Genomic DNA, 121,896 nt, shown 5'->3' with positions numbered 1-121,896 from the left:
GCAGCACTGAGGGTGAGCAGTATTGCTCTCTAGGGGTATCTCTGAATTTGAGACTGAACAAAAGGATCTACAGAAATTTAATAAAAAAGGAACAGTGACTAGTAAGCGCAAAAGTAATGGATTCAATCATGAATTAGAGGAATGAGTCAAAATTAAATTCCTTCTGTTAAAAAACCCCATAAAAACAACAGAGAAAAAAGTGCCACTAAATCCTCATTGTAATCAGCTAATCAGTGTGTTAAGGGCACTGCTAATGGTGCAGTGCCCTTCTCCTCAGCTCTGGACATGGAATTTCCACTGACATGCCTGCCACCCCTTGTCACACTAAACCCTCTGTTTCTCCTCCATTTCCCACTGAAGCCCTCACTTAACAAGCCCTGGCTTGTTAAGAGTAAAGGACTGTTTCATGGGGAGGGAGTGCAGGAACCTCCTCATCAGTTTTTGAGAGGAGCAGATGTGCAGTTCTGCCCTGCTCACCATTCTGAAGCTTCCTCCTGCTTCATCTCCCAGGCTTGGTCTCACTTAGGCACGAACCCTCTGTTAACTTATCTTACTGGAGAAGACAAGTTTGACTACATAATAATACTTACATAAATGAAGTTTTCAATTAAGTCTCTCTAAAATAATGTCTCAAAATATAAACAATATTTTTTCTAGCTTGTTGACAAAGTGATAAAGAAATTACAAGGTGAAAGGTATTAATAATTCAAGCTATTATTTCTCATTTCTATTAAATTGTTAAACTATAAATACTCCTTATTTTTAGTAAACTCTGCTGCAATTTGTAGCTAAAAAAACCCTCTGAAACAAGCTGTACAGAAAAAACCCATGTAATTCAAGAGGAAGCACAGAAATTTGGGAAGTGATCAAGGCATAAACAAAAACATGAAATGGAAATGAGCATCCAAACCAGCAAAATATATTTAAGTGGTATCATAAATACACACAAAAAACCCCCTATTTACAGATCTAAAATCAGTACATCCAGTAAAAACCTTCCCACAGAAAGATATTTATGAAGAAGAAAATTAACCCAGTTACATTGTCTACTGCTGGCAATCGAAGTGCTTTACAACTAGTGTAGCATTAGTTATGGCTTTGCAAAATAAAGGGAAAACTTTATAAACGTGAAGAAATTATTTCTGGGAAAAACTTTAAAGTGGACAACCACAATCACAAGGCATACAAAGCACAAGGAACTGCAAATATGTAACTCTGGTAGTGCAAAGATGAAGAATGGCTTTTTTCCCCAATACTTGTTGAGAGAAAAATACTGCTGTGGATTTGCAATTTGAATTCCTTTCAAAGAAAGACTTACATTGGTAGGACTCAGTGCAGTTGCATGTTTCAGCAAGACTAATATAGAGAAGGTAAATGAAACAAAGTCAACATAAAATTACTACTGTGATATAAATTTATAACAACCTTTATAACAAAATGTCTGAATATACAGTACAGAGACAAGCCTCTCAAAAAAGTTCATATTTTCTCCATCCAGACAATCTGTAAGCATGTTACCACTAAATGACATGCACATAACTGATAGCAGATGTAACATTCTTTGGAACTGGATTTAAATTTCTCTTTCAGGTGTTGCCCCAGTATTTCATACAGGGAACAGCAGAGGGATAACTCCCCACTCCTCACTAGCATTAGGAGCTCCTGGTGCATTGTTTCTCAGGCGGGCGCCTGGGGCTGGGCAGAGACCCGCAGAGGTGCACAAGCACCTGGAGCTGGAGAAAAACTCCACCTGGGAACGTGGGTCACAAGTAGGAAGCTTTGATATTAGTCAGTGTAAGAGTGAGAAACTAGTGCTCGTGAATTCCTGAGGCTCATCATCCCACAGCCCTGGTTTTATTGTGTTTTAAAACATACAAGACAGTCTCTTTGTCCAAAAAGGCCTCATAGTTTGAATGGCTGTAAACATTTCTTTTAGTTTAAACCAGCATTTTCACCATGCCTTTGCTGTTTAAAAAAATAACAATCAAAAGTAGGAACACACGTTAAAACTATTTCAAATTCAGAAAACTAGAATTCTTTAATTGAGAAATGGAAACAGATCTGCAAACACGTGATTAGTTCTGCAAATAATCTTTCTGCTGTATTTTTAGCTGGCTCTATCTAACTTTCAGCCTACCCTAGAGAAAATCTAACAGTTTGATAAGCAAGCTGCAAACCATTTAATAAACAGAGGTAAATGATCAGCACCAACTGCTGATTTTGTCCTGCCCAAACCTAGGCCCACGGCTGCACTGCAGGGCGGCTACTGCTCCCTGTCCCAGGACAGGTCAGGAGTCTCACACTTCTCCTGTTCCCCTTGATGTAAAAAAAGAAAAATACAGAAGATGTCCATAAAAACATGGCAGTAGCAGGTACAGGGTAAGATTTACCCATTATAATTGGCAGGGTATGTTATGGTTGATCTGTGGCTGATCTTGACTTTCAAATGTCCCCAGGGTGACTATTAGGTATTATGGTGTTGCTTTACAGGGACTGTGCTAAAAATTTCCAGTTGCCCAGTTGGAACTGTTTATCTGATGAACTTTTACTGCAATAGCAGCCAAAATAACAGTGATTTTACAAACCAAATGATTGCCTTTATGTTATTTTTTTTCTCTATACTCAAGGGCTGTTGACCAGAAATGGCTGAAAATGACTTCCGCAGAGGAGACAATGCAGCTCTCCTGCAACCCAATGGATGCTCGTTCAGCCTGACTTCAAGTATCCAATTTACGTGCTTGAACAAGGAGCCTGTGTACCCAGCCCAGGCTCCAGAGGATGACTTAGAACAGAAGTGCTCTAAGGTTATTCAACAGACATAAGGGACTTGTCTGCTTGACCTTTGGGATATGAAAGCAAAACCAAAACAAATCTAATAGGCACAATCACAGGAAAATTAATTCTAAAACAGAGATAAAATGAGTCATCCTCTGGAAATACTTCTCTTTGTTAATGAGCAGTAGAGCACTTCTGGTACTAAGCATGGATTCAGATGTCTAGCTTTCAGACATCTGAATTTAAATGAGATGACTCCTACCTCAGGCTCCCACATTAGGAACTTAAGTTTGATACCTGATGTTAGACGGTACAAGTACTCTCTGTCCTTACTGAGAACAGCCACCTCTTGAATCCAGGACAAGCTGCAATCACATTTACTTAGAGAAGACCCAATGGAACTGAGTCTTGGTAGGACATCTCCTCTCATCTCTCAATCCCCTTTTCACTTTATGGAAGGGAACAAAGAAAGGCAAAGTGGGATAGGTGATGGTATCTTGCTAAACAAAGTTGTATAATACACACTAATGAAGAAACTTGGTGGCTGTCACTTGTAAATCCTACAAAACCACCATTTTTAAGTTGGTGGGTGCAAATTACTCTGGCTATTGCAGATCTCAATTTAATCACACATTTTATTTTCAGGAGTTACTAATGGTATCAGTGTTAGAAGAGTCTTTAACTTAGCTGGCTAAAAAGTTCAAATGGAATTAGAAAAATTCTTGATGGTGAAGTCTTAAAGAACTCCTAAAGTATTTTAACATATTTAAATTACAAAAATAATAACAAGTTGTCATTTAGACACCTATCAGCTAATGCCTAGCATTTTTATTAAAATACTGATGGAAATGTAAAGTAAACTCTAGGTATACTGGACTGCACACACATATGCATAAACCCCACCACAAACTGTACTGACTTAGCTGCTTAGTTGTTTCACTCCTCATTTTCTGTGCTTGAGAAAATGAGATCAGAAAGCTATGCAGCTTCTCTGACTGAAGAGGAAAGGCTGGGACAGGATTTCTCGAGTTCCATCTAGCTCTGTGAATGGAAGAATTAAGATTAGGACCTTGTGGCTGGGAGAACAGAGTGGAGGAATACTCAGGATTCCCCCGTCCTAAGGGCATAATACATTCCTTCTGACAAACTTTGCTTATGGTTTTAATAGATAATGAACTCATCAGTCAAATTCTGTAGTCAGCATTTTAGAGTCAAGGTCTTAGGCATGGCAAAGACTTCAGATAAACATAGAAGCAAGGCAACACCTATTTCCATTTTTAACCTATGGATTATTTTCTCCTTGAGTTTTGTTTTTCTCTTTCTTTCTTTCAGGGTAGCTTTTCAAAACACAAACTAGTAAGAGGCCCAGGAAGGAAAAGCCAGAACCACCTTAACTGGCGAGGGAAAAACTCACTGCACTTTTTATTCCATGTATGAAATAACTACTGTGAATATTAAAAAGAAAAGTAATAAAAGAAGATCACCAGCAAGATACTGAATTTGGAAAGTAACACTGAAATTTTTTAGAACTGCACTTCAGCAAACATTGTCCTAGCAGCGCCAGAACATCAGAGGATTGTCCGATTTCCTTGTTTTCTGTGGCAAATTTCCACGGATGCAGTAGAGAACTGAGGCAGGGGCTAAATGTGTAAAGGCAAATAAAACTAAAGATTCTTGGTAGCTACTTACCTACAATGGCTATTCATTCTTCTATTTTTTTGGCTCAGTGCTGTTTTATAATACCCTTGATTGCACATATAATTTCAAGGACATATAAATTGATTTGAATATTAGCTTGGTTCCTTTCCTGTATATGAACCTTACAGTGGATGTAAATGACAAAAAAGCATGCTGTGACATTCGCAGGAGCTGTTGTCCATCAAACTGATGACTCTGAACGAAGGCTGCTTTAAGTAACACCTATGAACGTGTGAACTGTCTCCAAAATGCATGGTCATATTAAATAAGTCTCTTACATATGTACGTACAGACCACCAACAAAAATCAAACACCATAGTCTGACCCTCTTCTGTTTAAGACTGCAGTTTTTAACTGTTGCATATACTGTAGCTGCTCAAAGAGCTGATTAAAGTGAGTGTAGCAGACTTTTTCAGAGAAAATGCTCATATAAAAAGTTGTAAGTACAGTACAGTGAGAAAGGTCCCAGAGCTCTCACTTCATTTTCTCTTTGGTTGCTAATTAGGATTTGACGAGTTTGAAACCCTGTCCGGTGTCCAGCACTGTGGGAACAAACCAGCTCATTTTCAGTCTTTTCAAGCACCTAAAGCATGCTTTACAGACCCAGAACAGATTGAGACCACAAAACCAGTTTGCCAAATGTACTAACGGATAGGTGATGTGTGGGAAGTATATCATCCAGTGTTTGGCAACATCGCTCCCCGTTGGCAAATGCAAAGTGTAGTCACTCCAGTGTTTTGACACACCATACACTGCTTTCACTGTACGTCCCTTTTCGGACCAGCTGATGTTGCTGTCAGGGTTACAGTTGTACTCAACCCATTGCCTGGTGAAGTCACCAAGCTGTGGAGGGTCTGCTTCCTCAATGTCTACAACTCTGGCCATTTCTGCTCCTTGCACAGCAACGTACTGGTCATTTACTTTCCTTACTTCTTTAACCCAAGGCTGAGAGTTCTCACAGTCTAAAACGATGATGAGTCGAGAACAGAAAGTACCATTCTTTTCTCTCCACCAGTCCAACAGTGTGTCCAGTCGTAAAGCATCACCCCCTGCCACATGGGAAAAAAGATTTCATATTAGGACAAAGAAACAGAACCCTCTCTACAATTCTGACTGTGGCTATTCTAACAACCTGGACAAATATAACAGAAGTTTTCAACTGATCCTCCCCATCTGCAGCTGCAGATCTCCAGGGACGTATTGACTGATTCCACCTGACTTGCTGTGGCAGATGAGGGCATTAACTCACCCTTGATTAAAAAAAAAAAGGAATTCCCTCACAGAGTGAAAGAAATTGCAGCCTATTTGAGAAATCTGGAAATAGCTAAACAAGAAAACCAGAAGTAAGAGTTTATTTATTTTGTATTATTATTAGTAATTTTAAGAAGAAAAAAAAGTCCTTTTCAGTATGTTTTTATTAATATTAAAAAGGACTCCTCTTTTAAGGAAAAGAGAGGACTTTAGAACACAACACATGCGAACCATTTTGAAGCACAATGAGAAAGCCACCTACAGGGCACAACCACTGCTTTGGCTTAAAAAAATTCACATGACCAAAACCGGAGAGATTTACTCTACAGACACAGTTGTCTTCAGACCTTCAAGAAAATTAGAACTGGTATGGATTTACAGCTCAATGACATAAAAACCTCACAGGACTTTTTTTTCCACAATATTTATTTCCTATCAGCTCAGAAAACACTTGCAACTAGAGCGTCCAACTTCTCATGTTCCATCTCAGCTCTTGCTCCGACAATGCTTGGGAAGATCAGACTGTAATTAAACCAAGTTACCTATAGTGGGGACATACACACTTCTGCTTAACTGTAATGGATACTGCAGGATCTATGTAGCTTTGAAAAGCAGACTACTTAATCAATTGCCTAAGGAAAACATCTTGCAAACAAGTGGATAAAACTCCATTGGCTCTGTAGTGACTATTAATGTGAAGAGCTGTTGGCAGGTTGGAGCTATGATACAGATTTACAATAAAAACATTCTAGTTTGAAAATGTGAAATTTAAAATAATTTCAGACTTTTAGAATAAAGGGAGAAACATGTGATTTAAAATAACTGCATTTTAATTCCATAGTGATTTTCATTGTAGAATGTAAGTACATTTAGCAGTGTTTAAAATCGCGTTAGTAGGAATTTAACTGCACAGATGAATCTCAAAGGGAATAACTGTGTATTTCAGGACTTACTTGCATTTCTACCTGTAAGTGGTGACAAAAAGTGCTTCAAATTAATAGAGTTAAAGCTTTGAGCATGCTATTGCAGTTAAAGTAAAAGCAAAATTAAAGGGCTACAACTTTCTCAAAAAAATTGGAAAATTTAGTACCAAGGAGAATCTTTAATACACAAACCTACAGTAACAACTTGTCTTGGTACATGATCCCCAAATTGCTGTAGTTATTGGGGATCTATATAGAAGTCTCTCTCTATAGAGAGAGAGACTTCTATAGAAGCAGTTTCCCTTTTCTAGGTAAGCCTTCTGTGTCAATTAGCAGTAAAATTTCTTTGTTTATTCATGTTTTAAACGCTTGTAAGTAAACTTTATTTTAGTGTATGTAGGGGTGCAGGTGATTTCAAACAGCACTGGATAGAACTGCCCAAAGAAAACCATCTCATCTTTTATGCACACATGCTCAGCTTCTAACCCTACTGATCATAAACACATGCAGTTATCAGCCAGTGCAAAGTTTAGGCACCAAGCTGTGTAAGAAATCCATGTGCCTGGCCACATCTGGCTCTGACAGGTTTTGCAGGCAGTTAAGCTGACGGTTTCAGCAATAGAGACAAAGCTTCATTAGCCCAGCTCTTGCCTTTGCCTTCACTCAAAGAACATGACCTCCCAGGTCGTTTGACTGCTCATACTTTATGCATGACTAGTTAACAGCTTTTCTATACACCACTGTGGTACATCCCAGCTTCCGACAACAGAGAAACATCATTAGTGAACAAATAAATCCAGCAAGCTTCATTTAAAAGATGTTACTACAAAGCAAAGACTACACTGCTACTGCTGTGCAGTATCACCACATAAGCGGTCAATGAAACACTACTTCTTCTACTAGATCCAAATGTTTTATTTCGTTGTTTCCACCTCTCTTTATCCTCTCCAGAAGTCAGAGGACAGTTCACATTATGGGAGCTGGTGACCAAATGTTCCATCTGTCACAGAACGCCACTGTCCAATGCACGCAGTACAATTACACAATCAGCCGGACTTCATCTTCTCAATTTATACTTCAAGTTACATCCAGGAGCAGTGCTATTTGGAAGGAGTACCATGATTTATCTAAAATTAATCACAAAAAAGGATCCAAGGCATGTGATAGCTGCCTGTTCCTCTCCTTTACGTGACTATACGTATCTTGAAGTAGAAGCTGAAGAAGTGCTTGGACAGAGAACTGAAAAGGAGCTTTGTGAGAAAGCTGACCAGCACTGCGCTTACACGCTGCATATTTTACTACAGAAACTTTCTTTTAACGGTTACCTCAGCCCTTATTCTAAAAGTGAAGACAGAGTTTATTTTAGGCTACAGCTACCTGAGCAGGTACTCAGAGACCTGTCATGCTCCAGGCAGGACAGATATAAACCAGGACTGGTCTGGAAGCTGTCCAATTTCTGCAGCAACATTTGGCTCTATATATGCTAGAAAGCTGTGTCTGTGCTGCCAGCTGGAGCATGGGTGGGAGGCAGAGTCTTACTGCTAGCCAGCTCCACACAACGTGTGGACACACTTAGCAATTGCACACGGTGGCAGATGCTCTTATGGACAAACTACCCTATTCTTGGAGAAGTCATTCAGCCACCCCAGCGTACACTGCAGTATATCACTCACACTAAGCTCGGAGTACAGCTGTGGCTCTTTTAAACCACTGATACAGATCCAGCCTTTGAGAAAAAAGTATGTGTTGCTCTTTACCACGTCTAATGATTCAGGCATGGAGATGCACCAAACCAGGTATATGGTCTCAGATGAAAACTGACCTGCATCTGAACACCTCATCATGACCACATGCGAAGCTAATATCCATCTACACTGTTGAAGAGCACAGGTACCTGGAGAGAGACTGCTGACAAACAGCCAGTAGCTCGCAGGCAGAGCGCTATCCAAGAGAAATAATTCTGTCCCAGGAAAGAAAAGAGTTGCAAATTTTCAATGTATTTACTATAAGATTCACTTTTTGCATGCAGCATCTTCAGAAGCCTGGTTCCATACAGCTGGAAAGCAAGGCTATAGCTACCCATGATTTGAAAACTTCAGTAGGTTTATCAAAGAATACAGTTGAGAGATTAAAAACGGGCCAAGAAAAGGGGAAATGGTGAAGTCTATGCCATGACGAGGCTTAAACTGGCCCTTTATATAGGGGGCTGTAGTCTGCGCCCACAGTGACTCCCAGCCTCTAGGATGTCAGCAAACCATAGCTGTTTTCACAATACAAGGTTTGCTGTATGTGTGAAGACCTGCCTCTCTAGTGTAGATTGTGTACCTGCCTCCTATTTCTTTTATTGAATCTGTCTTTTACAAAAAGTGCGGAGCACCTCTTAAGGATATGAATGCAGTCCCTCATGACAGCCTAACTGACACCGTGACACAGAACACCGTGTAACTCACTCTGCCATATCTAGGAATGAGAAGAGGTTATGCTTGTTCATTACAGGGAATAAATATTCCTCAAAATACAAAAGAAATCATAGAACCATAGAATGATTTGGGTTGGAAGGGACCATAAAGATCACCTAGTTCCAAATCCTTGCGATGGGCAGGAATACCTTCCACTTAGACCAGGTTGCTTAAAGTCCCATCCAACCTGGCCTTGAACACTTCCAGGGATGGAACAGCCACAACTTCCCTGGGCAATCAATCTAGTTCTCTGTTTTTAGAGCAGGAGGGTCACTGCCACTTTTCTAGAAAAAAGTGATCTTTAAAGTTAACTTGATGAATTGTAAGGGGAGTATGAAATCAAGTTTAAACTTGTAAGCATACATTTGGTGTCAACAATATTTAGACAATTTTGAGAACAAGTGTAAGATTAGTTAGCTGCAAAAGGATTTTTAACAAAGTGACTAAATACTAAAATAACATCGAAGTTCCTGAACTACCTGTTCTTCAAAGACTGGTGGTTTTTTTGCCATTCTGGATTATCAGATAATAAATGTGACCAAAACTTCAAAGTTCTGCAGTACAATATGATTTTTCACAGTGCAAATTAAGTGATTTGGAAAGTTTATCAATACCAAAACTATTAATAAAAAAAATTCCACAAATCAGTTACCTGCCAAGGCCCATTCACCAGTGCCATGTGAGTGACCACTGTAGTATAAAATGTAGGTATCATGTCTGGGTCCATCTGATGTCCGAAGTTCAAGGAAAGACTTGATCTTGGAGTGAAGGGTATCAAAGGTCAGTCCGCTTGTAGAGTAGTCACAACCATATGTCTCAATCATGTGATATGCAAAAAATCTTTGGATGGCATTAAGCATGCCAGTAGACCTCAGATTTAACTCTTGTACATGCTCAGGTGGAAGAAGAGTTGGTTGGCCATCAGGACTAAAGAGAAGAAAACCAACTAGGATCATTATCTGTAATTATTTCATGCTTAATGGACTTTTAGCAATTGGTGATTTTTTTTCCCTGTGCACATTTTCTCTGCTATAAAGTAGCACTGTTCTAAATTCAAATTCACTTGAAATGTACAGTTTATAAACAATTCAAAATACTGTATTTGAGTGAGTGACCACTATCTCCCCCTCCCTTCTGTCACAATCCTTCACTCAAAGTACAGTCCTTACTCAACCCCATGCTATTCCTGCAGCCGAGCGACAGAGGGAGAGGGAAAGGAGCTGGGACACGAACACGCTAGGTAGGCTTCAACAATTGCATTAAGTCCCACTGGGAGAGCACTGCCTTCAGACAGGCACTTTTTCACATACAACTGGAAAGAAGCACAGGGAGAATGAGTGCTAATCTGCACAGAACATGCAAACTAGTTTCTAATAATAGGCTAAAGAGAGATTCAACTACACATTTTGCTCAGATATTCTGAATTAATTTTTCTCTGTTCTAAACTAGCTTTTATTCAATATGGTACTCACACAAACACAGCAATTCCTACTTGTGTGTGTGGTTCAGATGCTGATCGTTCAGCACCAGAAATGCATTTCATATAATGTTATTCAGAGCTTAGAAAATGAAAGTTCTAAGAAAATTACAAACCAGACCTGGAACAAACCATGTATATACAGATGTGTATCTGTCTATGAATATGCATATATAACAAAAGAGTACCTGGGTTCCAAAATGCATTTTATTTGCACTTATATATATATTTTCTATATAAAAATATAGAAGATATAAAATATATGTATTAAAAATATATCAAAATACACAAACACTTTTTTCCCCCTTTTTTTAAGTCTACATAGGTATTGACTAATCATGAAAATAAGAGATCTGGTCTTGCAAGACACCCAGTTATGGGAGTGCTCTTCAGGATGCGTTTTCAGGAAAAGAAATACATTCATCACTCTTCAGCCAATGGTAATGATAAGGAGCATGACTGACAGCTGTACCAAACTGGCCTGATTTGTGCTCAGTTACAGACATGGAGAGGTTTTGTGGGTGAAAATATGGAGATGCACTCACTCTAATACAAAATATGACTTCTGTTTTCTACATATATGCATGTACGTACATATTCTTCATGTATTTTGTTTGCAAGTCAGTGTGTAAAGCTACCTGCTTCCTTTGTTAGTCTAACTAATTAAATTTTGTACCTCCTCAGCTGTCTAGTGCCTTCAGGAAGGCTAACGTTCCACTACTACAGCTATACTGAATACATCATCATTACTGTTTATCTCAGCAAGTGAAGCCTCATCACTGAGAGAGTCAAGCTTTGTTAATAAGAAGTTCAGTGCTGTAAGGTCCTAAACAGTTGTTCAAGAGCATGTCACTCACTCAAAAATGAGAGGGAACTGCCAGAGCCAGAATACTATGATGTAATGAAGGAATTAAATTGTTGCCATAGAAACAAACAAACGAATTTATATTGTAACCCCCAACAATAACTGAGTACAAGGATGTTTTTGAGTGCCGAGCTGAATGAAGACTGTAGATCAGAAAAACTGCTTTTACACTATTTCACATTATTTAAGATACACTGATCTAAAATGAGCATGCAACCTTCTGTTTCTTTGCCTGTTAATTTTTTCCCCTACCCACTGAACCTATTACACATACTCAAGATGGGCAGTTTTCATTAATTGGGCAGTTCTATTTTTAAACCTCTGATTTCAACTTACTGCTCTGTTTCTCTTGTAAATCAAATAGATAACTTACACAGTTCTTGTTTATTGTTTACAAAAAAGTGTATAAACAATTTTAATTATATGGCTAACGTAGCATTTGCAAGTTTAAAGCTTATAAAAACCCCACACAAATGGGCAAATAATAATTGTACAATCCCTCCACCTCAATCATTTCTTATATGGCAACATTCATATTGGAACAAAAATCAGCTGTAAACTCACAATACCAATAACTGATATGTAGCGCACTCACAAATCTAATTTCAATGTCCTTTAAAGGTAGACACCATCTCATTTAACAGAATTCAAAATTGTTCTGAACTTATCTATTTGGCTTATTAAATCTCCTCATGTAAAATATCTGCACTCAGTCAAATGCCCCAATGCTCCTTTGCGTGAGAGACTGACTGCGGAATCTGCCTATGCATGATTGGCGTGCAAAGCCTTCACTGGCTTTCTAAAGGCAAATTAAATACATATAAAAAGGTGGATTTGGAGTTACTCATTCTTTTCGGAAGGTGAGGAAAAGGAAAAACACAAAATCTGCCTATTATTTAAATTTGTATTTAATTATTGAAAAACACAAGCGACAGCACTGCATTGCCTCTAGCAGCTAACAATACACTTACACCACGGTGAAGTTGAAATACATGGTAACTGTACCTGCAAAAACTGGTGGGAATCACAACAGCATACCCAACACACGTTCCTCCCAAGCAGTTTCCCAGCTCGTGGAAAAGCCCATGAGCCATGGACTCCAGAGGTAAAACGATGAGAAATACACTCATGAAGATCCCATTGGTTGGCTAAAAAGAAAACAAGGAGACTTAGGTATTGCATGAAAAATCCTTCCTGTCTGTTTTATGAGTAATTCCCTGTGTTCGATCACATCCTGAAACATGCAAGTTATTATACATAATGTAAACTTATTTTTCCACATATTACAAGCTGAAGTACTCTAAGGACAAATGAAAGGCTTGGGAAAAAGGTGGCTGATAAGCAGGGACCACTCTTCTGAAAAGAATGTATTTGAAAACACTAACAGCACAGAACTTAGGTTTAGAAGCCCCGATGCCTTAGCTTTACCCATTTAAGCAGGAAAATCAAATGCCATGGAATTATTTATGTGCATAAAATAAGTGTATCTGTAAATATCTGCAGGGTCAGGCCTTAATCAGTAAAGTTCAAAACAGAATATTACGTACCTAGCATGAGATGACAGCATACTATCTTGCATCATGAAAAATATAGATTTAACTAGTCTTGCTTTTTAATGCCAAGAGTTTTAAAAATATTCTTTGTGTAATACTATGTATCATACAAAACATGATTCTGAGAACATTTATGAACATTATTGCAATTAAAAATACAATTCTTTATCAGCTACATAAATAGCAGATGAGAAGGGACATCCACTAAAGGACTTTGTAGCATTCACACAGATAATACCCCACATTGAGCTTTCTTGTTTTGTAAGTAAAAAGCAGGTTTGGAAAAGATTACACTCACTGATACATGGACGCTTTCTGTAAATAAGAAGGGCTTCAAAAATTAAGTCTCAACCACTAGGACTAGTAAAACAAAAATGGACTTCTGAAATGAGAGATGTCAGGGAGAGGCAGAACAGATACAGATTCATTTTAACTATTTTAACATGATATGAATGGGTTTACTGAGGCATTAAATGTTTTAGGAACGTGAGAAACAGTATTATAACATATAATTAACCAAGATCTTTAATATCCATGGTGCAGTAACTAAAGTTTGTTATATATCACAGGAAATGTTGGGACCGGTCCTGTTCAACATCTTTGTTGGCGACATGGACAGTGCGATTGAGTGCGCCCTCAGCAAGTTTGTCAACGACACCAAGCTGTGTGGTTCGGTTGATACGCCGGAGGGAAGGGATGCCATCCAGAGGGACCTTGACACACTTGTGAGGTGGGCCGATGCCAACCTTATGAAGTTTAACCAAGCCAAGTGTAAGGTCCTACACCTGGGTCGGGGCAATCCCAGGCACTGCTACAGGTTGGGTGGAGAAGAGATTCAGAGCAGCCCTGCAGAAAAGGACTTGGGGGTGTTGGTTGACGAGAAGCTTAACATGAGCCAGCAGTGTGCGCTGGCAGCCCAGAAAGCCAACCGTATCCTGGGCTGCATCAAAAGAAGAGTGACCAGCAGGTCGAAGGAGGTGATCCTGCCCCTCTACTCTGCTCTCGTGAGGCCTCACTTGGAGTATTGTGTACAGTTCTGGTGTCCTCAACATAAAAAGGACATGGAGCTGTTGGAGCGAGTCCAGAGGGCAGCGAGGATGATAAGAGGGCTGGAGCACCTCCCATATGAAGACAGGCTGAGAGAGTTGGGGCTGTTCAGCCTGGAGAAGTGAAGGCTGCCTGGAGACCTCATAGCAACCTTCCAGTATCTGAAGGGGGCCTATAAGGATGCTGGAGAGGGACTCTTCCTTAGGGACTGTAGTGGTAGGACAAAGGGTAATGGGTTCAAACTTAAACAGGGGAAGTTTAGATTAGATATAAGGAAGAAGTTCTTTACTGTGAGGGTGGTGAGACACTGGAATGGGTTGGCCAGGGAGGTTGTGGATGCTCCATCCCTGGTGGTGTTCAAGGCTAGGCTGGACAGAGCCTTGGGCCACATGGTTTAGTGCGAGGTGTCCCTGCCCATGGCAGGGGGGTTGGAACTAGATGATCTTAAGGTCCTTTCCAACCCTTACTATTCTATGATTCTATGATTCTATGAAATAAATTTATAGCTACAGATTTCTATCTTGAGAAGAGTCCTGTGGCCTCTGACCACATCTGTTTTATCCACCCTCTTTGCATAAATCTACAATATTAATTTTTTTTAAATCTGCATATTGCCTTATTGTTTACCAGTGATTCGATGAGGACTGGTAGTTCAGCTTAACACAGAGACAAAGCTATGAATCATTTGGAAAGTAAATTACAACGAAAAAAATTACACCTACATCAACTCAGTTCTTGTTGGCACATGGCACTAACTCAACTATATTCAGTTTTTAAACACAGAAATATTACATGATATAGCCTGAAAGAACAAGCTTTACCCACCTAACGTGCTTTCTGCCCTAAGGAAGACTACTATTTGCGGCCTGTCCTGGTTTTAAAAAGTGTCCCATTATACTTCTGATGGAAGGATCTCACCTATGTGTCATTGAAAGGGTAACAGAAATACTTCTAAGCACAAATAAACACCAGAATCTGATATTAACTGATAGCATTCTTCACTGACAGCACTATTCTCAAGTAACTGGTAACTGGTAACTGATAGCATTATTCTCAAATTCCAACATCTGAAACCATTATAAAACTATACCCAGCTCCTACTACACTTTATACAATTCATGACAAATGAAAAGTTTACTTATTTAGCTTCCAGCTCTGCAGGTCATGAGGACATGACATTGAACAGACACCAAATCATGTTACAGAACAACCATGGAGACCCTTTACCCAGACCTCTGCACACCTTCTCACAAAAGTGCAATTAATATGCTCATTGACTCGCTAACATTCAAGCTACAAAACTGGTTCAGATATTATCAGTTCATCAACAGGCGATAATGTGAAAGTTAATAATACTGCAATCCAGTTTCACGGGGTATAATATAATTTTATGTTTTGGTGCTAATAATTTGAATCTACAAGGAGCAACATGTGCCAATGAAGCACACATACATTATAGGAGATTCACAATCACTTTTATGTACATCATTTTCTTAGCCATCTCAGGAGACAGCTTGTATCCTTCCAGATACAATCCTTTCCCCATCCCAGTTTTGCCTAGTCTCAGTGCAGAGAAGCATCCACATAGTGATTCTCAAGTTTTGTGTCAGAAAATAAAGATTTTCAGAATAATTTCCCCAAAATCCATACAATTACCTGAAATGAGCAGAAGACAGGAAAGCTTAAAACACTGTAACAATTATGGTGCAACCTCAACTTGTTTTGTTGTCAGGGAGAAAAAAATCTTGCAACTAAGACAATACAATTTTTGTTTCAGATGTATCATCAGGAAGTGCTCTTTTTTTTGTTGTTCAGTTTCCCAAATACACTCTGAAACTGAAAAGGACTCAGAGCAGCAATAAGAAGTTACAAAGATTTGGTTAGTTTTTGTTCTATTGAATCTTTGTGAAATATAACACTTTGATGAGATAGTGGAACTCTCTAGCTAAATTAGTTCCAAGATTTGGAGAGTTACTTTTGCAACTGTACATACCAGAAGGATAATTTGCTTTAAGTTACAAAAAAAAGAGGAAGACTTGGATCCTGATGAAATTGAAGGGTTTGTCTAGAAGAGCTTCCTATTCGTGATCAGTTAGTTAGAGGATTTTCTAACCTTTGGAAAGCCCGAATGCATGGACCAGGAAGTACTGAAATGCGTTTTTATGACAAATTCAGCCTTTCCATCATATTTAAACACGACATGTAGAAGTATGACTTTTCTTGGATCAAACTGCTCTTACATTGCATTAGTGCTTTGATTGCAGCGAACATATTGCACAATAAAAAACACATTTGCTCATAAAAACTACAGCAATCACAAAATCCTAAAGAGTACTACTATATTATTACTTTATACGGATTTTATTGTGAAAGTTTTCTTATAATATGCCATGTTGTTCTAAGCACTCCCTGCATTTCCCCAATCCCCAAAACACATGAAAGTTATTAAGCCCACAGTGTTCTGCAATAACACAATTTAAGATCACAAAGATTAATAGTTCCCACCAAACTTCTGAGTCTGACTACTAAAGAAAAATCTACATTTAACTGTTGAAAGTACTCCCACTAATATGAAGGTAGTGGCAAGAAAATTCACAAGTACTTGTGAGATAAGGATCCTACACAGAACTGTAAGGATCATCTGTGATCCATTTTGCTCTGTATCTTGCTTTGAGTTTGTACCAAATACTGAACAGGAATGGGAAATATGCTCTGTAGTGTTAAGACTCAGCTCCATCCGAAGTTTCACCTTCATTTAATGGCCATCTTATGCTATGGAGTAAGAAAATTTGTTCGTATGGGTATTTTATATTTACAGATATCTAGCTAATGTTAAAATGCTGGCACCTGTTGTCAGCACTTTTTCAATAGTTTTAATTTAGAAGAAATATATCACTAGCAAATATAAAAATTATTAACAATGTTTAGAGCAGCTCTACAATAAATAATAAAATATTTTAGTTCAGTGCTGCAAAAATGGCATTTTAAAATAGCTAAACTATGAGAACTTGAAACACCAAAAACAGTATCTAATCGAGATAGTTACTACAGTAAATCTGAAGATAAGTTCCTCTTTTCAGATAGCAGCGAAGATGCCAGGTGGAGACTGTCAGTGCTTTACTAAACCCAGAAGATTTGACGACTGGTCCTTAATGGAGCAGATGGCCATGGATGCATAGGCGAAGCCAGAAAGGGATTTTGTTCTTTCATCTGTTCAACCTATTTTCATTCTGGTTTTGACTGCACTGGCAATCACAGCCTGCAGTACATCCCTGTACTCCAAGTGCTCATTGATTCCAGACAGACTGCTCAAAAAGCAAACAGAAGACATGGACCATCTCAGCAGTCCCACTGAAAACATGAAACATCATCTCATCTCTTAGTCTTTGGGGTTTTTTTCCTTTGTCTGTCTTCTAAATGAATATTTAGGAAATACACAGTGTGTTCTCTGTACAAAATGATGTACAAGAAGTAAAAAAAAAAAATACACTTTTTGCCTCTGATGACTGAAATGATAGACAATAAAAGATCGTCGAGATTCACTGGTGGTATTATCTTTCAACTTTCTTTAGTGTTTCAAGCAATGCTTATTGTTACGTGTAACTGCTACAACACCAGAATAATTTAGGAGTATTTTATAGCCAAGATACTAGTTTTATAATTCATTGAAAGGACAATTCCAGTCCCAAGGAGTAAACCACTGTTGGAACAATTCTGGAACTGTATTTAACAATGGAGCATAACTGACATGTGACTGATGAAAATAACAAGTGGAGGGGAGGAGGGAAAGAAAAAACTAAAAATGAAACCTTATTTTAAGTTGGAAGCCAGTTATAAAGACCTACAGAAGAGCCCTTCTGTTTAAAACAGAAATAAATTGCTAAACGTATGTCAGCTAAGGTGATCACGGAATCACTGAATGGTTGAGATTAGAAGGTGCCTCTGAAAATTGTCTGGTCCAACCTGCTGCACAAGCAGGCTGCCCAGGATTATACGTAACAGACCAACAACTGAGGAGGATTACACAGATGCCTCTTCGTATTTCCAAGCAAAAATTCTGCCCGGTTTTCCATTATCCAAGCTGAATAATATTTACCTATTTTTATATACCCATATACACACACATAAGTAAATATAAAATAAACAGTTCTGCTTAGCTCCTCTGCAGTGATTCTGCAAATGCAAAGAAGTATACGCTCCACAACGTTGCTCAGGAGAAAGAGGATAACATAATAAGTAATCTACAAATATTTCATCGGTATCTTGTTTTCATTTGGAATATGCAATAGATATTAGAGACAAAAAGAAGCATAAAGACAAAACTTGTGAAGTTACAGTGGTGATTAACTACCAGAAAGAACAGTCTTATAACAAGTTACTGAATGAAAGAATAGCCTCTGGAGAACAATAAATAATCCATTATTTCTGACTACCAAAACAGCACTGAGAAAATCTAGGAAACAGTTTACAGAAAATAACTGTCATGTTCACTGGCAGATGGATTTAATGCATTGTGTTTCCCATCCCTAACTCCTGTTCTAACCACGCGAAAGCCTGTGCTTTAGTCTGCATGCATTGTCGCAGCAAACTCAGAAGAGGCTGTCAGTTTAAAAGCATACCAAACGGATTTCTGATTTTTTTAATATAAAAATTTGAATTCACAAATTAATGAGATTTTGACAGCAAGCTTACCACATAAACCAGAGTCTTCAGACTAACAATGAATACTTTCTTTTCTCTTGTCACCAGAGATCCCCTTCATGACCTCAGGGCCTCTGGAAGTGGTGGTGACAGCAGCAAGGTGTGCTGCCACTGCGGATGGGAGCAGGCAGCCTGATGTAGCCTGCGGGACAGGACTGGAGAGGTTCAGAGCCAAGGAGGGCTGAGCACCCACCGCAGAGAGGAGGACAGGCAGCAAAAATAAACAGGATAGCGGGCAAGTCTGAGAAGAAATTATGAGCAGTGAGAAAGGGGCATTTAGGATCCAGGTTAAGAGATGATGAAACCGTAGGGAAAGAGGGAATAAAGGTATTACAAGAGAAACTGAACAGACAAGTCCATAAAAGAAATAGCAAGGCACAGATATCCAAGTCAAATGGGCAAGGAGGAGAAAAACTGTTAGTGATGAAAGGGTGGAACTAAAGATGACCAGACAATCAGAGAGGAAAAAGAAGCATGAGCAGCATGGCTATTTGAGAAAATACGGAGAGAGGCCCAGAGGATGCAGCACGGCCTCAACGGGAAAAAGAAACAAATAAACTGGACAAGTGAAGTCTGAGGAGGACTGGATTAAAAATACAAGTCAGGAAGAAAAGAAGGGCAAAATGAAGGAGAAAGGCTGGATATTATTTGCATTCAATAAAGTTATTAAATCTGTGATGTTAACAAAAGTATGTGCAAGTAAATATAGATGTTACTTAGAAACCTTATTACTATTCAGAAAATAATCTCGCTTTTAGAGAAGAAGCCACCATCTTCAACTTTATTAAGGCATTGTAAATTGAGCTTTCAAAACACACCAGGTAATCACGTCACAATAAAAAATACAAAATCACTAACTCTCCCCAAAACAAGAAAATGCTCATGCATACAAACCCTACCTTTTCTTCCATCAATAACTTGAATTCAACCGTACTGTCCATTTAAGCACAAGTACTCAAGCATATTATGAATACTGGTATTTTACTAACCCATAAAATTCACTAAAAACAAGAATAATGTACTGTGACTACTTAATTCCATTATTTCACCTGTCTCTGACATAGACCATTTTTCTCTTGGTAATATTAAATACAGGTCTTCCAGGGATAATAATTTTCTTTGGCCAGTAATGCAGAAAACCCGTAGTTACCTTGGCATAAAGCACTTAACAAAATCTGATTTTAAGTTTCTGATAAAGAGAGTGCTCCAAACCTTTCCAAGACCTTTGCTTGCAAATTCCAAGACCTTCATCTGCAATTTTTTCATCATGTTATTGGCTTTCGAAAGAAGCAATGCCTGAGTCATTTGCATGACTTCTGCTGGTTCCTGTCCCATCCAAGGGCCTAATTATGAACAAGCACATGAGTAATTGCTGAAATTAGTTGGAGTTAGAGTCTATTCATCTGACTGAAATTACTCACACAAATGTGAAGGAGGAGCAGAACACTTCCTGCAGATTTTGCAAGGAAAACGTCAATGTATTTCTACAGACAAGGCAAGGTGTCTTTCCTCTCCAGCTAAAGCAGGGATTATTGCCAGAAGCAGACCATGCCCCACCTGAAACATGCCCCACTGAAAAGCTGTTACTGCATTTTTGAATGCAACCAGCTTTAACAAATTACTTTTACCCCTTATGCTTCCTGAGCTCATCCTCCGGCTTCAGACAGACCTGTCGATTCTCCTCTTCACATTTGAAGTCTCATCTGTCAGAGATTCTGCTTTCAGGAGCCACAGGTCAAGCCAAGCACATACTGAAGCACCATGAACAGAGACTTTCAACCCCTGGCTTATTACAAGGGCTAAGCTCCCCTTAAAAAAAGACCCTTGGCTAACAGGACTTCCAGCCTCAACAGTTCTGCATGAGTCAGAAAACCACTGCATGTGCAACAGTGAGTTAATTGACCTCACTTTATGAGCCTTTCCACAAAAGGAGGTTTGATATTCTTCTGGCAATTTTAATCAACTGGGATACTTCTAGCCGCCAATTAGCAGACAACTGTCTCGTTAGGTCTTGACCTTGCATACACTTGAGACTTATATGATGCACAGATATTAGTTATTAAAAATATTAAAAGGGCATATATAATGTGCCTGTAACAAAGTCTTCCATGAAACAGAACCCCTCCCCTCCACCATCCCCTTTCTGCTGCAACCTAACACACAGCTGAGCTAGACTGTTCGTATGCTATGACTAATTATTTATAGCTGTTAAGAAGTACCTTTCCAAGGCTTAGGTTTTAGCCAATTCTATTCATTATCCAGGAGGTCAAATGGCAGACCATGAAGTGATTTCAAGCCACCTATCTTATCAAATATAGTATAATTAAACAAGCTTTCAGTACATCCTCAGAGTGAAGAAAGGTATAAATAAAAAATGTTTCACCTTCCAGGTGGCACTTAACAGATTTCAAATATAATTAGCACTTTCTAAAATGACTACATAAATCCCAAAGTGAAGTTGCAAAGCCTGAAACTCGTTAATCTTACACATATAAAAAATGTTTTAAACAATTTTCAAAAGAGCAAACACATTTTCAGGAACTGGTGACTGAGGAAGAGAATGTAAGGAAAAAAAATGTTGAAAATTTAAGTAAAAAAAATGCCCATAATACAAGAATGTAAGAGTTGCTGTATTAGGCTGCACCAAAGGTCCACCTAGAAGAATGTCTGGTCTCCAAAGAGGCCAAGTGGATGCCTAGGAAAGACTATAAGGACAGACCAAGCACATGTGTTTCCCATGTACTCCAACCACTGGCGGCTCAAGGACTTCCTGAGCCCAACACGGTTTCCATGTAGTGCATAAACCTCAGTGAATTTGTTTCCATGAACTTGTTCACCTTGCTCCTGATCCTCCACAACCGCTTAGCACATACGACGTGCCAAGATACACAGCCCTAGAGCTAACTCAGTGCTGTATGAGGAATGATTCCCACCTCTCTGGCTCCAGCCTGCTTCTTGCCAACTTGATTCCCGCCAACTTGTGCACTGAAACTGATCATTTTGTCTCTTACTGTTTACCTTCTCCTATATCACACATATTTTGCATATTCATCATATTCTCACTTAGTTTTCTCTTTTCCTGACTGAAGTATCCTTGTTTATGCATTCCCTCCATGTAAACTGTTTCATGTCTCTAATGAATTCTGTTGCCCTTCTCTGAACCTTTGCTTGTTTTCTTATCTACAGGATGGCAAGTAAGAATTGCAGCTATTCAAAATAGGGATGTTACAGATTTATACATAATGTCATAATGATACCTCCAGCCCTTTCCCAAGAATTCTCAATGTTTTATTTGCTTTTTTGACCACTAATACACATTAAGCTGATGTTTTTATGGAAAGGTATCTAAGACTGCCCTAAAATCTCTACCACATACTGATGTCACTAACGTTTTTCTGCAGCAAAGTTTTCTTAAAACCAAACCAAAACCAAACAACCCCTGAAATCCCACCAAGTATTTAGCAATAATCATCACTTCTTAAAGAGGAAAGGCAGAGAGTGATCTCTAAGAGGCTGATTTGTTTCTTTAAATGTTACAATACATATAAATCACCATAAGAAAAGTACATATTCGCTGGAGAAGCTTGTTTGTTGCATTACTGTTGAGCTTGTTAGAGCTCCTGGAACAGCAGACTCAAAAATCCAGCAAAGGATTCTAATTTGAGTCTTCAGGCCTTGAATGTCCCCCTGCAAAGAAGAAAACCCACTTGCTTCCTTAAACCTCTAGTAAAAAAAAAAAGCTCTGCAAGAGGGTAAACTGTGTGCTTATGCATCACGGCTTTCTTACTTGCAATTATTCTGAAACCTAACACTATCCAGAAAAACATAGAAAAGGCCTCAGCTTCCCACAATCACTTTAATGAATTATACATCCATTTATTAATTTCTGTTCTGGCCAGGTCTGATAAAGTATTTCATTTTCTGACGAGATGAAATGACATAGTGATCTGCCAGGCAAACATCACAACATGTTCTGACGTAGAAACGCTTTTAGTTGGAAACAACCACATTCATAATCTTAAACTAACCCATTACTGTAAATACATGATGAAAGACATATAACTATAGTCAAATAAATGTAAATGTAATTATCCACTAAGAATAAAGTATTATAATAAAAAAATGGATTTCCTGACAAGTGAAAGTATTTGGCCTGATGCCTTTCACTTTTGCTACTACAATTACTCCTTCTCCCTCCGAGCAGGCAAATACACAACCTATCAGACAAAGGTGATGAGCAATAGCTTATCTTATTTACACAGAGGATGATAGAAACTGAAATTAGCTAGTAACAAATACTAAGATTTTAGCCATGTTGCCAGTTTGCTTCTCATGGATGGTCCCGAGAGTCATTCCACAGCACAACTGCACTTTGTCAGAATTAGAGAGGGCTGAAAATTATCAGGCATGTAACAGCTGCAGTTAATCTGGGGCAGAATACAGAGACAGAAAAGAATTACAAGGAATTATCAGCTAACGTAAGAGAAAAAAGTAACAAGTCCAAACCTCCTCCATTATGCTCAGTTTGCAGTAATGAAGCAACTCTAAAGGATGCTCCTGTGTGCTTTAAACAGATGGCATGGGGAGAGGGAGCCCTGCCCGTGGGGGGTTACAGCAGGGGATCCTGTCCAAGCCTGGTGGTTAACTCCCTGCAGACAGGCTCTGGGCACCACCAGAAGGAACTGCCTCTTCCTCAGTGATTATCTGGACAACTTACACACTTGATTTGCTTTGACAGTTAACTAGGTGGAGGGCCTCTATTTAAGGAACAATTACATAGTTTCTAAATTAACTAATGTGTGCCAGGATATTAGAGAAGGATGGCAAGGATAGAGAAATTAGTAAGACTATCTGATAGAGATGGTAGAATTGCTTTTACTGAAAAAGTCACCTAGCATAAAAAAATTGAAGACTATCATTTGATAAATCACACAATTCTCAGAAGGAAAAGTATGTAAGTGAGCAGTATCAGGATGTTGATATCCCATCTTTATTGTTTCTGACTCCCAAACCTCTTTCCTATTTCTTTCGCTGCATTAGCACCTTTACTTTCTACAAACACATTTTGGCGATTTTTCTTCTCTACTTCTCTTTGGTTCTGTTTCTTCCTTTTGTCCTTTCTGCAAGCCCAAACACTATAGCTATGCATGCTGATACTTTTCCAAGAGCGAGCAAAACTACCCAGCCTTCCTCCCAGACTTGTCTGTTAACCTCTAATGCTCTTCATGCAAATAAAAAACACCCTCTCAACCCCCAACTCCCCCCAAAAAACCCCACAGAAGAAAACCCCACAAAACCAACCAACCCAAAAAAAAAAAAACCCAACCAAAACCCAAACCCAACACAGAAAAACTCACAAAAATAACTGTCATTTTTCTTTCTCACGAAGTTCTTTAACACCTTTCATCCACCAGGTTATTTAATCTAAGAACATCTGCAGAAGTGGGCAGTAAATTGTTTTGGAAACACTATAGAGACATTTCTGTAATCTGGATTTGCCATAAATAATACACGATTTTTATATTATTATATATAAATACATGTGATTCATTTAAGAGATGCATAGGTACAAAAATGATTGTTGTCTTTAGATCAACTTAAAAAAGAAAACAGACACCAAACACCCTGTTGCAACTGTGACAACACACTTGGGCACTGAACAAGTATTTTGAGAGAAACGTATGTTTTCTGCTAAAGAAAAGACAACATCCTTAATTCAGGAATGGAAAGAAAAGTCAAAGAACACAGTGTGAGTTTAAGAACTGGTCTTTCAGAGGACATATCCTGTGGCGCATAAACAGATTTGAAAGTAAGACACATAGAGCACACACTATACCGACATTTACAAGTTTATCACCTGATCTCTAACTCCACAATAATGGTTAAATGTAAACTAAAATTATTGATAAATTTATTCTTAAAACTTTGCTTTGATTCAATTAAAACAGTCTATAAGAAAAGCCCTCAATACAGTGAGCCTTATTGGAGTTCAACCCTGTGATTTACTTTGAAAACTAATTCTAGAGCACAGGGAATTCAAAAGCAAAATAATTTCGTAAGCAGGTAAACGTAGACCTCTTCTGCCCCGGAAGCATTAACTCCTCCCATTCTGCCAACATAAGGAAGCTGGTAAGATCCAGTTGCCTTAATAGGGCACAGTCAAGGCAGCGCAATGTGTTAAATTCGACGTGTGTGCTGGTGAAGCATGTGCTGGCGAAACCAAGGGCTCCACCTTCGATTTGCCGACCCGCAGCACACCATCGTATGTTATGGGAATTCTAAGAAGCCAACAATTCTCAGGAGCATTATCAAGAGGGGGATCAAGATAAGGAGATTATTTTTTACCTGCCAGCAAACAGCTCCCAAAACAGCAGTCGCGACAAGGCTGAAAAACACTAGCTGCTGCGAAATCAAACAGAAGTGGCGCATTCCTTTAGACGCCATAACTCTGTCAAGGCTGTTGTTTTCTGCATGGTGGGTGTAGTACACCTTGTGGCAGTCATTTAGCTTTGTGTGAAATCCCCAAAGAGTTATAAAAAAGATCACATGACAGATCATCCAGAAAATTCCAAAAATAGAAAAACCGGGTATCACAAAATACCAGAGATCCAAATCACGCAGTTTAAAAGCTGCAAGAATGAAAAAGGTGAGTTCGATGACTCCAACTAAGATGACAGAAAGCCTTCTGCAGATTTTACCACGGTACAAGTAGGGCTTCCATCGTTCAGTAACTGAAAGGCCACTGAAGTAAACGTCGAGAAGGGGATTTGAAATCAGGCAGCTGAAGAAACATGCCAAGGCAAAAGGGTTTGTGGGGATCTGCAGTGATGGAAAAAAGAGTAAAGACGCAATGGCTCCAAAAATTGCCAAATTTGGAATTGCCAAAGAAGACTTCATACGCAAGTCAATAATCAACATGGCCAAAGCCATGACCAACAGAATAATACTTCCAGATTTTTCTACCAGCATAGTTGTGCTGGCAATTGCAAACCCAACTAGCTCCAAAAATTCAACTGTTGTCAGCAGAGTTGGTCGATGATGGATACAACCACAAATCCTCTCAACCAAAGCATATAATATCCTTAAAACGATGGCGGAGAGGAGCAAGTATTTTGTAGCTTCTTCTTTCACATCTGTTTTGAATGCAGAACTATTAAGGAAACAGAGAAGGCCAAGCAAAAAACCAAACCAGAGATTGGAGAGACTCAGACTTGCTGTTTCCATTGAAAAATAGTAATACAGTATGCTGGCAATTCCAAGAACAAAGAGCCCTAGAATGAATATTACCAAAATCAGTGCATCTGCCGTTTTTTCCCATCTGACATAAAGGCCCATACAAATGGCAACCAGGAGGTTGATTCTGGCGAGATAGCCAAGGTATCTGACTGATGAGTGCATGTTCACTTCTCTGTTTGCTTCTTCTAGCCTTGTCATTGCTGCATAGAGACAATGACTAACACAGTAACGCAGTGATTTACACATGTAAACTGCAGTTAGGGGGTTTTACCCACTTGGCTGAAAGTAAATACTTGGGTTTCATCCAACAAACACAGTGCAATTGCTGCCTTCTGTAGTATCATTTCAGTAACAGTAGTCCAGACTCACTGAAGTCCTAGAAGAAGCATGAAAAAAGTTTTAGTGGCAAGTAATTCCATTTAATCATATACAGCATAAACATTCACATCCTTTCTCACCAAAGAGTTTATCTAAATTAAAAACCACAAAACAAAGAGCAACAAAGTGTGTTGTTACAGGGCATTCATATTGGAGTCATTATTAAAACCAGTATTTGAGCAACCATTCTATGATTCTATGATTTTCACTTCTCCAAGCCACTTTTTTTCCCCCACAAAAAACCCCAAACAAAATGATCAGGTTATGTATTATATTTAAAACATAAGCACCTCCTACTCAGATCCACTTAAAACCAACATACTTTTCTTTTTAATATAGTAAAGGAACAGATACTAGTATTTTTAGGGAAATTTTGTAAGAAATGTGGCTAGGCAGATTTCACTGACACCCACTGTAAAAACAGCCTAAGTGGCGTAGAGACAAACCAGGCCTAAGAAACACTTTTGTTTAAATTACTGAAGTTTGGTAACGTCGAACTACACATTAAAAATCTGTTTAATTGAAATACAATACATACCATATACTTAAAAGCAAACAGTTATTATGATGCCATTTCAAGTTAAAGTTCTCTGGATTTCAACTATGTGTTTTCTTAGTACTCATTATTATGAATGTTTTATACATAGAAACTTAATTCTGAGTAGCCTGTATGCTCAAGATCTCAAAATATTTTCCCCCTCACTTGGGGGAACTTACTGTTCTTTTCAACCTTTCATTTGTTTCTACTTTATATAGGTAACACAGCTCAAAGTTGTTATCACATTCCACAATATATCAGGTATCACAGCACTGTCTGCAGTCTCACAGTTTTTTGTACTACAATCAACATTTGCTCTACAGACAACTTGAGCCATTTATTTCGACCCCTACACAAGCCCTTCCCCTGCCCGCAGCTATCTCTCATGGTTCAAACCATGAATAGACAGGAACAATTTCCCATCTCCCGCCAACCGTCAGCACTGACGCATGACAACTGCTACGCTGAAGCACGTCTGCCATGCCATCCTGTTATCTTGGTTCCTGAGCCTCTCTGGAACCCCTCCAAGTCAAGGGGCTAACAGCATAAACATTCATTTAGACAACAGCCTCACAGAGGTCAGCAACCTGGCTCATACGCACAGGGCAGAAGCTCCTGCCTAACACCCAGCTTACAATTCTGCTGCAATGGCTAATCGTTTTCTGGTGGGATTGTTACACTAGCGAACTCCCTGCAGGCAAGCAGCCACTCCGACAGAAAACCACCCTGACTGCCTCAGCTCGTGCCAAGGGCAGTCTTGCTGCCATCACATCACGAGAAACACGAGAGAGAAGCTCCTCTGCTGCCGCCTCACGTGCTGCGTCGGGTGCCGTGGTGGGAAGGCACCACGTCTGCTTGAGCACAAGGTATATGCAAAACGACAACCCGGACCGTGAACGCAACCTCCGCTTCCTGGCGACACCTTCCAGCCAGTCAGCAAACCACGCTGTTCATCATTCGTGTTCTTCTAACCGAAACATACGGTCACCTTTTTGGTGAAAAGAGGAAGAGGAGCATTCTCATGGTTAATGTATCCCATCACACAGATATTACCAAATAAATATAACACAGCAAGTCAGACAATTTAAATGGGAAGTTTCAGTATCTGATTTCTTCTTTAAAACACATCTAGCTGTTAAGACTGACAGTTTAGATTAAGACTGTTCAAAGTCCAGGGGAGGGAGGGCGTTGTGTTTGTTTGGCTTTCAAACTAATGGCCTTTAAGTTTCAGGCTGCAACATCCGAGTTGCACATCTGAGCTAATCACTTTCAGACCCAAACCAGAATGTGTATGCCCACTTTTAAATATGTGTCAGCTTTTGCAAACAGAATTTTAAGCAAAACCTAGAGTCTAAGCAGAGATATAGAGACTGAACTATCCAAGGCCTTTCCTATACATAAAGGACTGCCATTCCCGAAGTAGTTTTTACCCTAATTTATTTAAGAAAGTACAAAAAAAACCCCAAAACTCAAAAGATGGTGTGGTAGTCTACGTGCGGCTGATTTAAAGTCCAGGTGAGGTCTATCCAAAATACTGGATTCACTTTCCTCCAGCTTTATTCTTCCAGTTTAACGTTTGGTTTATTTATTTATTTAAAAAGGAACTCTCAGCCCTTTTTTTTTTTTTTAAACAAGAACTCGTGTTTATCCAACACATTCATACCGTAGGCTTAAATCGCAGTGACCGACGCCGGCAGTTCCCAGATGCGGATGCCGGGCCCACGTTCCGGGTTACCGGTGTCAGACACGCAGAGGCCACGGCCCCAGCACCAGCTGCCGGGCCGACCCGCCCCGCTCAGTTCCATGTGGGCCCCGCGGAGCGGGCGCTGCCAGCCGCGGCTGTGCCGGGACAACGCCGCGCACCGCCCGGGACGCCGCTCTGTACAGCCGCCCGCCTCCCCCCGCGGTGTCCGCCAGGCCGCCCGGCTCCCCTCGCCACGCAGCGGTGACAGGGCGCCGCTCCACGCAGGGGCAGGCCCGGCCGCAGCCTCACGGTGCGGCGGACCCCGCCGTGCCCCATCTGCGGGGGGCGGCCCGGCCCGGCCCGCACTCACCTCAACTGGCGTCCCGGAAACTTCCCGCCCCCCGCGCAGCGCCGCCGCTATGTTGAGGCTGAGCGAGAGGCCCGGCTACGGGCCCCGCCGAGGCTCAAACGCCGCCGCCCGGGCGCTGCCGGAGCCCTGCTCGCTGGGCCTGCGCCTGTCACTGCCCCGGGAGATGCGGCGGTCGGTGGAACGGGACAGCGCGGCGCTGTGACAGCGTTGCAGCGGGAGCTGCAGCCCCACAGCTGCCCCTCTCTCGGGGGATTAATTCAGCAGCATCCAGCTGACGGGCAGCAGTGAAAGCATACTGCACAGACCACGGAAAGGGTAATAGGCTGGAAGAATAAAATAATCTAAAGTGTAAGTACTGACAATAGGTACTTAGGACACGGAAGAGGGAGATACGTGTTTGAGTCAGGGCTGCATGGCAGACTGAACCCGCTCTAGCCTTCCGGCACAAGCTGCCCAGAGAAGCTGTGGCTGCCCCATCCCTGGCAGTGTTCAAGGCCAGGTCGGACACGGCTTAGAGCAACCTGTTCTAGTGGAAGGTGTCCCTGCCCGTGGCAGGGGGTTGGAACTGGATGAGGTTAAGGTCCCTGCCAACCTGAACCCTTCTGTGATCCATGGCTAGGAGGAGCCTGGTCCTGGACTGACCTGTGTGCTTCCAAAACAAAAGCTTTCACCACCATTGCATTTATGCAGCAGGCACGTTTCCCTGACCATCAGTATTTTCACACCAGTATGTTAGAAAGACATGTTCTGAATTGGCCCTTGAAGGCAGGTGGGCAAGACCAGAAGGTTTCTGAATGTTGATAGCTCCATCGACTACACAGGCGAAACAAGAGCAGTTGGAATTTGAATGAAGTTTAGACAGCAGCTGCACAGGGGCTCTTTGAACTTCAAGAGGGCTGCCCTATTACAGATTTATGTCCTTTGTTCCTGTAATCCCAGCCCTTTTCCACCCCCCAGTCAAGAAGCATTAGTGCTGACTGCAGGCAGCCGGATACCCAAGGAACAGACCTTCAACACGCTGTGTTTCCTGCTCAACTATTCAGACAACTGATTCAACAAAACCTGAGCTGTCTTCAAAATCCTTACCCCTCTTCAAAACTTAAATAAAACCAGCCAACAGGCCTAAAAGTTACATGTGTTAAAACCAAATAAACACAAACACTCTGCTGCAAAGGTATTTCAGGGAGATAGAACAGAAATTAAGAACGTGTAGAGAGAGAAGAGAGGAACTGTCTTAGAAAGTGGTTGCATTCTAAGTGGGCAGGCAAAGAAACATGATACAGGTACAACTGGAGGAACTCCAGGAAGCCGCCTATAAAGCAAAGACCACAACCCATATGTGAAGGTTGAAATTGAAGTACCCAATTTAACATCTTTACTATAATTCAGTTGTTTACAAAATGAACCCAAACACAACTATTTTCTTGACAATAAGGAAAATAGCTATGCATTGGTTTCACTGGATTTTTGCATAAACCAACTGCACAGGAAGAAAAAGGGTTCTCTCCACTCCAAAGAAACAGTCTTCAAAAAGATCCAGTTTTTGTATTTTTTAATAAATGTGCTTTGTTCACAAAAAGTAGTGACATAAAGACAACAGAAATGTAAATACACATTTTCCTTTTCCTCTCCAGCACCTTAAGAACAAGACATCTCTTGCACAGTCATAATTTTCAAATACTTCATAATCTAGAAACATTCTTCTTTCACCAAAGCCAAATATCTAACAACTCCTGATATCACCACTTTATTGTTCAGGGAGATAGAAGTATTTACGTAAATCCCACTACCTCCAAAAAAAAAAAAAAAAAAAAAAAAAAAAAAGAAAAGAAAAAAGTAAAAAAAGGTAAAAATAAAACCAAAAACTCCCAAACTAAACAAAACCCCCCACTTCAGGTATTTAGATTGAGCAGCAAGAAAACCAAGCTGTTACAAACCTCAGGTCCGTAAACCACAAATACTATGGTGTCATCAACCTGTCAAAAAGGCTTAATTTTTAAATGTTAATATTTAAACTGTTTGGAGGGGATAGATCTTGGTCTGAAGTACTTTTTTGTATTAATCACAAAATCTAATCAATGCCAACATATATGTCAGCTGGTATATAACTTGTTTTTAAAAGGAGTTTCAGTTAAAATGTTAGGTACACTTTGACGTATGCACAGATTAAGTTTCCATAAATAGCTGAATTTATAGCACCAATATTTTAGCTTTAACAGGAGCACTGCTGGAGTCAGTGGTTAACTGGGAAGAAGAAAGGCTTTGAATGACAAGTGAAGTGGTAAAGCATTGGATGCAAATACTGACTTAGAGCCAATTTTGAAGCCATTGTCTATTTCATTAGAGAAGTATTCTCTGTAAAAAATCATCAAAAAAGGTCAGCCTTAATACTTCTATTTCAAACCTTTTTTTTTTTAATACATCAGAATATAATTGTTTGGTTTGTATTTATGGATATCGTTCAGATTGAACATCAAATTTGAATCAGGTATTAAAGGATGCTTTAAATTTAAGGAGAAACACAAAAAGCTTATGTTAAAGAATAAAGCATTACAGTCCAGATCACATTTTGAGTGTAAGCTGGACCAACGGGGGATGACTCTATGTAGGAAGCAGTATAAAAGAAAAAGACAGGTAGGTCAAACCGTGACACTTTCAGTGCAAAACTTCAATGGAAGGAGCAAGTTTCATTTTTGTAGCAACCACTGTAAATTCCACACTACAACTTCAGTTTATCTGGTAACCTCTGTATGATAAGTACAACATGGTAGGTTAATATGGTGTCAGGTACATTTCACCACAACCACCTGTGAAACTCTGTATTACTATTCTCTACCATTTTGCAGAAGTCAGTCTAAAACCCCGATGTGGCACCTAGTTCAAATCATTTATTATTAGGCACTTAGATATAGATTTAACAGCCTAACATTCAAATCTGAAAATTCTGGCCATTATTTTTAGATGGAGGGAAAGCTAAGCTAAACTAATACTGAATCCTCTGGTTTTACCACTGAACAGAGTTGTTTTTTCCTGCAAAACCTCACAGATCTATTACCCAAGTTAAAAAACTTAATAGATGTAAACCACTTCTGTGCCATCTCCTTACAGCGAGGACCAGTTCTCAGACAGCTATGGAAGTTTTATTTAGCTAAACAGAAGATTTTGGAGTCTAAATAAGCAAACAAATTACGTTAACTTCACTTGTGTGGTCTGAATACACAACTTTGTGCAAATATGTGTATCCTTGTCTAATTATGTATGTGTAACCTGTATAATTATGTTCCTTTTTACAAAATTGGTCTGTAGTTACTGTATAACTTGCGAGGTCTACAAATAAGGACAACTACAGAAAAAGTTGTTTTTAAAATGCATAAATAATTTACTTTAAAACATGACAAAACCCACCCTGTCCTCACAAAAAACACAGTTTGAAGAGAATTGGGGAAAAATACTGGTATATGTCAGTGCTTGTACACTCATAAAATTGCAAACCATGTTCCAGCTTTCAAGTGAAACGTAATTGTCTAGACGTACCATACTCCTCTGAGGGGGATAACCTCTTCAGAAATCTCATGTCTAACTGCTATTTATGCAACAAAATTACACTGTATGTATAACTATGGATGAATATATTCCAGTATTTGGGTGTTATCTCAATTTGGCTTTATCTCAAGAGGGTTGCAATAAACAAAATTAAATGTGCAAGCATTATAGTTTCTCCAGCTCTGGCTTACCCAGAGTGAAACAGATTTTGGAAAAAAGTTTTGTTCCATAATTACAAAGGGACACGTGTAACCAAGTGTCTTAACCTATCTGCACATTTAGTTAAAGTGCTAATTATTTCTTCCTACATATACTTCTCAGAAGCCCAGCAACTCCAGTGCCTTAAGCTCAACCACATTGGGTTAAAATATTGAAAAGACGTTTAACAAATTAAATAGAATTCACACTTCACAGCACTAAAGAAAAGAATGGTACCTTTCTGGAAAAGAATTAGTGATACACATCTAAAGAAAGTAACAGCAATTTATGCTATGACATGAGTCATGTGCATAAAACTTGTATTTTTTTCACTTTCATACAAGAATAAATTTTAAAATTCAAAAGTAGAAAAAAATAGCAAACTCTGTAAACCTTTGCATTTTCTTTATGCAAACCATTTTTGTGTGTTGAGCCCATGTTAGTATAGCAAAATTAGTTAAGCAAGAGTTTGACTGAAAGGGCCTTTCAACAACTACATTAACTTAGAAGCAATATAGGATCTTCTAGCTCATAGAAAGGAATCGAACTAGACTGGCTTTCTCCAGAGTCTGAGTCATAAGGAGCATCAGGTAGCTCCATAAAACCGTAAGCTAGTTGTTCATCTTCTGTATCTGATCGAACATAGCAGGAAGTGTTGGAATACTCCTCCTCCTCTATACTGTTGAAATCCTGTGGGATATACAACATTCCTGGGTAGTTCCTGCTAACTAAGTCACTTGTTGTTTGCAGGGAGGTTTTCCTAAATGCCATCAGGTGCATGTGAGAAAACTTCGAATACTTGAAGCGTTTAAAACCCAAGGACTCTATGGCAATTTTCCAGCTTTTCATCATCATAGCCCGGCGATTCTGATGAGATGAATCAGGAGTTATTACAAGCAGTAAGCCATTTAATACGAGAAGTTCATGTGCCTTCTTGCAGCATATCCATCGTTGATAGGGTGATGGAAAGTAAGAAAGGAGGAGTGAGAAAACAACGACATGGAACAGTTCTCCGGGTAGAGAATCAATAGGGTTTTTCAGTTGCTTAAGAAAGGCATCTATAGCATCTTGTGCCAGTTGGAGTGGTTGCTGAATTTGAAGATTTAAGAAGTCGCATTTGTATACACTCTGGTTGAATAAGAAAACCAAACAAACATCAAGGTTAGTTTAAAGAGCAAATACAATCCAAATCCACAGGAAAAAAAAAAAAAAAAAAATCAATTATAACCTCTCCATTCCCTTGAGGAAATGCCAAGCCTGTTGAACATTCCTCTTGCTGTTAAATGAAACGATCTAAAATACGAATTTAATATATATTGCTAGCTTTCACAGTTGCAAAGCAAAATTTTATATGTGCAGTAATTTTCTAGAGATTTGATAACTGAGAGCGGTTAATTAAAATAATAAAAGAGAAATTTAGCTCAAGTAGAACAAAGTACCAAAACAACTATCTGACAAATAATTCAAGAAGTCAGATAAGCCTTCATTGCTTTTGTTTCTCCAGATGCTGGAAGCCTTTTACAGGTTCTTATAAACCTGAAATTAGTATTTAGAAACTAAATCTGATACCTCAATATTTCCACCAGTTCTCTGAAAAGAGTCTAAGAAACTTAGTAGTTTGGTCACTTGTGAAAAAATTGTCATTCTTTATAGGTACAGAAACAAAGAAGCTGCAGCAAGGCAATATACATTAGAAAGAGTGCACAAACTGCTTTGCAGCAGTAATACAGATTGATGTTTTAACCTTACTGTAAATGCAAAGTGTATCAGTACACATTTGGGCAATTATCAAAGTAAGGCAAGGGCTATAAATTCATCTATTGATCATTCATGTGCTCAAGTTGCCAGAGATGGGAAATGACACCACAATACAACATACAGAAGAGTAAGTTCTTAACATCTTTAATCACAGAGCATTCAAAAAACCAGGATAATAGTATGCTATTCACTACATTTAAGTTTTGACACTTTATATTCATCAAAGTCTGGAACTGACTTCTTTCATAAAAGTGGTATTAAGATAATAAAATTTTGACAATAGCAACAAAAATTGTTATTAATGCCTAGAGAATGTTAAATGAATGACAGACACTTTTAACAGGAAAGCAGACACAAAACATTCTGTGGAGCATATCTGAAAGGTCGACTTAGATCTGCATTTTTGTATCACAAAAATATTTATAGCATATTTTATGAAACTATTCAAAAATCTCTAGAACACCATTGTAAAGGTATTCATAAAGCAACTGATAAGCACAACTGTTTTCAAGTAGAAGAGAATGTTATTCCTGTTTATATAAAATTCCATTCTCTACGAGTACGCAGTAAATTAGAAAAAGTCAATGTTTAAAAAAAAAAAAAAAGAATTTGTGATTTATTTTTCAGCAGCTTTAATCTTGCCCTCCAATATGCAAAAGTCAGGAAAGACTTGCATTATGTGGCTATAATAAAGAAATTTTAATTGCAACCATTATACTTGCAGGGCTATATTCTGCTTTCTTGTAATACTTAGAACAGGAAATTATCAGTAGTCATTTCACGATATCCTCTAGGAAGTTTTAGAAGAAGGAAGTGCTTTGAAGAGTAATTGTTCAGAGTATCATGCTAACTTCACTTAGAAGCAAGACTTTAAAAGTTTGAGGTTATACATACACAGTTGAAAAAACAATTTAGACTGCAAGTATTTGTGAGTAGTGAAAAAATAAAACAGTTGTGTAGAAGTCATGTTAAAGACAAATTCAGGACTAAAATGTGCTTCGAGAATCTCAACTCTGCAGACAAAAATGAAGCTAAAGCGCTGGTTGCTACTAAACTCTAGATATACAAATCTTGAACCGATGTTAAAGACCTCTTGGACACTGAAACAGCAGCCATATTTCAATGCATCCGCTGACATTTAAGAACACAAGTCTTACTTGTATATTATGATTTTTAACTCCAGTACCCTTCAGCCTCTTTTTCTTTTTTTGTCTCAGACTACATTTACTCCAATATAACGTCTGGTACATATTCAGCACGCTTTGCAAAAGTATGAAATTTTATTTGGGTTTTCCCAAAGTGGAGATTCTCTCTTCATTCCAATTTTTCTTTTTATATTATTGTTTGTTGCGGTGGGGTTTGTTGCGGTGGGGTTTGGTTTTGGTTTTTTGTTTTTGTTTTGTTTTTGTTTTTTTTAATGTAGACAAATTAAACTCCTCTAGGAAAATAACCGCTGCTAACTGCAGTCTGGAATATCTGTGTTATGAGCAGAATGTTTGAAGGAATAGCCAACAAAAACACTAGGTCAAGAAGAAACCTGTTCTGTTTACCTTGGTCTCAGTTTCCCCTCCTTTTGTCTGGCCTAGATTACTCATATTCCTCCACAGAAGTGACCGTTCTGGAACTATTCCAATAATGGTTTTGGTCACTGTACATTTAAATTGATTTTCATGAGAACAAAGTGATTTTCTTATGAAAACAGCACAATAGACTACATAGCAAAATATTAACTATGCATGCCCAAAAATTAATGCTTAGATTCAGCTCATGTAACTTCAGGTGCCTAGGCTCCCATTATAGCCACTGGTGAGCCAGGCAATACAGACCACAAGGTCAGAACACAATTCACCTCACCATGAAACAGCAGATGTTTAGGTTTCACCCCAACTATTTTTAATAGATCTCCACTAATGGTAGTTGGAACTTTAAACCCTAGATGTAGACACCCATGATCTGTATATCTTAGCTGGGAATCTGCTTGCCGAGTATTACCATTTTAGATGCCATAGGCTGCCACTGCAGTGGCATCTGTCTCCTTCACGTCCTGTGTCTTGCCCAACAGCACAATGCAGGTGTCCTGCAGTCTCTTAAGTGGTAAGGCAATTGTGTTTGGGCAACTGGTGCCTATTCTTAAAATTAGGCAAGATGGAGCCCACTCAAAAGTTTGTGTTTTAAAGGACACAAACACTGAATTGCTTTAAAAGGCAATCTATCAGACTCAGATTATATTTTTATTTCCCCAAGAAGATCTTTCATTATCTCTAAGCACATACACAAAAAGATAAATTAGGTGTTAGTGGACTACACCTGGTAACCACAACAAAATACCACGCATTTAGCATGTAAATCACACTGAAGCAAATAAGAGAATGCTACTTTCTAGTTAACTGCATTATTGTATTTGTACATTTCTCACCTCTCCACTTCTGAAGAGGGTCAACTTAGGCCACTGTTTTTAATAGAGCCTGATTTTAAACTGTAAGTGGTCAAGGTGTCAATGGTCAAGGTTTTTTCTGTCAGAAATTTATTTCTATCTTCTCATTTTCATACCACTTTGTCATTTTGCTCGGTTGATAAACACTATTAGGACTCACTTAAGTTGGGTCAAGAGCAAAAGAAAGAACATAAGATTATAGCAGAATTAATGCACTGGAGAACATTACTGCCTAGAGAAACTGAAGCAATTTACCCCGAAAGTGCCAGTAAATTTGTCCTTAGGATTAAACTAGTTCAATAATATTTCTAGCAATAAACAGAAAAGCTCCCTTAAAGTGCACTTCTGGTTACTAAAACTCCCCAGAAAAACTCACCAAGTACAGTCACTGGTCATTTCCTTCTGTCAGTGAATGGAACTTCTTGAGAGGTTCATGCCTAAGCATAAGCCTACTCAATTTTTATTTATGCCTTTTAAGATATAAAGGCTTACCTGAAATTCTATTAAAAGATGGCTACTAAAATTTTCCAATTTTAAGATTCACAACTGCATTATAAAGGCATAACTCTTGGAAAAAAAAGTAAGATTTTTAAACCAAATCGGAACTACAGTTTACAGCCTATGCATAGGCAAGGATGTAGCAGGAGGGCCACGGTTGCTATTAAAAGCACAGATATTTAGGATGCACACTTAAGTATTAGACATACTTTGTTTTACAGTCATTTTGAAGAATTCTGAAATATCTAAGAACCAAATTTAATATAAATTCAGCAAGTGTTGCATACCTCAACAGCTGGAACAATATCTATGCCAACTGTCAGAAATTCTTCAAACTTCAGAAATGGATTAAAGCAGCTACCAACATCAAGTAATCTGATCTTCCCCAAGGAGTGGAGCAATCTAAAAAGCAACAAGAATTCAGTTTTATCAAATGTTACTTCTGAAGCTACATTCTGAATTACAATTTCAGATAACTAATGCAAAAAAATTTCTCACAGAACACCACTGTAATGATTAATAGAAGTGAATGCCTTACTTGAATTGCTGAGATACCTAAAAAGCCAAGCTCCACCAGTAAAGCAGATGGTCTTGAAGTGGAAGAGTTATGTTCAGAGCAGCTGTAATACTATTAACTTGTGTACTTGTAGTAAGAAACTAAAATGGCAACTTTTGTGCCCACTAGACAGACTTTCACTATTGCTTTGTTTCCCACTTACCTTTTTGCAGTATTTATTGGTGTTAAAGTGACATTTCGTGAGTTTAAAAGAGAAACTGGCAACACTATGACATAACCACTTGTCAGTCCCATTTTAAAGGGCATCTGAAGTCAAGTGCCACAATTTGTTTAATAAAAACAAGAGAACACATAATGGTATTCCAAGGTAAACAAAATAAAATCTTAAAATCTAAAACATTTAGTTATTCCATGAAAAAAAAGAATTAAAATCTTTTATTTGCTTTATGTTAGCTAATTTATTTTTTAAATGGATGACTGCTGGAGGTTCACTCCAATTCTGTTTTCAGTGGATGCTGTAAAAGAGTTATATCAGTCCATGCAGAGCCACAAACTTAAAAACTGGCTGCTCAAGTTGTAGGGAGGTTATTTGAAACATCTACATGAAAGTATTCCCTCAAAACTACCTGGGGAAAAAACAACCAACCAAATAAAAAAGAAGACAAACAACCCTCAACCTATTCCATGCCCTGCAATCAGTTTTCTTTTGGAGTATCCAAAAGCTTTTTAATTAGAAGTAGGCAAAAATAGCTGTTTGGCTTAGGAAAGAGTTCTAATCAGAGTACTACTGAAGTACTCACAAATGAAGGTTTATCCTGTAAGAATTCTGGTGAACATTTTAGTAAGCCAAAAATCTATATCCTTATCTGCCACCGTGTGATGACCCTACTATTCAAGGTGAAATTAGAGATAAGAAGGCCAATGGCTGTAATGCTAAATACTTAACTATGCTACCAAAGAAAAGAAGGTGAATGATTTTATTTCTTTTTAAAGGAGGAGGTGGGGGAGGGCAGGGAGAGATTAACTTGAGAAATTGTGACTTACTGCTTGGACTGATGGCAAGCAGTTGGCAGACTACTGAGGACATTAGTTCCAGAATGCAGAGATGCACATATGTAGTCTACCAAAATGTCATAGAAAAATGAAAAAAACAAAACCAAACACCACCACCAAAACACCCCCACACAGAACAAGTGGCCCATCATCTTCTCAAGCAGATTCCAGAACTTTCTGAGGTAAAACAAAAATCCTGGAGGAGTGGGAGGTCAGAATGAAAACAGCAGACTGAAGAAACAAAGAGAGGACATTGTTGCACTGCCTGGTGGAAGCTCCCCTTATACCACAGCAGAAGATAAACTAGAGGCTGGACCTGCCTTTCTTAGGAAGCTCTGACATCTGTGACCAACTGCAAACCCAATCTGAAATAAAGACATCACTGCTCTTTTAAGTTAAATGTATAGTTTGGAAAAAAGAAAAAAAAAAAGAAAAAAAAAAAAGAAAAAAAAACCGAAAGAAGGTGCCTGACAACTTTTGCAGTTAGTGACTGCTGCCTTGCCTCTGAAAGCATTCTTATCTTCCAAAGGATAGTCTCCTTGACCTAGAGGAACATTTGTGGTCAAGTTCTCAACCATAGGCACTTTTGTCACGATAAGGCAGTTACCAATGTATATAACGTAGCATCAGGTAAGATCAATGCACCTGTACAGAAGTACTGGCAGTCAGCTATCTTGTCATCATTTAAAGGTTTTGCCTTGTCCTGGCACTTCATTAGTCTAAACTGCTACACTGTCCCTCTTAAAAAGAATTAGAATACGAATGTTGCATTCAGTTATCACTAATATCTAGGACTCAGCTGTGGAATACATCCTACAATCAAATACACTGTTCTTTAGGGTTTTTTTAATTTTCCTTACATTCTGAATTTGAAGGCACGTACTGTTTACTCTTGTTTTGCAACTGCAAAAAAACATTGAATGGCATTAAACAATTCTGTTTGAGACCACTAGTACATCTGTCTGTTCTTTAGAACACAATTTGATGAGTGCATCCACATATTAAAAAAAACCCAAACAAAAACACAGCACCAATAGCACTCAACAGTTTGAGCTCTTTCTATTGGATCATTTACAGAGCTGCATCTAAAAATTTCCATCATTATTTCTAAGATCTTAGAATACCCAAAATCCATTAATGGAGGCAAACAAACACGAGCTCACCACTTTCACAGGGAACTTACAGGGAGCAGAATGGTAACTACCCAGCAAGCAAGTGCTGCTTTTTGTTTCAAGTTTCTGTAGTCAATTCCACTTGGCATCTCCAAAATATCACTTGTCATCTTTCTGGGAAAGATTCAGCCCTTGAGAGACAGATAACTACAAAAATTTTAGAAACAGATCTGCAGGGCTAATGAGGTCCAACAAAGCCATGGATGTACTCATAGAAACAACAAAACAATAAGGAATACAATGTTCTGCAGTATCTTTAAGCGGCATAAATAGATCTGGGCTCCTAAACTCCCAGTGATCTACCACAGAGAGGATGTTGAAGAAGCAAGAGAGCGTTTCTTGTTGCATTTGGCAGAATAGTAATGCCAAGTTAAAGGATTTTACTTCTGCACAGAAGATATCCAGGGGATACGTCTGTCAAAATACCAGGATCACCAAGGCAAATAATGCAACAGTTAACCCTAAGTTAAAATGCATGTATTACCAGACTAACCTGTAAGTCACTCAGTCCTGAGTGGCATTTCAGAATGAAGAGGATAGCAACAATTTTTTCACAGCTTGGATGCCAATCACAATGTAATCTGTACAACAGGAATTTGAATGCTGCATAGGGATCACTCAGATCCTAGTTGCCATAAATCACATACAGGAGCTGAAGCCAAGTAGTGTCTTTTTCCACATAAGGCTAGTATGAGGTTTCCTGGACCAGCACATCTCCTTGTCCAGCAAATGGAGACACTGATCGTAGATTCGTTCTCATTCAAACACAGAAATGTATGTGTATGTACACTTGCTTTCTACGTAAGAGTCCAATGGCAAATCAACAGAAGACACATGGGACCACAAGAAACATATGGTTTCATGACTCTACAATGCAGAGAAAACTTCCTATGAGAGTGACAGCCTCCAGCGATTACCATTTAAAAACATTTTCCATTTAAAGTATTCAGTGAAATACCTGTAGAGATTAAAATTAAGCAGCACAACCCAGAACCCTCTAATGTCCACAAGAGCCCTCTTCACCTACAGTAAAGTGAAAAATAACTGCGCTGTATTCTGTCTTCCTCTCTTATAAAACCTGCATCCTTGGCTGCACTATTATTTTTTGACTGGGTGAAGGCGGACACTACTTCAGACCACTAAAGCACTGGGACACACTTCTGGAAAGCTGCAACTCTGGGTTCCAAGCTGAGCAGAAGCCAGAAACTCTCTTCTACACTAATGGAGAACAAATTTTCTTCGATAGGTGTGTCACAGCCAAGGAGCCTTGTAATCTAAGTTCAATGTAAATGTACTTTGAAACCTTAAAAGTAGCAAAGATTCAGATGCTCATTTGTGTCTTGACTTCCTGATGCTTGTCAGGTTTTGCTGCCTCTCAGAGCATAGGTGTAACCACTTGGTAGCAATTCTTAGGTTGCCAGTTACCAGTAGAAACAGGAGCCTAGTTAGGTGCTTGAAATAATTTTGAAGCTCTTCAGAACCACTTAGATTTGGTCACTGAACGTACGAAGAGCACAGAGCACTGGTTCCACTGGTTTGGATACTTACGTTTTCAGCACTGTAACTCTTAAATCAGATTCCTCTGTAAGAATATAACTGTAATCCAGGTGATGATCAGTCACCCAGTGAGCCAACGACTTTGTTAGAAATAGTGTCTTGCTGAATTCATTAATAATCACCCTTCAGTCCCCTGTTCCTTAATGATTTTCAGACAAGGCAACATTAAAAGCAAGGGAAGTACCTTGCCACTGTAGATAATACCCAGGCACATCTTGATCCACAGTTCTCCAGTGCATTAGTGTACAGGTAGAAAAAACAAAATGTGAATAGTTAAAGATCGGGAACTGGTAAAGAAGTGTACATAACCTGGGAAATAGAATCATAGAATCAACTAGATTGGAAAAGACCTTTAAGATCATAAAGTCCAACCTTTACTCCAGGATTGCCACATCTACCACTAAACCATGTCAGCGCCCTCATCTACACAGTTTTTGAACACTTCCAGGGAATAAGCGCTTTTTAAATGTATCCCCCACTTGTTTATTTCAAGAACTTTATTAAATGGACTACAGCTCTTTATTATTAGCCCCCTTAAAAATGTAGCTATTATTCAACTAGGTGCTATACAGGTAAATGACATTTTGGAAGCAGATAGAAGTAGAGCAGTTCTATGACCATAAGGAAAGTCACTATCTCTGAAATTAATCACTTCAAGTGCTGATCTCCTAGCTTACAGTTTTAAATTACTCTATAATTTATCAAGGGCATGTGGGAAAAAAATTTAGAAGCCTCATGCAGCTGTCAGAAAAGCAGAACAAAGCTATACATCTGGTTTGGAGTGGCAACACTGGTATGCATCAAATCCAAAGGGAAGTTCTACCTTGCTGAGATACTTATAGAAGGAATGATAGGTTCTACCTTAAGAGATACTCAAACCAGGACCTGAGAAGAATCCATACAAAAAGCTTGTGATTTTTACCATTAAGGATAAAAAGACTGCTTAATTTGATGGAAAAGAAGAGAAAATACTCAAAAACAGAACAAAGAGAGGACTGATTTATTGAAGGGAGGAGCTGTTAAACAGCAGATAACAACCACTTTCATCTTGCAAGACTGAGCCACTTTGATGTCCCGCTTCACAACAGGTGCAGTTGTAATGTCAGAGACGTAAGAACTCATTCTGGGATGGAAGGAAGTACTGCAGAAAATACATTACTTTTCATATAGATGAAAGTAAAAAATAACCGTTGACATTAGTTACTGCTGTGTGATTCACCAATTTTAATGTGGCAAAGAGGTGAGCAACATGAGCAACTGGAAATGGGTTCATCAAAATAGCCGAGTGAGTTGCAGTAAACTTTGCATTTCTGGCTCCTATGGTGTTTCCTACCATCACCTTTAAGAGCTGGCTGAGTGCCTCCTACTTCTCTCCACATCTCTCAGCATCTTTTCTGCTACCCATGGAACTTTTTACTCTTAAGCCTGCTTTGCTCCTTACCAAGCAAAGTACACTCTCTCCACAACAATTTTCCAATAAAGGTAGATTCAGAAAGAGCTCCTACAGAAGGAACTTGGTTTAAATACTACTTGAGAGAGGATTATATATGTGAAGAACAAAATTACTGTCTTTACACTTACCAGAGTAAACCAAAGTCACAGGCTTAGCCATACCTGTAGACAACATAATGTTATATGACCAGAATGGAATGATGGTACATGAACAAGTGCATGTGTGGGGAGAAGTTCCCCCATAACCCTTGTACAAAGACCTCAGTGAGATTCTGACTTCAGTAATTGATCAGACACAGTAGAAAAATCATTTCAGAAGAAAAGTATGCTTTGTGTAATACACAATCCATTTTCATTCCGATAAGCTCTGTAATTTCTTCTAAGGCATAGAAGAAGAAATTGAATTTTGACTCTCGGCAGCTTCTCAGAACAGCTATGCCTTGTTGCTTTAAGGCCTTTACATCTACTGAAAACCTTACTATCATCTGTTGCTTACTCTGATAATAATTATGAAGCTTGCCTTTGCCAGGTATGTCTTTATGGATGTTTGTATTTTTACAGTTTTAGAACAAAGAAAAACCCCCATAATCACTCACTATATTAACAATTAACAAGTACTTCTAAAATTATTTAGTAAAAACTTCTCTATTAGCTACTTTCTATATACACTAGTCAGAACAAAAGGTAAGGCTACAGATTACTGGTAGCAAGAAGAAACTCATGTGAAGTTAGCTCCCCAACAGCCAGTATATAAAGTATGACAACAAAACACATGCAAAGAAAGGGCTAATGCTTTATCATGACAAGGCCTCCTGGTGGAAGACAAATCAACTTTAAGTAGTGTATGATTATCAAACCTATTGATTTAAACAAACAAGTCTTAACGAACTGCTATTTATAGTAATGCTAAAATTATATGTTAACAAATGCCAGCATTACTGAGATGTTATAAGGTATTAGTATTTCATCAGACCTTTGTGCGAAAGTGCCTGGCAGTTCTCATTAAAAACAGGTATTAGTTTTGAGGCTGACTTAGCAAAATGAGCAGTAAAAAGAGGAGTCTGTGGAGGAAGTCAGCTTATGAGAAGTCACTACCTTCATTTCGGAAGCATCTGTTTTGTTTTGTTGTAATAGGACAACAGGAAAAATGTTTTCATTTTTCACGTAACTATTCAACCACACGAGCATTTGGAATCTTTATGCCTTTTGCAAATTACTTTACAAACACAAGAAACCACAAAAGATGTCAGCTCATAAGGACTGACACATCTGCTCATAACATTAGTAACATGCTCATTCCTTTCCTAATACTCTATCTAACTTTAAGTGCTGATCACAGAAGCCATGCTGCAATAATGAGAAAAACATCTCCACAGAACAGAACCACCACTATTGCAGACAGTTGCAAGAACATGAAACAAGTCCTAAGTGTAACATTTAATGATAATATGCTTATGCATTCATGATTCCATTATACTTGCAAAATATTAGGGTTTTTTCCATCACACCTGGGATAGCCACAAACATAACCCGTGTAGGAAAAATGGAGGGTGAGACTGTAACTGAAATAATAAAGCTACTCCTGAACGCCAAAAATAAAATTCCTACTTGAGTGAAGGTCAAAAACAAAATTAAAACTGTTGTTAGGAAAATACCTCAAGGATACTACAACTTCCGCAAAGCCAGTCATCAGAAAGCTAGCACATTTAAAATTAAGCGTTGTAATTCAAAATTGCTTTTGAAGTGTATAATTGGAAGAGTTTCTCTGCAATTATTTATGAAGAGAAAGTTTTAAGTACTCTGATATTTACATTTGGCACTTAGGACTTACATAAGCAATTGACTTTTCAACAGTGCTGAACAGCCATTAGATTCTAACTTAATTAACATCTCCCTTATTTCACCTCAAGGTCTTATATAAATTGCATTGCACACCAATGACATGCAAAAGTGAAATTGCTCTAACACTTAAATGAAGATGACTAAGTAGTCATTCTCAAGCAATTTTTTTTTTATGGCATCCACCAAAATATACTACAACATAAATATTTCTTGTAACATGCACATATTCACATGAAAATGCCCTTTCTTAACTATTAAAAATACATCAGACTGATCTATTATGTTATAGGGAAAAAATGTCCAGGTAAGTCGTATCACACAAGGAGGGAGAAAAACAGTCTGGAAAACAAGTAAAACTTACTCTTCTGGTACAGCTTCATGATTTGTCAAGCCAGAGTTTGGCAAAGGATCTTCGATCTTGGGAGCCTGGGGAACATTTAAAGCTGGAGTGGTCTTAGAAGCAAGAAGTTCTCTTTTTTCATCTTTCTCAAGTGCTTTTCTTTTCCCACCGTTCTGAAAATATTCTCGGCATACACTGAAAAGACAAAAGGCAAAATTCCCCAGAAAAACAGGATGCTATTTTTGGTCATTACTATAGATAAGACACAACACAGAAGTTTAAGATACACAAGTGCTGTCAGCTTCTAAACAAATCTGGGTTTTACTGCAACTTTGGTAAATAAGCTTTAGGACAGATGCGATGCACCCAAAGACACACTTGAAGTCAAGTAGTGTTTTATTTTCAAAAATTAGGCCACAGTCACAGTTGATTCAAAATAGTTTTACCTGGATAAATTTTTTGAGCAAGACAGCATAAGTCTTATCAGAACATCACCAGAAGGTAAACTTCACCCGTCACCTGAGCACCACAGTTCTCCACTAAGGTGCAGAGAGTTATTAACTAGCTCCTCTACCACAGGGCTTTGAAACATCTGTGTCTTGCAAGGTATGAAATCTGGGGGGAAAGAAACATAACCCAGGCTTATAGGCTAATTTAAATACACCAGTTTTTAATTTTAATTGAGTTTGCCTGAGGTGTTTTTTGTTTAAGTAACAGGTATCTGCAGTAGGTGTATTTTTGTGGAAGACTTTTTTTAGTTTTCAGTTCCCAACCTCCCCCCTCTATACTCGATTATTTTGCTAATAGGAACCACAACAAAATAATCTGGTCAGACTTGAACAGAAACGTTAACTAGTTTAAAGGAATGAATGTTACACAAAAAGTTAAACCGCACCTGCATACTTCAACAAGTAGTCAGCATTAGTGTATAAGAAGCAAGCATTATGTTTGAGAATGACTGAATTTTGTCCACAAAATAGAAATAGAATTGGAAACAATTTGTTGCTGTGAAATTAAAAAGCCTGACTCACCCTGCATAAAGCAGTATTTTTAATTAGCCAAGTATTTGCACAGCAAGTTTAGCAGAAATAGTACTTGTTTGTATGATGTTCTTATAACAACCCATTTTTAGGATGCTTTCTTGAAATTTACTCAATTTTCCTCTAACAAAGCTGCAGAGTTTTGGAGGAAACATTCCAGAAAACATAAATTCAAGTGTAGTTTAATAACACCAGGATCAAGATAACATAGTATTTCACATCAGAGATCCAGGAAAGGACATGTTGGTATAATGCTGCAGTTAAATCACAAATAGAGAAAAGGACTTGGAATAAACAGGCCTTATCTAAAGGTTGGTGATATTATAAGCCCCAAATAGATTCAGCCTCTCCACCATTTAAGATGGGGGGGGGGAGGGGGAGGGAGAGAGAGGGGGAGGATCACTGGAGTTTCTTAAAGGTAAACATACACAATCAAACAGGTTCAGATACAAGTAACTTTACTCCAAGATGGTAGGAAATGACCACCTTGAGTTAGTAAATGTATAATTACAGTAGCACATTATGTCCAGATTACTAATTCTTGCCATGGGGGGGGGGGGGTGTGTGGTGGAATTCTTATTCTGCACACATTCTTGTGCTGACATGCTTATAACAGCTGAAGTTCAAAACTGACCTGTGTCTAAAACACAAAGCACAAGCAAATTTTACTTGCTCAAGCTGGCCCTAGGCATTCTTGCACTATATTAAAAGTCTAAAATGCAGACAATAACCTTAGAGCAGAGAACATTGCTATATGAGAAATAAACTCAGTAGATGTTTTATTTATAGTCAACAAGTTGATAGTTCCAGTTCCTCAGTAACCAAAGCTGTTTTTCAACCAAAGAGAAGCTAAGTGTAATAAAGAAATAAAATCTACATCTTAGCAGTACAGAGCAAGATCACATGCAGAAGCACGAATAGCAGTCCGGACTGCAATACTCCCAGATACATAGACTGTGAAACCATACCAACTCCATCCATTAGAGACTGCACCTATGGAAAGGCAATTCTAAAATTAACGAAGTTAAGTAGAAGGAGGCAGTCACTTAATTTAGCAGGAAAGAGATTAAGAACATCAGTAAACAAAAGAGAACCCTTGAAAAACATCTGAATTATTGCTGGCATGCTAATAAAAGCGTTCTTTACGCTATGTTCCATTATTTGCTTATAAGCAGATGATAAATTTAGAACTCTTTAGTTCTGGGTGTCCTTTAGTCAAAGAAATGAAACTCAGGAAAAAAATCTTTTTCGTCACCATTTATCAGCTACCTTCATACTTTGTCAGCATCTTGCAGTCTCTTTATTTTTATTCTAAGCCTTTTTTCTCATTACATCTCTTAAAACATTCAGAATCAATGGCAGTTTAAATACTGTTGTACTGGTATTGAAGCTGATGTGTAAGTCAGAACACATCAAAAAGTTCATGACCTCTGGATAATGTATTGTTTTTTCTCCTCAACTATTGATGTTATCAGCCTTTTAACTCACTAGAAGCTTGTATGTTGCCCAGCTTAACACTTAATCAGCTGTTGCACAGGAGAACCACCTACTTGTATAGTACAAGTTCCTCTTGTCACTGAGAAGACATTTCTTCCTCATTGTTGTTACTGGTGTAAATCAGTATTTTCTCCATCCTCCTACCCCTGTCTGTCATGTCCACTGAGTTGTCATAATTCTGTATTCTTTACTGACCTTCCTTATCTGCACATTAGACACTGTCAAAGCCAACCATGAAGAGGAGCATCTTCTACTCCTGTGTTTTCACCAGTGGACAGAGGGGCCAGAGCCACAGGAAGGCCCAAGACCGGATAAAATTCTTCACATTCAGATCCCAGTCTGCATACCTGTGCAGTACCACAAGGAAACAAAACAATACCAAATCCAACCATTCAAACAAAAAAACCCAGGCAACACCACTTCATAACCACTGAGAGTTGTCTCCATTTTACATCTTTCTCAAGTAAGAATGGTTCTGGCAGGATTACTGCATGTTGCCCGTTTGGCTCCCGAGGCCTCAGAGGAGCTGCCTGTGAACTCCCCTCGTGGAAGCAGACCTTACACCTACATGGGGTAACAAGTGAGCATGTGGGCAGTCATTGCAGAGTATCCAACCAGAGGTAATATACTCCATAGTTTACCCCATGGTAACTTGTTGATGTAGCCAGATTTAACTTCCCGACCATTAAAAGCCATCATTGATCACACTGTGGTTTTGAGTATGCAGTTATATAAGACTCCAGATTTAACAACTGTCTCAAGTAATGAACAGAGCATCTGTTAATCACCTACAAAGAAAAATAAAATTAAGGAGCCTATTTTATAATTCTGAGAACTACACAGCTCCATTTTTAACTGACATTTAAGTGCTCAATCTTTGATGACACAACATTCACTCTACAATTAATGTACTTGTTTGTGAAGAATTGTGCAATGTAAATGCTACCTGACCTAACACTTCCTACAGTTTACACAAACCACGAAATAAACATTTCAGGTCTAAACCATTTAAGTTTGTGGGCATAGATGCAGCTGAAGTGTCCACTTCGTGTCTTGTCTTAAAAATAAATAAATAAATAAATAAAATCATCTAGGTATTTTCTCAGTGAACTTGTTTTCCATACTTCAAATCTCAAATGGTAAACAACCTGTTCAAGCTGACCCCCCTGCTCCACCATTTGGGCTGTACAAGTATAGAAGTTTCATTAAAAGCCAATCTGAATACATATTAATTTGTTAATAGTCTCCAGCAATGAAAGAGAAGTTTTATTTTTGAATAGTGACCAAAACCAAGGGGGGTTTTTTTTGGGTAATGACAAAAAAATAATAAATGGGGGGGGGGGGGAATTGCCATATGAAATTTAGAAGCCATGAAAGAATCAGCAGTTAGTTGTTCTCATCAAGTAATAATGAACAACTAAATTAAAGCTGGTGTGATCAGCTTTTATCCTGGCCAAAAGCGGTTTCTCATAGCTGTTATCAATGTTCAACGGTTTCAAGCAGCCAGTTTTGCAGGCTAAGAACTGACACAGTCCATCTCTTTCCTTCTGCTTTATAATGAGGAAAAGATGAGCTTGACTTCTGTTCCGTACAGTATTTACTAACCAAAACCTTACACTGATGATGAAATTCAGTGAGAGTACAGAGAATAACATACTCTCCTTCAAAGCTGAAGAAAAGTCTGGACTTCTCATGGTTACCATCTACAAAAAGTTTCTCCTGTCCTCCCACACTCAGAGGAGTAAGTTTGTTAGTGTCAACTGAGAGGGCTGCTGGTCTGATAAAAAGTGGTGTGAACTCTTCTACAGGTTTAGTGCCCTCCCTCCTGCCCGCCCCCCCCAAGAAAATCAAGGAAGGGAGAAGTCTCAAATGCCCTTGTACATATCAATCATACCTAGAAAAACTGAAAGGTTTCCTCTGGACTGGAAAATATTTTGTGCTTGTCATGTGCACCCAGCTTCAGGTTAAGGAAATCCTGTATTCAGCGTAAGTGAAAGCACTAGGTTTCTCAAAGTATTGTAATTTTTTATCAACATAATCGATTTTCTTCAAGTTCAGAAACTTGTATACCATATATTTTTTCCATTTTATTTTTCATACTTAGTCTCAGTTTTGAGACATTTTCCTTCTGAGAAACACAATTAGATCTGTGATCAGATGTTTCTCTTCTACTGTGTCCACCCCAAGCCAGCTTCTGGAGGCAATATCCTTCATTACCAGAGGATTTCAAGAACTCAAAAAAAGCCAGCAGTTATCATATGATCACTGCTCTAATTAGTTCTAGTGTTCAAGAAACAGATATGGTTTTGTCAGAATAAAGTAGTGTTTAAGAGCAAAAATGAAGACTGTCAAACAAACATGAACAAGGAACATTAAGTCTTTCTCCATTTTAAATGGTTTCCCTCCTCCTGTTTACGCCACCTCCCTCTTAATTCTATTCCCCTGAAAGTGGATCACTTGACTAACTGCATTCATCAAGAAAGCTGCAAAACAGTGTTAAGGTGACTTCGAACATTCATTTATTCATTCAATCATCCAAACCCAAACAGGATCAGCTTTCCAGTTCCAGCAGAGACCTGTTATTCTCAAAGATCCTGAAAGAGATTACTCAGCCTTCTCTCCTTTTGATGAGAAAGCTCCAGTTCCTAGAAAAACCCCCACAGGCTTTTGTGGGGGGAAAAAAAGACAGTAAGACTTCTGATCATTTCTTTATCTTTCTTGGAGTTGCACCGTTTTGTTATTTTTAAATGCAGTGGCCAAGGTGATATTTTGGCTAAGAGCAATGCTAAATAAAGTCAGAGGAGTACTTTATGTATCTTGTGAACAATCTCATTAACACCCTCCAGTATAATATTTGCCTTTATTGCAAAAGCATCCCATGACTGTTTCATATTCAACTTGTAGCCTGCTACACAATCCAAATGCATTTCTAAAAGACTGACACAACCAATTACTCCCTGGCCTGTATTTGTACAGTTGATAATATTTAGTATAGTTGACAACACTGTTAATTTTAATCCTGCTCTCAGAGAGAGAATTCTTTTCCATTTGGTCTCATTTGCAAATTTAATAAACAGACTTCATGCTAGCAGATTGCTAATGAAAATACTCATTAGTAATGGATGCAGGGACAGACACTGAGAGAGTCCTTCCCAGTAAATCACATTTTTAAGATAAGCTTCTAACATCTATTCTCTGCAAGTTTTTCCAAACAGTTCTGAACTCGCCCAACATTAATTTCATCAGGACCATACTTCTTCTGTTTGCTTATGAATCAAAAGACATTTTTAAAAAAAGCAGGTCTAAATAGCATTTTGTCATCATAGTCAGAAGTGCAGATTTGGGGGTTTTGTTATTTAAAAAAAATAGCCAAGTCAACACAAGTCTTGACACTGACGCAAAGGCAACAGAAAGAAGCAAACCTGCTGGTCTAGCTTATTTTGTTCTAACTCAAACCAGAACAGGCTGGCATTCACTGTCCAAACAAAGGGTCACCAGCCCACCTATGCCAGCAAAAATTAAGAGTTAGGACAATTATTCAGGGTAAACATCATCTTACCCTATTTTGGTTTAAGGTTTAAGTTTTGTGATGTAATATAAATGAAAGAGAAACAGAAGTGTTAATTTCCAAATACCATTTGCTACTCTATATTCATTTTTACAAAGATAAAAGAAGCAAGCAAGGGAAGGGCAGTTGAGTGTCGTCCAGACTTTTCACACCACCACTCAGGGGATCATTAACCTGCATCTGGAAGGAGATAAAGTTTTAATCTCTCTACCACCTTCCCCTCTCCCTAATTAACAGTTGTATAATGTTGTCCTGAAACAGTAAATAAAATTGGCCTTACAGAATGCAGCATATGGTCATTAGCACAATCTCTCATGTACTGCTTTCCATCTTTTACAGTTTCTAAAGTCTCGATATTTGCTTAAGTCAAAACTAATGAGGTAAAATAATACCTTTTATGCCATCTGGTTCAAGAATTATTGTCAGAAAAAGCATTTTTCCCAGTGTCTTCAACTAAATAGCTAGAAGGACTTTTGAAAGGAGAAATCTGCAAGAAAATTGTCATTCTTGATCCTGAGAAGTACTCACAGCTTCTCTAGTGGTTCTAATTTATCATCTAATTTACTTTATCAGGTGTTGGTTTGTAAGAGAATAGAAAGAAAATGAAGTGTTTTGTTTAACTAGTGGAAAAAACCACTTCTGATTTTCAGATCTCTGAAAAGATCTTCCTTCACATTAAAACAAAAAAGCTCAGACTATAGTTTCTTCAGCAGGGATACACCGGTGGTTCCAAAGTATTTTTAGCACTCCACTCCCAAATTAAGCTTCATCTAACACATCAGCTACCTTCCCGCTGTCATGGTGACATAGTTAAAACATTGAACAAAAGCTTTCACTGAACTCATGCAAGTCAAGTTCTCTTGCATGCAATTATGCACCCAGACACAAGGAGGAGTAACAACAATGGGACCTGCCATCTGGCACATCTCTTGGCCCTTTGAGAAGGAACAAAAAATTGCAGAAACAATGTCAATCTGGTATGTTCTGATCTCTAGCGATCCAGGCCTCGGTTTAATCTGAGACACACAGAAGTGAAAAGTACCCTTCTTTCTACTGATGTAGAACTCCTGACCCCTTAACTTTGCAAACTGAAAAGGCTTTAAGCAAAGCTTTATTCTGAGAGCATTTTAGTGTCTCTTTCCGGGTTAAGATTCTCTTCTTAATACGAGTTCATTTTGCAAGGCCCAAACACTTATTTAAATGTTTACTTTGTAAATCTTATAGGCACTACAAACAGAAACCAAGTGAGACACAGAGCCAAAAACCTTCAATATACAGGCCATCAACTGATCCCCCCCTGTCCACAAGGAACATTATCCTGTCCTACCAGGTAAGAGATAAGCTTGCTACAAGCTAAGGGAATACTGTTTAGCTGAAATGAGAGTCAGTGCACACACCTCTACTGAAAAAAGTTTCACATATTCGTTGACAATCAGACTGTAAGAAAATACTGAGCAATGTTCCATAGGAATTTGCACTGGATCCAGTACAATCAGTTTTTTCACAGATAACCTGAACATTGGAACAGTCAGTACTTCTCTTAACCAATCTGAGAATGATCCCAAGCTGGGGTGGAGAGTGTGCTGCTGCAAGAAATTGCAGTATTAGAATTCAGTATTATTCAAGAGTGTAATTCAGTAAAGAAAAACACAAATATCAGCGTTTCCACAGAATAAATAGCACAAGTACAAGAAAACAACCAATAACTGAGGAAGGCTGTAAAAAAGAAAGAGTTGTTGGGGAATCACAAATGAGCATAAATCAATGCCACACCAATTAAAAATACAAACACAACACAACAAAACCCCCCAAAACACAGAAAACTCAAACAAGGTCAACAACATAAGCAAGAGTTTACTACAATAATGAATTCTTTATTTATCCCTGACAAGGCCATTGGAAAGCTGTGTCTATTTTTGGGCATAGTTCTTTACAAATGATTCACCTCTCTTATAACTTGGATAAGGACACAAAATACATGTCCAGGAAAGAGTCTATAAAGAAACACTTAACTATGGGGTTTTATTGGTGGTGGTGGGTTGATTTTTTTTTTTTGTTAAGCTAAAGGATAAAATATTGATACATAAAGGGATGGTTTTCAGCTATTTACGAGTCTATGGTAGGGAAAAGGGAAACGAGCTTGTTATTACTTGCTCCATTTCCAGAAACCACAGAACAGCTCAAGTTGCCACGAAGATGTACTCTAGATCAACTCTTTCAGAGTCATTCATTCTCCCCTTCTGTTTTGTTTTTTTTGTTTTGTTTTTTTTTAGGGGCTTAAAGGACCAATGTAATTAATTTAACAATACCACATCTGCTGTTCTTTGCTGCCTTTTGCTCAGCACTTTGCAACACTCACCTGCAGGACCTACACACTGGCACACGAGATTACTTTTTGTCTAAAGTCATTCTCAGAGGCAGAACTGTTTATAAATACTCTTCACAGTTAGATATCAACAATAATTTGTTCTACTAAGTTGTGCTGATTCCATGGTATATCTTGGGTGCCAGCTGTGTGCAGGAATCCTAAGTGACCAACATTTCTCCTCTTTCAGGAGTTTATTTTCCTCAAGGATTGAAATAGTTTAGCTGAACTCCCTTAATGACTTTACAATTAGCATAACCCAACACAAATTAGATGCTTATCACTTATAGGAATTTTAAATTTTAAAATTGATTTAAAGCTTCACATAGGTTAAAGTCTGTTGCAGGCGATTAAAACTTGAAAATTAAGCACCAGAGATTCACATGTAGAGATCAAACACTATTATATGCACAAATCAAACCAAAGCCTTGAAAATTAAACTTGAGCCACACTTACTACATTTGTTCAGTTCAGGTTCAAATGTGTGGAAAATTACTTCATAGATTTACTTGTAAACAGCCTCAGTATTTGAGGGGGGGAAAAAAAGCTGGTTGTTGAAGATACTTTAAAAAAGGGTCATCTTATAACAAAAAACTTCATAAGCTATTTCCTTAGCAGGTCAGAACAGTAAGAAGGTATTTGTTTTAGGAAGCAATGAATTATTAACATCTTACAGAACAAATCTTAAAAATTGGCAAAAAAGCAAAAGTTGCTCAACAATTGTATTATAAATAAGGTAGAAGTGTGCAATCGCATCTTTGAAATACATTAAGATTTACCTGCAACACCATTCAATTCGGCCTTCCCCTTCACAAGTTTTTGCCCAGTGATTATCTGCAAGGTTTTTCATTGCCACAGCATATTCACACAGAGTTTCCTCATCCTCACAGTGCTCACGCCAGATCTTATCAAAGTCTCCCACTAAACAAAACAACAACAAAGAAATTGCACATTAGATAGAAAGTGTCTCATTATCTCCATGGCAAAATCCCCATCTTCCAGTTAAAAGAAGTTACATAATGGACCAAGAGATTACTTTACCTGCATGTAACAAAAACAAGGTCTCCTTTCTCCAGTCACACACTAAAGTCCAGGTTTTGGAGAAGGAAGGGGCTATTGGGTACTTGAGAAACTAACAATATTCTCAGTATACTGATTTTGTTCAGTTTGTTGTGTAAAATTCACATCCCTGGGAAGTTTTGCTTTCAGATCTCTCTGCATATTAACATGACAAACATTTCGGAAATTAAAGACTGAAAGGCTTCCTAGTAGCATTCACGTTCATGGCAAATACCGTGGATGATACTATTCTATGATGATTCTATGACATTACATGCAAAAATGCCAAAAAGAAAGTTTAACCCAGAATACAGATTTCTTTGGACATATTGGAAAAGGAATTCAAGCCTTCATTGATGTCTGTCTGATCTACCCAGTTCCAATGAATTAGCTTCTAGGGGACAGTACTGAAGAATCAAACCAACTACAGTCAGGAAATCAGATATACTCATCTGCTGATCCCTAGGAGTAGATTTATTTCCATGCTCCTCACCTTGCCAAAACGAAATCCTGCAGTTAAGTTTTGGCACTTTAAAGTAATTAAACATTTTGATTTTCCCTCTTTTGCTGCTAAGTATCCACTTCTCCTACCTTGCTTTACATAATGCGCTGCTGAACAAAACCAAGATAAGTGCTAGTTATGCCCAGCCGCAATTCCTACTGTGGTTTCTACAGCACGCAAATGCATGGTATACCTTACTAAAAGGGATTTCTGCCCTAAGAAAGAAAAATAATGCTCAGTAGTATTGTCTTCACTAATTCCCTATGTTTCTTAATCACAAATGTGTGCACGTATCTAGTATAAATATATATAAAGCTGTAGAATGAAAATTATCTACTGATTTTGCACCTACAAGCTGATATAACTAAGACCAAGTTTTCAAGAGCAGAGATATACTTCAACCTTTGACTCAGACAACCAACACACTTTTCACAACATGGCTCCAGAGCCAGTTTTTATAGCACCTTCATATTACAAAGAAGTATTTTGAAAGTGTATCAAGCAGATGCTAACTGTTAATGTCTGCTGAAGCCTTAAAGTAGCTTACAGTATAACCCATCCTTCTCCTATCAATACTAGATTTCTGGTTTTAACCCACTTACAGCCATTTCTTTGATGTGCTTTGTTTTAATTAGCAGTAAATAACAGATTTCTTCCTTTTTCTGTTCTTCCTCATGTGTGCAAAGCAGTAATGATCCCTCACCTCACCTGTCCTTCCCATACTACAAGACTGGGTATGATAGACAAGTATAGATAGTTGCATACTTGGAAGATTTAAACCAACCGTCCAGGCTACTCCCTATTTAAGTTTGGTTTAGGGATGTCACAGCAATTTTCTCTTCAAAAATAATAATCTAGCACACTTGTACAATCATCAAAATGAGTCATGTTTAAAATTAGGTGTTTATACTCCCTTGTGTGAGATGGCAGCTGAGATGGAAGGGAGTGGCCATGATTTAGTTTTAACAAAACAGGGAAGCTATGCAAGAAATCACGTATTCTGCTTGCTATTCAACAAGCATATATGAGAAAGTTATTAGACGGGACAAAAAAAAAAAGTAATAGTATATTTGAGTGATATCCCTCATTATTTCTCAAGTGATACAAGCTCAGAAACATATGCTTTATAGAAAAGGCACTATGGTGATCACCAACTGACCATCAGAGAAAACAGCCAAGTTGCAGGCAGGCCCCAGAGAGGTTTCAGCTAAAAGCTGTGCGTCACTTTTCCAGAGCTTTCAGGAGAGCCTTATGTAGAAACAATCACACAGGAGAGAATATACTCTACTGATGAAAGAGAGCAAGAAAAGGGGGCACACCAAGCACAAGTCTTAAAAATCTTTACTTCTTGTGTCGACAAAGTGCAGAACCTATATGGCACCAAGCCAGAAAGCACTAGCCACGTTTAAAGTGTATTCTCAATAGCCAATTAATTCTGGTGCAATTTAGATAAAGTTTCACAGTTTCTCTGCCACAGCACTCTGAATCTTACTGTGTACCCCAGACAACTGTGAAATGCTTGACTGACATGCAGTTGTGAAAGTTTTGTTTGAAGAATACATGGCTAATTAGAGCAGAAGAAGGTAACAAATGAACACTTACTGGGGGAAAACATCATAAAATACAAAATCCCAAGTTTAATACTGCTGTTCTTTTATTCCATTACTTCACTTGGTCTATTCTTTAGCAATTACTCTATTTCCAAATACCACTTTTCTTTAAAACTTAGGAAATAAGACAGATGGGGAAGAAGAAATATGCAATGACCAGATGTTCTTAACCTAACTAGCCAGTCCTTTCTTACAGCTAAGTAGTGATGCCTCTTTAACACTCAGTCCTGCTCTCATAGCAGTACTTCTTACTTCCTTCTGAACAAAGCAGAGATTTTCACCTCTTTCTAAAAGTCAGAAAAGGGTCAAGAGTCCACAGATAAGGGATCCTAAATTTAGATATATAGCAACAGACCTGGAGCTGACTACCAGCACTCTAGGACATGAACTTCGGGTTATAACAGAGCTGCCTACGACAATAACAGCTTCTTGGCACTGAGTTAACAAGAAAATAAAACTGAATGATACTGACTATTAGGAGAGACATGCAGAACAAAAGTGAAAAATTTATCAGAGAGTAATTCTGTCACACATCCTGTATCAAGTCAATTCTATGTGCACTTCTCGTTTGTTTTCATTTACTGATACAGCAGGTCTAGAGATACAGAAAATGGCAAAGTGGGACAGATGCAGCACAGCTTCTGCATGAGGAACACCTACATAGAAGCAAGAAAAAAGCAGATAACAGCAGGGGAGGACAGACCTACTCAAGATCACAACTGACAGAAGAAGGGTAAATACAGAACATCTTGTTCTAAGGGCAGGAGACCTTCAGGAAGAGTATAAAAAGACAATTCCATATTCAAAATCAATTTCTAACTCAGGAGCTCCTAGACCATGAAACCAGTGAAAGACAGAATGGTCAGCAAGCATACAGTGATACTCCGGCAACACTTCTCATATATTCTTGTCTAAGCATCTGCTGTTGACCCACTGTCAGTACTGGGTTTTATATGATGCCCATTTGTCTTCTTTTAATGTAAGCTCCAAAATAACTGCAGATAAAAGGTGGTCTTAAGACATAGGCACCACTGTGCATGGACTTTCAAAGAAGGGTCTGAGGTCCAATTTCCCTTGAGCAAGTACCATGGTAGTGAGTTGGGGGTTTTTAACGTTATTCATCTCCAGGGTGAGCTCTGAAAAGGCACAGACAGGCACATCAGATTTACAGGAACTTTAATTCCAGACTCATGCTCCAATATGGAGTTGAAAATGCAAATGTTTCCTATCTGTTGAGATTTTGAGGAAGTGACTACAACAGGTCTTGCAGCACCCAATTTCAAACTGACACCCAGAACACACTAAAGCTATGTATTAAATTTTTCAAGCAATACATTATAATCCACGTGCAAACACTGCATTAACTCCAGTGTAGTTAAACATTTATTTATGAATCATTGCTTATATAATCAAAAAGGCAGTAAAATATGCAGGAAGATATTACCACAAAACTAATGGTTACTAAAGATAAATAAAATCTTCTGTTAAGCAATCAATAATGCTGTAAATTAATAGATGTTTGTGGTAGGTTAATCTAAAGCAGTAATAATAACAAAGTCTTGCAGCTTTGATCACATCTTAAAGTTAATATTTGATTTTGTACGTTATACTTTTCATCTCATGTACTCATGACCATACCATAAGATGAAGTTAAATACTACTCAACACTCTTACTATGCACTTGGGGATCACCTTTCATGCATTTTAAAACCTGTTTGGAGCACTGACTCTTCAGAGATCTTCATACACCTCAGATCTCCATGAAGAAACCAGTTATGCCCACGTCCAGCTGAAAAGTGTGATTGGCAAGACTGGCTCATAACAGGAGTTCCACACACCTCTCAAATCACTGCAGTGACATTATTTTAAATTCAATGTTTTGCTCTTCTCTTCATCAGAATCGCCCAGAAAATAAGTATTACCTACTCTACACGTTGAAGATTAATTATTCCTTTAAAAACAAAAAAGCCCAAAGCCCACCTCTTTCTAGCAATTGTCAGTGAACAAATGACTGATGAACTTGTAGGTTCTATGTAACACAGCCTGTTCTAATGTAGTAACAAAAATCCAATATTGTTTACCTAGAATAGACGAATCCCTCTAAATATTTTCCGCTCGCATTAATATTGCCCACAGAATGGCCAAATCATAAACCCAAACCCAACCACAAAGTAATCAGCAGTTTCTGAACCCTGTCACAGACAGAACAGGTCGGGCATGTAGAAGTTATTTTTAAATGATCCTAATTACAAGATAGTTTTAATTGTGGGTAACAGCACTGGAGACCTAACGTTAGCTGTTAAGTTTCAGCAACTGAAAACATTTCTAATAAAGAAGAAAGAGTCATATAAGCTTAGTAAGACCTCTTCTCATTCCACGTTTATTTACAAGATCTCATCGAAGGTCTCCAGCAGAGTGTGAGAAGACCAGGTTTGTCATTCTTAGTGAGATAATCCCACACCATTACTCTTCTCTCCAGGCAGTCTGTTTTTAAGAACAAAAATGCAGCTTTCTTCCACCCTAATTTTTGTCTTGTTTATTTTAAAAATACATTTAATACATTTCTGTATAGGGTGTTAAGTGGAACTGTCATTTAAGGTATGTTTATGAAATAGAAAAATTTATTAGTCAATTATTCTTCAACTTTTGACAGAACAAATCAATTGGTACTTTAAATAAAACACAACCCTCTGTATAAAAAAGAAACAGAACTCAGTTTTGCTAAAGGCAGTATTTTTCATTCTGGAATGGGACTGAACCCCAAACAAGTGATTTGAATCATTCTGCTTTATCAAGCAATAAAATAGTTAAGTCATACAGAGTTAAAAGTACTATCTGTACCCCCAAGATAAGTTTTGTAATTATTCATTTCCTTAATTCGATTGGTGCTCTTCAGAAAAACAGTGCAGTCATCTCTGACAATCTCAAAAACAAGTACAAAATACTTCATCCACCAGTAAACAAGATCTTGCATCCCAAAATTTAACAGACAAAACCCACCAAAAAAAAAGAAGAAAAAAAATAAAAACAAACCCCCCCCCACCAACCCCAAACCTATCCAACAAACCAAACAAGGGTTTAAGGATGTCTGCCTACATGCTGATACAAATTGGTAATGTAAAAAAAACCCAGATTCAATCCACTTCCTTTTCAGTACTCCTATTTAACAGCACACTACCTTCCTATCTATACCTTTGATGGCTCTGGTAGAGGAGAAAATAAGCTCAATACACTGACTAACAATGAAACACAAGCAAAAGTGACATGTTTGTGTTTGTTATTAATAAAGTTATTAATAAAGCTCTTTGATTTGCTCACTGTAAAAAGCGAACCTATTGCCAGAATTAACAAGTGTCCATGATAATGCTGGATAACTTCAGATAACAGGCTGCTGGCACTAGCAATGCCTAGCAAGACCTTTGAGCTTTCTTTTTTGTTGTTGATGGCAATGCATTGTGGAATGAAGAAAATCCATCTCATTTTTAGCTTCTTAACACTGCCTCTTCACTTACTTGCTGGAAACAGTAAACATGCTAAACAATAAATGCGAAAAGCAACCCTATACTGTCCATGAGGCTAAAGCTGAAATCAAATTCCTATGAATATCTGACAAAATTTTTGTCATTAACAATGACTTGTCAGTTGACATTTAGCTGTACTACTAAATGCCTGGATGCTGTGTGCCAATGATCGATAAAACTAATTACATGAGGAATATCAGCTAATACACTATTCACAATTTACAGTGTGCACAAGATAAACTAGAAACTTACTGAACATCTGTTTTACTAAAACAGTATATCCAGTATTTCTTATGAAAGACATTAGGTATTTCTGGCTTCTCGGTTTTCCAGTTTTACATGTCTAAATACAGAACTTGAAGTTCAAGTTGGATAAAGTCCAAGCAGTCAGAGCTAATATTTTCCTTCTCTTGTCTAACTAGTGTTTGTTATAAATTCCTTAGGATTTACCTAAAATATTTCACAATAAAATCTAAAAAAAACCCCCAACATAGAATTTCATTTTCTTTATCTAAACATTTCCTCCTTCTACTCACATAGAAAGGACTCATTTGACCAAATGAGGGTTTCTATATCCATCTGACCTGGCAGGTAAACTTCCTATCTATCCGTTTACACTAAATAGACAACCAGGGCACAAATCATCTGCTATTTCAGACATCTACTGAGGTCAGCTTAGATCACCCTGAAGAATGATCTGGGTCTCTGATCTGCTACAAATCTCTGATGGCTGTCACACAAACAGTGGGGAGCTTATTTGTGATAGTTTAAGCAATTACTGCCCCCAGGTGTTGGATCTACTCTACTGGAAACTATCATCCCTCTCCCCCAAAACCCGACTTCGTGGGGTGGACTGTGTGCTGCACCTTACCACCACCAACACAGAGATGAACATATCAGCAGAAAATACTGATTTTGGTAAATTTGTGCAAATGCAGGAGCAAAAATGGGAAACACATGAGGCACAGGTACAGATTTCATTATGCTGACCCTGCAACAGGAACACCATCTTCCCCGCCAAGGCAATAAAGGAGCAGGGAAGAATATTACATACAGCTGTTTGTTCAGTGGGTTCAAGTCTGTGCCACAGCCAGCATGTTGCTTTCAAAAAACTGTGAGGTAACTACATGATACCAATGACTAAATCCCCCAAAATCGTACAACTATGGGATTTCTAATAAAACTTTCATTGCAAAACTGTGGTGTGCAAACTGAAAGGGCAATAGTATCTTAATGCTTATGTCATAAAATTGCACTAATATTAATGAAATGGAATTTAGTTTCTATTGCTTGAAAGTATAACAGTATTACAAAATGTCTCCCTCTTCCAAGAAATTAATGCAAGTGGCGAAAGACAAATGGAGATCTTGAAAACTTAGGTTTATTCCTACAGTAAACAAGTTACATTTAACAAAAAGGAATACCAACTGTTAACTTACATGTAGAGTTCAGTGACAAGGTTTTCCTGCCCTGTGAAAATGCCACTATTTCAAAACGTTTCCTGTTTCACATCAGGAAGAACTTCAGCTCTCTCAAGGTTTTTCATGAAAAACATGAGAGAGGAAGAGACCATGAAGCAACTGACTTCAGAATGACATATCTCACATGAATGTCTAAACCACTTACCTACTCAGGCTACTTACTATCATCAGGCAAGGTCCTATAAATTCTTCCTAATTTTCTGGATTTGAAAAACTCTTGATAAAGTTATTATCCATTTCAACAAATCTTTCTTTAAAGGAATCAGACTACCATCTAGGAATGTTTCTATCAGCTCCTGTGACACAGTAACTAATACCATGACAAGTACCAGTTCTTTGTGATTTTAAGCCTGAACAGCTTTAACAGGTGTATGGAAGGAGAAATGAAACATTTTAGTGAACACACAGTGAAATATTTCATAAAATACCATTACTGATAGCTTAGCATTTATTCCCACTTGCACTTAATATAGGATTTCCAGGGAGAAGTAGATGGTCCTGTAAATCATCTTTCCAGACTACGTACAAAACCATCTGCAACTGAGGCTCATAATGTATAATGAAAGTGTTTACTTGATAAATACAGCCCTGCATGACTATAAAGGTAATAAACAACTCAAAAAAAAAAAAAAAGATGGCCTCTGTAGCAGGAAAAAAAAAAAAAGATTGCCTCTGTATCAGGGGAAGGGATTTTTATCACAGTAAAAATTAAGCCTACTTGGCTGCTACAAGCAACAGGAAACAAACAAACAAATATCACGTAACAGCTGTTCAGCAGATCATGTTTAGTTCCCTACAAACCTCTAAATCTGCTTTTACAAGCCTGTCAGGCTTGACAGACATCAGCATGCACGCAATATATGCAGTATACATGCACATACACAACCGATACAACATGCTCCAGACCGCAGCTGCAGCTGCCCAAAGGATGCATATAAGAGAAGCCTACAAAATTTGGGGTCACATACAGTACCAGCTAACAGAAGCAAGAGACTAAAGCAAACACTGTTTTTCCCCATCCCCATGTTGTAACAGTCTAGTGGGAGAAATTCAAGACTCATGAAAAACCCTAATTTCTGTACTTTCTAAGTGCTTGTGTCAAGCATGCAGAGCCCTGAAGTTTCTCTGAAGTAAATAACTGAGCACTTGAGAGCTGTTTCAGCTTTTGGATTTTACCCTGGTGTGCAAGGTAATTATGATAAAACTAATGCATTCTGGATGGGAAGCAGGAGTAAAACTTCAGAAAAACATGAGTCTTATGCTAATGAGATAGACTCCTAAGTGAACATGTTACACCTCAGTGTGTTTTGTTTGCACTTGAAGTTTTCTTCATGAAGACAAAATTCATAGGCTAACCTGAGGAATTATGTGTATCATCAGGAACCACTAGACGGGTGTTGTCTGTCACTATCACTGCCTTAGTCTGCAACAACTTTTAACTAATTTACTAACAAGGATTAACTTAGTTGACACATTCACTCCCTGTGGACAAAGACCAATCACCTTAATTTGAAAAAAAATACATCTTTCCCTCCTCCCCCCAAAAAAAACCCCACAAACTCATTTGTTAAACTTCATTAAACCATTTTAAAATATATGGCATAATACTACCATAGGATCCACAGTGGAAAAAGAGTATCCTGCAATCACAAAATACCAAATCTGCCATGGTATTTATGATTACAGGCTTCCCTTCTTTATTTACTAATGAACAACAGAGAGGGTGTAAGGGGAAAGGAAGGAAATTGAAAAGGATGAAAAGAAGATGAAAAAGGAGAAAAAAAAAAATATAACTATTCCCACTAGAAGTCATGCTAGATTATTAATATTCTGAAAATAGGAAAAGGTAGGTACTAGTCACACAGTAAAAAAAGCTAAAGTTGTTAAAGGAAAAAAACCCCAATGCACTTCAATGCAAACCAAAAAGAATTTAAGATGAACCATTTCAAACATGGCAAATGTTTTGTCATATACTGGCATGCTCTGGGACTAGGATATGACTTGAGCCACAATACAGAAGTACATACAAAACCCATCCACCATACTTAAACGTAGAAGTGGTTCAACAAATGCAGAAATTAAAAAAGCAGCCAAGATTCAGCTTTGATAAATCTGAAGAGTTACAGCATCTCACCAGGAAAAAATCTCATCAAGCCCTTTAGATGACATGATGCTGACTAAGCTTTACTCTAGTAATTCCTTGGTAACTGCAAAAAGTTTGCTGTGATGCATCCCTAGTTAAGAAATATTGCTCTTGCACTTTGACAAGTATGGAACTTCTTCAGAAACGTGTTAGCTTGCAGTTTTGAAGCGTACTGTCACTTGTGCACTGACTCATCTTCAAAAAAAGAGGGGAACCATGGCAGAAAGTAAAACAAAATTGTAACAATGGTGCCAGCAAGTCAGATAATACACTGACTCGCCTTTTACAATTGCCCATTAAAACACTAGCCTTGCTAACATCAGCAAGGCAAACGAATTCTCAAAGAAATCAGCTCATTAAAATCGAGCCTGTATAACTTCTATCAATAAACATCTTAGTGTCTCAAGGATGCATCTATTTTCCTCCTACACTTCTAATAGAAGACAGTAACTTAAGGTCATATTACAATACCAAAGGCTTTCTTAGATTTATCCACCCTATGCAACATAATCATACAGCTTTCAGAAGGATACTCACCATGCTTTTTCCTCTACCAACAAAATCAATATGCAATTCTATTTTAGATATCTACAAAGCGCTGAAGTCCATGCAACAGATATTCTAGTACTGATTGCTTATTTAGACAAAATGGAAACTAGTTTCATGAGAAACTAGTAAACATGAGAAGAGGGAGAGGTTAAAAAAAAAAAAAGGACAAAACAAAAATAAGGACAATACAAGACTCTAGAATAAAAGACTCTAGAATAACACAGAGAGCTCTGTTTCTGCTTAGTATGGAGGTGGATGCACCGCACTATGGAGTCAAGAGGATTTCCCTGTGTAGTAAGCTTTAAGCATATAACCAAGGATGCATTTCTCCTCCTTGCTTTTTCATACCCAAGTTATAATTCAGATTGTACTGAAAAATTACAGATGATTTACTTTTTTACTTCTCTTCAGCAAACTGTCAACTTTGATTTTGTCAGGGTAATGTACTTGCCAGTCAGTACTGCAAAGTATTAGAAAACAAAAAAATCCAAGAAAAGATCCTTCAGAGATCAAGTACATCCTCGTATTACAATTTCAGAGTGATATTAAAGGCATTTAGGAAGAAGATTCTCAAACCTGCTTTTAGAAGCATGGAGAAACGTAGGGAGAAAAGACTCCAAACCCAAAATTCTAAATTTGAAAGAATCTAATGTATGAAGTACTACAACTACTAATTGCTAGTAACATTTAAAGAGCACCTACGATGGGATGAATAGGTAATGGGTGGAACTCTCCTTGTGGTAGAGGCATGATGTGATGAACTGATTGTTTTTTAACTCCCTCCATGAACACACAGTGTTGCTGATTTAGAGCAACTATAAAAATCACTGCAAAGTTCTCACTAACACATGATTTACAGGATATATGAAGTAAATTAAGACTACTGTTGGCTCTTTCACTTAAGCAGTTACACACAACCTACCCCTGCATACTAACTTGCTCTTTGCTGAGACTTTACATAGGCTTCCATGTAATTTAGGCTCTCATCTATAAAAAATTCAGTTGTTACAGAGATTGCTCACATTTAATTTAACAGTGCTGATTCTTGTCTGTCTTAATCTGCAGGCACTCTGAAATAACAGAGAAATATGAACTGCTAAAAGCTTGACTCCTTCACCAGAATTTGTACTTTTAAATGTACTATGTGCCTTCACTCAAAAGCTGGAAGACTAAGGGAGATCCTCCCTTCAGTTTTGACTCACCAAAGCCAAAATAAACAGCAACTTTTGATCAGTGTCTAGATAGGTACATATCTCTGCCCAAATCCCATGGACAGGCTCCCATGGAGACTTCTGCAGTATGACCTTGATTCTTTCACAGAGTGCCATACACAAACACAGCGAACAGGCAAGGACTGGTGCCTGCAACAGCAAGAGTTGCCATTTTATAACTGTCCTTCTGCAGGTATGCACCAAAGGGCTGTGGGCTCACCGAAAGAATGAATGGATGAATTTTTTTGTCACCTGCATTATAAAGAAGATTGAACAGATTATTACAATCAACTATAAGAAGCTGCAAATTTCAGCAAACAAGTCTCAACTCTGACGCTCATATGAAAGCATTTCTGGGAGGTTTTAAGCATTCCAATACCACCCATAAGAACCTTGCACAAGGGCATTAATACTGATGACAAAGTAGATTTTTCAGGACTCAGAGTAATTTATTTTGTAACAGCTTTTCCCCAACTCTTTTGCTTAGTGCTCCAGCCTGAACTATTTCTCCACAGCTGAGAGACAGAAGGCACAAACAATTCACAAAGACCCATGCCTTTCCAGATCATCATTCAATCTCTCTTGGCATTCAAAACCGACTGTTCTCCTCACTCCTGCAGATCCTCAGTTTGGAAAACACTGTTGTATGACTTAGAAGCTGCCGGTGGTCAAAGGCCTAGCTGCCGGCTATTCAATGTCGCACGGAGCAGCAAGGTAGGGCTATACGGAGGGACCCATGTCCACACACGGGTGTATCACACCTTTAGCCAAGGGCACGTTTTCACCTCGCAGCATTATCCGTGCACACCAACCCACGGGAAAAGCTCCGGGAGATGCGCTGTGAGCCGTCCCGAGCCAGGAAGGACTCTCCGCTACCAACAGCTCAAGTAAAGCGGCAGAACCTCCGCAGACCCGGCCGGGGCTGCGGGCAGCCGCTGCCAGCCGCGCCCCCGGCCGCCCGGGGAGGAGCAGGAAGCGCACCCGGCGCGGCTCCCAGCCGGCTGCCCCCCGACACACCCCCTTCGGCAGCGGTCCGCGGCCCAGCCGGCCCGCAACGCTCCCACGGCGGCTGCGGACACGGGGCCGCCCCGCCCGCGGGGGGATACGCCGGCCCGCGCGGAGCCCGGTTCCCTCCTCCCGCCGCCGCACAGCGGGTCCCCGCCGGGCCACCCCCCATCCCTCCCGCGGGCAGGGGAGCGGGCGGCCCGGCCTGGGCGGCGCGGAGGGGGCGGCCCCGTCTCCCGCGGTTACCTTCCCGGTACTTCTTGCGCAGCCGCCGGTGGACGCTCTTCACCACCCCCGACAGCTTCTCCTGCTCCAGCTTCCGCTCCTGCTCCGGGGGCTGCTGCGGCGGCGGCAGGGGGGCGGCGGCAGCAGCCCCGCCGGGCCGTGGCCGTGGCTGTGGAACGGCCTCCATGCTGTTACCGCTGCTCCGCCGCGCGCAGCCCGGCTGAGGGGGAGGCGTGAGCGCCGGGCGCTATGGCAGGGCGGGCATGCGCGCACCCCGCCCGCCCGGCATGCCGGGAGATGGAGTCCGCCGCCGCCGCAGGGCGGGCCCGGGAGCTGGGCGCCCAGTGGCCCGTCCCTGGGCGTGCGGGGTTGGCCGCAGAGCGGGAGTCCCGGAGCTGCGGGCTTCGCTGATTCCAGAGTTTCCCACACCCCACGCACGGAGCAGGTCGCCCTGGGGGCTTGACAGACTAGCGCAGAAGTTAGGTGAAACAACAAGAAGGGTCCAGGGGCAGTACGAATTCCTGTAGGGTGTGTCTGAAGGGGGACTGCAGGGAGGCTGGAGAGGGACTCTCATCAGGGACTGTAGTGATAGGACAAGGGGTAACGGGTTCAAACTAAAACAGGGGAAGTTCAGGTTAGATACAAGGAAGAAGTTCTTTACTGTGAGGGTGGTGAGGCACTGGAATGGGTTGCCCAAGGAAGTTGTGAATGCCCCATCCCTGGAGGTGTACAAGGCCAGGCTGGACGGAGCCTTGGGTGACATGGTTTAGTGTGAGGTGTCCCTGCCCATGGCAGGGGGGTTGGAACTATACGATTTTAAGGTCCCTTTCAACCCAAACCATTCTGTGATGACAGGGTATGGATGCAGTGGGGGCTCCTCTTTCCTCCCTGCATTACCCCAGCTCACATGCTGCCCAGAGACCCTTGTAAAAGTCTGTGTGTGAATCGCTCTGAAGTAGGATGCTAAAACCCACCCCGGCCTACAAAAGACCTTGCAGAAACAGGCTGAGTTCAAAGTGAGGTAAAAGCAAACGTCAGTAAGCAGGTGTCCACGGTGTGAAGGCAACCATCTGAAGAGCACAGTTTTGTACACGCCTTTTTCTGTCTACATGGTGCTGCTGGGCCTGTTTCCGGGCAGAGCACAGTTTTCAGGTGGAAAAATACTGCTGGAGCAGGAGCAACACCTGCAGCCAGCAAAATTGCCCCTTACAGGGAAAGACCTTTGTCTGCAGCTCTCTGCCCACCTTCAGCCTTTCACCAAACCCAAAGATTTTCAGTTCTCTCTTTCAGTTGTCATTGGAAATAGGACAGACAAAACCACTCCTCACAAGATCATGGCAGGGAAGTCTGCCATGAAGTCGCTTGCTTGTTTGACTTGGCCAGAAGCAGCTAATTGTCTCCTCTGAAGAAGTTCAAAAACATTAAGGAGGTAATTGTGGCTACAATTAAATCGGTGACAAATCTGACTTGGGTAGGGTCAAGATTTCATCCTAATGAGAAGTCAATGACACATGCAGTGGGTGTATAACAGGTCCTTATCAGCACTGTGTCAGTCCTGCCAAAAAAAATTACAGCTAATCACAGAGCACGGTGGAGTTCTGCTTTTCTGATAAATGTCTTTTTGAAGGTACAATTATCCAGACAAAAAAGCAATGTCCAAACAAAAGCTTTTCATTGTTACTGACTGCAAAGACATCCCTTTTCAACTTCACTCTGAGCTACGCAGGCAAATACTGCATCACACCCAATGCCCTGAAAGGGGGTTGCTCATTATGTCTAAAGGTCCAGCTGTTTCAGTACTGTTATTTTTCAGTAAATGCTTAAAAAACTTCAGTGTAGCTTGGCTCTTCCATCACTATATTTACATGCCATAATGTATTTTATTGTCAGAATATTTTATTTTTTTTTAATCGAAATACAGAAGAATAATGGAAAGGAGAATTTAAATTTTTGCAACTGACATCAGCACTAAGAAAGGAAAGAGAAGTGTACTGATTGAGTTATTCTTTGAGTTACATTTTTCTTTTAATTTTGAAACTGAAAAAAAGTATGATCATGTGTTAACGAAAATAACACCAGTATATATTAATTTTACTTTGACTTGGAAAACACCTGAAAATCAGCTTCTCATAGGGGCTATTGTATTTCATGTTCACCAGATTAATCCAGGAAGTTAAATCCAAATTAGAAAGAAGACTTGGTTGCTGGGGTTAATGATAGCTTTCTGAAATATTTCTATTTCTAGCTTTATATGCAAGTCTATATAAGAAGAATTAAGATAGTGTAAAAGAGATTACATTGATACCTACTAGGAACCTTTTGGTTAAGGAGGAGCCTACACGGTGGTTGATGTTCCTTCCGCTTTTACATTGTGTAGGACTAGCGAAAGCACAGAATGAAGAGGAAAAGCATGAGCTAGTCTTCTATGCACAGCGTGATCCTATAGGAGAGCACTGAGGGAGCCTTCTCAGAAGAGTAGGAGTACCAGAAGTGACAGAAAAGACATAGAGGCATTTGGAGGATGCCTGACATATTTCTGTGGCATCAACCCCCCCCCCTCCTCAGTTGTGAGCATCCAGACTTGGAAGCGTAGGGCACACAGTCAAAATGTGAGTGTATTTGGGGGCTGGTAAATTGGAAACCTAATTGTAGAACTGGAGAATCGGGGGAAAATTGCACATATGTGAAATATACTTTCTCAGATTAATAATAAACAGTTACTCTGTAATTAATGTTCTTTTGATTTCAGTTCTCAGGAATGCTTGCTAAAACTAAAAAAGTGGTTTTAAATACAAAGCAGCTTTAATTTATCACAATTATTAAAAAACAGTATTAATATTAGGTATACTTTTCTACTAGGACTTTACAGTTTTTACATGACTATCCTTCTTTAATAAGTTAATGTTGTTGCTTTACATTTTCAATATTTTGATTATTTTCTGGTATTCTATAAGTATGTCTATGAGGGAAAAAGTCCCACTCAGTACTTCAGTGCACAGGCTACTTTCATATCTAGGTGTACAAGCTGTTATTAAAAAAACAAGAAATAGGGAAGTATTGAATTTTTAACATAAGTGGTTCTATATGAAAGTAGACCAAGATATAAAATACATTCTTCCTTCTTAAAGAAGTGGCTTAGCACTTTAATGCTTCAGTAAGTAAGTAAACAGCATTTACTAGATGTCAGGTTTTTCCAGGAACAAAAATAAAAGAATACTTGAGGAAGAGGCTTTATGCTTTCAGGACACACAGATACTTACAATAGAGTATGTGGTGAGAGATGGGTCCCAGAGACAGACTCCGAATGCAGAGTGATTGGAGGAGGTGCTTCCCTGGAGCACTGCATGGAGATTTCGGGGGGGGGTGAAGGGGGAGCTGGTTATGGAGTGGGTGATTAAAGCGGGACCGGTTCTGGCAGGCCTGGAACTGATGACCCAGTGCTCTGTCAAGGTGGTGAAAACACGTGTGCTCAATACACTTCTTGAACACAGTACAGGAAGAGTCAAGGAACAAATGAAGATGAGTATAAATCTTGTTTTTTTCCCTAAGGCATGAGAGCAGAACAAGCAATAAGGATGCGTGCACTTATTCCAAGGAGATAAGATAATAAACTATCTTATAAACCTCTGTCCTGACGGGGACGATGGAATATGACCATCTGAGAATGAATTGTTTTGAGTAGCTGGACTTACTATTTCAAATGTAGAAGATGGACAGAAGATCCTCTGTGTATTAGTTACTTTCTCAAAAAAATAAGCTGATTTAAGGCAGACTAGAACAGTTTCTTTTAACATTTCTTCAGTGTTTCAGTTCCTGTCACTTTTCATTAATAGCTTTAGAAACAAAAGCCTCGATTCACAGGCCAGGAGGAAGAATAACCCCAGCCCTTTCCAGTACTCGGGTGGCTGGAACATTCACTGAGGATGTGGGAAAACCAGTTCACATGCCTGCTCTGCCGGAGGGTATCTGAACCCACATCTTCTCTACAAGATTATACAAAGTGGAAGTGCTCTTCCTTCCTGAGGGAAGGGTGACAGCAGCCTGTATTTTCAGTCCTTTTCCCCAGGGAAACTGTGGAAGAAAAGTGACAAAAACTTTCTGAGCTGCGCAAATCAGCAGTGCTCTGCTTCCATCTCTATTTCAGTGGTACTTTGGACAATCAAATCTTCTCAGCCCCTTCATCCCTTCTATTTTACAGATGCTGGTTATTTGAAATGGAACCAAAAAAATGACACAGCATCAAAGAGAAGAAACCTTTCTAGGCAGCACTCTCTCCAGTGTGATGACATCATCATAAGAGTCTCTAATGCAATGTAATCTGCAAAAATATTACCAAAAGCATGTAATGATTTTAATGGAATATTGAAACACTGTGGTAATTTAAAAGGAATAAAAGGTTCTTTGTTAGATGCAGAACTGGTTTTACTACATGTATCCAAAGGGAAGACAAGCAGGCAAAAATAGCGTATTTGGTTTGAATTTAAGATTTTTCTTCTTCATTAATTGTGGAGTCATATAAGACAGGAAAATAAGATAATTTGATTTTAAAAGAGGGAGTCACAGCCCTGAATTTGCACTGATGCAATTATGAAGAGCTGGTCCATTATTACATTTCTCCAGACTACACACTTTAGTAATTTAGTAATTAAAATTACATAGTAATTAAAAGTGCTACCCCATAACAATATTTTTATAACTACAGATCCTGGATTCCATTCCTGGAGGTTGACACCTCTAAAAGTAAGTTTACATCAGCAGTCTCCTTAATTAGCCCCTGTGTATTTTAGTGGGAAAAATAGACCTGATACTGACTTTGGTTTGCATCCAAAGTCCCAGTATTTACCAAAATAAATATTTTGCTTCTGGAAAACAAGAGGATTCTTCTACTGAAGGACCAATTAAAGTTGCTCTTCAAGTAGGCAGAGACACCCAACTTAGAGAAGAGAACCAACAAGTCCTTCACACAGGGAGGCTCATTGTGGAGTCTAATTGTGTAGCCTCAAGACCACAAAAATTAAATACTCATTGGAGATTTTATTTATTGAAATCATGTCTTTTGCTTGTTAGCTTGTGTTGCAATAAGGTAGGAATAATTTTAGCAGTAGCCAGAATTTCTGATAAACAATACATTCACTGAATCCATTGTGGCCAGCGGATACCACCTGTGTCTGTCAATGGAAATGAGCTGTTTCTTTCAACATGGGGGAAAAGTTAAGAATTTGTTAGTCCTTTCAGTCTGTCACTTGCCTAATAGTAAAGTGGGAATTAAATTCCATGGAAATACTGAAATGCTTACTGAAAACCAGCTAAGGACTTTATACCTGAGTTATTCTGAATGTTATGTGCATGTATAGGAAGTAAAACGATCCTTTAATGCTGAGAACAGATAATGCATTTTTCGAACAAATGCTGTACTTCATTGTAAACTGCTTTGCAACATGAGCATCACAAACAATATTCTATTAACAAAGATCATTAAATATAAACATAATTTACTGAAAAGTAATCCTGAATTACCTTAAAAATCTGTTTTGGTTTTTTTTTTCATTGATTTTAGTCTGAGCACATTCCCCTGTTATTTGGAATTTATAAATTATTAAATAGAGAGAATCAATATAATGATTATTTTAACAGAGACTACTAGCTACTTTTTCTAGATTGAGTTTTTTCTTAGCTGATTTCTTGCTGCCATAAAAGGTTAACTCATAAAATCACTTTGATTTAGCAAGAGATGTCAAAACATCCAGCAGGTCTGACTGGTTTTCTTCCAATGTCAGTCAAAATAGTATGTGGTTTTAGTACTGATTCATGTTTCTGTCAGCTGCTATGCATAAACTTGCTGAGTAATTAATTCAGACACAGCAACTTTAGGAAAATTCAGTGCTAGTAGGAAAACTTTTAATGTTTGATTATTCATGCATCTGTGGAACCTGATAGCCTTAAAGATTTTCTCAGTTCTTGGGATTTGAATTCCAGTCGTTCTGTATGGGTCAGGTATGTATAATTCCAGTTCAGCTCTATAGCAGTGTAGCTGTACATTAGGTCATTTTCAACTTGGGAAATACTGCAGTATCCTGTAATCTTGTATTGCACGTAGGATAGCCTGACTCATAAACTAAGATGACCTCACAGTCTGATAGAATTTGCGGGTACTGAAAAGCACCCTAAGAAAGGCTAAGCTGCATGAGAATTTTTAAGATAGAAAGAATAAATCTATGGAGAATAATCTGCTTCTGTGATGCCATGGATAGATCAGGGTATTCCGTGTAATTTCACTATTCTCGTTTTTTTCCCCTCCTAGGTCCTGGGAGGGTGCGGGAGAAGATATTTTGGGTATCATTAGATGTGACCTATACATCTCTAGTATGCATAAACTGTTGTCATCTATTCCAAAGATCGCCCAACTCCTTTTAATCTCTCCCGCCTCTTGAATACTGTCATGTGGTTTATTTGGGACTCCACTGGAGTTCAAGTCAAGTTTTCAGTAAAGAAGATGAGAGAACAGTAACAAAGTCTGTTCATACAACATCAAATGGAGCTCTATCTTCAGGACAATATATTTCAGGCAGTATAATGTACTTCAGGAAGAGCAAGAAATCCCAAAGCTTTTACCTACCCAGCACACACTGTGTTTGGCTTGTGCACAGTTCACGTTTTAGGTTTGGTTGAGTGGCCACAGTGACGCTAATGCCTAGGATATTATCAATGAAATTAAAGGGATTAGTACTCTCTTCATCGGTTGAAGGATCAGGACTTAGGAGCCTAAAGAATGGTTTAGGTAGGACAAATGAAATCACAAATATTAATGCTGTTTCAGAATTTTTGACAGTAAGTACACAGAGTTTGCCACAGTTTTTCCTTATGAGCACCACAGATAAAGATTATCTACTGTTCGAAGAATGGTTTCTCTTTTCTTTTCCGGAACATCTAATAAAACAACTGTGACACAAATACCATGAAGTGAGCATTCTCCACACTGTATTTTTAAAAATTTCATCTCCTGTTACTGTGGATGAAGGATGATCTGATAGCAGCTGCCCTGAGGTGTGAATGGGACTACAATCTGCAGAAGCAGAAAGCAGTTCTGAAATGCTTATTTAAAGATAGGTAGAGTTGTGATAAAATTAAATAACCGTTTCAATTTGTTGAGCATACACTGATAAATTATTAGGTTCAATAACTAGGAAGTAGAACAGAAAGCTACTGTAGCAGTTAATGGAGACATGCATTTCATACTGATGTTCAGATTTTGGTGAAGTCTTGAAGTCTTTCAGATTTCTGGCTACTTAAAATGTCTATAACCTCTCTCTACATGTAAGAGTGTTCTTGGACATTAACCATCTTGTTAACTCCTCTCTAAAGAAAGAAATTAACTAAATGAACACTTCAGACTAATAAGCTTCTGTTATTGAGTGCTATAATTATGGTTGGAATCTTAAGTCTTGTTAAAATAATGATTTCTCGCAAGCTGTAAACATTTCAATAATAATTTAAAATGTGTGTTTGAGCTACATATAATCATTACAGATTAAAAAAATAAAATTGTCAAACAGCAAGGAAGTAAATACCTGTCTTCAAACACCCTTCTTTCAGTTCCTGTTGGACATGTCCTCCATGGGGAGCCACAGCAGCACCTCTGGCCCAGTCCCATGTGAAACCAGGCTGTCATGCAGAGTTTTTTCTGTTCTGCCATGCTTTCTATCCCGCAGCAGGTCCTGTGTGGCTCCCACCATCTTCATCACCTAAGCCCCTGCAACAGCAACACTGCACCAGTCCTTCGTCCTCCTGTGCCTCAGCCCCCTCAGATCCCTCCTAGCCCACAGCCTGACTACTCATTGCTGTCTCATTTTCCTGTTTTCCTGTAGGGTTTCCACAACTCCTATTACTTTGTCGCTGGGCACAACTTCAGTCTCACTAAAAGCCACGGAGGGCAGTGCCTGTGCTGAAGCCCGGCCTTGCAGCCACACAGTGAAACGCAGAGGTGAAACGGCTGCTGTAAACTCATTTGTCCAGAACGGAAGGTAGCTCCATGCTGAGGAAGGAGAAAATACATTGAGGAAAAGCTGCCATCTGCCTCATGGTAAGGTTTGAACTGCTGCTGTCAGGAGAGCTGGCACTGCTGAAAACAAGAATGGCTCATTTATCCAGGAAGGATGGGGAGACGTGGAAGTGTACGTCCAGCAAACCATGGAGAAGACACACATATGCAGACACACACAAAGTTAGGGTAGCCACCACAAAGCATGAACCTTTGGAGCCTGAGACCTACAGCACTTCTGTGCTTTCTCCCCAGGCAGCTTCAAAATGTTTCTGAGCACAACTGTAATCTCACTGGCATCCTAACATGAGGGGGAAGAAGCACCTCCAAGCCACATGGCAGCCTGCACCTTCATCTGGCTTTGGCAGAATCCCAGCTGTATGATCTGAATGGTTCCGTAATTACAACCACAACACATTTTTCAGCCCCTACAGGTGCTATGTCTTTTTCATTAATTAAAAAATAGGGGAGGGGAAGAGCTAACTGCAAATACTTAATTTCTTTACAGTTGTGGTTGTCAAGTGGGATCGATGTCTTTACAGAAAATGTAGTTCTGCTTTTCAAAAGCAGCTAAAATTTTGCTGGGGATCCAGTATTGAAGTGCTCACATTTGCCATTTCAACTCATTCCTTGAAACACATCACACATAGATGCTCTTTGCCAGAAAAGTTTTCAAACTGGTGCAAACATTCCTTATAAATATGGATGGTTTCATTACAGAGAAAGGACATTAAGAATGCTTTTATAATGAAATGTCTGTTTAGGCTACTCACTTTTCTGCAGTGGTCACAAAAGAAACGACATCATTTTGGAAGCCATAGTGACAACATATTACAAAATGGGGAAAATTATAACATCGGAGGTAACGTAAGAAGTTTGTAAGAACCAGAGGCAGAGCTCCTGCTTGCTGGAATGTGAAAGGTGTATTTTTGCTGAATAACTCCTTTAAATCTAGGTGAAATGGCTGTCAGCTCTCAGGCCATACGCTCAGCACGAATGCAATTTCATATTATAAAATTATAATACCTGCCTCTTTTAGAGCCGGGCATAATCAGCAAAATGCAGCATGAGGCTTATCACACAACCTGACAGATACTTGAAGCATTGCTGTCTTCCATTTTCAGAAGATCTCCTGGAGGCTTTTCTACATAAATAGAACCAACCTGACCAAAAATGTATTTTAAAAATAAGTTTGAAGCCTGCATTTTCATTAACTTTTTTTTAATAAACAATACTAAAACCTGTGTGAAAAGGTAAGAAGAAATTTTTGTTTAAAAGTATTTCAGGTTGTACTTCCCTTTGGTAAGGCTACCTCAATTTTTTTACCATTCAGGCTGAAGCCTAAACACCCATAGATACATAGAAAGATCTAACTGTCTTTACCGTTGTTAGAATGTTGTCTATGTGTGCAGTTATTTTTACACAACTTGCTATTTCAAAAGAAGTTACCTGTAAATCCAATTAGGTGGGACAAACAGAATTCTGTTGGTCTGTGAAGACTCATTTATCAGAGAAACAGCTTAAATTAGATGGTGTGAAAGACGTTGGTTTTGGTATGGACACCGGTTATATTTAAATCATGTTTGACATGGACTTCCAGGAGCACTTGGAATCTCACCCTGTTGCTGGATTCAGCACAAGGCATCCTATGAATCTTTGTTGACAATTTCTTTTCAGGCTACTGTTTCAGGGATCGAAGGGTTCCGAGTGGAGAAGGACGTAAGCCACGCACGCACACACACCAAACTGCTAGAAAGTTTATTACTAGATCCAGAATAGATATAAAATCCAGAGATATTACCAGCTAGAAAGAGAGATACCTAAAGGCTACCAGAAACTAGGTTAGGCACAGATTCTTGCCAACCCACACACTTATACAATGACCAAGAGGCCAGCCCCGAGGTGCATCATGACGAGATGGGGTGGCCGGCACTACTTTGGCAGACGTCTCCGCAGAGGTAAAGTCGACTATAAAAGGTAGTTGGATCTGCCTCCTTCTCGATATCTCTCGAACCCCGGGCTTTTTAAATGGCAAAAGTGCAGACTCATCCTGATGCAGGGGGCGAGGAGCGGCCTTGCTGGCTCTTTTTCCCTGCGCACGCTCATTCTAACGCAGGGGGCCAGTCTGCGCCAGGAGGAGTGGCCTTGCAGGCTCTTTGCCGTACACACTCACGCTACATGATCGGGCTGGTCCACCACGGACCAATTTCACAGTGTTAGACCCATCTAACACATACCACTGTGTGGTCCGTGTGTGGACCATCTCCGAGTCAAACTAATCGTCTCCATCTGTGAAGATTTTTCTCCTCCCCTTTCTTCTTCGTCATCACCTCAGTAACCGCTCCAGCAAACAGAAGAAGTTAGTGGAGTATTGGGAGTGGGCCACCACGGACCAATTCCAATGTGTTAGACCCATCTAACACAGCTACCTGCAGATCTCATTTATTCTATAGCCTTGATGTTGCTTAGGATGCCTAGGATTACTTGGGATAAGGGTGCACTCTTGGTCGTGTTTTATGCCTGATGGTTTTCCTTTATTTTAGTCTGTACTTTGTGGCAGCCCAGCAGCTGCTGCATGAACTAGCCTCATAATGGAGGCAGAAATCTGTGAACTAGGGGCACACATCCAGCTGTGAACAGCAGCTTCTGTAGCCACCCCAGTGTAACCTGCTGGAACCAGAGCACTAAGAGAAACAAGACAAATGGCTATTGTACTTTAAATTCTCACTCAGCTTGTTTGCTTTGTGGCAGCTTCTTCATGCAGATGACAGGAATGGACCTTGGCCAGTTTTCTTTTGCTGAAGGAACCTTCTTCTCTTGGGGACTGAACGAGTCTGCCTACATTAGCAGTTAAGAGCACCACATAAATGTTTCTATGATATGATTTGCTCTTGCCTGTGAATCTCCTACATTTGATGTTCTTTAAGTTACATCACTTAAGGCCTTTGGAGGACAGGACCTAGGTTTCTTCCTGAAGAAGCTTAGGTGGAAATTGCACACTAGGGATTTTTCTAACACACCCCAAAGGTAATGAGAACATGTAATCTTTGAGCTGTTGAGAAAGAATACAGAGGTTGATTCTGTTATTATTTTGAATTGTACTCCAGCATCAGTTCCTCCTTTATCCCTGAATAAGAGAAATACCAACACAAAGGTGAGCTTTTAAATCTCTCTGTTGCTGAGACTTCTATAGAAGTGCTAGGATTTCCTTTTTGCAATCTGAGCAACTTGATGAGATTTTTAAAACTCATCAAGAGTTTTAAAACTCATCAAGAGAGAGGGGCTTTCCAAAATGCCTGTGTTATTGGTATGGTGTAAGAGCCTTCCAAAAGAGTTAGCTAATCCTCAGTGAGTCACGTTTTTAATGGAATTCTGTTTTAAATAAATTATCTTCTACACTTTCTCCACTCTGGGGTATATGCTCAGTGACTACAATACTTGCTGTTCTGGTATTTCAAGTTAGCAGGTCATCTGTGAATGTTTCCTATGGAACCTAGCACCTAAATGAAGGTGACAAGCAAATGGCTATAGTCTGAAGTATTCTTTTGCTGCTGGGGATTGCTGAATTCACATCTGCTTGCTGGGTCTCAGAGATGACTTGTAAGCAGCTACCACTTCTGACAGCAGTTGCTTATCATGTCTAAATTTGACTCTCTTAAACTTAGTGGCAAGGCTTTGTCCAATATGCTTAGTAAGTGATTTGTGATCAGTATTACTCTGCATATACTCTTTTGACAATAGGTTTACAAACAGTTGGCTCCAGACAGACTAAGGTAATCTGTCTTTCCTTTAATGCAAAACCAGTAATGGCCATTGGATTGCATGTTGGCATCTGGTGTGTAAACATGCAAATCTTGATTGATGAATGGACAAAATAGCTGCATAGTTTTGGAACAGGCTGCAATTCTGACTACAAACATAGTAGCCATTGTGCTCAGAGGAAGCATTTTCTTACTTCAGTCCTTCATTGTTTCTTGTGTGATTTTATAATATCACATAAGTAGAAGTCTGACGTAAGTTTCTTTCTAAACATAACTTGTAGAGTTGAGTCCTTAAGTAAGACCAGAAGAGGTTGTAACCAGAAGAGATATGTAAACTAAGCTTTTGAATAAAGCCAAAAACAAAGAACCAATTGTTTGATCTTATATATAAATTAATTGGCACATTACACTATTTTTACCATTCGTGTAACTGTGTTGAATGTGGTCATGAGTGCCATAGGAGCAACTTGCAAGCCTCAAAATTGGCATCTCAGCCAATGTGCAAGATTCCAAATTCAGGATCATATAGTGGGAAGAATTCCTGATGTGTAGGAAGTATTCTCTGATTTTGGTTTCACTGAAGGGTGACCTCCTGCCATCCTACTGTGGTCCCTCCTTGGCTCCACCACCTCTAATGCCAGCACAGCAAACACAGCTTGCCCAGCTCTGTGTAGCATGGAGGTTACCAGCATTAAAGAGAAGCACTATGCTTTACATTAATGGAATTTGGACACCAGTGCAAGGAAGCATGAGGCAAAGACTCATTAAGTGAAAGTCACACACAACTTAGAAAATCTGACAGGTGTGTGAATAAAGTAAGGTTTACAGCTGGATCAGCATTAGGGAAAACTGGGGTCTAAGAAAACTAGCCCTAGATTAAGTGCTGTTCCCCTCTTCAGTATCATTCTTTGTGATTATTTCCAGGCAAAAAAATCAGATCATTAATTGTATCTGGTTCAGACTTTGAAGAATTTCTTAACAAAGAGCAAGACTATATTTTAAATGATATATTCCTGAGAAAAATAGGATGTTAATGCAAATGCATCATCTCACAAGCCATAGGTAAGTTGGCCTGTAGCATCTCAAGCTAGTGCTGATCAGAATATCACTTTTAAGAAAGGAGATTTCTTTAAGAGTAAGTGGGGGTAAATCAGGTCCAGTTGCATCATCTTTTATGACTAAAAAGAACTGAGTCATCTGTTTCTTGTCAAGCCATGCACTTTGTGTAGTCGCTTGTACACAGTTTACATGCTAAGAGAAAAAATGACACTTTGCATTATATAAGGTGTTAGACCTACTATCTCAGAGGACCGTTTATTTAAGTCCTCACGTTCCTCTTGCCACCTGGTTTCAATGTGCAGATGAAGGAAAGACTCTCATCTTTCAGCCATTTTGGCACAGGGTGGCATCTGCTAGAGTGCCACAGAGATCCTGTAATTCACAGGACACTTTCCAAAATTAATCAAGGGGCCTAACCTGCACTGCAAGTTTAGAGCCATCCATCTTTGAGTAGTTGAGAAAGAAGTTACTGCGTGCCGATAGACCCTTAAGGCAGAGCGAGGTAATAAAGAACTGGGCCGTAAGTCAGGTTTTGGTCTTGATACTGTATGGTTCCTGGCTCACAATTCAATATTTCAATTGCAAAATAATACTTCATGATTGTAGAGTGCATCCTTGGAAATGGCAACTTTAGCCAAGTATTGATTATTTTTAAAAAATGTACAAGATTTGTTGTATGTGATGGGAGGTGACCTAATGAATCACAGAAGAAAAGCACAAATTGAAACTTATATTAGATATTTGTCTTTCTAGATTTCACAAGATTGATTTTAAGTCTAGAAGCTAAGTGAAGGTAATATCTATGAGATTGCACTTTCACAAAGGTTGTTTGACTTATACTAGTGAAGCTGAACTGTAGTACTTGCAGATTTCCTGTAAGTAAAATGTGTAGATTTCTTGCAAGAACCAAGTACCAGTAAATGGGAAGTGACTGAGTAAATATAGCGCTTAGAGACAGAAAACGTAACAGATCAATATGACATTTTTTCCTAAAGCTCACAATGTGTTTAAAATAACAAGAGAGAATATAAGGGTGTGGTCTGTGATCAGAAAAAGAATTTTAAACTGATTTTTAATACGGTCTAAATACTGAAGTAATAGAAAGCAAGAAGAGGAAAGGGCACATACCAGGAACACATTTTAATCCAATCAGCCAGTTAGGTAATCAATTAGACAACATAACAAGGGCAAACAGATCAATGTCTCTGTCTTCAAATGAAAGCAAATGTGCTTACTTACCAATATTTGCATCTTTAAGATAAGCATAACCTCCTCTCATGCCAGTTAAAATACCAAGTCTTGTTGATATTGCCTCTTTTTTCCCTAAATAATTACTTTTACATTCACTTGTGTTGCCCTTACCTGACTTTGAGCAGAGACTGGCTGTCAGGAAGAAGTCAACTGTTGATATCATGCAGCTTTCCTTGGGACATCCTACAGTAGGAGATTCGTTCACAGAACTCATTCTCCTTCACCCTGAAGTCACAGATTAAATCTATCATAATTGGAATTAAATATAATTAATTTATCATGACTGCTTTTCTGTAGCTCCTTATCTGTCAGGGACAGTTCCAAATGGACAAGTGCCTGCGTGGCAGCTAGATTACTAATGGCATCTTCAGGATGTTTTAGGAGTGGTGGAAAGAGCCACCACATTCAATAGGACTAATCCACCACAGTCACAGGAGATCCTGTGGTATGAGTGTACTTCACAAGCATCCACAAATCATCCTACTTTGCATGCAACTGTGAGCTTGCTGCACTTTGAACTGAACTAGACTTGAAGTAGGAGGTCAGAAAGCATAAGGGATGAAAAGACTTCTTAGGAAGGACTGTTTCAGCGTGGAATAGAAGTACCTCTTGAAGTATCAAAGGACTTTATTCTTTAAAATAAAGGAAGAAGACCTCAGGAAAGAGGGAAGTGCACTGCTACTTCCTGATCCATTTCCAGAATGAGGCCAAGAAAGATCTATTCCGAGGGTTTGAACTGAAACTTCTACCAACCCTACATTTAATATTAACAGTCAGTTTGGTCCTTGTGCTGGTAAATCCAACAGGAAAACTTCCAGTCATAAAGCCTGTGCAATGTGGATATGATTCTTTTTAGCCTTGAGCTGTGTGAAGCAGGCATAAGATGCTCTTGTTCTGCCTGGCGTAGAAGTAAGCAGTAACACATTGTATACAGTAAAGATGAGAAAAAACAGGTTTGTCATTCTCAAGCTTGAGAAATCTTGGGAATGCTTCTTAAATCATACTTCTTGTGAATCAATTTGTTTCAAAAGTATAACTGATATGATTGGTGATTATGATAATACTGTCTGCAATAAATTAACCCCCTCAGAATCTAAGTATTGTGCTGTTTGTTTACCCCAGGGAAGAAAACCAGCTGGAGCCACAGCTGCGCTGGCAGCAGATGTCACAGCCATAATGCTCATTGCCCTTAGGTGTAAGATTTATGGGAAAAAACTATTTACATGGAAAAGCAAGATGCTAGACAGTAGGGCTATCTGAGTTATGGGGACTGAGAGCTAGTACCCATAGCTGAAGGTCAAATGAAATACAGTTCAACTTTCTGGGTCTAATAAATATAATAGTAGGTTTACCTGATATGCAAATCAATTGGTTCTGCAAAACACAATTGAAAATTTAAAAACAAATCTTTACTGCAAGTCATTGTTTTCCTATTATTGTGGAAGAGCATGAACAGCCTTCTCTGAATATATAAGCACTGTGAAAATGCGTGGTACTCTAAAGGAAACATGCCTTCAGTCCCTCAGTGTTTGCATGCAATTGCAGTTTATAGTAACTGGACAAAAATAAGTTAATTGCAAAATCATCCTCAAATTCTGTTCCCTGCTTCCCACATGAAAAAGCTGTCTTTATTTCATCTTCAAGTTTGATTTGCAACTTAGAAGTCACAAGGAAAACTACAGTTTTTAGTGGGGCACTTAGCTGATAGGAGAATGCAAGAACACGCATCATAATTTTTCTAGCTGGCAGTAGGTAAGTGTAAAGGTTAATGGGATCTAAAGGCACTCTGAATTCTGGGAAGAAAAGACTGGTGAGAGACTTAGCTTACTGCAATTCACAGCAGCTGTGGGATGTGAGAGTGCTGGGATTTTCTCAACCTGCTTTCTTGTCACTTGGGTTTTAGCTGCTTTTCAAAGTCCAAGTTTCAGTGATTGCTGTCCTCAGCTATCCTTGACATTATGTCTTACTGACAGAACTGCTAGGAAGAAGCCAAGCTCCTGATTTCTGTCCGCAGCCGCATGGCCCAGATCAGGGCTCAGAAGGCAAATTCACTCGGCACTGACAGGAGCAGTATGTGGAGTTCATTACTCGCTGTGAGTCACCCACCCAAGCTGCCAGAGAGAAAAAGATCTTTTGTATTTTCTGCCTGCTCCTGGCTCTTGTTGCTGTTCTGAGACGGAAAAAACAAGGCATCCTTTGACTCTGTTTTTATTTTTAGATGCATTTTCTCCTCTTCCCTTATTCAGTATTGGACATCTAAAAAGCACTGAGATACAGCTGACTTCCCTCCTGCTTTCACAGACAAGACTCCCAGAAGAGTTTGGAAGGAACCTGTGGACACCATCTACCCCATCTCTTGCTTCAAACAGAACTTGTCCTGGAGCTGAATCAGATTAGCTAGACAATGGCTTTGTCTAGCTGAGTCTGGATGAGGGTGTCTCAGCCTCTGTCAGCATGTGCAGTGTAACATGAGTAGAAACAGAAGCCCTATGGTCAAGGCTTTCCTTTTTCACAAGTTTGCTGCTTGGCAGAAATGCAGTCAGCAGAGGAGAGACTGAGTAACCTGTCTTTTAAATCAGGAAGCTAATTCTGCAGCAGTTAACCTTGATACAAATATGCATGGTTTTGGTGGGGTTTTTTTGTTTTATTTTGGTGATTTTCATGAAGCATCAACTTTTAGAATCATATCAACTAGGAATGTCATTTTACTCTGCTTTATGTGGAAGTTTTTTAGCAGAATTGATTGCAGAAATATAATATAAAATCTAACTTCGGCATACTCCCAAATTAAATAGCTTAGAGTCCCTTTGCCATGCAGAAGAAAATCCTCACTTGCCACCAAGCCGGAGGTTTCCAACTGTGTGTATCTTTGAGGGAAACCGGAGATGGTGGAGAAATGCTTCAGAGAAGTGTTGCTAATGAGGAGACACTGGAGTAAGGGTGATTATGAGGAAGCAGCAATTCTTGATTCCACCCTCAGGTATAGAGTGGTAGGCTGGCATGAGGTGCTGGAAGGAACACTTACCTTTCCCTGATGGGACTGGAGCCTCTGGCACAGTTTTGTATTTTCTTCTCCATTTCCTCTCAACCCACAGCAAAGGTTTCCTGAGAAGTAATTATAATACGATTAGTATGTGGTGGGAGTAAATGTGCTTATTTGCAGTGTGACTAGCGGGGAAGATGGAGTTAGGAGAGTGAGGGAATATTCTGTTGGATTGTCTGAATTCTCAAAATTCTGGGTAAGGCCTGTTTGAGTTGGTTATTTTTACTTAAGGGCAGTTCCCTAATCACAAATTTTAAAGTGCAGAGGAAGACCTGAGGGTGATGGAGAGCAAATGAGACAGGAGTTCAAAATGTGATGAAGCTGCAAAAAAATGAGTACTGTACTAGATATTTAAATAGACTATGACTTTTAAGGACAGGAAAATAATTCTGCTTCATGTAGCTTTGCTTACACTTGGGAGTACTGTGTCCAGGTTTTAAAAGATTTTGAAAAATCTATGGAATCCTAGACAGCCGACAGTAATCCTAAGGTTTTGGGGAATCATTCCTCTGGAAATAACAAAGGAATTTCAGTCTAGAGAGAAAAAGCTGAGGCTACAATCTGTTTTTCAGCCTAGAATAACCTATGATATTTCAGTCATGTGAGACAATTGCTGATACAAAACATACAGAATGTTCTGAAATCAAAATAACTGTCCTGCTATTTAATTCTCAATGAGCTTTTGGTGATTTGCCCTGTTTCAAGAGAGGCCTTGTGTACCTCTTCAGGCCAGTGAGGTATTCCCTGCGTCACAGAAAATTGCCAGATACATCAAACCCAGGATGATAGGCACTAGACTCCTCCATATCAGTTTGACTGCCAGCATGTCTTAAAAATACAAGTTACTCTTTTCCAGAATTTTACAGCATGTGAATTACTATTTCTGGACAAACATAAATGAATAATACATGCTTCTTTCCATGCACAGAGATAGCAGTATATCAATCATGAAATGTGCTTAATCTAAAAACATGGGCCTAGATGTAAGCATGGTCTAGGGTGAGGTGTCCCTGCCCAAGGCAGGGGGGTTGGTACTAGATGATCTTAAGGTCCTTTCCAACCCTAACTATTCTATGATTCTATGATTAGTAGATGGGTAGGTTGCTATAGACCAATACATTTGCTAGGTCAAGGTACCTGGCCATTTGCTTAGTACTGTAAGGTGTGAACGTACTGGATTAAAAACAGGCAAAAACCTGATAATGTAATTAGGGGCTGCCAGAGTGGATGCATGTACTAACTCCAAACACTGTTTGCACTGTTTCCAGTATGTAGCACATGAAAATGCTGGACTCTGTGACACTGAGACAAAAACAAAAACAAAAAAACAAAAAAAGGAAAAAAAAAGAAAGAAGCATAATTATTTTCTGTGTGTCTATGAATTATCTAATCTCTATGTTTGTCCCATTGTTTTACAAAATAGTTTGGAAAAAGCAGACCCTTAGCTAGTCTGATCTCTGTCCCTGAATGTTCATCTTCTCTATATAGAAATGTCATAGATGCCATATGCCAATGGGATGTCATGTACATTTTTATCCTGCTTTAATGTCTGAGTAGAGGCTGTGTGGCTAATGCCAATAAAAGTATACCGTCTTTAAATTGCATGAGCTTATAACCCAGTTTAGCTCCACATTAGGAGGAGACTAAGTAGCTGAAAGAGTTGATAACTGGAAGTAAAACTCTTTGCTTCTAAGTGTAAGTAGTTAGTAAACAATTATCACTTATTAAATATCCAATGAGAGAATTAAAAGACACTTTTTATGGGCTGTCTCTACTTGAGAGAAGCGACTTTCAACAAAGTTGAAATAAAGTTGAAAAGCTGAACAAATTTTCGATTACTGACTGCTCCTTTTGAGGAAGATTTTTTTCCCTAGGAGACAAATACTTATGAACATAGTCAATTGTTAACTTTCTTTTATGTTATTTGTAAGTTAGGTCAGATGCATTCAAGCTCTACTGCCACCCGTTTTCCAGCATTTCATATTACACACAAGCTACAAGAAAGCCAAGGATAACGTTGTGAAAGGTCTGTTTCTACTGATGCGAATGGGAGCTTGCGGGAAGTGTGTTGCTGCTCTTCAGTGTTTTGTGCCCTTGAGGTGCCTTTTTGTCCCTGCTGATGGCTGAATCCCAGAAAAGTGGGCCTTTTATAACATACATTGAGTTGTTCTCCTGACTTCTTCAGTGCCATCACAAATATATCTCATCAAGTGCAGAAATTCCCATAAGCACGTGCCCTGTCCTGCTGTCACAGTCTTACTTCTCTCCACAAAATAAATATGTTATGTTCAGGATCACCTTCCTCTTCTATAAGGAAGACATTTTATGGTATGTATCTGGGTTAAGACAGCAGCTGTCAGCTCAGGTGCAATGGATCTGACTATCACAACAGAAAAGTCAGAGGATGAGGCAGCCCCTTCTTGGAGACTGATTCAGGATCACTTCTGATCTCATTACTCTGTGCCAGATAGAAAAGGAACTCGAGGCTTGCCTTCATGTATAAAAGGCCACGGGTTTGATGATGAATGAACACATACGCAGCTTTATCAGGAAAAATAGGATGGGCTCTGTACATGACAGATGCTGTGGGTTATTTTGTTGTTGGTTGGGGGTTTTTTTCCTTTTCTTGCTGTGTTGTGATTTAAAGGCATGGCATGAAAAATGTTATAGAAACCTGAATGCTGCGTTCAGTAGCTAGGGCTGCTGTTAATGCAAATTGTCTTTCCAAAAGCCTGGTCTAAGACAAAAGGAAGGGTTTTATACATACGTATACATATAAATATCTTCCATGTAAGTAGATGTATCTTTCCCCCCTTCAGTGTTCATTTTCACAAAGGCCTTATGCCCTGGGAGGCCAGTTCAGATGAGTACTGCAAGGTTCTGTTTTTTTGGGTTTGTGCCTTTTCACGTTCATTTCTTTTTCCTGAACATTGGCCTCTTAGTAATATCTTGGCCTTTGGCTCAAATGGTTTGCCAATATTTGGAGGCTCTTCTGGCTTCTCTCTATCAATAGCAGAATTTAATCATCCTTGGTATTTATTTTTTGCAACTTTGTGTGCTTAATTGCCCTAACACAATACCCAAATTGACTTCCACAACCAACTTTTAAACTTACGGTAGCCAAGTGTGACTTTCCAACTGGTCCTGTACCTTCACTTGCTCCTGATGAATACAATTTGTGCCTTCTGCTGGGTTGCTTTTAGTGTTTTGATTTCCTTCAACTTCTAATGATGCAGAGCTGAAAACATTTATGCTTCTTCAACCCATTGCCTTGCAATCAAGTGAGAAATCAGAGAAGCCTGTTTACTGAACTGGCTTAACTGCTTACCATACTGGCTTTAACCTTGGGCAGGAATTTGTTTCAGGTGTCATCACACATGGGAATATTTAATTACTCCTTCCTTTAGTCTGAATAGAAGGTACTTACCAGACTTGTGTGACTAATAGATTCTGTTGTGGGGCAAGCATAAAAATCAGGTGTAAAATTGTTTGGATTTACTGAATATTAAATATATATGTCTGACTGGAAAAGAAAATGTAATTTTGGGATTAAACTTGTTTTAATTAAAAAAGCATTAAGATTATTCGCTTAATTCAACCCAGCTGTAATTCTTTCTAGATTTCATAGATTTGCCTTTCCTCAGTATAATTTCTGATCTCTGAAAATGTCTTCTACCTCTAGTCTTCAGTACATCCGTTTTCTTTCACTGTGCTGGTAAATTAGTGGCAGCCTTTTTTTATGAATACGAGAAATAGGCTTTTAGGGATCATAGCTTGAAAGCGCCTGTTTGGATCTGATGCTAATTTTCAAAACCAATTTGGTTTTTATGTTTATTTTCTGCTTTCTCCTTTCACTGCTTGCTCTCCCCAAATACTGAGCAGTGCAGAAAGTTGTCTGATGCTCTTTTCCCAGCACTTCATCTCAATGTGGTGTTCCTCATGTTTTCCTTTACTTCCATTTATCTACTTATATTAGTGGCTCATCTTCCTTTACCACATGCTTAGACTGTGTTCAATATTGTAGTCATTTCTGAATCATTGTTAATTTCTGCCCTGATCCCAGACCTGGTACTTTTTCACATATGTACTTGGTGAAGCTCTTCATAATCCTCTTACCCATTCACCCAGCATTACTAACATGGACTCTTTTTTTTTTTGATGTTCCTGCTCTTTCTGAAGTCCTTGAAATTTGTGTCTTGGAATATAACCTTTTACGATCTGAAAAAGATCTTTTCATGTTATGCCAGGAAAACTGTGATCACTGGGATTAGTTTTTCAGGAAGGTGGATTCTCTCATGCTTGAAATCTTTGATTTCAGGATCATAAAATTGTAGCCTGTGTAATTTAGTTCTCAAAGCTTTATGATAGCTTTGTCTCATGAACAGAAAAAACTATACAGTTGGAAAACCCACTTCTAATGGTAACTTTCAAAGATTTTCAGGGAAATATTTGATTTTTAGATGTTTTAATAGACTAGACTAGATAGTGCTGACTCATAGGCTTAAGGCCTATGATGATACAGTTATGTTTACTGGTTTCTTTTGATGATCTCTTAATGGAGCCATGAAGCCTTTCTGATATGCAGGTGAACTCCTTTTGAAGCTTTACATTGTTTCTCTTTTTGTAAATGGTATAGCTATACTCTCTGAAGAGGCGATCTCGTACCCTTATTGTGCACTGCAAGCTGACTGACTTGCAAGACAAGCTTTGGGTCATGTTGCATGTTAAATTCGGTATAATCTTAATGTGCTCTATAAACAACTCATAATCTAAAAAGAATTGAGACGTATAACATTGATGTATAATTCATGCATTCATTTATAGAGGGTGCAATATGCACATTCTAGCAGTTTCCACTGGGGCCTGCAAACTGAACTGAAAACTGTTTTGACTTATGTTCAGTGTAGTGTGTAGAATAGTAATTTTCTGAGATATATCTTAATTGTCAGAGGGAGAGGTGAATTACTATCCAAAGTAGAAAGTAGGAAAAAAAAATCTATGTCATGTCACAGTCATTAGTCCAATCACAATGAGCAAAGAGGAGGGACCATGGAAGTGCTAACCTTGTCAATCATAAAAGAGAACAACCTCAAAATTGAGATTAATCTTATAGCAGTTACTGAAATGTTATGAATAACTGCTTTTATCAAGTGTTGTCAACTCTTAAGAGTGGTGCCTTGCAAAATCTGTTTAGGGATTCTAATGGATGATTGGTTGGGAATAAGAAGTAATAAAATCATTATGTATTGAAATCATATTAATTTAGTCTTCAATCCATGGGGCTAATGGGAATAGCAGATACCAGTCCTATCCTAGACCTTATATGGTATTTTTCCTGGGCTTTTTAGTAAGGAGGGTGTCCATATTATACCCATATTTAATTAATCAGGTCTTGTGATTTTAAAAGTACATTAGGAATGTGCACAAAGTGTTAACAGGAAGAATCAAGAATAGTGTTGTGGGAAAGACCTCTTGTAAATGTATGGGGAGTTTTTTGTTTCCTTTGTGGTTTGTTTGTTTGTTTGTTTAATTTATTTAAGTGTTGATTTTCCTCAACCCTTTTTTTTTTTTTTTAATGTGTAATTTCCCTCTGAAAAGGGAAGTTTTCCTTCCCTTGGGGTTTTTTTTCCCCCCTTTCTTAGTTAATTTTTCATACTACTTTTTTTTCTTGTCCCCTCCCTTGTTTTGTCTTTCCTTTCCACTGTAGCTACATTACCTTGAAAGGCCCTTGTCTCTGTAGCATCATTCTCTGAGGTCCAAGCATGACCTTTCTTTCCACTGCTTAGTATTTCTAACAATTTAGAAATACTTAACTGATTTCCACTATGATTCATACTTTATCCATCAATGCTAAAATCAGTGATTAGAGTACAGCAGGGGTGTACACTGTTTTCACTGTGCTGTAAGTATCACAGCAGCCCCATGCAGGCAGATACCTGTTTTGTAGCTGAGGACCCTGGGACAGGAACTTCAGTCCTTCAGTCATCAGCAGAGTCCAGTCAAGAGCTGGGCTTGGCACGTAGCTCTCCCTCACTGTAGTGTTAGTCTTTATTCCTTTAGACCAAGATGTGTCTTACACTCTACTGATCACAACAGAGGTTGTGTCCAATCACAAGCGGCTTCTGGCAGCTTTAGCAGGGAGCATGTGGTGGCATTAACAACCCTGGAAATGTCAGAATTGGTTTCAAGCTGCCTCCAAGAAGCAGAGGAGTGGTGGCCGTAAACTGCCCTTCCAGCCCAGCCTGGCAATGGATTTTCCAGAGATCATTTTGTCTCTTAAGTACGGAACATTATAAGATCTGGGAACACGCTCAGAGTGAATTTTCACATTTCTAGCAGCTCCAAAGCAGGAGAGCAACTCTATCCTGAAGGTCAGCTCTGAAATGAGCAGTCTGGCTTGGGGAGGCTTTGGGACACCAGCCTCCTCTGGTGTGTGCTTGGGTGAACTGGCCCTAGTGCCACAGGCACCAGCCAGGTTTCCTACACTGCAACAGAGTGCAAAAGATTATCTCAGTTCTTTGCAGATGTGTCTCTGGGGAAGTTTTGTCCCAGTTTTACTTCTCTTGGCATTATGAGGCATGGGAGTGAAACCACGATACTGAGCAAGGTGGTGATGTTTAAGAAATAAAATCCCCTTTACACACTTTTCTAAAGGGCTTCTTTTCACCACAGCCTTTCTTCCTCCTGCTCATGACAGCACTGGCAGCATGAGACTACTGGTGTTAGATAAATACGTTAGTATGGTGCATTAATTTCAATAAGATGGTGAATTCAGGGCAGCATATGACTACTGTAATTTGGATGAATTTGGAGATCTGAACGTCTTTGTTGGAGCCCTGTCTGAGGCTGTCACTGTGCCCATGTTAGCCAACAAAGCTGTGCTGTCTCACATCCAGCTATGTTGGCTCTTCTAGCATTGTATCCTATGTGCTTTTGCCACTGAGGCAAGCATGAGAGGGGTGACTGCAGATCTCCCTGTTCCTGTCAAAGCACGCACACTCTAAGTCAAATCTTGGCTGGGCTAACTCTCCTATTCAAACATACCTTGAGACTGGTCCACTCTCCTCCTCAAATCCATGGGGAGGAGAACCCAAAGGGCAGTATTTTGAGTACACTCCCTTTTGGATAAGGAAAAGGTGGATGATAAAAACCAGGTATTTCATAGCTATAGATCCCTTAAATCTATATGATTCAAACAACATAAATTCAGCCCTGTGCCATGAAGTAAACAGTTCCTGTGTAGGATGAGGCACAGCAATGAAATAAAATAAATGGACCAGGGAGCACAAGCTGGCAGTGAGAAAATACTTGTTAGCATGATGGGCAGTGGTGTGACCACTGGCTAAACCTGCTGTCTGTCTGGGTTCTGCGGGCATCACTGTGGAGAAGTTTTAGTAGGTTTTAGAAGACTTTGCAGACTTTTGTACTGACATGCATGTCACTGAGGAGAATTTTGAGAGGATTTCTGAAGGCTTGGCAGACTTTTATACTGAAATCCACTTGTACATGAAGGGGAAAAAACCCCCAAGCAGCTATGAAAACCTGAGTGAGAGCTGCACAAAACCCACTTACAAAGTTAGGAAAGGGCATGAAAGTAACCCCCAGGTGCAGTGGCAGGGCAGATAGGTTCAAGAATTTAGCATAAAATGAATGTTAAACAGGGCAAGAGCAGGTATTAAATAATCACTTATTGGCCTGTATCAGAAGGAGGGCAGCAGGATGCCAGGCCTGCCAGAGCTGTCCTGCAGGTATCCTGGGGACTGTTTTGTGCCCTATGGCATGGCGATGGGGCAGTGGGCAGGTGGTGGAGGGCTGTGTTTCTTCCCTCTCCTTCTCCTCTGTGATCTTCACAGCAAGGGCTCAAACACCTCTAGACTCTTCTCCCACCTTAACTTCGCTTTATTCACCCTACAAAGCCAGTAGGACAGTCCCATCACCTGGGAAGACCTTGGCAATGTATTTTTCCACTGGTTGCAGCTCTACCTCCAACAGCAGTCATCAGACACTCTCTTGCCCCTTTCGTGATCCCGTGTACATCCCTGCAGAGTGGTGTGAAATACTGTCAAGCAGAATAGCACTTTATACCCACTTTACCCAGATGTAGTGACTGTGCAGAAGTCACTGAAGTCCACAGAAGCAGAGAACAAGTACACAGTGTTCTGAAAAGTAATTAGTTGCTGTATGCGAAATATCAGTGAAGCCTTTGAGGGAGAAATTGCTAAATGAATCATCAGTCTTGAAAAAGTACACCCATTTAATCAAGTGGATTTAAAAATCAGTCTGGTTCATCTGGTGCAAATCTCTAATGTAGATTTCCGTTAATCCTTTTAACCCTTGTGTATATCAATTTGCTTATGTCAGAAAGTTACCGATGGAGAGCAGATATAATAAAGGGGTTAGTACCCATGAATTAAGTGCTCCAGTGCCCAAATTCTAAGTGCTTGGAGTAAAGTGCAATCATACAGTAGAGCATATAGGCTCTCTGTACAGAAAATTGGAAGAATTAAGTGCCTGAGAGGGGATTCAGACCAGCCCTTGTGCAACAGGAATCTCCTTCAAGTTTGTGATGGGGGATGTTGAGCTCAGGGATATATCTGAACATTTGCCGCTTTTTGGAGTCTTAATGCCTAGCCTGAAAAAAAGGGCTTGTGAACCTGTGTCAAGAGCTCCAACCCATTTTTGGATGTCTGCAAACACACACAGTTTTAGAAGCCTTGCCTTCAGTATGGTGGTGCCTCCCAGCTTCTCCATAACAGCCAAGCAGATGGGGCAGGTGCCTAGGGCAGGGGAGCAAGCCCAGGCCATCAGCTGCCCTCAGCCTGGGAAACATCCACTGGTAACTGCCTGTTTCACCAGGGGAGGCACCTCCCACCCCTCCTGCAAATGTGGGTCCCAGGGAGCAAAAAGCAGTCATCACATGTTTGCGGAACAGATAGGTTAGAGTCTAGGGGGGTAGCTCAGGAGCGGGTTGCTTCCCCAGAGCAAGGAAATTCTTGTTCCATAGCAAAGTCACAGGGGTTTTAGCCAGTGAATGTAAAACAATATGCAACACACCAAGTTTTCAGGGCACAGGCTGTCTGGGTGGTGCTTTGGAGGCACCTCCCTCTCCCCACTGGTGCCTCTGTGCTTTATCCTGGGCTCCCTTTAGAGTCAAGAGGCTAAGGATTTATTTTAATAACATGGCCCCAAGTTTATTAGGACTGATGTCTGTGACTGTGTCCTCAGACATCATGTCCATGCTGAAGAGGAAACACAGGGAAGGTTGCTGAAACACAGCTCAGAACTGCTGCTACCTGGTCTCTTGTGCTTCAGGTATGTGTCTGAAACACAGTGGGAAAAAAGCAGGACTGAAGGGAAACAAGACAAGAACGAGGTCAACCTCATGCTACACCAAGCAGACCAGCAGAATTTCTAAGTCAGAATGGATGAGGCATTCAAGCGCTGAGCAGAGAGATTTGTAGCATAAACAATGAGGCAGCATTTGGCCTTCAAGGAGAAAGTATAACTCTTGGTTACTGTAGGCATACTCTGACCTCCACAGAGCAATCCTAGTGCTGTTTTCATCAAGCTCATGGAGAGTTTTGCTTAGAGACCTGCTTGGAGAGTGCTGGGTTAGGCCGATGTCTGAGCTACCTGAGTCTAATTCTGTCGTTATAATTGCCTGGGGGAAGCAGAAAGGGCTGGTTACCAATTAAGATTTTAATGTTAGTAATTTAAGAGAGCTTGAAGGGCATATGTAGTCTAAGGCATCTATCTACTTTATAGGAAAACAAGCTAAATGTCCTCCTGCCTCAAATTCTAGCTGTGTTCTCTGTCCAGGGAATTCAGTTTTCTATTTTTACATTTGAAAGGTCAGGTCCTTGCAGCCTGAGGGAGGGCTGGCATAGCCATGTCATGAGAGGCTGAAATCCAAGCTGCAGCTCTGCCTCCCCCCAGTGAGGGGCCGAGTGATGAATGGGGAGACACCCTCTTCTGCAGAAGAACAGCTGTAACTCGTGTTTCAGCCTGGCGTGACATCAGTGTTTGGATCTTCCAAAGTCTAGCTGCTTCCTTTTAGCACAAATAGTAGCAGATGAAGAAGACATCCTACCAGCAAGGAGCAGTAAGGACTGAAATATTTCTTTTTGCTTCATATCTATTTATGAAGCAGAGATGAACCCTCTTCTAGCAATCATATGAGAAATGTTATACAAAAGGCTTGCTACAAGTTCCATCTTTGTGAACTTCAGCTCACAACTGACAGAATACTACATAGTTGCAAGGAGTACTGCTAAAATCTGGCAACCTCCCTTTGGCAGATGGAGATTGTCAAGTCTTCAGGCCTGAATGGTTGCTCTTGATATTTGTGGTAATGAAAAAACAGTCATTAAATATACCGTTACTTCTCTCTCTTTTTTCTTTTTTTTTTTTCCTTCTGAAAAAAGAGAGAGGAAACACTGTGTTTTGAATGACTGCTCAAGCATGTAAACTGTTGTCTCTTAAGTTATATCAAGTGCAGCCAAAAATTAATCCTGCAGTACATTCCGGGTTTGTGTCTGCCAGCCCCATAAACAGCTCCTGTATGGTCAGTGCATTCACTTAGCCAAGTAAGTCTTTTGTTATCTGAGGTGGATTTTCAGATGCTGGGGCTCGTTCCAGTAACGTAGGAGTGACTTTCTAAGGAACAAGCCGACAATTTATAATAGAAGCTGCAGAGTTCAATTTCCCAGAATTTGGCATAGGGCAGACCTGTCTCTGTGATCCAGAGGGACTCTGCTCCTATGACCTGGAGGGCAGACCGTCACCTACCCATCTTCAAGAATGAGGCAAAGGTATCAAAGCGCGGCTCTGTGTTCTTAATGGGCTCTTTGAAGCTGCAGCAGCAGAGAAGGTGAAGTACTGCAGTTCCCTCCCTGATTCTGAAGAAAAGCCAGCACAGCACGGCTCTCTAGAAGTTACGTGTATAAAGATGGAGAAACTAAATATGATTTTATGGGCTGTGCTGCTCTCCTGTTTCTATCGAGTTACCTTATTTGTCACTGAAGCTTTAACTGTAAAGCTGCACTCTGCTTTTGATAACACTTGGTCTGCAAATGAAGAAACCTTGTGTGACCTCCTCTACCGCTCCAGTCCCTGTGTAGTAACTTGAACAAACAGAAAGTGATACCTCCATTGGTGCCTCCATGACATTCACGTAATTGTACACACAATGTAAAAAAAAAACCAAACCAAACAAACCAAAAAACCGCAAAGATGAATTTGGCTCTACAGTGAATAAAGATTGGATGAGGCTTTAGCTACCCTATTTGTTAAGAAGCTTATTAGCCTATTTTCATACTGTTTTGGTGGTCACATTCTGCAAAGAGAACAAGTAAGTTAGCTAGTAGGAGTGATTGCCAAAATGGAGATTAACTGACTATTGCAAAATATTGGTGACACATAGTGCTGAATTCTTGTTTCACATGGGCGAATTTATTGTCTGATTTACACCTGTGCAATCCAGTCAAAAAATAAAAAAAAAAGCCCAACAAAGCAACATGATTAATCTATTGAAACAGTTCGTTTTTAATACTGACTACTGGCAGCAAACTACTGGCTAATGAGGTTCAGGATGTGAATTCTTGTTGAAATGAATCCTTGAATAGTTTTGTATAATGTGTTAAAAAAAAAAATCACAATCTGTTTGCAACATTTTTCAAAGTAAAAAGAGATTAAATTAATGTCACGTGTTATATTCCCTATAAAAAAGCCCCTGGCCCTAATGAGCATTTCCTTTTTTTTTTTTTTTTTTTTAACCTGATAAAGAAGACCTACCTAAAATAGAAATGGAGTAAGCAACTGCAGTGAATATTCTACTAAAAGTACTGCAATAATAATATGGCTTCTTTCCCTCAAGAAATAGGTATAATAAAACGCTAAGTGCTTATGTTCTTTGGTATAGGTCTGCTTTAATGTGTACTCACAGATAAATCAGCCACTGATAATCCTGTCACAAATCATTATTTTCTGTGTATTTTCAGTACCATCTTTACTCATTTGCAGTAATTTATTACCTAGTAGTTAAATTCTTAGAACTTATTTTCAGAACTGGAAATGGAAAGAAGACTATTCATTTTTCTCTCTGGTCATGTTTTAGCTTGGTACAACTTCCTGATTTAGTATAAAAATACTTTGCAAGTTCAGAAGAACCCTTTGGGTTATATTTACACCTGCAGACTTTATGCTGGATGAGATAATGTTTGCTTGTGCTATGGTGGTGCAAGTTGCTTAAAGGTCTGAAGAATAGCTCCTAGCTTGACTTGCAACCAAGCTTGTGAAGTTATCCTTTCAATTAACAGCCAAGGCACTAAAGTGCCTTTGGGAATTCCAGTAGCAGCCCACTGGCGTCACTGAGAACTCAAAGTTTACTTTGAATATTGCGAAATGCATATGCCAACAAAATATATAATATTACTGTGCTTTTTGTAGCTTTGTACAGGAGGAGTCTGGTGAACCAGAACACCGTATTTCAGACTGTAGCTGCTAATGTTAATAGTGATGGAGCACATAAATGAAACACTTCAGTGCTCTTAAGGTGATAACTGTGGCAGGTAAGTGCCTGGGAGTCAGTTGCTTTGTAGAAGTCACCTTCATTTAAGTGCCCGTGTTTCTTGCTCATGGATGAGTTGCCTTGGGAAAGATACACAAGAGACAGTGCCTGAATCTTCCAGTTAAAAATTCACAACTTTTTGCTTTCATCTTTGGCTTGTAAGAATTCATATTGATTATTTCTCTTATGGCAAAAGTTCTTGTATCTCCAAGCTATGTGACAGGGGAAAAGGAAGCTTTGGTCTGTTTAGTTAAGCTAACAGTTAAGAGAAGGTGAAGGTGAAGAAACCCAACATCCCCATGCCCTGAGTGGGAATGGGGCATGCGGAAGCACACCAGGATGTGTACACACTTACTTGGGCAGGAGGGCTGCTGACACAAACCCTGTAAGATCTTTTTGCTCATGTATTGTTTTGGGGTCATTTAATGCAGTTTGATTTAGCATTAGAAACCCTTAAGCCAACTTGAGCAGGAAACTGACTTTGTCCATGTGCAGAGCACCAGGACAGCAACTGCAGGATCATTAACAGGGCAAGAATCACAGTTTATGACCCAACATCTAAATCAAAGGTGCTGTGTTTTCTGTCTTTCTGTGGATTCAGTACCCCAGAGCCCCAGTTGTCCTTTGTCTAACAAAAAACCCCAGCTGGTTTTATGCAGAAACCTATTCAAATTGCTAATACATTTTCTGTCCTTCACCACTGGAGACTGAATGTGAAGTAACGCCATTCCAGTTATTTGGTAATGTAATGCTATTTTTTTTCTTTCAATACTTCTAATTGTGCAGTGAAAACAAAACCTACTTGTAATTTCCTCTGTCTTTTGTAATTTGTTATTGGCTCTTATAGATTATTCAGTAAACTCAAATTGCTTTTTGTCTTAATTGGGTCTTGTCTGCATTCTGCCCTGGCCAATTTTCAACCTATCATCTAAATTGCTTTGTGCCCTAATAAGATTGACTAGTTGATACAAGGTAGTATAACATTTATTTTACACCTCATATTCCCCTCATCTTGTGTAGAAAAATAATTTTGGAATGTACATATTTTGCAGTTGATTCTAGTAGCCACTGGTTTTCCAGAGCGTCTCACTGGCAAAAAATAACCAGGAGAAGACTGTTAAGCCAGACTCCTCTTTCTTTCATTTTTTCAGCCATCACCCATCTTATAGTAAACTTTTCTGAAATCAGTTTTTGATATTGTAATACTTTTCTCAAGCTTGAACTGAACTTGTCTGGTTTACAGACTAGGTGGGTTTTGTTAAGATGGAAATCAGAGATTGCTGGAGTTTAATGGTTCTGTTTACGCAGTAGTTAACAAACAAGTGTTCAAACACATCTTCAGCTCAGGTCTCTCCCACTCCTGAGTCTGTGTTGCTGGATTTTAATGCAGTTAAGTAACAGCATATATTTTATTAAAATTAAATGTTATATCATGGGCAATAAGCACTTTGAACAGTACTTTTCAATGATAATAAATCTGCTAGTCTGTGCTCTAAAAAATGACATAACCTCGTTTCTAACTTCTCCCAGTTCATAAGACACAGTATCGTGAAACTCGAAAGGGTTACACCAAAGTCTTAGTGTATGAATATTGCTGGTTCCATTTAACTTCCATAAAAATTATCCAGCGAGAATCTGTGTGTGTCACACATAAGAGATAAGGTATTAGAATAGTAAAATTATTGTTTATTTGTTCTCAGATAGTCATCCTAGAAATCTTGTGAAAAGGTTGTTTGGGGGTTTTTGCAAATGAAAGTTAAAAATTATATATTTATGGGAACAGAGGGAGTCTGAGGTAGGTTACACCTTGTTGGCTCTGAAGAGGTGGCTTAGCTGTTCTGCTTAGCTACCTCTAGTTCTGCAGGGTTATCCCCATAAGCACTATGAGGGTAAGAGGCCAGTTTTTGATAGATAATAGTTTCAGATCACTCTGATACAGCTGAAGTACAGAACAGATTAAGCCATGCTGGTACCTCCTTGCCAAGGGGAAAAACCTACCACTCAGACCCACTCCTGTTCTTCTGTGAGTGAAGATCCCTGTGCAGCAGCGTCCTGCTGTCCTCCACATACAGCTATGCTGCACAAAACGGCAATGTGCTCTTCAGAGTCAGTGCTCTGCACATGTGTAAGGCATATGGGGGCTTTGGGGACCATACTGACATTTTCTGTTGTTTCCTGCTTAGCAGCAACTCTGCTCTCATGGGGAAGATGATCAATGTCGCATGTGGTTTCTACCACCTGACAGATCCCATTAACTGGGACTGAGCTGAGCCCTCACTGGGTCCTTCAGTTCAATAGAAATCTGCATGTGAAATCTGTTTCTTTTTTGCCAGCTGTGATTACATGGTAATGATCAGATATCGTTCCTTATATTAACTTGTAGCTGTCGTGTTATTTCTCACTTTTGTTTCAGTTATTAAAATGTCAGCAAAATCTAGTGTTTTCTTACAGTGTTGAAGCTGCATTTGGGCATTTCTGTGAATGTGGTTTTTCCATTTGTTTGGTTTTTAACTGTTAAAATTGCAACATATATCTTCTGATTTCCATTGCAGTATCTTTTACTACAAATTAATAAGTAATTGCACGGCTGCATTCTTCCACAACCTTGATAGGAAACATGACAAAAGGAAAATTTTACAGCAATTACTTGTTCATGAAAACTAAGCTCTAAGAGTAAGAAATACATATATGATTTACTTAGAAGGATTATTGACACTGTATATTCATAACTAAGAATATATGCAACTTAAAATTGGCGTGCATAATATACCTACGTGCATTTTTTTCCTGTTTGTATATCCTTACAGTATCAAAATGAAAAGTGGGAAGTGTCAGTATCAACAACCTGTAAGCAAGTGTAAAGGTTATGTTTGTATGGCCCAGACATAGGATTAAACAGGAAACCAAATTTTACAGTGCTGATGTAGAAGAAACTCATATCCATTTTTCCTTGGCAGCACAGCATCTCTATGTAGATTCATTATGAAGTTATTAAAACAGCACTGTGTTATCCAACAACCTGAGAATTGAGGATCTATCTAGACTGTATTATTACTACCAGCCACTTTAATAGAATATAAATATCATACAGGATGTCATCACTGTACACAAAGCCATCCATCGTATAGACCAGTGTAACACACCAGGGTGTTACATCTGTATATTTTATAGGAATTTTCATATGCAACCTTAAATTAAAATAACTTGTCTTCCTATAATTATTATGTCAAAATGTGTGAGAAGCTGAAGTGCAACTGTAAAAGTAGAATTTCAAATATTATTTCAAATTTCTGTCACTGTTCTGGGAAAACACATTTCACGTAAATTTTCCTTTCCAATTCCTCCCCTGCCCATTTTCCATTTTTCATTCTAGGCCTGAGTGGAACAGCTATTTCGGAATTTATTTCTTGCATTATTGTGGATTTTGTGCAAATATGGATTCTTCTTCCACACTGTAGGAAATTTCCACTAATGTAGTATGGAGAATTTTGAAGGCTATCAGTTTTCTCTGCTGGTGTCTTCCTTACCCTTATATGCAAGTACTGGGAAAATACATTATAATTTTAATGCCCTGAACTGACAGAAACATTGATTAGATGATGAGAAACAACAGGCCATATTCTACTCCGGGTTCAAACTAATTATAAAACTTCATGCTATAACATACTGAAAATGTGGTCCTCCTTTTGAGGGAGGAGAGATTAGATGTGGTGCTGAATAGGTTGCTATGTGACCTTGACATTACCAGAAGCTTAAGGATCCCTGGCGAAAGTCTGGATCCTTACCCCAGTCTGCATTGGAGCTGTGGAGGGATATTTCCCTAGCCTGTACTTCTAAACACACTTTTCAGACAGTTGTACTCAGGAGTTCAAGCTGGTGTTATGCAGAACCTTCCTGCTGAGAACAAGGTATGCAGAGGCAACACATCAGAAGATGAAACTATTTGAATAGCTTGGGTTTCATCTATTTCTTGACATTCAGAGTTTACAAAGAAGCCAGTTTCTTTGATCAGACCTGTATTTCTGCTCAGCATGTTGGAAAGCTCCTCCCCAGACTGGGGCTTTTCCTCTTTTTCCTTTCCAGCTTTAGCTCACGCAGCTGTGATGCCTTGTTTCATACCTCAGACATGAAGCAGGGTAGCATGTAACTATTTGGTATTTTAATGCCCGATTTGGCTGCGCTGAGCTTAGAGGACCTGTTGGGACCCAGCCTGCATGGTGGTTGAGTGTCCTGGTTTAAACCACGACACTGGGGTTTGAGGGCTGCCGTTGATCTGCAGCTTTTGCAGGCACCTATGTCTCTTCTGCTACTTTGCTTGTCCAGTTTCCCTCTGCTGCTGTTGGCCCTGTGCTCTTTAAGGAAGTCTATTTCTGGGCTATTTCCTTAATTGTCAATCATCAATGGTAAGACAATTTCCTTCTAATAGGGATATAAACAGAAATTTTGCTAATTATTATCTCTTACTCATTGTTCTCTACTTTTCAAGTGTGTTTTGTATAGCATTGTATTGACAAAACCGGCTTTTAAAAAAAAGTAAAGCAGAAATCATTAATGTGAATAAGGTAATAGCTGTTGGTGGCTTACTGTGGGATTTATCATTACAGGTAAGTCGAACACTTACTCTCCTGCCCCCTCTTAGCAAATTTCAGCTCTGTCACCCATCTTTCTTGAGCATATAATGCTTGGTATGAAATCAGTGTGGCTTTACTACTGAAGCAAGGAAAAAAATCTGCCCTATTTAATAGTCATTCTGTGATATTAATTTTTCTGTATGTTGAATGAAGAGGCAGTCCCTTGCTGCTTTTTCACTTCATTCTTTATTTCTGATTGAATTGCTCCTGTCCACTGAGCCTAATAAGGATTGAACAAATTTAAATATCAATTGCATCTAATGTGTACATTGAATAAAAGCAAAAAAGGATTATTAATGTGTAGAAATAAATACAAGCTACAGGATTTCCAGAGGGAGTTTTTGTAAAGGATCTATTTTTCTATTGAAGATTACAGTACAGTTTTAGCTAATTATCCTCAGACATATTCTTTATTATCTCCTCTGTTTAATGACAGCAAGTACGGTTGTGTGTGATGGTGTTAATTCTCCCTTTATTCCTGTGCATCTCAAGCCTACAGACTTTTGTTGGCTTTGATCCATTTTTTGGTATTCTGGAACTTCTTCAGCGCAAGTTCTCAAATGAAAGGTTCTGCTTTGGCCCCTGAGGACTGCAACACAATATTGGATGTGGAGGCAGCGGAGGCCTGACAGATCCTGTTCTTTGATCTGCTGGAACTTCTATGGGCTTCTCATGCTGCCCCTGCCTGACAAACTACCAGGGGTAGAGAGGAACCACTGAAACAGAGGTGTGAAAGCAGGGATTTATAGTGCTCTAAATTCAAATGTACTGAAGTACAGGGATACACCTTTTATTAAAGGTAGTGATTGTACTAAATAAAAAAGAAAAAAAAGAAGAACTTTCAGCAAAATAAAAGGAAAGGCTAAATAATTGATCAAGGAGGAAACCTGTTAAACTGCTGGTGTGCTCAGTCTACACTGCTGCAAACAACAGAGGTCTTTGAAAGCAGCTACAGGACTGCTCGCTTGTCTTGCTTGAGGTCTTGTGCTCGTACACCTTGTTGTAGCATGTGAACGCCAATAAAATTGTTTTGTTCAATTGATTTTTTTACACTGTTATGTCTTGCTTTGCAAATAAATTAAACAGAAAATAGCTGGGATTTTAAGAAGTGTGCATCTCTCTGCAACCAACTAGAGCAGAAAATCTTTGTAGTAATTGACCTGCTGAGACTAATTCAAATACTCAGTGGCTTTAATGTCTTCTGCCTTACTTCACCAAAACCTGAATACAACAGTCTTCATGAGTAGCTACAGGAGCTGCTCATTTTTCCAGGCTGTTATTTTTGAGTAACGTAGGGAGGCAGGAAAGATAATGTGCTTGCGCAGAGTTCTGTTTGAGAACCATTTTCAAGCTTGTTACAAAGCTTTGGGGCAAATCTGTTTTCTGTTCAAGAACTGCTATTACATTTGTTTCACCTTTGTAAGAGGAAGATCCATGCTGGATCACTTCATCTGGGATGGCATGCTGCTGGCGGCGGCTGCTGCTGTGCCTCACTTCTGTACCCGCTTTTACGATGTTTTGCAAACTCTGAATAGAACAGGTTTTTAAACTGTTTCTTCAGGCCTAATCCCAGTTGTATTTCTCTCCGTGGCCAGCTTGTCTTTCTAAAGAAATTACAACTGAAACATATTCATTGTCATTGATGGTTAAAATGTCCACTGGACGTTCATTTCCCACAGCCTGTTTTAGAAGGTTGCCATCTCCAAAAGCACGTGTGCAGCATGGGACAAGTGCAGCTGATGAGACCTGCTCTAGCTCTTGCCAGGGGCCTCATTACCCTGAGTTTGGTGAGTGTTGGCCGTCTCCTTGGGCATGAAGCCCTGTCCTGCCTATCCCTTGATGCTGCTGCTACTCAAACCAAGCGTACCCCTGAAGAGAGGTATGTGGAGTGGTTCAGTGCATCTCACAGCACTGGTGCCCCACGCAACAAAACTGTCCCTGTTACAGCTACAATGCATATGGGGCCTGGAGGTGTGCTGGCCCCCTTAGCCAGTGCAGGATCCCAGCCCTGGCTCCATCCTGCCTCTGCTCCCATCTGGCATGAATTCTGTGGGGTTTCTGCTCCCTCATGAGCCCCTGCTTCCCTCCCGCACTGTCAGCAGACATCTCTGGCTTCATTCCTCAGTCTGTGACCCCCAAATCATTCTTTCTTAGGCCTTGTCAGATGCTGGAAGTTTAACTCTGACCTTCTCAATGGTGTGGCTGCACCAGTACATCTTTCAGTGCCACCTCAAGACCCACATCTGCAAGGTGCAGGCTCTGGGCACTGGTTTGAAAGGGCCTGCAAGGCAGAACAGCTGCTGCTAGGGTTGCCAAATGACAAAGAAAAGGTATGATCTCCCCTACTATGTTTGAATCCCATACACTGCAAGAAAAGCACATGGGACTTGGCTTTTCATGTGTGCTTGCAGTTGCAAGGCATCTGGAAAAGGAGCTTTTGTACACCTGTGGCTGGGTGACCCTCCACTGCCCATACAAATCAGTTTTGTGCGCCCACGGTTGACCCATAAGCCAGCAGCAGTGGATCTTCCAACTATTTATGATAAATCACACATCTGTTAGGGACTGTTCCAGAGTGAATAATATTATCTGTGTCCCAAGACACCGACTCCCAATTTGCTACATATTCACTGTTCTGACAGATTGCAGCCAGCCAGCCTTTGGCTGCCCAACTTGAAGTGATTCACCATGAGCTTTCTGTGGTTTTGAGAACCTCAGATTCCAGTTTGTGCCCAGGGCAAAGCTGGATGTTTGGAGGCACCTGCTCCTGACAAGGACCGGGTGGAATTTTCCAAATTATTCCTATTTGATGTCAAACATGACACAAAGTGAGTATTTTTGTCGGCTGAAGTGACCAGGAGGTGAATGGAAGCTGGGACAGAGGTGATGTGGAAGGGACAGGAGATGTGGAAGAGCCAGCTGATTTTGCACTGACTCAGCTGTATTTGTAATCAATTTCTCATTACTGCATGTAATTCTGTTCTCTTTCTGTATTTTTATCCCAGTTTCATATGATGCTTTCTGTTCACCTCATCTCCCCTTGAATAGTTTTTGATCTGTTTGACCACCATTAGCCACACCTGGCAAGGCAATCAGTTTAATGATGTTTAAGGGTGTTGAGTTCCTACGAGGGGCCAGCACACAGCATGTGGTGCTCACAAAGCTGCCTCCTCCCTGGGAGGAGCAGAGCAGTTCTCCTTGGCTCACACACACATGCAGGGGCAGAATGTCCTCAGTGTGTTGGTCCCATTCCCACCCCCAGCCCCCCACACCATACCAGTGTGTGACAAGTGAGAGATTTAAGAAGTAACAGAAAGAAGATGAGGCTAATGCAATTCAATTGTGAGGAAGAAAGAAGAAAAGTAATATCAAACACAGCCATTCATTCTGCTGCTCATAAATGGTTCCTTTTCATTTTCCCTTATAAGAAGAAATCTTGCTTCATTTTTTATTGTCTTCCCTGGCTCCATGTGAAATCCACAGACGCAGTAATCGTTCCTCATTTCCTCCTGTCAAACAGAAGGTGGCATACTGAACAATTAAGGTTTTTTGTTCATAATAAGCTGCAATGTCTAAAAGAAGAGAAAAAGACTACATTTTAGAATAGTCTGGAGATTGAGAGGGCAGTCTGCTCTCTCACAGAAACCAGGTCTTAATTTGTAGTAATGTAGAAGCCTTTTCTTCTTGAAGACTATGAAATAAATTTTACTGCTCACTGCTCTTGATTTCCAGCATTAACGCTTGCTGGAGGAGCTAATCTACTTTCTATTGTCCCAACCTGAGATGATTAGTGGAATATCATTAGCTAAGACAAATTTTTTGCTATTAGAAATCCTGTCCTCAATGAATACAACCCTTTCTCAATGAAGCTGGTCTCAGTAGTGCCCTGGTTCAGATTGCCTGTGCTGCGTGTCACTCCAAAACCAATCATGAAGCTGTCGCCGGGAGACAGGCTGTGAAACAAAACCACACGTACGCTGGTTATTCTCTGCAGCTCGGTACCCTTTGCAGGGCTGGCTGCTTCAAAGCCACCTGACACATAACCTGAAAGGCCAATTTTAGTTATTGTTCAGTTACTTGACATCTCAAACAGCTGAACACAGTTGTAACAATGAAGCTGTAATGTATGACATATAGGAAATAATAGCCCAGTGAACAGATAAGTCCAACTCAGTTATGAACATTTGGAGACAAGTTTTCCTCTCAATTTGAGCATGAAAAGGGGAAAAATTGAAGTAACCTTGTATGAATGGCAGATGAGATGCAAGTGAAACATGTCGCAATAAATAAATATGCAATTTGGGTTCTGTAATTTTCCATTGCATTAATTTGTCTGCATATGTTTAGATCAGTAATTTAGACTGGAAATTAAGGCTGTTTATGGCAACTGCTGTATGTTGATGGAAATATTGTTTGATGTGCTGTATTTTAAAACCATGTCATTGACTTTTTAAGAGTGCTTCAAAGTTAAATTAACAAAATTACTTTAACAAAATCATGTTTTACCATACAATTAAAACATAAAAGATGAAAAGTTAAAGGTCTTACATATTTTATGCATATGATTTAATTTTTCTAAGAGCAATTTAATTGACCTGGAATTACTTTTTTAGAAAGACACTGTCTGATGTAGTTAGAATGTTTTAGCCAAATCTTGCTTTCTTACGATTCTCTCTTTAGTTTTTAATTCTACATTTATTAATATATGCACTAACTTAATATTTGGCATTTTAATTTTTCAGAGCCCAATTGAACCATCCTATGGGTACAGAATAAAAGCAGGAAACTCCGTGGTAGCCCTGAATTAATGTTTCTTTCTTAGGAGAACATACTGAAATTACAGACTTTCCTTTGTAGCGCCCATGGGCCGCTTCTGAATGAGAGCATCCTTTGCCTGTGCTCCTGCATCTGGGTGACCTTCTTTTTCCCAACTGGCTGCCCGTTTCGTCATGAGTGATCCCAAAACCTTCACAAAATCTTTACTTCTTGGAGTGGCCAGTGCTATTCCAGTTTTATCTACATCAAGGACGGAAAGCAGGTAAGTGAGTCAAGCTTTGCCAGTGTCTTGGGTGTCCAGAGCAATCAGTGGAAATAAATGATCACTTCCTGCCAGGACATCCTACCTCAAGAACTGTTGCTCAGCCTTGGGAGAAGACAGATATGTTTTGCCTGCTCCTAGAGATGAGTAGTAGTGGGAAGGCAGGTAGCAGGAATACTTATTCCTGCAGTTCCTGGTGCTGGAAACCAACAGGCTCCAAATGTTGCCCATGGTGGCAAAGGAGTGATTCTGTCAGGGAGGCTGGGGTTGTCTTCAAAGGGAAGAGCAAGGGGGTGGATATTTGAGGGTAGAGAAGGAAACTTAGCACAGATATTGGGGGAAGAAAGCTAGTAATAATAATAATAGAACATTCAGAATGAAAATCCAATAGTTGTAAAATTGAATGCTGTTTTTAAAGTAACAACTAAGGCTTTGGAATGCTTACAATTTTATTTCTCTGGGAGAGAAGAGTAGAATGGAGAAAGAAAATTTTCATTAAATACAGAGAGAGCTCTCATTCTGTGTTTTCAGTTGTTGACTCTGAAGGGGCGCTCGGAAGAAAATGAAAACCTGAATAGCTGCGTCAATGCTTCCTGAATCCACATCTCCTCTTTCTAATTGAAAACCATGCATGGCAAAGCCCTTGGCTGACAGGCAATGCTTGCAGAAGTAGCCACTGATTCTGAATGCGTCTGCTCCTGATTGCCTCTTCTGATATGCCTTACACTGTGCAGTAAAAATAAATACATAAATAGGCAGGACTGGTAACTGGCCTGTAGATCCACAGGCTGCAATTGCGTGACTGTTACGTAGTTTATAAGGACACTATTTGCAATTGTTATCCATTACAATGGGCACTGCAGTATTTATGAAGAGGAAACTGCAGAGATTGCTGTAGGCAATTAACCGATATGCCACCTTCAGTGTTTCTGTCCAAGTTTAGCAGAGACATTATTCCTCATCCTAAAGATTTGCTCTTTTCTTTTTTTGTTTGTTTTACAGTGAGAAGTCATCTGTATATTCCCCCCCTCTTTTTACACTTAAAGGCTCTTAAAAAATATCTGAACCTGTTTAAAATGTGGTTTGAGTATAATGATATGAAGAACTTGAATCAGTGCTCTGAAAATGCTTAGGGATGAAATGTTCCTTTCTAATGAATTAAACTGTTAGATTCTGCCCCCTACACTTAAAGGAAGCCATATCATACAGCTCCTTCCATAAACTGCATTTTAAAAGCACTTGGAGCTCCCTTAAGCCATGATATTCCAGTTGAAAGCTTGTTCCAAAAGTTCAGTTTTGTTCAGATCTTCTTTCTAATCCTGAGTTTAGATCCTCCTTCTAATTTCTAGGATGTGAGCAATTAATACTCACTTGTTTTTGTGTCAGTTTGTTTTGTGACTTGGTAGTTCTTTTCCCTTCCTGTTGTTTATCACTGAGTCACATCCTCTCTAAGCCTTTGGTCTAATTACCCAACCATTTTTTTCTGGTATGATAACCTGGGCTTCCCTCCTCATCCAAGCAATTTCCTCTGCATCCACCTGGTTTAAAAGTGGCGGTGCTGAGGACCCAGTGCCCACATGTTAAGGAGGTTTCCATTTTGGATTTCATTTAGTCTCTTTCAATGAGCTGAATGCCCATTAGCAGTCGGTGCACTTTAAATGTGACTCTGGAGTCTATCTTTCTGCCTAGTTTCTCCTGAATTAATCTGGTTCATGTGCTCTATATCTGCTCTGTGGTGTGAACCAAGGTGTTGTCAGCACTGATTCCCTTAAGAACCACCTTCCTGGTCCAGACTTAAATGCTGCTGTGAGCAATCCCCAATAATGCCACGGGACTTCCTTGCGGAGCTTGGATTTCTTCCAGTGCCCCTTTCCAAAACTACTTCCATTCTGTATACTGATGGTCACACGTGATAATTGGTTGTCACCCTCCACTGCTATCTGTTATAATGAGCTCTATGGATTTTTATGGAGAGGAAAATGCAGCGATCGCTGTAGGCAATTAACAAATATGCCACTTCTTCTTACCCCAGAGCTCTCAATATTATTTTTTTTCTCATAGGATAAATTAGCTAAAAGTAAATCCATTTTTAACAGGAAATAGTTTTAAAACACAAGTACTAAAAGGAGAAATCATACACTTGAAATAAATGTGTTTCTGAGGTTTTGTTTTAATGGTTTCTTTGTATTTTTTGGCTATTCCAAAATGGCGTGATTTTACTAGGATCTAAATATGTTGAAAGGCACATTAACCAAGAGAGGGGGGAAAAAAGGAGCTATATATAGTTTTACTGTCCCTTTAGGGAACCATTGCTCTAGCTTCATTAATATGCATTTTAGCACAATCTAATTTACTCATATGGCTGGCCCCAGGTGTTTGGAAAGGCAACCAGAGGAAAATCAGATCATACTAAAATTAGAGACAAGAAATATTGAATGCCTTCCCTTTTAGGTCCTTGAAAGGCACATATTAATTATAACTGGATGAATTTATGAAAACTAATATTGTGCACAGCTCCAATAGTAATTATTTTTGAAAAATGATCTCTAACAATAAGTTTATTCTGATGAAAGTGCACAGAAAATGTTCTGTTAAAGAAAATATGTATATTTTGCCTCCTCAAAACATTAAATTTTTAGTGCAGTGCCCCCGTGACACCCTTCTGATGTATATTTATTCACTGAAAACCACAGAACACAGCCTCATTTCATAATTGCTGTTTCTTGAATGGCTTCAAATGGGGCAGAGTGTTAGATTTGATGGATTTGTCTCATCCTTCTAAGGAGAGTGCATGTCTGCTGGGTTGCAAAAATCCAAGGCCAGTAGCACTGGGGAAGGAAAAGTGAGAAGGAGTGGGGAAAAAAGGTTAAAAACCTGTCTCTGTAGGGTCTGATAAAGGGCTCTGTGCTTTCATGAAGTCAATAGGAGGCTTTGGCAAGCAAGTGCTCACAGCTGGTCTCTGAACTGCTAACGGGATGTGGTGGTGCAATAAAGAGGCTTTATATATTAATTTCCTAAGTGTCGTCTTGATTTGCAGCAGGAAGCGTAAGCAAAACAATGATGTCAAACACATTAGCCCTGAAGGTGCCTTTGGGTCAGCGCTCTGCAGTCTGCCCTTGCCCGGATGCTCTGAACTCTTCAACTGGGGAGGTGCTTGCCTGGGGAAGAGGCAATTTGAGAATTAGTCTTTAGGGCTGGAACAGCCCAAGTAACAGCGGTAGCTGCCTACTGCTGTGTGTGTTATGGGAACAGTAAGTCATCTCTAGTGAGGTTCTAATCTGAAATATCTGACCTTCCGATGACTCAAAAGTAGTGAGACACCAGCAGAGAGGACAGTGACCACACAAATAGTAGCGTGGGGGCCTGTATGACCTGTGCTTGGAGAAGCAGTGCCAACTCCTTCACAGCTGCTCCAGGTGGCCATTCCTACCCAGGAGACAGGCTAGAAGGCTTCGGAGGAGCTCAGCTCTCTCCAGGCTTTATGTATCTGAAGAGTTTTAGTCCTCTTGCTAGAAATTTGGTAAGAGATCCTGTTATTTCAGCTTGGAGCCAAGTTTGCTTCTTTGTAAACAAGCAAAGGTAGATCTGCTTCGGACAGGGTGTGATTTCAGGAGAAACCACGCTGAAGCATACTCACATGCAAATCATTCAGTATTTGTCAGATATACTGTTCATTACACGCCAGTGGAGCACTATGGACAAACGTTGCTTTGAGGTGATAAGCAGGGTCACATTAAAGGTGAATACTAGAGTGTGTTATTAAGATGGAGTTTAAAATGTACTTACAGGAAAGAACAGAGTCTCCACAGAGAGTGCCATTTAAGAATAGTCCATCTAAAGAACATTCTCATAAAGCAAAACATCAAAGAGAGGATAAGAAATATGTTTTAGGCTATGATTCTGGAAAGAAATTAAAGACATATGAATTTCATTAAATAGCTAAGGAGTTTAAGAAGAAATAGATTGAGAATGTACGTGCAAAATATTGCAGACAGAGAAAAAATAAAATATCCAGTGACTGGAGAAAAATAGAGAAAAGAAGATGATGAAAAAAGGACAATTCGTGAGTACCTTAGAGAAAGAAGTTACACTGGTAGATGGAAAAACATACATATGGGAAGCAGATTTTGCTGCAATCTGACCAAAAAACCAAGCAAAGAGTATTCCCAGAACCACCAACGATCCTTCAACCTTGACAAATTCATTATGGACCTTCTATGGAAAAAAAAATTATTAAAGTCTTCTCCTCTTTGTACACTTTGTTTCTCCGAGACTGAGCCAATGAGCAACTTTGCAGGAATGAAACAACTGCCTTTTAATCATTTACCCACCTGTTAGCAGCAGTACATGCTTTTGCAGTATGTCAATAAGTGCTCTTCCTCTGGGTGTCTCAGTGACATTGCTACATTGGCAGGAATGACCATGGACCTTCATGAGTTCTGCTCTGCCCTGGCACTTCAGCACCGACCCACATGCGACTGTGACCCACGGCCATGTGTGCAGGGTGAGCCACAGCTCATGGGCTTAAAAACCCAGCAGTGAAGAGGACCAGGGAGGGGGGGCAGCATCCTGGTGCCAGCCTGCAGTGGGACCAGGGACCAGGCTCTCAGCAAAAGGGACTGAACAAAGCAAGAGCCTTGGTAAGTACCCCTGTACTCACTGCCTGCAAACCCACAGTGAGACCCTTCACCTTGGCCGGCTGCTGTGATGCTTCTATGACCAGGCTGCAGCTTGGGGCTGAAGGAGCAGTAAGGAAGGGGAAGGAGGAGAGGTGTGGGGGTAAGGAGACATGGAGCTGGGGCTAGGAATAGTGGCTGGGGTGTAACATGACAAGGTTAGTGCTTTAATCCCAGGGAGAAACAAAATATATGAGCAATGTTAGTTATATCTATTTCACATGACTTTTAGACAAATAAATTCACAGAAGAACAAGGGTATCATGCAAGCGATATTCTGCGTGTCTTCACTACAGTTAGTGAGATGGTGCTGCTGATATGTTTCTGTACAAAAAATTAGTTTCACTAATAAGTACTTTTACCCAAGAGTGTGTTGACAGCTAATGGCTCAGGGAGTTGTGTACATAAAACCCCAGATGAATCCAGCCATGGATCTGTGCTTATCCTATCCTTTGATGACTGCTTAAATGTATGTAATTCTGGATACTGTAGTTTTAGCTAAGGATGCACCATTAACATATATGGTACTTAAAAACAGGGATATTCAAGGAGGTCATGATATGGACAATAAAAAATGATGGTTTCTGTTCATTCAGACAGTTGAACTCAGGGAGAATTTAAGAGAAGAGCTGCCTCTGCAACATGCAGGGTAAATGCTGGACTGGCTACTAAGGAAGCGGAGCATGAAGAAGAGGTGGAACAGATAGGCTATGGGTACTTCGTCTTATCCAGGTATGGAAAAGAGTTTGTACCTGAATTACACTGTATTTAAACCTGAGTTGTACACATTTACTGCTTGGGTAAGACATTATATGCCTAAAGTTAACTGCATATCTTTTATACATAGCTGCATGATTTTGTCACAAATCTGGGAAAAGAAAATTTGTTGGGTTCTTGACCTCACTGGCCCGGAGGAACCTATGCAAATTTACATCCATAAATAAACTATGCAGTTATTATTAGCTAGTCATGCTTCACCAAAGTCTAAAATTCCCTGCTTATCACATGCCAATATGCTGTGAATGGATATTACCATGCTCAGCTGTAAACTTTGTGTCCAATACATCTTTGCAGAAAGCATCTTTGCCCTTGCCTTATCCTGGAGATGTTTGCAAGGTCAGTCTGAAAGCTCTTCAGGCACCTAAATACATGCACTCATTTCACTTGGGCATGTGCAGAACCTACTTCCTGACAAAAACCTATTGCAATCCAGAGTTTGGATGCCTTTCCACCCCAGAGGTTCACCCCTTACATGTGCTCTGAGAATCCTAACACCTAGAAAAATAGCACTGAAAATGGGAGCTGGAGGTCATCTAACCCTCTGCTAGCCATAGGCTGGGTGAGTTTGTATCTGCATCTAGCCTGTTGCTTAAGACTTCTGGTGATGGAGAATCTACTTTTTCCCCTGGTGAGCTGTTTCTTGCTGCAAGAAAATGTGCAGTAATATCTAGTCTAACTATCCTTTCTTTGATTAAAGGCTGCTATTTCTTGTCTTGTCACCACAGATGTGGGTAACAAATCCTTCTTACTTAGCAGCAGTCAGTCTTTGAGGTACCCAAGTTTCTGATCATGACCTCCAGCAACCCTAACTCTTCCTTAACCTTCCTTACAAGTTCTGGATTTTAGCCTTTGTGTCATTCTCTTTGCTATAGTGTTTTCTGTTTGGTTCCTGTCATTCACAGAGTGTGGTGCCCATAACTCCCACACTGCACAGAGCACTTCAGTTTAGGACTCCCCAGTATTGAATGATTGAGACAAAATCCAGAGGCTTTGCAGGCAGTATTGCTGTTTCATTCATTACTTGAATGATCGTACTTACGCCTGACTTTTGGGAGCACTTACCCAGGATCAGGAAACTCTGATTCCTACCCATTCCTGAGCATGTAGGTGTTTGGGTCCATACTGTCCCTGTACCAGGAGAATGCTCTGGGTTTAGCTGGTTTAGGTAGCTGTGCCTTCAGCTGTAGTTGATCCACTCTGCAGCTAGAAAACAAAGATTCACTTGGGCAGAGGAAAAAACTCAGGAGGGAGAAACACAACAAAATGGTTTTGACACTGGGATGGGAATGGCCTCTGGTGTTGATGAATTTTTATAGATGGCAGTCCTCACTCTTTTGTATTATCATTGTCAATCTACTCTAAGAAGTTATAATACAGGGCAAACCTAAACAGAAAAAAATGTTGCAAGGGTTTATTCTCCTCTGTCAGACAGGGACAGGACCGATGTGTTCAGGTTCCATTATTCTGATCTCACATAAACAGGGACAGGTATGCTTCTGCTTCATGGCAGCTGCAATAGGTATGATTCATCTAGAGAAATAAAATTCAAGCATAAAAAGCCCATGCGTAGATACTTACAAGATAAAGACCAGAGCCTTAGTCATAATAAATTTACTAGGATCACATAACTGGACCTAGCTTTCTTCAGAAGAACAGCCTCGGAATAAGAAATCACTGAATAAAAAAATCCATTTGAGGCAATGGAAAATTATATCACATATATTGTGTACGTATATATAGGCAGGGACACGTGTGTGTCTGAGAGAGAGACCTGAATTCTAACCTGAATTCAAATGTTATAAATAGTAGGATCCTGCTTAGCAGAGGTGACGTAAGAGACCTCCTTAGTTTCCTAGTCTCCCAGTAATGCATGCTCTATTTTGATCACCGGGACATCATCATATATTACAGTGCTTCATATCTCGTTCTGCAGACATACCCCTGTATCATTCTACCTTTTGGGCTAGTTGTGATGCTTTTGCTCATCATCCTTATGTACTCAGCTAAGATGACTTATTCCTGACAAGAGGAGGAATTACATGCTCAGTGTGGGTATGGAGTATGACTTATGAACATGATGCCCTCGTGAAAACCCGTGTTACTAATCTGAATAATGTAACAAATAAAACACAGTTGATTTGACAGCAGGATAAACAGAAATATTTTCATCCTCCTTTCAGCTACTGAGTTAGATGATGATTACTTTTTCTTTAAAATCTGTAATTTCTCTTGATATTTCAGCGCCGATGGCATTGCTTGATGAAAGTGAGATCAGATGTGCACAAGAAAGGGCAATTTTAAGCAAAAAAAAAGTTGCAAAGCAATGTTTATAAAGGAGTTTAGCTGTCATTAAAGTGACTTAATTATGTAAGATAATTTTGGTACCAATCAGTTTCATAAAGTTGGATGAGCAGACCATGATGGGTCTTCTGTCATCAAATTCCTACCACATTTGCCAGGATTCTGGACACACAGAGACTGCCGGGGTCCGCTGCTCCATGTCTAGGCAGCAGGCAAGTAGTGAGGGATAGTCCAGTGAGGACTGCAGGAGGTAAGCAGTGCTGTCTCCAATGGTGGGAAAAGAAAAAACTTGAACGTAAAAGTGAGTTAGTAGATGTTACAGTCCCTTTATATAACTGGGTGGGGTATGCTGCCCCAGGTAAGAAGAAACTCCGGATTTTCCCAGCACGGCACTGGCTTTGCATGTGAAACTGGGAAAATCACTTGCCTCTTCCATGCTGCAGCTCCCCATTGTGATGCCACTCTTTGCGTCAGCAGCCTGGCCTGAGATAAATCAGGACCATTTGGTAAGTGTCTATATAGTGGTAGGCTATATTCAAGGGAAGAATATAAACCAGAGATATTATTTCTTTTACAAAATATTTATTTAAACATTTTTCTGCAGTTTTTTCAATATTATGCAGATTTAACAGTAGTTTGGTAACTCAAACAAACTGGTAGATATAACTAAAAGTAAGAAAAAGACATTATAACTTGAACAAAAAATTTTAACAGCATTTCCGCTGCTGGAATGAGCTGAGAATCCACCAACACGCCTCTAGCCCATGTGTAGCATCAAGAAGAAAGAGAGGGACGTCATCCCGCACCTGGGATGGAGAAGTTTGCCACCAGAGGGAGTCGCGGGAATACAGTACAAGTGGTTGTATTGGCACCGGAGAGGTCATTTGATATTTCAGCGATAAGGCTCAACCATCAAAGTTTTCTCTTTGGCCACAGATACTTTTCCACCAATTCAAGATGTAATGAAAATCAGCTTAATAGTTTGGCTTTTGGATAAACATGCCTGGCTGCAAAATTTAATTACTAAAAATGCTACCTTGATGTTTCATACTCAACCTTCATAATTTGTGCAAAGTATGCACTCGCTCAATAAAACAAAATTGCTAAGGAAGCAACCCAAATTTTAGGCTTGAAAATACAACTCCAGGACTGAGAATCAAGACGTGCTTTAAACACCATGTACACTTTCGCTGAATTAGTATAAAAATCGTGGTAATCTGAAATTTTCCTGGCAACTGCTTTGCTGGTGATAAAGCAGATTACATCTGATTGCTGTAATGGCTCTGCATTGCTGATAGCAGAATGAGCTAAAGAGCACCGTGCAACAAATGCTTTGGCTCTGGAGATGAGCAGAGGGTGGAAGAAATACAGCGTTGTTGTTATAGAATTATTGTTTTGACTAGATCCAACATTTAAAGAGGTATGGGATCTATTCCAAATAATACTGAAGTACTTTATACTGCAAATATGGTTTAAAAGTGCCTTACAAGAAGCAAGAACAGAAGCTGGTATGATCTGATGCTTCAGCAAGAAAAAGAAGTCCTTTAGACAAGTCTGTCCATTATGCTATACTTTAACTCGCAGTATTTCTGATTTGTCCTTCAACATGGAAATGCATGTACACCCCTCCCTGAAGTAACAAACCTATTAAAATTTTAGGAACCTATTCATGGCGCATTAAAACCAGGTTCCCATAGATGCACAGGATTAAACTCTATGTCAGAAATATGAAGAAACAGCAGACTGAGAAAAACCTCGAATAGCTGAGAAATAGCAATTTCAAGCCCCGAGCGTGCCCACAGATTCCCTGCATTGCTACCTGGCAGGTAAGAAGTGGTATTTGATGATTTTATATGTATTATATATAATTTATATAATTTATATATACATTTACTGTTCTTTATATTATATAAATATAATAAGCCTATTTGCCTCTCTTTTTCCCTGCCTGCTGCCCATTCCCCCTTCCTACTAACCCACTCACTGCTGCTCCTCTGTAGCACGCACTTACACATTTTTTCTGTAACTCTCTGCTAAACCAAGTTCACTTTAAGGCTAGAGTATGTCACAGACGAGGTAGTGATGAGTCTTTCTGTATTCTTCTTTTTCAGTATGAGCGAATGAATAAGCTTACAGATTTCCTGCCTTTCAGGAACCGTGATCTTTTTCATTCAACAGACCAAACAATTTGCAATTTCCATCATCCTTTTCCCTTAAACTTATGATAAATATGATGTTTAGAACTTCCAAAACACAAACCAAACAATGAGGATCTTGGTTTCTATTTTCATGCCTAGCAGAATGGAGCTGATCTGGTAGCAACCTAGTAACTTTTTAAATATGGCACATATAGAATGCCACCTGTTCATAAACACAGATATAACAATTAAGTAAAAAATATTTATAACATTTTTATTTTTACAACCTTTATACTTACAGGAAGATTTAAAAAATAATTAGAAAAATAATTAATTTTTAAAGGGAAAATTTAAATAGAATGTATAATTTGGCTCAACTAGGCTATTGATAACATATGAGACTACTGATACTATCCTTGTTCATTTTTCTGGGGAGTGAACATGGAATTTCTTGTAAGAATCCATAGAGGAAATTTCACCACCATTTGCAGGAGTAGTAGTGAATCTATTTTGCTGGTGATCATACACTATAACTCAAGCAACTTTTGTAGGTGTTGCTTTTCTTGCATTTTGTACTGGAGAATAGCAGAATCTGCAAAGATGCATTGATCCTGCTGTACATTCAACAAATGTCATTCCAATAAAGTGCTATGGGATGCATCTATACATCACAGCTACTGTGCTTAGCATCTGTGGGGGCTTTTATAGGACATATCTAACGGAAATGTAGTGTTTTGCCTTCCAGAACTCTAGAAGGCAGATGTGGAGGGAAGGAAAATAACTTGACTTTACTTTAAAATCAGCCAAAATCAGTTCAACACATTCAGCAGTGCTTACACGGCTCCATAAAGCAATGTTAAATACGGTTAGTGTCCTTACCTGCTCCTTCGGAAATGGAGAGGTATAGTCACACCATTATAAATTGTCCACATGGAAAATTGTGGCCTATTTTAATTCACAGGATCAAAATACATGTTGAAACTTGCAGCTGAGCAGGTATTTTCATGATTATTTTACTTTACTTTAGAATCGATCAGAAGATTTTTGGTTAACAACTTTTGACTATAGTTTTATTCATTTTTAAGCGTTAGTAAAACATGTTTTTCCATTTTTAGCAGACAATTTATTTAAATTGATCAAATATAATTAAGTACAAGTGGAGAAAAATGGCTCATTTTTATGAGATAAAGTTCTTAGTTCAACTATCATTTTCATTCACTCAACTTTCATGCTAGAGTATCTGAATATATTTTTTCATACCCAATACTTTATAATATCCTTATATAAAATATTACATGTTCCAATATTAAAAAATCATAGTACTTCACTATAAACACAATTCCAATTTACATTTTTATCCCTGTTTGGAGTGGAACAGTGCAAAATATTACATTTTCCACAGGAAGGAACATTCTGTTTTCTTACAGGTTGTATTTTACTTGTTTGAAAAATGACACTAAAGCCAGTTCAAGCCTGAAAATGTTCCATATCCTGAACGAGAAGTTTATAATGACATGTTTGGTGCCTTGCTAGCTTGAAGACAGTGAATTAGATTCTGTAAAAAGCTTAGTTTTGCAAGTAGTTCTTAAAAACATGACTAGGCCAAATCCTTTATCTTTAGTAACATTTTAGGCAACAGAAGAACCTCAGGAATTGATATGTTGCTCCCAAAGCTAGTTATTTCTCCAAGTCAAATGAGAAATATACAGATTAGGAATTTTTTTTGTGTGTGTTTCGTTCTAACTCAGCAAGAAAAATGATGAGGAAGATGGGCCATCTCCAGAGCTGATTAAAGAAACCTCAGATGTCAGCGAATACATGGCTCTTTTAAGAAAAGAAGAATATTAAGTAGCCATTGAGCAGTGCTGCAATGTGACACTTTTATAAGGAACTCATTTGGAAAAAAGTAAAGAGCACATACTCAGAAGAGACTGAGAAAAGTCCAGCTATTATACTTTCCTATCATCTGGAAAAGTTGATGGATGACTTGTTCATCGTATCCACAAGGAAAGTATGCCTCAGTAGAACCAAATCCCAGCAAAATAGATATTGTCTGCTGGGCCTGTCTTCTTAATTCTCCCCTTTTATTTTCAGTAGCATTTATCATTTGTAAGGTCTTGTTTCTAATCTCCTTGGAAAATTAACCGAGATGTTAACAGATGAGAAAAGATACGAAAGCCCATGGGAGGAGACAGGAACACAGTCATAGATCCACTCACGAACAGCTCTTGGATACTAAAAAGCAATTCCCACAGGCCATGAGGTGAATAGCAGTATGTCGAACACTTTATGCAAGAAAAGTATTTCAGAAGTATTTCTACCCAAAAAGCTACCTGGAAAAAGTCTCTGTAAAGACATTTTCAAGACATTCATTGTTGATGTTTCCTTTGGGAGATGTTCTTCGTGCAGTTCTGAGCATCTGTAGGAGCCACTCCCAATTCTGGCAGGTATCATGCAATTCTTGGGGCATGCAGACACCCATGGAGAGCCGGTGACTTCCCCAGGACCCTGAGCTGCTGCACTGAAATGCTGCTGTCACCCTGAGAGAAGCTCAGCGGGATGCCACTTCCTATGAGAAGGACCTAAGCGAAGGGCAGGCTGGACCTGCACAGGCATCCCTGTTTAGTCCCCAGCCTTGTGGAGCAGTGAAGGTGGGCTTGCATTTGTGGCACAATTCGTGTCTCTCACAAGCACCACCCATTGTAATACCATCCCTTACATTGACTGAAGTCACATGGATGTATAATGCATACACGGCAGCTGTATGGATGCCCTAAAAACGCGTGCCCATTTTCGTCACTGTCGAAAGGCAGACCAGCTTATTTGGATTCATTGCTGCTATGTGAAACCACGAGTTTTGATTCCCATTCAGGGTGCTGTAAGGAGAAATCACACTGGAATTCATCTGAAAAGTGGGTAAATGCGAGAAGAATCAGGCTCATTTTATGCAGTTATTTCTTGAATGTAGATAAATGCAGATCACCTCATGCTCTTTATAAATTGCATTATTCAGCTGATGTATAACTCCCTTGTGGAAAGCCGCAGTCTGCTGAAGTGAGTCTGGATACAGTCTCAGCTGTTTTAATTTGCCTCGCATCTGTTTACTCGCAAAGATATTAAAGGACAAAGTTTTACAAAATTGAGCCTTTTGATGGCTTAGGAAGAAAACAGTCCCTGGGTCTATTTGCCTAACTGAAGTGGCAACATCTTGTCTGCACACCTTGAGAGCTCTGTACCAGGGAAATTGCCATCCCTACTTAGAATGCAAACCCTTTTCTGGTTAGGTACCACCAGGGTTACTAATAACTACATTTCTTCCCTTTGTTTGCTCGTTTCATGTCCTCTCCATTGTGCACTGTCTGAGCAATGATCTGTGAAACTGCATTTGTTCACAAAATGAAACTCAAGTGATTTGGTTCCAGTGCAGCAAAAATTCAGACACTTGTCTTTACCTGTAAAAGAAGCATTGTTCCAAGGGTTACAAAGATGTATTTGATTTCTGTGGCAAAGTTTTGCTAGTGGGGGCTACAGGGCTTCTGTAAGAAGAAGCTAGAATCTTCCCCTGTTCTGATAGAGCCAATGCAGCCAGCTACAAGACAGACCCATCTCTGGCGAAGGCTGAACCCATCAGCAACAGTGGTAATGCCTCTGGGATAACATAGTTAAGAAGGGGAAAAAGTTACTGTGCGGGAGTAACTACAGCCAGAGGAAGGAGTGAGAATATGTGAGAGAAACAGCCCTGCAGATACCCAGGTCAGTGCAGAAGGGGCGCAGGAGGTGCTCCAGGCATGGGAGCAGAGATTCCCCTGCAGCCCGTGGTGCAGCCCATGGTGAGGCAGGCTGTGTCCCTGCAGCCCATGGAGGTCCATGGTGGAGCAGATCTCTACCTGCAGCACATGGAGGACCCCACACTGGAGCAGGGGGATGCCCAAAGGAGGCTGTGACCCCATGGGAAGGCCGTGCTGGAGCAGGTTTGCTGCAGGACTGGTGACCCCACAGAAGACCCATGCTGGAGCAGTTCGGGAAGACCCCACGCTGGAGCAGGGGAAGAGTGTGAGGAGTCCTTCCCCTGGGGAGGAAGGAGCAGCAGAGACAATGTGTGGTGAACTGACCATAGCCCCCATTCCCCTCCCCCTGCACTGCTGTGAGGGGAGGAGGTAGAGAAAGTGGGAGTAAAGTTAAGCCCAGAAAGAATGCAGGGTTGGGGAGAAGGTGCTTTCAACTTTTGGTTTTTGTTTTCTCATTATCCTACTCTGATCTGATTGGTAATAAATTAAACTAATTTCCCCAAGTTGAGTCTGTTTTGCCTGTGACAGTAATTGCCGAGTGATCTCTCCACGTCCTTATTTCAACCCATGAGCCTTTGGTTATATTTTCCCTCCCCTGTCCAGCTGAGGAGGGCAGTGATAGCGTGGCTTTGGTTGGCACCACCACAAAAGCAAGTTAAAAATAAACAGAAAAAAAATAGCAAATGCCAAATATCTGGAGTCTCAGTGAGGTCTGCAGTAGGGATTTGTAAAGCTTTATTTGTTAAAAAAAGCAAGCAAAAAAAGAGAAGATAGGCCCTAAATTTTGTGGCGCACTTCTAAGTGCAATCAACAAAACCCTTTTCATAGATATTGTCACATAGCTACAACTGGAAATCAAGAAACAGCTTGCTGACCACATTAGGAAAAAAGAATATGACAGAACCCCCATTAGCAAAGACTAGGAGTAGAATTGGTCAGTTTGTAGAATTTTCTACATTTAGGAAATTCTAAAGTAGAATTTTCTTTGAGGTGAGCACACCAGCATCTCAGAAGCTTTTCAGCATTGGCATAATGCAGACTATAAACCACACCCAGTTAACTTTCCAAGAAGCTGACTGGAGGAGACATTAAATACCAGGATCAAATCTCCCAGCATCTTTACAGGACAAGTCTTTACTTCTAGTCTCACTTTCCAACCCAGCAACTTTCAGGAGTTCCCTCTGTAGGGGCTTCTCTGTGTTCCCCAGGAAGCTTCCTGCTTTCCACTACCCCTCAGCTTGACATCATTTCTGTGTCCTGCTCCTGCCAAGCATCTCTGGATTGTGCTGACTCTCTCCTACCTGCCCCATCCTGCAAATCCAAAGCTTCCTCCAACTGAAAATGCACAGCCACGTTCAAGGAAAGCACAGTTTCTTTCCATCTTTTCCTCCCTTCCTCTGATTCCACCTCACCATCTGTGAGGTTCCACCTCTCTGCCATACAGCCACTGGATTATTTTATATAAAATTTACATTATACTGAACCATAAACTGTAAACAAACACAGATCAAACATCACAGATGGCAGAAAACAGGACAGGGGAGCCCTGTGCACAACTGTGAACAGCCAACTATCCAGCTGCCACGGAGGCAGTTAAAATGAACTGGCATTTGAAGAAAAACTTCTTCTCTTTTCCTCCCACAGAATTCCCTATTGCCCAGCCACATTCCTCAGCTAGATGCACAAAATATTTTGGCTTGAGGAAGACAAAAAAATAGAAGCATGATTA

The 121,896-nt window shown here is 39.5% G+C and overlaps 2 protein-coding genes across 4 annotated transcripts; both read right to left on the bottom strand.

The window, feature by feature from the left end:
• Positions 1-897: 897 nt before the first annotated feature.
• TMEM168 (transmembrane protein 168) lies at positions 898-29,059 on the bottom strand. Its single transcript, XM_030479836.1, has 5 exons — positions 28,956-29,059; positions 25,095-26,361; positions 12,454-12,596; positions 9,759-10,033; positions 898-5,522 (listed from the first exon to the last, which is right to left on the bottom strand). The coding sequence occupies exons 2-5, from the start codon at positions 26,229-26,231 to the stop codon at positions 4,975-4,977; spliced, it is 2,103 nt and encodes a 700-aa protein (XP_030335696.1). The 5' UTR covers positions 26,232-26,361; positions 28,956-29,059; the 3' UTR covers positions 898-4,974.
• Positions 29,060-30,490: 1,431 nt separating this feature from the next.
• BMT2 (base methyltransferase of 25S rRNA 2 homolog) lies at positions 30,491-67,327 on the bottom strand. Of its 3 annotated transcripts, none has more exons than XM_030479374.1 (6): positions 67,117-67,203; positions 65,037-65,114; positions 54,569-54,710; positions 45,341-45,514; positions 37,674-37,788; positions 30,491-33,824 (listed from the first exon to the last, which is right to left on the bottom strand). In XM_030479374.1, the coding sequence occupies exons 3-6, from the start codon at positions 54,637-54,639 to the stop codon at positions 33,195-33,197; spliced, it is 990 nt and encodes a 329-aa protein (XP_030335234.1). In that variant the 5' UTR covers positions 54,640-54,710; positions 65,037-65,114; positions 67,117-67,203; the 3' UTR covers positions 30,491-33,194. The 3 variants fall into 3 exon arrangements, with proteins under 3 accessions (XP_030335234.1, XP_030335235.1, XP_030335233.1); XM_030479375.1 differs by lacking the exon at positions 67,117-67,203 and adding an exon at positions 65,857-66,857; XM_030479373.2 differs by lacking the exon at positions 65,037-65,114 and having other exon boundaries at positions 67,117-67,327.
• Positions 67,328-121,896: the final 54,569 nt, after the last annotated feature.

The sequence above is a fragment of the Strigops habroptila genome, chromosome 3 (assembly GCF_004027225.2).
Source record: "Strigops habroptila isolate Jane chromosome 3, bStrHab1.2.pri, whole genome shotgun sequence".
Classification (NCBI taxonomy): Eukaryota; Metazoa; Chordata; class Aves; order Psittaciformes; family Psittacidae; genus Strigops; species Strigops habroptila.
The sequence above is the reverse complement of the archived record's forward strand: the minus strand, read 5'-3'. Positions and strand labels throughout refer to the sequence as shown.

Excerpts from the sequence above, each read along its gene's own strand:
- TMEM168 (XM_030479836.1), bottom strand. The coding sequence starts at position 26,231 with ATGTGTAAATCACTGCGTTACTGTGTTAGTCATTGTCTCTATGCAGCA. Across the intron at positions 10,034-12,453 it reads ATTCCCACCAGTTTTTGCAG|TCCTGATGGCCAACCAACTC; the intron begins GTACAGTTACCA and ends TCTTCTCTTTAG. Across the intron at positions 5,523-9,758 it reads TGGTGAATGGGCCTTGGCAG|GGGGTGATGCTTTACGACTG; the intron begins GTAACTGATTTG and ends CCCATGTGGCAG.
- BMT2 (XM_030479373.2), bottom strand. The coding sequence starts at position 67,282 with ATGGAGGCCGTTCCACAGCCACGGCCACGGCCCGGCGGGGCTGCTGCC. Across the intron at positions 45,515-54,568 it reads CGAATTGAATGGTGTTGCAG|TGTATGCCGAGAATATTTTC; the intron begins GTAAATCTTAAT and ends TTGTCTTTTCAG. Across the intron at positions 33,825-37,673 it reads ATATTGTTCCAGCTGTTGAG|AGTGTATACAAATGCGACTT; the intron begins GTATGCAACACT and ends TTATTCAACCAG.